This window comes from Saimiri boliviensis, chromosome 14 (genome assembly GCF_048565385.1).
Source record: "Saimiri boliviensis isolate mSaiBol1 chromosome 14, mSaiBol1.pri, whole genome shotgun sequence".
NCBI lineage: Eukaryota > Metazoa > Chordata > Mammalia > Primates > Cebidae > Saimiri > Saimiri boliviensis.
In genome coordinates, this window is record NC_133462.1 from 91,154,876 (window position 1) to 91,299,054 (window position 144,179).

At 46.8% G+C, this 144,179-nt stretch overlaps 1 protein-coding gene and 1 long non-coding RNA gene across 4 annotated transcripts in view; one reads left to right on the forward strand and one right to left on the reverse strand.

Annotated features, from left to right (window-relative positions):
- Nucleotides 1-5,891: 5,891 nt before the first annotated feature.
- On the reverse strand, nt 5,892-61,821 carry LOC120362020 (uncharacterized). The gene is made up of 4 exons (XR_005578026.2): nt 61,073-61,821; nt 21,523-21,722; nt 16,689-20,427; nt 5,892-11,899 (listed from the first exon to the last, which is right to left on the reverse strand). It is a non-coding gene; the product is annotated as an uncharacterized LOC120362020 (long non-coding RNA).
- A 67,267-nt stretch (nt 61,822-129,088) lies between these two features.
- SPMIP3 (sperm microtubule inner protein 3) overlaps nt 129,089-144,179 on the forward strand; it is a 19,921-nt gene continuing 4,830 nt past the window's right edge. The window contains exons 1-4 of one of the 3 annotated variants that reach the window (XM_003935323.4): nt 129,089-129,188; nt 132,576-132,644; nt 135,328-135,423; nt 138,455-138,627. In XM_003935323.4, coding sequence (XP_003935372.1) covers nt 132,589-132,644; nt 135,328-135,423; nt 138,455-138,627 — 325 coding nt within the window. In that variant the 5' untranslated portion in view covers nt 129,089-129,188; nt 132,576-132,588. The remainder of the gene's footprint in view (nt 129,189-132,575; nt 132,645-135,327; nt 135,424-138,454; nt 138,628-144,179) is intronic. The other 2 variants (XM_010345860.3, XM_010345861.3) reach the window with 2 other exon arrangements.

The following is a 144,179-nucleotide window of genomic DNA, read 5'->3' on the forward strand; positions in this document are numbered from 1 at the left end:
AGACCCCAAGCTGCCCCGCTGGTTCTGAACACAAACCCATTTACATTTCATGGGTGCTGTTTGCACAGAGGAAATGCTCACTTCCTCTGAAGATCCCACGGGTTCCCGTCCTGGCCATTCTTCTCCAGCAGCGCTCCCTCAGGTTGGCCCCAGGATGTTCTGGAAGTCTCTTTAGCTGTCAGGCTGGCCCCGCCGCCTGTGTCCGTGAAGCCTTCACCGAACCCAAGCGGGTGGAGAAGCACGAATCCTCTGGAGCAGGCCTGAACCTCGCCAGGTCCCCTGAACAGCTCCCAAGCCTTTCCAACATGGAGGCCTCGCCCGGCCTGCTGGGAGCCAGAGTCCGACAAGCCGGGGCTGCCGGGCTGAGACTTGGCACGCCGCCCCGGGGGCGCTGCAGCTCCCAGCCCAGCCCACGGTGCCACCCCTTCCGGGCGGCCTCCAACAGCCAAACTCTGCGCACACACGCCCTGCAGAAAGCGAGCACTTGCCGAAACACGGATCAGCCCGTCCCCTCACTCAGAGACACCGGAAGTTAAGGATCTTGACAGCGGAAATGGAGACCAAGTGGGATTCCACCCGTGGCGCCCTCTACCTTCTGCAGGCTGCAGGGCAGGTCACGGAGCACCTGCGCACCCACAGGGTTCAGTGTGACCAAGCCAGAGCTTCCCCTTGGCGGGAGAGTCATCTTGCTTGCCCCTTTTATGTTCCCAATGCCGCCCTGTTGTTCTGAAACATGAGTTAACCTCTCACCAAGAGACACCTCAGCACACACGCTTGCAAGCACCGAGGTTCCTAATCAAGCCAAATTCCTCCCTTAGCCAGTCTTGGGAAAAGAAGCGTTAGAGAGACACTGTCCACGCCTCGCCTCTCTAGAGGGTGCTGAAGTTTTTTACTGACATATAAAAAAGGTAATTGCTTGAATTCATTGGAACGTAAAGTGGCTTGCTCCAGCTCCCTCTCCGCCAGAGAGGCCCTTAGTCATATCTTCTCTTGTCCATCATAACAGGCACGGCGTCCAACACATTGCCCAACTCAAATCCTGTAATTCCCTCTAAGTCTATCATAACCTTCCAAAACAAGCTTGTTAGTTTAAAATAGCCTTGTAAATAGCACTCACCAACTCACACAGAGCAAAGAATGATTTATACCTGAAAAAAAGGAAAACTGTCAGCATTTGGCTCATCCTCCAGGAAAAAAAAAATGATGTATTTATGGGCCACCGTTTTAGTAATATTCACTGGAAAACATAATTTTTATTTTTTATTGCAAGAATAAAACATGACTATTAGGGAAATGTTAGAAAACACAGCTAAGAAATAAAATAATAAAATAAACTGTAATCCCAGGCTGGAGACGTAGCTTATGCTAACATTTTGACTGGTGCTCTTCCAGGTCATTCTTTTTCTCTCTTTCTCAAATTCATCCTCAAAATGAGATTGCAGTGCTCACCATCCTTTTTGGCAAGGCCATTTTAAAGAGTGAAGTCTGTGTCAAGGAATAACTGAGCACTCTGGGCGGTTTTAGCCACTGAAACCCAACCAGCCTCCTGGAGTGTCAGGTCATGTTCATTGGGTTCAAACCATAACAGCTTCATTGGGTGCTCAGCCACATTTTAATTCCATGTCATGGTTCTGGGCACTGGGAGGGAGCAAGGGTTGGGGGAGCCAAGAGGGCTTACTGTAAGTCAACATGTTTGTTGATCCTGGAACATTAGCTGAGCCAGAGGACAGGGAAGCCTTGCAGGGCAGACAGACAAAGAGCGGAGAGATGGTGCCACCACACAGAAGGGTAGGCTGTATTCTCAGGGGGACAGACCCTGGGGAGCCTCTCCATCTGTGGAAAGGACGGTGGTCAATGCCTCATGCTCTGCAAGGCTTTGGGTCCATCGGAAGAGGGCCCTCTCCCAGTCGGAGACTTGTTTATTTGGCATTTAACCAAAAGCATTAGGACTCCTTTCAGAAACATTTGGGCAGGAGCCAATTATTTTAGCATATACTGCAGGGAAAGGAGGTCAATTTAAAGAAAGTTTAGATAAAACAACAGCAGACACAACAAAGCAGCCCTTTAAGGGGCAAAGATGTGGGTGCAGTGTTTCTAGGGAAGGGACACTGACCCCATTCCCTTGAATATGGACAAAGAAGCTCATCAAAGAAGCTCACCAAATCCAGTCATTCATAAGCATGAAAGAGGCCCTCATGCCTCTGCACCCTGGCCAGGAACCAAAGACTCCATCAGCTTTGACACAATCAGTCCTATTAATATGGAGAGGCCTTAGGATTGGAACAAATTCTTCTGGGCAGTCAGCTTGCCTTAAATGATCTGCCAAAGCCCATCCCAGTGTCATTCGCACTCTGGCCGAAAAATATCAATACTTTAAGAGGGGTAAAGGAGGACAGATGTGGAGCTCACATTTCCTGAGCTCTTGCGAACTACAGAGCACTCCACGTTACCTCGTGTTGCCTTCACAGTCGCCTCAGTATTACTGTTTCCATTTCACAAATGAGAAAGCTGAGGGTCTGATGGCTTTAAGGGACTTGCCCAGGGTCCCCCAACCACATGTCACAGAACCAACTCAAAGCATGGGTTCTGGATGTCATCTTTTTAACTTCTAAGCTATTGTGGTCCCAATCTCTTTCTTAGCGTTCTCTGTTTACCATTGATCCTTTCTCCCCTTTCATCAGAAGAATAACGAACTTTTCCAGGGCATTATAATGAATGAAGAATCTTGGTTTTTCATAGCTGTCCCTCAGGAAAGAACCAGAAGTTGAGATGAGGGTGACCTTCACGTAGATGCAAACTTTTGTATTCCTCTGTTTTAGCTTAATTAACAAAGAAACACATTGCACATTTAACATTTAATATTTACTAAATGTCATGATTCGTTATCATTTAATATTTATCTGATACTTAGCCAGTCCTCCAGAGACACAAATGGAGGGTCAAAAACTAAAAAGCAGGAAAGAGAGAGTGAGGAGCGTGGATAAGACATTCCGAGTTTGAGGGAGGGCCAGGAGCGGTGGCTCACACCTGGAATTCCAACACTTTGGGAGGCCGAGGCGGGCAGATCACTTGCAGTCAGGAATTCAAGACCAGCCTGGCCAACATGGTGAAACCCCAACTCCACTAAAAATACAAAAATTAGCCGGGCGTGGTGGTGGGCGCCTGTAATCCCCGCTACTCAGGAGGCTCAGGCAGGAGAACTGATTGAACCTGGGAGGCAGAGGTTACAGTGAGCTGAGATCGTGCCACTGCACTCCAGCCTGGGTGACAGAGTGAGACTCTGTTGAAAACAAAAAACAAAAACAAACTTTGAGGGAGAAGATACAATTTGTTGTCCCACAAATTCTTAAATATTGTTCTTCCTATGCCCAAAGCATTACCCAATAATGCAGTTGCCTTCAAGCAAAAAAGCAATGCTTCCCTGGGCAGGGAGCTGGCCACAGAGCGCACGCAGGCGAGACTCCTGTCCACAGGACACAGATTCCAACTGTGGTTTTCCAGGGGTGGGACCGATGGCCCTGGGCCATCTGTGCTCTCTCAGCAGGACCCCACCAGGTTTCACCGTGACAGCTGAGAGGGGCTAGGATTGCAGCCTTCAGCACTCTGGAAAAAAACAGCTGCTGAGGTCCCTTTGCTGTGCTGGCCCGGTGTCCATTGGTCAATGGGACATTAAGGTCTTTGTTATTCATGCAGCAGTTGGAATCTCTGTCCATTTAAGGAAGGAAGCCGCAGGGTAATCCAGCCCTGGCGGTGCCATCGACCAGTGACTCACTCATTTCTGCCACGTGAACTGTGGGTGAACCCGGCTCCTTCCTCAGACATGGTCTACAGCCTGCACTCGATTAAACTTAATGGATTCCTGAGGAATATATGCGGTCTATATATTAAGTCAAATTAAGCCTCGTGCACCATAAACCATGCTCTCTGTTTGTTTTGATAACATTAGCGAATAGGAAGGAAAAAAGTTCAGGTCTGGGCAAAGAGCAGAAACATGGCCACATTGGTTTACCCCAAAGGGAATCCAAGCCAGTGCCTGCCTGGTGCACTTGGAGGGCTGAGGGGTTCGTCCCAGGGGCACAAGGGGCTGGGAAAGGCTAAGGAATAACAGAGCTGAGCATGGTCCTTGAGTGAGGAGGCACTGGATTCAATACCCGCTGTGCTCCTTGCTAGCCATGTAACCCTGGGTATCTCATTAATGTCTCCTGGCCTCAGTTTCTTCATCTGCGGAATGGACCATCCGTACTTCATAAAGTTGGCGTGAGAATAAAATAAGTAAAGTGTTGTATGATCTGCGTTGCTTTAAAGGAATACCTAAGACTCGTCATTTATAAAGAAAAGAGGTTTATACGGCTCAGGTTCTGCAGGCTGTGTAAGCATGGCAGCAGCATCTGTTTGGTCTCCAGTGAGGCCTCAGGGAGCCTCCGGTCATGGCGGAAGGCAACAGGAGCCAGCGTGTCGCACGGTGAGAGAGGGAGCAAGAGATGGAGGAGGAGCCAGGCTCCTTTAAACAACCAGATCTCACGCGAATTGGAAGCGTGAGCACTCACTCATCACCGAGAGGCTGGCACGGCGCCATTCATGAGGGATCCATGTCCTTAACCCAAACACTCCCATCAGGCCCCACCGCCAACACTGAAGAATTACATTTCAACATGCCATTTGGAGGGGACAGATATCCAAACTACATCAAGCGTCTAGGACAGTTTGTAGCAAGGGTGCATAGTAAGAACTAATAAAAGATGGGAATGTACATATGTTTTTACTCATGTATATGTGTACTAAAACATATATGTATCTCTCTATATGTACATACATGCATACATACCTATACATATAGGTGTATGCATATGCACTGTAGATAAGTGAATATGTGTATAAATATATGTATATATCATAGATGTATGTGTATGTAACTGTATATATTTGTGTGTGTGTCTATATATATATACATAATTATATATCAGCCTTTGTATATATATTGGGCCACAAGTGTCAGAAAGCCTAGGCAAGGTTGGCAGAGGGGCCATAGTGCCTGGGAAGCAGTGGGCAGAGGAAGGGGTGTGACCCCAGGTGCCCAAACCTACCTAGGCAGTAAAAGAGCTTTCTTGGCCAGGCGTGGTGGCTCACACCGTTAATCCCAGCACTTTGGGAGGCTGAGGGAGACAGATCACGAGGTCAGGAGTTCGAGACCAGCCTGGCCAACATAGTAAAACCCTGTCTCTACTAAAAATACAAAAATTAGCCAGACATGGTGGCGCACACCTGTGATCCCAGCTACTTGGGAGGCTGAGGCAGGAGAATCACTTGAACCCAGGAGGCAGAGGTTGTGATGAGCTGAGATCGTAGCACTACAAACCAGCCTGGGTGACAAAACAAGACTCCATCTCAAAAAAAAAAAAGAGCTTTCTCTTCAAGGCCCATTGAGATCTGGGGAAGGGAAGCCGATGTTATCAGGTGGGCCTCTTAGGAGAGAAGGGCTGTCCTTTCATGTCATTTTTGCTGTTTCTAGAAACTGAAATGAGAGGCTGTAACTGCTGCCAAGATTTCTTTAAGTTTCTTCATCTGTGGAATGGCCCATCTATAGTTCATAAAGTTGGTGTGAGAATAAAATAAGTAAAGTGTTGTATTAGTGTGTTTGTGTTGCTGTAAAGGAACACTGAAGACTGGTCACTTGCGGAAAAAAGAGGTCGACGCGAGGGATGGTTCTGCAGGCTGTGCAGGTGTGGTGCCGTCATCAGAATCCAAAGACTCTTTAAAGGGAGAGTGCTAACCTGCCGCAAGAAACGATGGCCAGCATGGCAGATGCCTGCTTTTCTGGGCCTTCCTATAGCTGACCAGGGCAGTTCTGTTCCCAGGCCCTCAGGAGGGAAGAGTGTAAATCTAAGCAGCTGAAGGATGGAGGAGTAGGCTTTATTTTTTCCAGCAATGACGTTGTCCCAACTATGCCACTAGCAATCTGGGCCCGTAACGCAGCATAGGACACGCTTTTCCGTGCACTGATCCTCAGGGGCTACCTCTTCCTCCTTCTTGCCTTGGCCTCCTGTCAGAGAGCAGGCTCTGGAAGCACGATGCCTGGTCAAAGGGGACGAGAATGAGCAAACAGGCCATCATCGTTCCAACAGCCACTCTCCTCTAACTCAGGGAGGGACTTCCGATCCCTGAGCTCCAACGACCTTCGGTGTCCTCCTTTGACAATGAGGACACGTGGATTGAACCTCCCAGGGCTTCTGTGAGGACCCAGTGTGATTCTGTGTACAGGCACATGGTCGGGCCTTGGACGTCAATACAACATTGCACACGTACACACGTCTTTTGGGGATTTGCACACCCTAGGGACGTCTGCAAGTTGGCTCATATTTTTGCCCCCAACACAGTAGTGACATTAAAATGCATGAAAGGACCACATCTCGGGCCTGTAACCATCAGTCTAAGAATGCTGGAGACGCAGGCCAGGATCTGCCACTGCCCACCTGGAGAGGGAGTTTCAGCCTTTCGGCCACGACACCCGTGGGCAGGAGAATCGAGCTGTTGTGGGAAGAGTGAGTACCGAAACTCAGAAAGGTTTTCAAAATCAATTTTGTTTTACTTTGAGTTTTACATGGGAACCATTCCAAAAAGATCTGGAGCTTAGCTGTGGGCTGGATGTTGGTAGCAAGAATGTCCAATAATACATGTTCTTACATAATGTGAGAGTCTGTGCCATCCAGCACTTTCCGCAGCCTGTGGGCAGGTGCAGGTGGGTGAGGACTTTGGGAAGCAGCACAGAATATCTCAGCACCAGGAACGCTGAAAAGGAGGGCAGCGGGCGCGCTGAGACGTCAGCACCTTCACACGGGCCTCCTTCACACCTGGTTACTACCTATTTCACAGGAGGATGTCGTCCCCCTCCGGCCGATAGTTCTTCACCAGATCATCACAGTGAAATAAACCAAAGCCCCGTGGCACAGCTGGGGTCTTCCTCTCCCTTCTTTGCTTTCCGGTCACAGACTTTGGGGTGTTGGCCCCTCTCTTTCTACCCCTTTTGTCAACGCCTTGGCTCTGGAATCCTTCCTCTCGCCTCTCCCCACCCAGGGGTGGTGCTGACCTTGCCCTGGAAGGAGGAACCCTTGGCAGCACTGGGTGGAAAGGCGCCAGCGTGGCTGGCAGGAACCAAGGGACGGATCCCAGGAGACTGTGTGGCTATTGACTCTCCTGCCAATTGTCTGGAGGGAGAAGCACAAAGTGCCCACTGTGAGAGGTGCCTATCAGGCCATGCCAATCAGCGAGGGCACGACAGTGTGCGCTTTTGTGATCTGGAGGCTGAATGTGGTGGGGCGGGGAGGAGCTGCGACCTCTCCAGCCTCGGGACGGGGCGCTGGGGAATGTGCGCGGGAAGGGCCGTCCCCCCCAGCCTGCCCCACATCCAGTCACTGGCTTCGCTGGGATTCTTTGTCAAATTCGAGAGAGGCCAGAGGGAGGACGTGAGAAACAGCATCTCTGTAGAAAAAAAACGGAAACGCGATCTCACCTGCATAACTGCACTTGCCGAGCAGAGAGAAGATGCCGCCGCCCAGAAAGAAGGAAGAAGAGCGAAGCTCTGTTTCTTAACTTGTTCATCTCTCGTTATCAAAAGAGTTTCTGTGTTTCCAGCAGCGTTTTCCAGAAAAACAGAAATTCGGAAGGAACTCTAGGTCACTTTTTGTATAGAGTGAAAGAGTCCTGGCCAATCAGCTTTAAGGGAGAAGGCCCGAGGCTCCCTCTCAGATCCAGAACTTTCCTCCAGGGTCCCCAGACAGACAGGTGTCCAACCCATTTTCTTGGATGCAACAGGTAGGCGCCAACTTGGGAGCTGGAGGTCACGAACGAAAGAACACACTCAAATGTGCAATTCCTGGGCCCCGCCAGCTGAACCTTTCTAGGAAAGGGTTGCTGAGTCTCTCCTTGGACCCTTGAGGCCCGTTCTGGGGCACTTACCCTGGTCTCCCTTGCCTGGGGGGTCAGTTTGTTTTATTAGCCCCTCTAAATGTCAAATCCCTTGAGAGCAGGAACTTAAGCATTTGGGGGTTCTCTGGGGTTCTAAGCTCAGAACCTTGTAAATGACCGACACTCCAAACATGTGTTAAATGAAAAAAAATAGGACTGGGAATAGATGACAGAAATAGCCTCCTGGCTGCCCTCCTGCCCATCTTGCGTGTTACCATGGCATGGCTGAGTGAGTGAAAAATAAATCAGAGGCTGAGATGTAGTTAACAGAAAGCTTCTGCAGTCTTTCATCTGGTCCCAGGGTTCATGAGTTTTTCCTCGGGGTTCAAGTGCTGCAATGTGAAAATGCCAGGCTAAGACAAGGGGGTACAGTGCCAGGCCCAGCGCTGGGGAAACTGAGTTTTCTCTGAGTGTGCGGAAGGGAAGGAGGAGGAGACACATCCACTTCTGGGAAGAGAGACAGGAGTGGGCAGGGGTGGGCTGGGGAAGCACCGCCCCCAGAGAAACGGCCCTGCTGGTGCCCAGGCCGGAAGGAAGAGCTCACCAAGCACCTGGCGTCCAGGGCTCCCTGCATTGCAGCCAAGGACGGGAAGAAGGTGCCGGGCCCCGGCCTGCGGCAGGGACGGGAGGAGGAAGCATTGCTCCTGCAGGGGAATGTTAAACCCAGAGGAGATACCACTTTACTCCTGCGAGTGGCCGTTACTGAAAATTCAAAAAACAATAGATGCTGGCGTGGGGGTGGTGAGAAAGTAAACGCTTGTAAGCTGCTGGTGGGGATGGAAGTTAGTACAGGCTCTGTGGAAAACAGCACGGAGATCTCTCAAACAACTCAAAGTACATCCACCATTTAATCCAGAAATCCCATTACTGGATATTTACCCAAAGGAAATAAACTCATTACATCAAAAAGCCATCTGCACGCCTATGTGTATTAAGGAACAGTTGCAAAGACGTGGAACCGACCTGAGTGCCCATCCGTCAGTGAGCGCATAAAGCAAATGTGGTATATATACACCTGGAGTACTACTGAGCCTCAAACAGGGACGAAATCAGCTCGTTCGCAGCAAATGGGATGGAGCTGGAGGCCGCTGTTCTAAGTGAAGTAACCCAGTGGAAACCAAATGCCATACATTCTCCCCTGCAAGTGGAGCTAAGCTGTGGGTATGCAGAGGCAGACAGAGTGCAGTAATGGACTCTGGAGACTCAGAAGGAGGAGGAAGGGAGGGAGGTGAGAGAGAAAACCCACATCCTGCGTACAATGCACACTACTCAGATGAGCACTGCGCTCAAATCTCAAATCCCAGATTTTCACCGCTAGACCATCATTCATGCAACCAAAAACCACTTACACCCCGAAAGCTATTGAAAATTTTTGTTGTTGTTGTTATTGTTGTTTTATGTGTCATTTTTTAAGAGTTTTTTAAATTAGACTTTAAGTTCTGGGGTACATGTGCGGAACGTGCAGGTTTGTGATGTAGGTATGCACGTGCCACGGTGGTTTGCTGCACCTGACAACCCAACACCTACATTAGGCATTTCTCCTAATGCCGTCCCTCCTCCTTCCCCACATCCCCTCACAGGCTCCAGTGTGTGATGCTCCCCTCCCTGTGTCCACGTGTTCTCACTGTTCAACTCCCACTTATGAGTGGGAACATGCGGTGTTTGGTTTTCTGCTCTTGTGTCAGTTTGCTGAGAATGATGGTTTCCAGCTTCATCCATGTCCCTGCAAAGGACATGAACTCATCCTTTTTTATGGCTGTATAATATTCCATGGTGTGTATGTGCCACAGTTGCTTTATCCAGTCTATCACTGATGGGCATTTGGATCGGTTCCAAGTCTTTGCTATTGTGAATAGTGCCGCAATAAACATGCGTGTGCATGTGTCTTTACGGTAGAATGATTTATAATCCTTTGGGTATGTGAATTACCTATTTAATAAACGGTGTTAGGAAAACAGGCTAGCCACAGGCAGAAAGCCGAAAGTGGATCCCTTCATTACACAGGATACAAAAATTAACTCAAGATGGATTAAGACTTAAATGTAAGACCTAAGACCATAAAAACCCTGGAAGAGAACCACAATCTAGGCAATACGATTCAGGACAAAGACTTCATGGCACCAAAACCCCAAAAGCAATGGCAACAAAAGCCAAAATAGACAAATGGGATCCAATTAGTCTACTGAAATTAAAATTAATAATAAAGTAAGTAACTCCATAATAAGGTCACCTCATAGAAAGCTTGAGACGATAAAAGGACATAGAAAACGGCAAGGACTCATTTCCGAGTAAGAAGTTGAAAATTAATCCCCGGGACTCTAACCGTGACTCTGGATTATCCCTCTCTATTCCCCAGCACCAGGATCACACACTCACACACTACCGCACACACACACACATACCCAGACACAGAGTAAATTCACTGCAGAGTGAAGCATCTTCCCTCAGACACATCAAGACTGAGGTTTAGACAAGCACCTCCTAAACAGCCAGGAAGAACTGAGGGCCTAAAGTCTCATGACAACTTTATGCTGCAAATGGCTGGGTGCAGTGGCTCACACCTGTAATCCCTGCACTTCTGAAGGCTGAGGTGGGTGGATCACTTGAAGTTGGGAGACCAGCCTGGCCACCATGGTGAAACTGGTCTCTACCAAAAACACAAAAAGCAGCCAGGCGTGGGGGTGGGTGCCTTGCAATCCCAGCTACTTGGGTGGCTGAGGCAGGAGAATTGCTTGAACTCAGAGGTGGAGGTTACAGTGAGCAAAGATGGTGCTATTTATTACCCTCTCGCCTGGGCGACAGAGCAAGCCCCTGTCTCAAAACAAAAACAAAACAACAAAAAACCCCAAAATGCTATGCTGGAAAGAATGCAACTACTTTCATTGATTCTCTTAAAATTTGAAGCCTGTGGCAGAGCCCCTCAGTGGGGCGTCATTCTGCTGCTATGCACCAGCCCAACACAGCCTCGCACACCCACCCATCGGAGAGTCTGGACAAGCTCAGATAATGCGGAAAATATTGGAATATCGAAACCTGCATGTTGACATGATATAGGGAAAGGGAGATGAACATTCCTGAATCCTCAGCTCCCATGAAATGTCACACTCTCTCCAGAGAACCTCTGGCTGAATCTGGAGACGGTGTAGCCAGAGGGTCTTTCATCTGAGTTAAACTGAAACTCAGACAAGAGAACAGAACGGTGTAGGGGAGTCGGCTGGCTATGAGAGACAGAGCTGTTGTTGCAGCTCCTGAACCCAGAGAGAAGGAAGGAGAGAGAGCCAGGGACTCCAGTTGAGGCTCGAGGGCCCCTCCTGCTGCATGCACGGGGAGCCTTGCTCTCCCCGGCTCCCCAGCCCCCAGCCGTCCTGGTCCCTGCGGCACACACAGTCTGCTGGCCAGTGGCTGGGGAGATCCAAGGCACTGCTTCATCCTGGTCTCCAGGAAGACGAGCTCCCTAAACAGAAACGGCCTCTCCTTTCCAGGCAGCGCTCACTGCTGCCCACTTCTTAAGCCCACTCCCAGCGCCTCTGGGCATCCGCCCTGTACCCGGACCACTGCAACAGCTCAGGGCAGGGGGAAAAGGACAAGCATCTGTGGACTCAGGGATCACAGGGCTCCTCACAAAAAGAAGGGATGGGACATCGCTCCCGATGTCAGCGCCCATCAGGGGAACCTGGATTGAAGGTGCAGACCCCCCGCCCCGGCCAAAGCTTCTGTGTCCCCCAGCACCGTCCTGATCGCAGATACTCTGTCCCCCAAAGCTGCTGAAATGTCCCAGTGTTTCTGATCTTTAGGGCGTCTCAACACCGTCTCTCCGACTGCCTCTCACTCCGGGAAGCCGCAGCCTCGCATCTTTCAGACAGTGGCTACTTTAATTTGGAAACGGTGGTCCCTGCAATTCAGAGTGAACGTTTCTCTGTGGTGGGCAGCGATGTCCCTGGAGGAGGAGAGAAAAAGGAGGGACGTTAGCTGAGGACTGCAAATGTTGGGCCGTCTCGACAACGGGAATGATGGGAGCCGGAGGCCGAGGCCTGAAAGTTGAGAAGGTGTTTCCGGGCCTCGTAGAAGCAGGGCTTTGTGGCACGGGAGTGTGTGTGTGGCAGGGATGACGAGGACCGGAGCTTGCTGTAAGCTGATGATGTGGGGCCTCGAACACCCAGCCTAGCAGCACAGACTTGTTGCTTTATGTCCGTGTCACCTGAAACACCTACTGTCCTCCCAGATGTGAACAGATGGTCCCTGAGGGATGCGGGCTGGGCCCTGTTCTCCATCCTTCCTTGTCTCATTCTGTTCCCTGGAAGTCTGGCCTCTACGAACCATGATCTGGGCTCCCATGGCCTTTGGCTTTGGGTTGGTTCAGTCGGTATGGGGGTTGAGAAAGGAAGAAGCCAGCGCATTTATTCGCGGGCTCCTTGCTGCCATGCTGTTTGCGAGTGGCAGGCAGTGCCCCTCCCAAGTTCATACGTGGGCCGGGCTGGGCTCTCCTCCCTGTGGTGAAGCCTCAGGTGGGAACAGCTTCGCTCTGCTACCCGCCCCAGGTGCCTCCTCATCCCCTTGCTGGTTTTCTCACTCCATTCGGGCTTCTGTTGACAGTCCTCACAATGACTCCTTTCACGAGCCATCTGCTTCCTGCCAGTCAAGGAAATTTGGGGGACACGCCTGAAAATTTGCAAAGCTTCTTAGCATCTTGAGGCTCCAAAAAGTCCCGCAGTAAAGAAACCCTTAAATTTTGTTTGGTCTACAAAACGCTTTTTTAATTTTTTTCACGGAAAATATTCCCTGAAATGGAATTAATTCTTCCAGAGTGTAGGAAGTGCTGCTATCAATGAAGGGTCATTTGAGGAGGGGAGTGACAGCCTCAAAGCGATGCTTTGGGAAAAGCCGTTTGACCACTGGGAAGGATGCATCGGGAAGAACAGAAACAGGGACATCAGAAAGGAGTGTGGGTGGTAACGAGTCTCGGCGTGGAGGTGCGATCTGGGTCCCAGCAATGCGAAGGAAGGGACACGAACAGGCTCTGCTGGACCCCTTCCACCAGCCCCCATGAGGCTGGGCAGCTGCCGCGGCCTCCAGCAAGAACAGAGCCTCTGCCAATGGTGAGTTTCGTGATTCAGCCTGATATCCTTTTCAATTATTATTTTTATCATCAAATTTCATTTTACTGGAATTCTTATTAGGAACCCTCAGAAAATACTACCTAGGATGCAAAAAGCAGACAGGGCTCAGAAGCAGAACGAAATCTGCTCGTTAAATACAGTCAACTCTTTCTCGCCAGTGGCTGTACCATTCAAAAATAGCACCCCTTTTGATTCGAAAACTGCAGATTTTAATAACTGTGATGACCTGTTACTGAAGAGGAATCAGGACACGGAGGGGCATGTTCGGAGGGCAACGGGTAGGCAGCCCCTGGTCTCGTGCTAATGGGAACCGTCCTCGGTCGAAGGTTCGTTTGGGAGGTTTTTATGTCTAGAACTTTTGCCACGTCCTTCAATGAAACTAGCGCTGCCGCATCCTCCTGACAAACTCCGAGGACCAAAGTCGCCCCCACAGCCCCTCTCTGCTTTCCTTAGCGTTGCATCACGACCAGGGAGACCATGCACCCACTCTGTCTTCCTGTGTTCACATTTCTGCTTCATATTTTTACCGGAATTGAACTTTTTCACAGAAATCCAGAGATGGAGCTGAGAACCCCAGGCCTCCCAACAGGTGCGTTGTTAAGGTGGCATAATCAATTCTCAATTATTTTCAACAAGGAAAGGAAGCATCAGAGCTGGTACCAGAGGACTCCAGGAAGCCTGCTCAGCAGCTAGAGTCACAGAGGAGGGACTCAAGGGCCAGGCACACACCCTGCAGGCACCAAGAGTTCTTGGTTGGATAAAAGCTGAAAGGAGCCCTTTCTTTCTTTTCTTTCTTTCTCTTATTCCTTTCCTCCCTCCCTACCTTCTTTTCCCTTCTTTCCTTCCTTCCTTCCCTCTTCTTCCTTTCTTTCTTTCTCTCTCTCTTGCCTTCTCTCCTCTCCCTCTCTTTCTCTCTTTCTTTCTTTTCAGAGTTTTGCTCTTCTTGCCCAGGCTGGAGTGCAATGGCATGATGTCGGCTCACTGCAACCTCTGCCTCCCAGGTTGAAGTGATTCTCCTGCCTCAGCTTCCTGAGTAACTGAGATTGCAGGTGCCTGCTGCCGCACCCAGCTAATTTTTTTGTAGTTTTAGCAGAGACAGGGGTTTCACTGTGTTAGCCAGGCTGGTCTCGAACTCCTGACCTCGGGTGATCCACCCACCTCGGCCTCCCAAAGTTCTGGGATTACAGGCATTAGTCACGGTGCCCAGCCAAAAGAAGCCCTTTCTAAGTGGTTTGGATCCAGGGGACATAGCCTTCCTGGAGAAGAGCACAAGGGTTTTGAAGACACAGTGGCTGTCTCTAATAACCAGGAAGAGTCATGAGAAAAAGCAAGAGGGCTTATTCCCTGCAGCTCTGAAGAGCGGCCTAGAACAAATGGTCAAAATTCTGGAGTGCTGTGAGGCCAGGTGCAGCAGCTCACGCTGTAATCCCAGCACTTTGGAAGGCCTAGGCAGGAGAACAGCTTGAGCCCGGGAGTTGGAGACCAGCGGGGCAACATAGTGAGACAATGTCTCTACAAAAAAATTTTTCAACTTATCCAGGTTTGATGGCACCCACCTATTGTCCCAGCCACTGAGAAGAGTGTGGCAGGAGGGTTCCTTGAGCCCAGAAGTTCCAGGTTACAATGAGCTATGATCTCACCAATGCACTCCAGCCTGGGCAACAGAGTGAGATCCTGCCTTAAAAAAATAATGCCATGGCATTATGGACTCTGGATGATAATGATGTGTCAACGTAGGTTCATCGTTCATCCATTGTAAAAAAACGCACTGCTCTGGTGGGAGATGTTGATAACTCAGGAGGCTGCTCTGTGGAAGGGGCACGGAGATAGGTGGGCGCAGAGAATACAAGAAATCTCTGTACCTTCTGAATTTTGCTGTGAACCTGAAACTGTCCCCTGTAAAAATAAAGTGTATTTTTAAAAACGATAGACTTGGGCCAGGCATGGTGGCTCATGCCTGCAATCCCAGCACTTTGGGAGGCCGAGACAGATGGATCACCTGAGGTCAGGAGTTCAAGACCAGCCCGACCAACATGGAGAAACCCTATCTCTACTAAAAATACAAAATTAGCCAGGAGTGGTGGCACATGCCAGTAATCCCAGCTACTTGGGCGGCTGAGGCAGGAGAATCACTTGAACTTGGGAGGTGGAGGTTGCAGTGAGCAGAGATCGTGCCATCGCACTTCAGCCTGGACCACAGGAGCAAAACTCTGTGTCAAAAAAAAAAAAAAAAAGAAAAGAAAAAAAAGACAGGCTCAATTTTCCTTGAACTAAAGGAAACTCCTGGGATCTGTGGCGTCTCTCAGAGGGTTGATTATAACAGTAGCACAGATCTGACTTGTCACTGGGGGTTGATTATAAATCAGTTCCATCCGCATTTCAATAGACAGCAGCTCTTCCTAAGGAAAAAGAGGGTAGACTTCTCCATCGATCTCAAATGCATCATACGCCAAAGTTCGTGTGAGAAACAAGATACACAAGTCCACTTCCAGAAAAGCCTTCTAGTCCCTAAACGCGGTTCACATCTTTCCTGGTCACAGCGCCCACAGAGTGGTCTATTCCATTTTTCTCAGGAAAAGGATGGATCAGTTTCCAAATTCTAAATCTTCATGTTCAAGGGACTGGGTGCAACAGACCTCTTCTCAATGGGAGCTGAAAAGTGTTGCAGGCCTGGAGAGCTTCCTGAGTCAGTTCAAGGCTATTAGGTTATTTATGGTTTGAGATCATCGAATGCCACACTCATAAATTAGTCAAAGAGATGTAAACATACACACACACACACACACTTCCTTTTTCAAAGAAGGAAGGATGTGTAAACAGACTTCTACAGCTCTTCCCGGCTACTACAGACCAGTCTGTATTGACGAGGTGTAGATGACACAGGGAAATGGGAGATTTAAGGGCCCCCCAAAAGCAATTTTCCTCACAAACCTCCAGACCATAAGGGCTGACATGATGCACATTATATGGTTGCTTAAAATGGGATGAAGCTGGTGTGGTGGCTTGTAGTTGTAAACCCAACACTTTGGGAAGCCAAAGCAGGAGAATTGCTTGAGCCCAGGAGTTTGAAACCAGCCTGGACAGCAGAGCAAGACCCCATCTTTAAAAAATATTTAAAAATTAGCTGGGGGTGGTGACGCATGTCTGCAGTCCCAGCTATTTGTGAGGCTGAGGTGGGAGAATCTCTTGAGCTCAGGAGGTCAAGGCTACAGTGAGCTGTGATGGTACCACTGCACGCCAGCCTGGGTGACAAAGCAAAACCCTGTTAAAAAAAACAAACAAACAAACAAACAAAAAACCCTTGGGGAATTTGAGAGTGTTCAGGGACAGGTTAGACAATCCCTGCCAACCTTTCCAAGCTTAAGATTTCATGAGACCCCCCCACATCCCACCACCCCGCATCTGCAGAGTCACCGAGAAGAAAGCAAGCCCTTGAGTTATGGAGAAATGGTCCAAAGGAAACTGGAGTCAGTGACAATACAACTGCTGAGTGAAAAGTGAGCAGACCATGGGCCACAAAGAAATAAGAAGAAAATAAAAGAAAATAACTGCTGGAACGTGCAGTCTTTACGCCCCTCCATTTGAAAGTCAACACATCTGCTAACTCACCGGTCTTCAGAGAAAGCCCCAGTTGATAGATAACGGATGTTGATGCTTCAAGGGTAGACAGATTGCTAAAGGTTGAAGTGTGGATAAGTCTCCGTGCCAGAAAGAAAAGGAAAGTGCTCTGACTAAGGCTGTGTTCAGCAGCCAAGACACCTACTCAAGTCAAGGCATTGGCAAACAAACAACTCCAAGGGCTGGTTTTCAGCCTGTGGGCACAACGAGCCAGTGGATTCGCCATTTGTTTTCCAACCAGGTAAGGCAGCATCGTGTGGGGCAGTTTGTCGGCCGAGCTCACTGCACGGCCTTCCAGCTGCCGAGAGCCCACCTCCCAACCGGGGTCTCTGTTTCCTTCCAGGGGCTGAACAGTGACTCCTCGGAGGACTGGCTGCTTGGAAGTCAGGACTCCGTAAAGCGCTCTGTGGGAAGGATTGCCATTCATCTTCCTGAGCCCTGGAGATCCTAGAGTGGTCTGGGAGATCGCGTATGGACCTCTGCGTGCCGGGCTCCACTGCGTGCCCGGCTGAGCAAGGACAAGGACAAGATTGGAAACCGCGGCTCCTTTCTGGGATTTTGTGGAAAATATCTCACTGTTTCCCTTTACGCAGCCGCGTGCCCTCAACACCTTGTTAGTAGGAAGAGGGGGCTAAAGCATCTCCTGTGCCCCTCCAGCTAGCTCGTGTCTTGGAAGGAGATTTGATGCCCAACTTGCCCGGAACAACTCTGGAAGTTTCCAAAGCAACAGGAAAGGAAGCTTTACAGGTTTGTTAGGGTGACCGAGGAGGGACCCAAGCCGGGGCTCATTCTACGCATCAGAAACCAAAGTCCTCAGGGAAGGAGGGAGAGGCTGGAAGCACCTGGGCTTGTCCTCTGCCTTCTCTGTGGCCTGTCTCATCACCGCGGGGGCTCCGCAGACTCCTGGCTGAGGCCTGCCTGGGCTGCTGTCTGTGGCCACAGGGAGATTCCACCTGGATTAAGTAGAGAGCTTCTAAGAGCTGTTCTGTGTGTTTTCAAGAGAAAAGCAAGCCTGTGGTGGAAAACAGAGAATAGGTCCTCCAGACAGGATCAGAGGAACGGCAGGAGGAGAGAGAATGGTGACTAGCTGCCTGGGTCCTGCCAATTATTATATGCTCTGCTTATGTTTTTGGCAAGTGATTTTCCATTCCTGGGGAAGTGGCCGCAGTGAGGGTCACCAGGACTATCCCTCAGGCACCAGGAAAAATACAGTCCCAAACAGACACAGTGTCTGCCCGTGGCTCCGTGAGTGCCAAAATATCACGGGTCCTGTTCTGACACGGGGTTCTCCTCCCTTGGGCATTCTTAAACATGTTTGTAATCCTTTCAGAGGTGAACATGAAGACTCGGGTGATGCCCGATCAGCCAAAGTCTGTCTGAAATGGGACAGTGTGGGCACTCCTCCCTCTGTCTGCTGGGACACTGTCCTTCCCTGGCGTTACTACTCTTTAAGACACAAGCCTGGTTGACAGCAAAGGTGGAAATACTGTCCCTTCCTCAGGGAAGCCTGCCTTGATTTCCCCAGACATGCTCCTCCCAACACAGCATAGTACTTAGTACCATTATAGTACTTCATAGTACTTAGTACTTCATGGTACTTAGGACCATTATAACCAACCAACTAATTAAATTGGGTGCTTATCCATTTAAACTTTGCCTCTGTGCTGTGTTATAAACTTTTAGAAGGGGAGATCCTGTCAATCCAGTGTCTCTCCAGCTACTAGAACAGGGCCTGGTACACAGAAGGTACCCAGTACCTACTTGCTGGATGAATGACTCAACAAACAAATGGCATTCTGGCCCAAGAGGACACTGTTACCTGGAGAGAGAGGATGCAGGCCCTGAGCCTGTGGGTATTTGCTCATCCCCATTCTGAATGGCACAGCAAGAGAAAAGGCTTAGGATTCCTGCAGACCAGGCTTCAAATCCCAGTTCTTCCCTGTACCAACTCTATGATGTTGGGAGTGTTTTCCTATCTCTGATCCTCAGTTTTCTTATCTGTGAAGTAGGGAAGAGTAACGGTGCCCATTCAATGACTTGCTGGTATAAGGTGCCGAGCACCGTGTCTGGCACACAGCAGGTGCTAAATAAACATCAGTTCCCTTGGAAGGTCCAGATGGGAAAATAAACTGCACACTGGCAATACGTGTAGAAGGGTAGTTGAGAGGGTTTTGGCTAGAGAGGCGGCCCTTCTGGGAGAGACATCCAGATTAGTATGTACAACATATCTAGATTAGCATGTACCAGACATCTAGCTTAGCATCTATAGGTCACGCATGAACCAGGCCCAGCAGTGGGGAAGACACTCTCACCTGTCTAGCCCAGTCAGTGGGGAACAAACTCCTTGAAAGAGATGAGGCTGTGGTATTGCTGGCCGGGAGCAGTGGCTCACGCCTGTAATCCCAGCACTCTGGGAGGCCAAGGTGCGTGGATTATGAGGCAAGAGATCGAGACCATCCTGGCCAAGATGGAGAAACCTTGTCTCTACTAAAAATACCAAAATTAGCCAGGCGTGGTGGCGATCGCCTGTAATCCCAACTGCTTGGGAGGCTGAGGCAGAAGAATCGCTTGAACCCGGGAAGTGGAGATTGCAGTGGGCGGAGATCCCGCCACTGCATACCAGCCTGGTGACAGAGTGAGACTCCATCTCAAAAAAAAAAAAAAGAAAAGAAAGAAAGTGATGAGGTTGTGGCGGTGTCTTTTAAACTATGCACAAGAGGGCTATAGAGCAGAGGATGCTCATTCCACAAAGTTTGCAAACCCAGAAAGACAACCGTTAGTGTCTGTGTCCGAAGCAGAGCTGGGCCCCAGCCCTCTGGGATCCCCGTGATACTCTTCTTCCTATGAGCTTTGCTGTGACCTGGGCAGGCCCAACTCCCAACCTCAGGAGAGACGAGGGACAGGGGCATGGGGCAGGAGGGGGGAGGTGGGAAGAGAAGGCGAGGCGTGGGCACATTAGCATGGAGCCAAGCAGGACAACAGAGCTAGAAGAAGTGTGGGAGGTGCTGCAGGGGATAGGTCTGAGGCCGGGGAGTGACATGTGATATGGAACTGAACATGTCATGTGTGATCATGCATCCATCTTTTTCCTTTTTAAGAGATGAGGTCTTTTCTCTGTTGCCCAGGCTGGAGTGCAGTGACATGATCATAGCTCACGACAGTGCTGAACTCCTGGGCTCAAGGGATCCTCCTCCCCCAGCCTCTCCACTAGCTGGGATTACAGGTGCACTCCACTATGCTGGACTAATTTTGTTTGTTTTTGGCAGAGATGGGGGTCTTGATATGTTGCCCAGGCTGCTCTCAAACTGCTGGCCTCAAGCAATCCTCCTGCCTCAGCCTCCCAGCATGCTGGGATCATTAGACACGCATCTGTCCTTTAAACATGCATATTCTCTGTCCTTAAAATAGGGCTGGGAGCAGCTGAGGCAGTGAGAAAACTGTCCCACTCATGCACCCACTCAGTCCTTCGCTCCCTTAGCAGACACTTATCACGTCTTCACTTCATGCAGACACTGCGCTGGGCACAGAGTGATGGGCAAAGCAGACAGTCCACGGCCTCTAGAGGGTCCACGGTGGATGACAGCCTTCCACATCACAGTCACAGCTGCAGAGACGCTGCGGAAAGGAGAGGAGCTTCCAGCAGGCACAGGTTGGGGGGCCAATCCCAGGCTCCCCTGCTTCCACCTTTCTTCGGTGACTTGGGTGTCCTGAACTGCCAGTCCTCTTCCTCCTGAGGACGGAAAGGAGCAGGAAACCAATGATCTGTGTCTCGGCGCTGGTGAGATCTGAGCCTGAGACCCAGAACAGCCAGGGAAGCCTTGAATACGGGGCCTAGGGATGTGGTCCAGGAGCCTGGTGGATCCCTCCCGGCCCCACCTCCTCCAGGTGAAAACAACAAAAGGAACGCTGCTTCCCTGAGTGCTTCCCGGGGTCCTCACAGAGGAGGGCCTGTGGATCAGGGGTTCCCGACTCCACTTCATAGATCAGGAAACTAACGCCAGAGAGGGGAAGAAAGCTGGCTGAGGTTCACCATTTTCGGAGGTGAAGAAGTGGGAACCTGACTCAAGAACCCAGTGGTCTCCTATCCCCAGGCGCTCTGCCTCCCAACCGGGTTTCCTGGGGCCCTGGCCAGCTTGCTTGGTGGTCTCCCAGCCGCCCTGCCCGCCTTCCCACCCAGCCACAGCTGGGTCCTGGGTGAGTCCGTGAGAAGAGGCCCCAGGACCCTCTAAAGCAAGCATCGGGGCCACCCCAGCCCTGAGTCAAATGCTGAGCTCTTGGCCAGGGGCAGGAATCTCCAGCTCCCTCCTCCCTTCTGGCAGCAACAAGTGTGAGGGTTCCCCTCCCCCCGACCCCTATTCCATTGTAGCCGGGCGCTGCAGAGCAGCTGGCAAACACAGAAGCAAACACCTGTGTGCCAGATCTCACAGCTGCACGTGTGAAACGCGAGCCGTCGGCAGCGCCTGTCACATGCCACGTCCAGTTGCTGCACTCAGGGCAGGTTGGAAGGGGATCCATGGGAGAGAAGTTTCCGTGGCAGGATTTCAAAGCCCGGGCACCCACCCGTCCCCCTTCCTCCCACCCCCGGCATTTTATTCGCTCCTCTTGTTTTGGCACTCAGCGTTTCCGGCTGAGTCTGCCTCTCACTCACTCCCGAACGGTGACAGAGCTGGGAGCTGGTGCCTCCCTCCTCAGAGTGACACTGGCTCCACGAGATAATAAAGCGACTTAGCCCGCCCCGAGGGCGCTTCATCTTCAAAGCGGTTGTTTAACCACTTGCTCCGAGGGCTGCACATCTGGCTGAAACGTTCGCGGGTTGGTGGGTTACCTTCAAAGCTGGGCTCCCTCGGGGACAGCCGGGGGCATCCTGCACTAGGGCTCAGCACCGCCTGCCCGGTGGGGTCTTCTCAGGCCTGCAGCTGCCAATGCGTCCAGCCCAGAGTCCCGGGCTCTTCACCTGCTTCGCAGAGACATGCTCATTTGCTGCCAGAATCACTTTTAGGGATCTGGTTGATGTTAACAATTCTCCTGCATACGGGAAAGGGAAAAAATAGGACATTTTACAGGTGCTGAAGAGGGTGGGAAGGGGAAGAAGGAAAGAACCAGTTGTTTCCAGATATCAACTCACAGGATGTCTCTCCCCAGAAGGCGGCTTTGCAGGGGGATAACAGGTTTCCCCCAGCACCAGCGAGGAGGCATTGACCATGACGGAAGAGAAAAGAGGAAATCAAGTCCAGTGTGGAAAAGCACATCTCCCGTAGATCCACCTGACCTGAATGCCACAAGCTCCGTGAGGCCTCACATGTCTTGGGGTTTGGGCCTAGCCAGGACATAGGAGATTGTCATTACACAAAGCAGACACCTGTCTATCAAACCCTAGTGCTTTACACGGGTTATCTTGTTTATTCATCTGATCAATCAACGGTTGATTCAGTCAATCCTCACTACAGCTTTATGCAGTCCCTGCTATTATGACTCCCAATTTACAAGGGAAAAAAAACAAGGTTCAGGGAAGTCAGTGGACTTTAGGGAAGCTGTGAAAGGTTGTCTAGATAGTAAGGTGGGAGAGAACGATCTGAGACCAGATCAGAGGTCTGGACCCCCAAGTGAGTGGATAAGCCAGAACTCTGGTTGGGTCTCCCCACACTCCTAAAACACTGGGCTGGAGTGACGTCGGCCGGGGAGGGGCTAAGTGTGGACTGACACACCACCTCAAGGGGCTCAAAGGAGAAACCTCAGATTCGTGTTTTCCAGAGTTCTCACCTGTCTCTCCTCAACTTTCCCTTCAACTAAACACATTGTGGAACCCCATCTTTACTAACAAAATTAAAAAGTTAGCAGGCGTGGTGGCACGTACATGTAGTCCCCTACTCAGGACGCTGAGGTGGGAGGATCACCTGAGCCCAGGAGGTGGAGGCTGCAGTGAGCCGAGATGGCGCCACTGTACTCCAGCCTGGGTGACGGGAGCGAGACCCTGTCTCAAACAAAACAAACAAATAAATAAAAATAAGTAAACAGACAAATAAATAAAATTCTAATTCCGGAAGTCATTTTCTATGAACCCAGATTGGTTTTTTTTTACCTTTTCACTTTGAAAAACGCCACGGAAACTGCACCTGTGGCCCCCCGTCCCCCCTCGTCCCTCCTCGTCCCTCCTCGTCCCTCCTCCTGCACGTCATCTCCGCTGTCCGCCCTGTTACCACGGAAGGTGGCACTTTCTTGGTCCTGTACAGAATGCAATTTTCACTTGTCCCTGGAAAATCAATATGGAAAGGCTCTAATTCCCCAGATTTCGATTTTTCAATAAAAACGTGAAAATGAAACTCTGAGGGATTGCAGCCAACATGGTGCCCTTGAGCCAACCGCAGTCTGCAGGGAGACCCACAGCGAGTCTCGGAGAAAACACCAACCTCTGACATTGCTCTGCTCGGATGACGCGTCGCATGGGAGCCAAAGCCAGTGGGGCCAGGGGTGTCTGAGGCTTGCCGGTGCTTTTTCCCTTCTCACTCCGGGGGGATTCGGGGCAAAACTCTGCCTGTCCCGAGGTGCTACTGACGGCCGGGATAGCAACGGGGATAAAGCTTAACTTTGGAACCAAGAGATAAATGAGATAAGATTCTGTCTCCATCTTATAATGGCTACTTTCTGCTAAGCAGCTCTGACGATCTTGTTTTCTCAACCCAAAGGAGGAGGAGAGAGGTTGAGATTGTAGACTGAGCACTCAGCACTGACATGAGGAGCTCATGAAACTGTCTATGGGAAGGTGCCCCAAACGAAGCCTGGCTCGGAGCAGACCTTCAATAGGGTGCGTTTTTTCCCTGCCACCATCCCCTCCGTCCCTATAACCGAGGCTGAACCACTGATACCCTTCGGCACATGGTGTTGTCAGTGGAAGGCCACAGTGAACTATTCAGTCCCCTACCCTGGGACCTCCGAATCACCGCACGATGGTGACAGATGTGATGAAAATGCTGCCACCATTGGTTGGCAGGATGTGGTGGCTCAGGCCTGTAATCCCAGCACTTACGGAGGCCGAGGCAGGCGGATCACAAGGTCAAGAGTTCAAGACCAGCCTGACCAACATGGTGAAACCCCGTCTCTACTAAAAATGCAAAAAAAAATTAGCCAGGCATGGTGGCATGCATCTGTAATCCCAGCTACTCTGGAGGCTGAGGCAGGGAATTGCTTGAGCCAGGGAGGTGGAGGTTGCAGTGAGCTGAGATCATGCCACTGCACTCCAGCCTGGGTGACAGAGGGAGACTCTGTCTCAAAAAAAATAAATAAATAAAAGTCAAAATGTTGCCACCAACCTCCAGCGTCTGTAACCAGACACCCTCCAAAGCGACTTCCACCCCTCTTTTGGTGGCTGTTTTGACACTGAACCCAGAGAAAGAGGAGCAGCCCCCAGCTTGAGACTTCATCCTGTAATGGGAGCCGGGCTTCCTGGCTGCTGCTGCTGCTGCTGGGTGCCCCAGAACATCTCGCCCCGAGCCAAGCGCAGTGCCTGCCGTTAGAGTGCCAGTCCCAGGATGCTTGCTGCTGCCACCTGATCCTGGGCGGGTCACGTAGCTTCTGGGTGCTTCAGCGTCCTCAGCTGTCCAACAGCTTGATAACAGTGAGGCATGCTCTGACCCAGCGCAGTGGGGTTTAGCCAAGAGAAGCCTCCCTGACAAGTTCAGTGATGGGACAGAAAGAGAAGAATTTTAAAGAAGAAAACCACACAGCACTGAAGTTATTTTGTTATTTTGTGCCTGTTCTCTTGTGCCCCAAAGCAAAGGAAAGGGAATATTTAAGGCCCCCAAGATAACGCACACCCACTTCTCCAGGTCTCCTGGTGCCTCTCTGTTGAATACTGCTCAGTCTTACGAGCTGCTTTCATGCCAGCCCCCATAGCTTCCAAACCTGTGACCTGGGGGCTGTGGGGGGTGGGACGTGGGGGGAGAGGGAAGGAATGGAGTGGAAGCCGGCTGCTTTCAAGGAACCACATGGGGTTTTAAAAGTGCCCACCCACCTCCACCTCCAGGTTCACCAGAACTCTATGCAGCAGGAGAGGGGTAATTCCTCAGGAGCTGCTCTCATCCGAAAATGAGGGGATGGATTCTAGAGGGGCGTAAACAATTGATGCCAAGTACAATATAAAAGCATTGCGGAATTTTTTTAGGAAAACAAAAATAAGTAAGCAAGCCCACCTCCCCACACATGAATGGAAACGATTTGATCGACACGAAGAACTGGGGGCCTTTGAGGCAGTGTTTTCTGGCTGGGCATGGAGACGAGGGCCATTGGCCACCAGTGGTTCGGGATTTCCTGAGTGAGAGTTGCCAGAGATGACTGAAGATTTAGCTGAGAGAAGAGCCTCCTAATCCACACCCGTGGAGTTGCTCATCCAACCTTATCTAATAGCAAGAAGTTGGAAACAACCTAAATATCTATCAACTGGAAACTGACTAGATCACACATACAATGCAATACTACTGTTCCATTAAAAGCTATTAAAAATAGGCTGGGCACAGTGGCTCACGCCTGTAATTCCAGCACTTTGGGAGGCCAAGGCTAGTGGGTCACCTGAGATCAAGAGTTTGAGACCAGCCTGGCCAACATGGCAAAGCCCTGTCTCTATTTAAAATAATAATAATAATATAATAATAATATAAAAGGCTATTAAATTTGTTAAAGAGAAAAAAGAAAAAAATGAGTTAGAGATTTGCATGTTTTGACATAGAAAGATGCTGCCATAATACAGTATCAAGCGAAGGAAGCAGTTGGTGTAAAATGTGTGATATTATCCCATGCAGGTGAAAGGGAGTCCACACATCTACATTGCATGTATGCATTGAGGTATCCTGAAAAATGGTCACCAAAATGTCATCTGCAGCTGCTTTGGGGATAAGGTCTTGACTGATCATTTTTCTTTCTTCCTTGCGCTCTTCTGCATTACTTAACTGTTCCTTTTCTCACAAAGAGCACTTACTGTTTTTAGAAAAGCACTATTAAAAACCCATCTCTCTAAGAAGTAACTTTCATCTTTTTATCTCTGTGGAAGTTTGTGATTAAATAGTGAGAAGGGCATTGAACATCTTCTTGATCTTCCAAGATATACTCTGATTAATAGAGAATAAAGCCCTCTCCGATTTCCTAATGTCACATAAAACACCGAGGAGAAGGGAAGGAAGGTAGGAGGTCATCAAAGGTATTTCCCTTGACTCTGACAAAGCCTCTGTCCCAACTCCCTTGCAAAGAAAGCTAAGCTAGCACACATCTTATAAGGTCTGTTTTTCCATAGCCATGTCTCCCTCTTTTTCCTTTAGTACTTTTTTATTCAAACATGTACTGAACAGATGGGATATGCGATACCTTCTTTCGGGAACTCATCACCTCGTCTGGGGCCTATGCTTTGTTTCAGGCCTGTTACTTAAAACAGTCGCGGAGGCCAAGGTCATGGCGAAGGGAGCTGACTACCCACCTGGGTATTCTCGTCCGTGGAGGGAGTCAGCACTGATGACAGAGCATCTGAGGCCTCTCCAAGTGAAGTGCGTTTGGAAAGTGGTCCCTCCTCTGTGCTCACACGCAGTCTGGAGAGTCAGGTTGTCATCATTCACTCGACATCCATTCATTCAGCATTCACTGAGTGCCCACGGACTGTCAGGACGGTGCCGGGTGCTGGCTCCGACACAGTGAGCCGAGTACAATTTCTGCTCTCAAGGAGAGATTGTACTTAGCCGGAGACGTTGGATGATCAGACACACACACACTTTAGGAGGTAGTAAGTGCTATGCAGGAAGGCCCAACGGGGTGAGGAGATGGAGTGACGGGGTGGCCGGTGCTGGGCAGAGCTGTCAGGAGAGTCCCCTTGGATACGATGACCTCTCCACAGAAACCTGAGAGACGTAGGGGAGTGAGGATGGGGACGCATGAGGAAAGAACATTCCAGGCAGGGACAGTAGTGCAAAGGCCCTCTAGGAGCGTTCGCTCAATGCATTCCAGGGACGACGAGCAGATCGGTGAGGCTGGAAGGGAGCTACCAAGCAGACTAGGTGGGAGCAGGTCAGCCAAGGGTAGAGGGGCCGGGCCCGCCAGCTCTGTGGGCTGCTGTAAGGACTGTGGTAAGGACGTCCTGAGTGGGACGGGAAACACGGGGAGTTGGAAGCAGTTTCATGACCTAACCTAGTGGAGGCTGCAGTTTTGTTCTTTTTTTTCAAGGCAGGGTCTCACTCTGTCGCCCAGGCTGGCATGCGATAGCGTGATCGCAACTCACTGCAGCCTCAACCTCCCGACCTCAGGGGATCCTCCCACCTCAGCCTCCCAGGTAACTGGGATTACAAGCACGCGCCACCACGCCCAGCTAATGTATTGTAGTTTTTGTAAAGGTGGGGTTTCGGCATGTTGCCCAGGCTGGTCTCAAATTCCTGAGCTCAATCCATCCACCCAGCCCGGCTTCCCAGTGTGCTGGGATTTCAGGCGTGAGCCCACTGTGTGCTGGCCACGCATTTTGTTTTTTCCAGAAACAGTGGAGAAAAGAAGAAAAGATACCAAATAAATAAGAACTGAGCGACATTATTTTTTAAAAGAAAGAGACCGTCCAAAAGGACTCTAAACTCCGCTGTGGGTTTCCTACTTTGCATAACAGTAATTCTAGTTACCTTGTATGAATGAATGCCTTTTCCCAAAACGCATCATACACAGTATTCAGGAGACGGTCTTGGAAAGCAGAAGTTGCCACAAGATGACAACAGGAGCCTTGAGCAAACCAGCGAGTCCCAGTGAGTCACCGGGGACTCGTCCTTCCTTCTTCACCGGAGCGAACGGCACTTCCCTCTTCTTTCTCTGAACCCGCCGGAAGGATGAGAATGAGCTTCAGGTGGACCCTTCGTTGGTACAAAGAATAACAAGCTGTTCTCTCTGTAAGTCCAGAGTCACATGGCCTGTCACGTTTTATTTTTAACACTAAATTAATTTTTTAAAACTATTAATAATAAAACTATTTTAAAAATTAACAATAGCTAATATTTATTAGGTATCTACCGCACGCTTTTCAAATATTACTCGTTTGAATTATTAAGAATGCTTTTCACCCAACCATCAGGGCATGGAAGAAGAGAGCGGAAAAAAGAATCTTCAAGTGCTGCTGTGATCCCATTTTAGTGCTCAGGACACCGAGACGTGCAAAGACTAGAAGAACTTGCACCCAGTTTTACCTGTGGTTCACAGCAGAGCTGGAATTTAAACCCACTGCTGTCTGAATAGAAATCCTATGTTCTCAGCCAGTAAGCTATACTGCCCCTCACCAGTGTGCAGTGCCGGAGTCCAGCAGGGATATGCAAGCACGGATCCTAGGTGCTTGAATTCAGAGACCAGTGGGGAGCCAAGACCAGTGTAGAGAACCAGAGAGGGAGAGGGCAGCTGTGTAACTGTGGGAGTGGCCAGACCCCAGGAGGAAGGCTTTGGGGAGCAAGTGCAGCGGGGCCTGAAGTGTCCGGTTGATCACTGTCCCCCCCTCACCGTTGCCGTGGGTAGGGTGCTGATGTAGCAACCCTTCAAGCGACGCGCATGCAGGCGTGTGAACGTGCGTGTCTATACCCGACGTGGGCCAGCTAGGAGTCAACCTTCTTCCGTTGGTAAAGAAAGTATATCTGGCTGGATATGGCGGCTCATGCCTGTAATCCCAGCACTTTGGGAGGCCGAGGCAGGCGGATCACTCGAGGTCAGGAGTTTGAGACCAGCCTGGCTAACATGGTGAAACCCCGTCTCTGCTAATAATACAAAAATTAACTGAGTGTGGTGGCAGGCATCTGTAGTCTCAGCTACTCGGGAGGCTGAGGTGGGAGCATGAACCCGGGAGCAGAGGTTGCAGTGACCTGGGATCATCCCACTGCATTCCAGCCTGGGCGGCAGAGTGTGACTATCTCAAAAAAAAAAACAAGTATGTTTGGACACCTAACAGCAACGAAGTTCTCGGCTCAAGAAGCCTGGAACTTGATAGGGGGAGCCCTGAAGCGGCTTTTCCCAGCAGCTGCTCTCTGTGGAGCACTCATTCTGATCCATGCCCTCTTCAAGGCATTTGCCAAACATCAGTGTGATCCAGTCCTCACTGCTGGGGGAGCTGGTTTCTCCATTCTACAGACGAGCTGAGTAAGGTGACCAAGGTCTTACAGCTTACAGATGTAAGAGCTGTGACCCTATCCCAGCTGGTTCAAAGCCAGTGACTTAATCTGATGTGTGCTTCCTAATTTCTAGGCACTCAGAGTATACTCAGGGTAGTATAAGCAGTGTGTGTGTGTGTGTGTGTGTGTGTGTGCACGCATGTGTGCATGTGTGTGTGTATGTGTGTGCATGTGTGTGTGAGAAAGAGAGAGAAACAGAGAGAGAGTGGGCTCTGGTGGCCACTGAAAATCCAGCCAGAGAGCAGACCAAGACTTGTCTCCTCCAGCAGTGCCCACAGAGGAGAGAGGTTTGGGGCTTTAATCCCCATCTCAAGTTCTGCCACTGTTTACTGAACTACCTTGTACAGTCACTCTCGGAACAGAGCTTTTGCTCAAAGCAGCCCACACCTTCAGGCTGGGCAGGTGTGTCTGAGGCTGGGTTTCCAGGCCCTTTGGGCAGCAGCTGCACCCAAGACCTCCATGGATGCCTCTTCTGCCTCCCTGCCCTGCTCCACTCATCTGGGCTCACAGGATGGGCTCAGCTCTCTAGGTTCTTCATCCAGGGTCTCATCTCACCCTTGAAGCTCAGGGGAGATGGTCAGCAATGGTGAAATCAGCAAGATGCTGGGAAGAGACACTCTGGTAGGTTCAGCCCTCTTGACCAAAAAGACAGTCCTTTCCTTTCTACAGGTTCCTGCTGACCTCGGGGACGATGGCCTCTTAATTTCCAGCCTTGGAAAGCATCCAGACATCACTTATTGAACATCTACAAGTCCTATTTCTTGTTTGTTTTTTTTTAAAAAAAAAAAAAAAAAAAAAAAAAAGAAAGAAAGAGAGAGAGAGAGGCTGGGTGCAGTGACTCATTGCTGTAATCCCAGTACTTTGGGAGGTCAAGGAGGGAGGATTTCTAGAGGTCACAAGTCTGAGACCAGCCTGGGTAGCAAAACAAGGCCTTGTTTCTGAAAAAAAAAAGAAAGAAAGAAAAGAAAAATAAAGCAAAAAAAAAAGCCAGGTGTGGCGACACCACATCAGCCAGGAGTAGGCCCGTAGACCAGCTACTCAGGAGACTGAGGTGTGAGGACCACTCGCACCCAGGACTTCAAGGGTGCAGTGAGTTATGTGACCGTATGATCATACCACCGTACTGCACTCCAGCCTGGGTGACAGAGCAGGACCCAAGACCTTATCTCAGAAAAAAAAAAAAGGAAAGAAAAAGAGAGAGAGAGAATATTTATTTCCTCTTAGATGTAAAAGGCTTTGTCTATTCACACTGGTATAGGAGCTTGTTTGCTGTGAGTGGGCATCTGAAACTCTTAATTCATTGGGGCCAATTTAAGCTGATCTGAAAATTTTAGACGTTTCCTGTGTATTAGAAATCATCCAAGTATGATCCTCTTTATGTAAAAGGGAACCCACACATCACCACTCTCTGTATGCATTGGGGGGTATCCTGAAAGGTGTTCACCCAAACGTCACGTGTGGTGCTCTTCAGAGGATGAGATCTTGAGGCTTTTTTTTTTCTTTTGTCCTTGTTCTGCCCTGCATGGTTTAGGATAGTGCCAGGGAGAGAAAGGTAAGCACCATCACCTACTTACTCTTTTAAAACCTTCCCACTGGAGCACCTGCTGGCCCAGAGGAGAGTCAATCTGAGTGCCCAACATAACCCAGCAAAAAGGCTTGTGTAAATTGTTCAATGTCTGCCGAGCAAATGTTGTATTATACGCCACAATATATTGTTTAAGCCTAAAAGTGTTCTTGGTTATTTACCATCAGGCAAAGTTAATGCTCCAGGAAAATTCTCCAGGTTTACCCTGTGGCTCTCTCCATGTCTCCAGTGTAGACTCTCAGGACCTCTAGGACTGGGTCGCAAGGAGGTGACAGTCAGTCCCAACCAGGGATCTGTGGACTTTTGGATTCTCTTCTAGTCTCCTCTTTCAATTGTAGAAAGCTCCCTGGCAAGAGATGCAGGGCTCCTTAAATCTGGACGTGCCAGTCAGGAAGGCTTGAAATGGGCTTTATTTAAAAGGGGTTTTAGAATTCTTTAACTGGGGGTGCTCAGGAAAACTCGCAAGCTCTAGAAAAAATCTGTTGCATTAATAATTCCACTTCAATCCTTGATAAGGCCCTACAGCTCTCTCAAACATGCCTCTGGCCCCTTGGACTAAGGGTTTATGCTTCTCGACTTTCGCTCTATTTTCTGGCTTTTCAGGACTGACAAAGCCTATTCGACCAGTCAGGTGAAGCTAGTCTTTAAACCCTAATGACCCGAATTAGCCATCTTGAGAATAACAGCTGATACAACTGACAGTAGCCAAGACACAGTCCAGAGTGATACATGACCTAAGCCTTCACCCAGTGCACAGCCTAGCACTTGACGGTGTGTGACTGCAGCAATAGTCTCATGTACCCCATCTTCAGGCGATAGGTGTCCCACGTTGGGATTATCGCACAGTTGATACAGATGGAAAAGTCTATTGGGTGCCCATAAAAATGTTCTGGTCTGCTTTCTACTTCTCACCTTACGTCTGACAACATGATTTAATTATTGAGGTTGAAACAAAGAGTGTCTCTGGCCCATTTATACTGGAGAATGACTCAGGCAAGTTCTCATGGACTTTGACACATATCACCATTCCATTGGCGTGCAGCTGGAAATGGGAGTCTCAGGACAAGCAAGCTCCCTTTAAAGTTGGTTCTGTTTCTGCGAAGACTATTAAAACAGACATGGCCTTCTTGGTTACTTAATTAAATTTTGTTAATTAAATAAAGACATTTTAAAATAAATAAGTGTGCATGAGGGCATCTGATGCTGCTCCTTATGCTTTCCCTCTGTCTGACATGTGGTCAAGGTCATGCTATATAGACGACAGGGAGCGGACCTTTGGTGGGGTGCTGGGTTGTTCAGCCATCAGTACAAAAGGGCTTTGGCAGCAAGAGAGAGAGCAGAGACACTAAGCAGAAACGTCACAGTCAACTTGCTTTTTCTCATTAAGATGGTGATAATAGAAGGATGGAAGTGACACACTGTCAAAAGCACAGAATCATTGCTCCTCACACGCTTGAAATATTATTGATATCTGAAACCACCTGGCCTGAAAAGAAAAAAAAGAAGAAACACAGAAAAAAAGTTTTCTTTAAACCGGATTTTTTAAGGGCAAACAGGTGCTATTTTCTAGAAGTTAATAAGTCATTAAGTGACTTTGGTTCTGGTTTCTGGAAGAATCTCTCTTTGGATTAATATCAGTTAAGAATGCATTTGGCTACACATAACAGAAAAGATTGCTACAGACACTGAAAGACTGGGGCTTGCTTTCGCACACAGGGTAAGAAGTGTGGAGGCTGCAGTCAGGCGTGTTTCCTCACTCAGTGACGTTCTTGGGGACCCGGGTTCTTTTCACCTTTCTACTCGCCACTCATTCTTAACATCGCCAGGTTTTCCATCTCATTTACTGAACGTCATCCGTATACTTTGACATCTGCATGCTCGGAGGAAGAGCAAAGGGTGAAGACAGCTTCCTCTTGGTAAAGCTTTGTCGTTTGACTTAAAAAGTCTATATCCTCCAAGGACCTCTTCCCATATCTCATGACCGGAACTGTGTTAAATGAGTTCCATCCGCTGCACAAAGGCTCAGAGAGTCCTGTTAGCTGTGTTGCTATCCTGTATAAAATTAGGCTCTCTACGTATGGATGCCTGAGAGAGATAGAGATGGTGGACGAACAGTTACAGCATCTGTCACAGTGGCTGGGACCTGGCAAGGAATCTTGGTACCTGCATAAAAGTCAGGATCCATCCTTCCAAACAATGCAAATGGGTTTCCACGGGGTTTGCCCCCAAACCGTGGCTACAGTAACATGGCATCTGAACAAGGGCGACGAGGTCCCAAGGTCTGTGAGGCCTATGGCCTTGAATGAGGAAAAGAATAAGATTCCAGCTGCATCCTCTTATTCCAGCCTAACGGTACTTAATGAAATCATTGGCACACATTGTCGGTAAGGTGGCTCATTCACGTGGCTCCTATTAAAATACGTAACTTTCACTTACAGCTAAGGAGGGTAGGAGACTCCTTTTCTCTGTCATTCATGCTTCTTTCTTCCCATGCTGAATGTTACACCAGGCTATTTAAATTCTCTTTTTCCAATGATTTCAACAATTGACCACACTTCCCAGCACTTCTTCTCAGCTCTCAATCTTGTAAAAAATTCTATTCCCCCAACCTGCTTAAAGAAATCTCCAGAATTGTGCCCAGCACTGTTCATCATACTCCTATTTGGGGAATTTTCTGTTCAGGACCCGTGGGCTCAGTAGACTTCTGAACAATCAATAGGCTGGGGTGTAAGGCTCAATATTCACATATTTCAAAGTCAGTACTGGTGTCTACAAGCATTACTGTACAGATTATTCAAAGCTCATGATTTGCTTATAGTTGGTGGTTTTATTTTAAATTTATGGAATATTGCACAATATAACTTATAAATCTTGCTACAGGGATTTGTAAATGCTGGGCTAGTTTTTTTAAAAAAAATAATAGCTGTACACAATCAAATTGTATTTGGTTTATACTTGATTATGACCTCCAGATCTCATAAAAATGCTCCTCTACATAACCATTCATTTTCTATCTTGAAACTGGGATATTGTGATTTCTGAGTCTAAGTACACAAAATCCACAGGCAAGAGAAAACATTTGTTAAAAGAAAAGGAGATGATTTCTAGTTGCTACTTTTCTCCATTGCATAAGAAAGTGGTTCACTCATTCTTGGGAAAGGACAGTCTTTTCCAGAACAAATGAAAATATTTTCTCAACGAGGTAAATATAAGAGAATGGCATATTTGATGGCTGACTCTTTCCTACCCTCGAGAAAAGCAAACCAGCAGTAAGTCATGAAAGCAGGTTTTGAGTCCAGGTAGTCTTGTTCTAGACCACCACCCTACACTGTGGGGTTCTCACCATCCAACATGGAGACCAAAGGGCACCCCTGGGTATCCTATAGAGGGATGGGGGGGCTCTCACACGTGTTCTTGGGAGAAGAGGGGAGTGTTGTTTGAACTGGGCATCCCAGAGCACCCACGCTGGGACCGAGGCGGGCGGATCCTACTGTCAGCACATAGAGTCAAAGGGAGAAATAGAAAATCAACGAGAAGACAGAAGTGAAGTGTAAAAGGCCAGTCAATGAAATCGCTTTCTCACATGTGAGCAACAGAGCTATAAAAATAACTTTAATCAGCTTTTCAGTCAAACCTTTACAACGTCTCCACCCAAGAAACAGCCTCAAAATTAAACTCTCAAATTTTTATTAAGGGCTAATTTCCATTCAGGTGTGTCCTTATTGTACCCCTCTCAGGTGAGAGTGATCCCCCACCTAGCTACCAGCCAAGTTAGGATGGACAACCCAAGAGATCCTCAGAGCTCAGGAAATCTTATGGAAAAAGAAGCTCCCTCACCAGCCTGTATTTCAGAAGTAGCAATCACATAGCCAGCCAAAGTGAAGTTAAGAAATTTGCATGTCATTTATTAATATCCTCCTTGTCTGTCAAGCAGCCTTCAAAGTCATGTTTTCCTTCTTTCAAAAGAAGCAAATTGTAATGAGCTCATTCACACTAAGGCACTCAGGCCAGGCTATGTTTCACCATGGGCATGCAGAGGGTAAACTTCCACAAGGGAACAGTGGCCAACTGAGACATTCCTCTCTTTATTCTAGTATCCAGAGCATTCTTCCCTACATATGATGACTTATATCTTGTCTACAAAAGTGATCTCCATTCCAGCATAGTCTATTTTGAAATCAAAAATATTTCAAGTTGCCAGCTTGGGCTCTAACAAACACCATCTCTACAAAAAAAAAGATTAAAAAACAAATGAGTCAAGTATTACGGCATGCTCCTGTGGTCCCAGCTACTCAGGAGGCTGAGGCAGGGGGATCGCTTGAACAAAGGAAGTTGAGCCATGTTTATACCACTGCACTCCAGCCTGGACGACAGAGCGAGATCCTGCCTCAAGCAAAACAAAACAAAATTTAAAACTCCCAGATAGCTGGGTGTTAGATTAGGGGATTGTTGATTTGTTAGGTAGGATAATGATACTGTGGGTCTGGAAGGAAATGTCCTTATATTTTGGACATGCACGGTGAAACATTTAGGGATAAATGTAATGATGTTTGTAATTCACTTTAAAATATGTTAGTAAAAATTTTTAATAGATAAAGTAAATGTGGTAAAATGTCAACAGCGGATACAGCCAAAAAAAAGGCTTAAGTGTCCATTACACTTTTCTCTCTATAATGTTGTGCAATGAAACATTTTCATAAGAAAAGATTAAAAACTGCAAGATGGAGCTTCTCTGAAAGCTTCCTGGTCTCCTCATCACAGCGCCTTCACCCTCTTCCAGCACCCACAGCCATCCATAGTCAGGCCTCTCCATTGAAGCTCTGAAGCTGCTGAGGACCTTTCTCTATGTGCCAAGCACCCTTCTAAGCACTTTTTATTAATTATGTCACTTGCTCCTCACCAAAGCCCTATGCAATAGCTAATGTAGCAACTATTATCCCCATTTCACTGAGGTATAAACTGAGACCCAGAGGGGTGAATATGCCCAAGATCACTCAGCAAGTAAGTGTCACAACCAGAATTTCAACCAGCCATATTACTACATTGACCCACCGCAGCCCATCAGTCACCTGAGGTCACAGCACTTCCCTCATAAAGATGTTTCACGGAGTTGGCCGCACTTTACCTCCCTGCATGGTATCGATTACATTCTGGCAGTGCTCTTTCCACGTGAGCTAAAGGTCGGTTCCTACTGTTTCTTCTTTTCTGCGTTTCTCTCAGAAACACAGTCAGTGCCTGCTTCTTCACAGACACTGGATAAAGGTTTATTGATTGCTTTGCTATCTGGTAAGCCCCTAAAACAGATGGGTCAAGGACTAGGCTGATAGCAATCCTCAAAACCTTCACCTTTGGCTAAAGATTCCTCTGTCTCCATTATTCAAGTGTGAGCGATATAGTCCTCATTCAACAGGTGATAATCCTTCTGAGAGGGGTCCTGAACCCATTTCTGATGCCAACCTTGGTGTGTTACTGCCTGACTCAATTATTACCAGAGACAACAGTGGATCATGTGATGCACGTTTGTGTGTGGACTCAAGGAACATGGCCGAAACTGGAACACCTGCCATCTATCTATCCATTCATCCATCCATCTATTTCAACAGCTGTCAGTCATCTTATCTATCTTTATCTCCCTATCTCTATCTTTCTCTATTGCTCTCTCAATCAATCATCTATCTATTTCTATCTTTCTGTATCTGTGTTTATCTATCTATCCATTTATCTATCTTTTGATATCTGCCTACCCACCTACCTATGCATTGGCATGTGTGTAATTTTAATGGCTAGAAGCCAAGAAAAAGCCACTGTCTTTTTTTGTGAACTAGTTTATCTAAGGATATAGATTTTTGCAATTCGTCTTGACTCCCTTAAACCAGAAACATATACTTCAGTGGGCCTTTCGGTTGAGCAAAGGTATAACAAAGATCCAATTCCAGAATGGGAAGCTTTGAGCTCACGTGATCAAACTGTGCTACATAGCCACAGAAAAGCTTGCTCACAGTGGCACATTCCGTTTTGATTATACAGCCTCTGAAAATTAGGTTCTGCTCTTGATTGGTATATTTTTTTCATTTATTTTTCAAGTGCTGGGAGAGGGAGAGCAGAGACTGGGGGTCCGGGGGATGGAGGAAGCCCATCACTGTAGGCAGACAAGACTCCCTAAAAAAGACGAGACAAGGGGATTGCCTTATCTTTTCTGAGCCCATTCTGACCATTCTACAAATGGTCTATTCTGTTGTTGTTTTAATTTGTATTTCTCTAATTACAGAGCCCATTCTGACTATTCTACAAAAGTCCCACAAGCCGTGGTCTCCAAGACTGAAAAGCCCAGTTCATTGGGTCCCAAAGGCTGTTCCAAGGAGGCCGGGGCTCAGGTCGGGCTCTGCAGGTAGCTATAAGCCCCCCATGGGGGAGCACATTTGCTCTCACTGCAGCCCACCTCCGGTAAAGGTCCTGAACTAAGATGCGGGCACCTAGGAGGTGGCTGAACGGAAGGAGGGAGGCCACTCGTTCCCCGGATCTTGACGAGTTTGGTTCTAACTATGGCCACAAGAGACATGCTCACGGATTCTCCCAGAGAGGTGAGATGGCTCTTGGCCATAGGTAGGGGCTTAAGAAAGAGATTTCTAAAGAGGAAATCTCTGTGGATGTTTATAGCTACTGAAAAAGGGTAAGCAAAATGTGGGCCAGTCCAAGGATCATGTAGGCACCTCTGGGGCTTCCCAAGGAGCTGCCCTGGCTGAAACACCATTCTCCTTTGGCTACACAATTCGTCTACAGCATTCTGTGTGACCTCACAATCTGGGCAGTCTCGGGAATTTGATTACATGAGCCCACATACCCGGCCATTCTAAATTCTGTGCTCATAGGCCTGGGATGGGGCTTTCTAAACCACTAACAGCCTTCAAGTGGTTTAAAAACATATTTCTATTGTTTTTACTTAAGTGCTTCAAATCACTGGTAATCAGAGAAATACAAATTCAAACAACAACAGCATAGGCTTTTTCTTCCATCAGGCTGGCAAAAGTTTCAAAGAATAATAGCTAGTGTTTACATAGGTTGAATTACGGTTTTTTCCCACCTCAACTCCTGAACAATACCAGGAAGGAGGAAAAGTTCATAGTTACCATTGTCTCTTGCATAATAATGTCATCAGCCTCAACGAAGAGAAACAGTAACAGGACTGTGAGCACGTTGGAATGGAAAATCATCCCATGTATATGCGTATCAACTAACACATGCATTCAGGAAATATTTATTGAACATCTAAGCAGCACAGAGAATGAAGAAGGAAAGTAAAAACTCGTCAAATGCTGAGTATGCGTAAGGCGGTGAGCCAGACTGTTGGATTAATTATTCTGTGAGTTGGGTAATAAGCTCTCTTTTCCACAGATGAAGGGAGGGTAAGTAATTTGCCTAAGGTCATCCAGCTAATGAAAAGTTTGCTAGAGGCTCTGTGAGACGGAACACACAGGATGTTCCCAGTGCTTTTGGAACTTGCCAGCTGTAGAGGAGACTAAACAAACACAGGTAACCCCAACACAGACACTGGGGGCCCCAAACCTTCAGGGATTCAGGCAACGCACACTCCAAAAAGCTAAACAAGAGGGGATCATTCTGGTGCGGGCAAAGCTGTGCTAAAAAGACACCTCGTCTCAGAGAAACGTGTGAACAAAAGCTTTTGGGATGGGCCACATTATTGAACAGAAGAGGGCAGGGGAGCAAGAGGAGCAGAAGGTTCTAGAGGAAGAGACCTGCTTGGGCAAATCACTAGAGAAGTGTCCAAAGCACACTCCGGAAAAATTGCCAGTGAGGAAACCAATAAACAAACACACCCAAACCTGGAGCTTCACAGCCCTGCAAAAATTCTGGTGAAACCAGACTGGTTTGACTTTCACAAAGAAGACACACAAAAGACACCTGAGATGGAGGCTCCGCCAACATCTGTGAATTTCTCCACAAGACTTGTGCATTTGAGTCACGGGTTTGGAAAGGAGTTTAGGATTAAGGATACAGACTGTGGAATCACTGGCTTTCAGGCAGTTGGGGAAGCTTTGAAGAAGTGAGACTGTGCTGATCCAGGGAAGATGGGTGGGACCTGAATGCTGGTTCCCAGGCGTGGCCAAGGAACTGAGTTAAGGCAGAGACGTGGAGGAGAAAGTCACGATGTAAAACCGGCCTTTTCTTTCCTCACCTTCACTGCATGACACCTTGCCTTCCAGAGACGAGGTTCCCGACCACTGTGCTGAATGATGGAGGAAAAAGGAACCCAAGCCGGGAACCCAAATTCTTGTGTGTGAGCATAAACCTACTTCCAAAATTCTTGAGGAATCCCTAACTCAAGTCCCCTGAATCCTATTTGGTTGTGCAGGGGAAGAGATGTTTACAAGAGGAGCCATGTGAACTGAAAAAATGAGTGGGGAGTGGCAGTCTCTCTCTCTCTCTCTCTCTCTCTCTCTCTATTTTTTTGTTTTTGTTTTTGTTTTTTGTTTTGTTTTGTTTTTTTAGATGGAGTCTCACTCTGTCACCAGGCTCGAGTGCAGTGGCACGATCTCGGCTCCCTGCAACCCTCGCCTCCCAGGTTCAAGTGATTCTCCTGTTTCAGCCTCCCAAGTAGCTGGTACTACAGGCACATGCCACCAAGCCCAGCTAATTTTTTGTGTTTTTAGTAGAGATGGGGTTTCACCATGTTGGCCAGAATGGTCTCAATCTCCTGACCTTGTGATCCACCTGCCCAAAGTGCTGGGATTACAGGCATGAGCCACCATGCCCTGCCATCCCTTCATTATTAATGTCATTAATACCAATCAATGTATACAGTATTGTAATTGTAAATCCTTTCCAGACTCCACATTTCTCCAAAACCTAAGGATGTCTCCAATTATCTCAAGAAAGAAATGCCGTAAATTCTCAAGACTGAAGTAATGTTAATTCATATTCGTGATACGAGAGAGGAGTGCTCGTGCTTACTATGCAGCATCTTGAGAGAAGGCATCATACAAAATCGAACAGCAGCTCCAGAAGAATCACAGCTCCTCTTACTGTTGTTTAGGCCACTCAGCCTTGTTGCGGCAGCCCTAGTACCCTAATACAACATGCAGCAGTATTAATCATTAGTTTTATTTTGTATTTTTTAAAATAAATAAAAGAGAAGAATAACTTTTGAGTTTAGATACATAATTCAATTTAGAAAAAATGTTCGCATAGGAACTAAAATTTATACTTTTCAAACAAAAATATTATACCTCACTATTCACACCCTGTTAAGCTGTCTTAACACAAATGAAAACTCCAAGTTGTCACATAGAACTGGGATTGGTAAACGTTTTGCCTAAAAAACCAGACAAAGGAATCCCTTATCTGAAATGTTTTCTTTTTTTTTTTTTTTTTTTTTTTTTGAGACGGAGTTTCGCTCTTGTTACCCAGGCTGGAGTGCAATGGCGCGATCTTGGCTCACCACAACCTCCGCCTCCTGGGTTCTGGCAATTCTCCTGCCTCAGCCTCCTGAGTAGCCGGGATTACAGGCACGCGCCACCATGGCCAGCTAATTTTTTGTATTTTTAGTAGAGACGGGGTTTCACCATGTTGACCAGGATGGTCTCAATCTCTTGACCTTGTGATCCACCCGCCTCAGCCTCCCAAAGTGCTGGGATTACAGGTGTGAGCCACCGCGCCCAGCCTGAAATGTTTTCAAACAGAAGTATTTTCGATTTTGATTTTTTTTTTTTATTTTTGGAATATTTGCAATCTATACTAGTTCAACATTCCTAATCTAAAAATCTGAACTTCCAAATTCTCCAGCGACCATTTCCTTTAAGCACCATGACAACACTTAATAAGTTTTGAATTTTGGAGCACTTCAGATTTTGAATTTCCAGATTAGGGATACTCGACCTGTAATAAATATTTTGTCTTTGTAGGCCATATGATCTCTTGTAAATACTCAGTTTTGCTTTTGTAGCAATGTATGAGCAAATGAGCATGGCTATGTTCTAATAAAACTTTATGATAGTCACTAAAAAAATAATAATAGCTCCTATTGATGAAGTGCTTGCCACATTCTGAGCAGAGCTAAGTGCTTTAACTTTCGGTTAAGTGCCACGCCAAGAGCTCAGAATGTGATCAGGAAGAAAACACACCCTCCACCTCCTTACTTCATGTACATTTTCTTGTATAATCCCCACAATCAACCTATCACTAACCCGATTTTATACTCGAGGAGACTAAAGTTATGTAGTCACTCAGCATCATGCATCTAATAAGCGGCAAAAACAAGAGGATTTGAACTCAGTGTGTCTGATGCTAGAAGCTGCTTCCTTAACCCCCACAGTCTAGGGCTTGGGAGTCCATTGGCAGCGAAAGCGTCTTCCAAGCTCACAGGACGGTGGGGCTGCAGTGCAGTCCCGAGAAGATCCACGCATGTGAGAGGCCCATGAAAGGACAGGACAGCCTCAAATCCCAGGAGAAATCTGTTCCCCATCACCTCGCATTATGGACCGTGTCATGCTCAAGTTTGGGTTTGCAAAGGCCTCAGGAGCCTTGAGCCAAGCAGCAGGAAGCAATTTCAGTCTTTGGTCCAGATCTCTAGGCCTCTCAACCTTTCTATCTAATTAAACGTCCATTGGCTTTCATTTCTGCAGCCCTTCTTACAGGAATACTCTATTTAAAATAAATAGGCTGGGTGCAGTGGCTCATGCCTATAATCCCAGCACTTTGGGAGGCCAATTGGGTGAATCACCTGAGGTTGGGAGTTCGACACCAGCCAGACCAACATGGAGAAACCCCGCCTCTACTAAAAATACAAAAAATTAGCTGGGCATGGTGGCGCATGCCTATAATCCCAGCTACGTGGGAGGCTGAGGCAGGAGAATCACTTGAACCTGGGAAGCAGAGGTTTCAGTGAGCTGAGATAGCACCATTGCACTCCAGCCTGGGCTACAGGAGGGAAACTCAGCCTTAAAAAGTAATAAATAAATAAATAAATAAATAAATAAATAAAAGATATGGGAACTGATAGCATCCATGAAGAATTTCTCTAATTTCCACATCCAGCTCCTATGAATAACTCACTTGGAAAAGGGCCAGGTCTGTCTAGGTATGACCATGTCTTGCATGAACTCTTATGCACGAAGCGGCTCTATTTGCAACTAGACAGGAGCCAAATTTCAGAAAGACTTTAACAAACAGACTACAGTTAAGGTTTATTAAAAACATCCAAAACAGAAAAGTCATTTGACCTTTTGCCGGCATTATGACTCTGGGAATGGACTCTCCTGGCCTCAGAGCTTTCTTCTCTACTCCGTGGGAGACACTAAAGGCACCTTCCGCTTGGCACACCCAGGCCACAGCTCCCTGTCCGCGGCGCTCTGGGAACTCAAGGAGTTCCTGTTCAGCAGTTGAGCAGAATGATTATAACCAGCGCTATTCCTTCCCCCAGCTGTGACTGTGTGCCCCAGTTCTGGTCCCCAAGTTCCTGCCTGGGGCATCTGTGCAGTGCCCAGGCCTGCTGCCTTCCGTGTGGGTTAGCCCGGGGAGGCTGGCTGCCTGCTGCTCTCCTGCTGCCATGCACAGAGCCTGCTCAGGCTCCTCTGTGTTAAGTTCTTTCTCAGCCATTGCCCGTCCTTTCTCCTTTCACTCAGCTTGTCCCAAACTTCAAGGTACAGAAGAACCACCTGAGGGTCTTGTCACACTGCCGGGTCTGGCTCGGTCGGCCTGGGATGGGGCTTGAGAGTCGGTGTTTCTAACAAACCATCAGGGTAGGTTTGGGAAGCTGTTGAAGGCTCTGTAGTGTCAAGGATGATGGCCAAAGCCGGCCTACGGGGCAGCCACCGGCCACTACTATTTTTGCCTGCCCAGAACATGTGCTGGTTTTTTCCCTTTTTTTTTTTTTTTGGTAAGTGCAACAGTGGGTACATAGCTTGGTTTGCAACCATCGGAGTCCTGCCCAGAAGTGAGGTATGGGAGATGGCGGGACGGAGGAAGAAGGGGCAGGTGGGAGCGGGCTGTCTTCCCTGGGGTGACCCTTCTGAGAGGGTCGCTGGCAGCACAGGCAGGAAGCCCACTGCCAGTGATGGAGAATGAGTTGAACCTACAGAGAGAAGGGAAAAGGGTGAAGATGCAAGGATGTCATTTGAGCTCCTGCATCCAGTCATACCTGATGCCAGACGCTGCCGCCTTCCGGTTCTGCGAGCCCATACATTTGCTTTTTCACTGACATTGAGTTAATTCTTTCACTTGCAAATAAAAAGCCCTGAGTTATATACTGGGTAAGGTAAGTTGGGGTCAAAAACAAGGCATAGAGTGATAATGGTTCACAGGATGATTCTAAAAGTAATTCCTAGCCAGGCCCGGTGACTCACACCTGTAATCCCACCAGTTTGGGAGGCTGAGGTGGGTAGATCACTTGAGGTCAGGAGTTCAAGACCAGCCTGGGCAACGTGGTGAAACCCCATCTCTATTAAAAATACCAAAAATTAGCTGGGTATGGTGGTGGGCGCCTGTGATCCTAGCTACTTAGGATTCTGAGGCAGGAGAATCCATTGAACCCGGGAGGTGGAAGTTGCAGTGAGCTGACAACGCACCACTGCGCTCCAGCCTGACGACAGAGCAAGACTCAGTCTCAATAATAATAATAATAATAAATAAAAGCAATTCCTGGAGCCCAGGTCCTGAAATGTTTGAGCAATGACAGTTTTATTGGAATAATTGGCTCGTCTCTCTCTAGGCACGATGAACAGAAGGATAGCATCCATTTGGAATGGCTTTAAATGATCTTCTAACTTCATTGTAACAGCTCTTGTGAGCCCAGAGTTCTCTGAAGTGAGGTAACGTGAAGCCACGTACTTAAGCAGTGCAGTGCCCTGGACAGCAGGGATGGAGGGAAATGCTGCCGGCGAAGTCAAGAGAACGTGATGACGTACAGAGTTCTAAGGATCCGACCTCCTTCGTCAGGCGGTGTTTGGGTCACACCTTTTCCTGGTAGTACGGAACCAGGTCCAGCTGTTTTCACCTGGATGTGTGGTTACACAGGTACAGCTTAAAGCTGACACCAGATGTGGACTCCAAATCAGCTCCATTAATGGCCTCATTTCCAGGCACAGCCCTTGATATCTCTGAAAGGTCATCGTCCCAGCCCTGTAAGGATTTACTGAGGCCCAGAATCTGAGCTAATGTGCAGATCTGTGAAAAGCAAAGGACATGCATACAAAATAGATTGGGACAGCACACACCCGAGTGGCTGGCAAAGAGACAAGCATGTGGTGAGCAAAGAGGGAAGACGAGCTTCCTGCTTGTCCCTGTGACTTCCTTATTTCAGATAACAGCAGCTCACCCTACTGGGCACCCAGCTTCAAACCCTCAGAGCCTTGGGACTCCTCTTTCTCCTTTTCAGCCTCTATCTCCTGGACCCAAGCAGTTCGCCTACCTCAGCCTCCTGAGCAGCTGCAACCACAGACAGGAGCCACTATGAGCAGCTAATTATTATTACTATTTTTGGCTTTTTTTTTTTTTTTTTTTTTACAGAGACAGGGGTCTCACTATGTTGCCCAGGCTGGTCTCGAACTCCTGAGTCCAAGCGATCCTCCTGCCTCGGCCTTCCAAAGTGCTGAGATTATAGGTGTGAGTCACTGCACCCAGCCAAAACAAAAACAGCCATTTTATTATCCTCACAGATTCTGTAGGTCAGGAAAGCACAGCCCCATGACGTCTGTGGCCTCAACAGGGAGAACGGAAAGGTGGGGGGCGACCCGCCAGCTGGGGGAAGAAGTCATTCAGAGGTATGTGCAGAGTCCGCGCTGCCTGTGGGAGGCTGATTCTGTCTCAGGGCCCACTCTGGCCGTCTTCTGCCTCTCCTCATTCTCTCTGTTGCTGATTTTTTCAGGCCTTCATTATTTCCCACCTGAATCGCAGTGGCAAAGGTCTTGTAAGCTATTCTCCTCAAATACATTTTTCATACTCTCACCAAATGCAGTGAAATATTTTGAGGACTTACTACTGACTCACTCACCCCTGTGGCGGAATGTATTTTCCAAAGATATCACAGCTCCCATTTTACGTGATCTCACGTGACTTTGACATTCCTCCTGTCAAGCGGTGAAGTCCATGGTTCCCTCCCCTTGAACTTGGAAGGGCTTGAGACCCGGCAGATGTGACGCTATGTGATTCCTCCCAAGATTAGAACCTAAAAAGTGATGCCATTTTGTCTTGATTCTCTTGAGAAACTTGCCTTCAGGTCATTCGCTGCCATGTAAGTACGAAGCCACCGTACTGTAGGGAAGCCCAGGCCACGCGGAGATGCCATGTGTGGGTGTTCCTAGTGTGAGGGCCTGACAGCTGGGAATGTGCATGAACATACCTTTAAATGACTTCTTCCCCCAGCTGGCGGGTCGCCCCCCACCTTTCCGTTCTCCCCGTTGAGGCCACAGACGTCATGGGGCTGTGCTTTCCTGACCTACAGAATCTGTGAGGATAATAAAATGGCTGTTTTTGTTTTGGCTGGGTGCAGTGACTCACACCTATAGTTTGGAAGGCCAAGGCAGGAGGATCGCTTAGACTCAGGAGTTCGAGACCAGCCTGGGCAACATAGTGAGACGCCTCTATGTGTAAAAAAGCCAAAAAAAAAAAAAAAAAAAAAAAAAAAATTAGCTGGGCATGGTGGTGCATGTCTGTGGTTCCAGCTACTCAGGAGGCTGAGGTAGGAGAACTGTCTGGATCCAGGAGGCGGAGGATACAGTGAGCTAGTAAGCCACGATCACACCACTGCACTCAGCCTGGACAGCAGAGGGAGATCCTGTTTCTTTAAAGAAAAAATTATTATAAGCTCCTAATTTGGGGGGAAATTTGTTCCTAGCCAATAGATAACCGATATTTTATTTTAAAATGCCTTAATTTGTACACAAAACCTCTGTCAATCATCTGGCTGCAACCTGCAAGAAGCTATTTACAAAAGAGGTGAGGTTTCAGTACCATCAGACATTGAAGAGAGGAGCTCATCTGAGGACAATCCAGGCATGTCTGTATTTTTTTTTTCAGTATTTACTATGTGCCAGGCACATTACAGACTTTACCATATCCAAATCTTCAACATCAAGGCCATCAGGTTAATTATCTTCCTTAGAAGCTGGAGAAACTGAAGCTCAGAGGGGAAACGTCAATTTCCCCAAAGCGGCAACACAGGAATCCAAACCTGGGGCCTGATGACGCCAGAGCCCTCACGGTCCCTACCACGTCTCTCTGAAGAGCAGAGCCAAAGAAAGACGACACAGATGAGCACTCAGCATCACTTTGACACTCTTACCTTTCCCGGAACATGACTCAAAGAACTTCTCTACTTGAAATGAAGCAAACACAAAGCAGTTTGTTTGGCTAAAGAAAGCCCCCGGCCACAATGTTGAACAAACCGGGAGTCATTTGTCTCTATTCTTTTCCATGTGACTGCCGGAGGTGATCCTGGTTTTTATTAGTCCAGACTTCCCCTTCTCGAAAAATAATTCCTTGAAATCTTCTGGGAAATTAACAAGGCTCAATCTGGCTCTGGGCTGGCCACCACATGCTCGCAGAATGAAGACAACCTGAGATTTTAACCCTTCGCAGCCACACACACACACATACATGCAAAACTACATATGACTCTATAATTGTGTTGTTTAACAGGTTGTAAAGAGAATATTCACACTGGGTGAGCTGCTATGTTCAGCTTTATCCTGGAAAAAAATTCGTCTTCTAGATTTGTTCCAATCTAAGAGTTTTACACAATGTGCAGATTTAGTTACAAGTCAACCTCACAGCACAGGAATCTTTTATTTAAGAAAGATCAGGAACAAGTTTAGGTAATTTAAATAACTAATTTTTTTCAAATATTTCTTCAAGAAAATATATTAAAAATAAGCAATATGAGGCCTGATATGGTGGCTCACGCCTGTAATCTTAGCGCTTTGGGATGCTGTGGCGGGCTGATCATGAGGTCAGGAGTTTGAGACCAGCCTGGCCAACCTGGTGAAACCCCGTCTCTACCCAAAAAAAATACAAAAAATTAGCCAGGTGTCATGGCGGGAGCCTGTAATGACAGCTACTCGGGAGGATGAGGCAGGAGAATTGCTTGAACCTGGGAGGTGGAGGCTGCAGTGAGCTGAGACCACACCACAGCACTCCAGCCTGGGCAATAGAACAAGACCTTGTTTCAAAAAAAAAAAAGAAGAAGCAACATAAAATTACAGGGCTGGGCAGGAGGGCTCACATCTGTCACTGCAGCACTTTGGGAGGGTGCAGTGGCAGCATTACTTGAGACCAGGAGTTTGTGACCCGCTTGGGCAAACAGCCTCTAAAAAAGAGACCCAGCCTTTAAAAAAAAAAAAAAAAAAAACATAAAATAACTGTAACAGCAACTTTAAATTCCCGTTCTATTCCATATTATAGTCAATTACATTTAAAAAGTTCTTCATTTTTCTTTTATAATTTTTTTTTGAGACAGGGTCTCATTTTTTTGTGCCAGGCTAGAGTACAGTGGCACAATCATAGCTCACTGCAACCTGAAACTCCTGGACTCGAGCAGTCCTCCTGCCTCAGTCCCAGTAGCTAGGATTACAGGTGTGCACCACCATGTCCAGCTAATTTTTAAATTTTTTGTAGAGATGGGATCTCACTTTGTTTCCCAGACTGGTCTCGTACTCCTGGCATCAAGCAGTGCTCCTGCTTCAGCCTCCCAAAGCACCAGCATCACAGATGTCAGCTACTGTACCTGGCCCATTTTTCTTCATTTTTACTTTCTAATTGGGAACTTTTGAGATTATTTATGGTATCATAAGAATTATTAAAAAGTGGCCAGGTATAGTGGCTCGTGCCTGTAATCCTGGAACTTTGGGAGGCTGAGATGGGTGGATCACCTGAGCTAAGGAGTTCAAGACCAGCCTGGGCAACATGGCAAAACACCATCTCTACTAAGAGTACAAAAATTAGCCAGTTGTGGTGGTGGATGCCTGTAATCCCAGCTACCTGGGAGGCAGAGGCAGGAGAATCACTTGAACCTGGGAGGCAAAGTTTGCAGTGAGCCAAGATCACACCTCTGCACTCCAGCCTGGGAGACAAAGTGAGACCCCCATCTCACACACACACAAAAAAGAATTATTAAAAAGTGACAAAATTTAGGCAGGTGATTTCTTGTTCTTTCAGTATTTCCACATATGTTTCTGCCAATTAAAACTTTTTTTTTTTTCTGCCAGGTGCGGTGGCTTACATCTGTAATCCCAGCATTTTGGAAGGCTGAGGAGGGAGGATATCTTGAGCCCAGGAGTTTATGACCAGCCTGGGCAATATAGGGAGACTCCATCTCTAAGAAAGTAAAAATAAATTAGCCGGGCATGGTGATGCACACCTACTCAGGAGGCTGAGATGGGAGGATCGTTTGAGCCCAGGAGTTCAAGGCTGCCGTGAGCCTGTGATTGCATCCCTGCACTCTGGCCTGGGTGTCAGAGAAAGATTCTGTCTCAAAAAAGAAAAAAAAAAATTGTTTTTCTCTGGGAAGTTTAGTGAAAGGGGACAGCGGAGAGAACAGGCCCCCATCCCTCCACGTCCTCTCCTCCAGCAGCGTTCTTACACTGAACGATGGTCTTTGCAGCTCTTGTTCCTTTGCTAGGCAGAGGTCCTGGCGATACAGCTCAGGACATCCCTTTGGGAGCTGCGAGTGGAAGTGGGAGCCCTTTATTTTTGCCCAGCCCCAGCATCAAGCCTATCCTCAGAACTCCCTGAAACAGAAGCTGCACATTTACTGCAGGAAGAAGGATGTGGAGATTTTCAAAAAGAAGACAGAATCCTGGTGAAGCCAGTGCTGGGACTTCACGCTTTGTCTCACACCCCTTGGCTGCAAAGACATAGCACTGACAGGTAAGAAACAAATCAAAAGCAAAGTAACTGGGCTCAAAATAATGACCTCTGTTATAAAAACAAGAAGCGGAGAGCAGCAGCTGAAACGACCATCCTCTAGGAAGGGACAGCCTAGAATTTGCATCCCGCAAAGTGAGGAAATTACCAGTGCTCCACGGGAGAGGGGAACTGGAATAATTTTCACTAAAAGTAGGAACTCACATGGGTCATGAAAGGAATTGAAAAATTAAGACGTTGACACAATAGCACCTGGGGCTTCAGCTTTATAGCCTACAGAAAGCAAGGCTCTGGGGCAAAGAACCCAAATCAAATGTAGTGTCTGAGAATACAGTAGCCCTAATGTCACTAGGGTAGGTGTGTTGGCTAATTTTATATGTCAACTTGACTGAACTAAAGGATACCCAGGTAGCTGGTAACCCATCATTTCAAGGTGTGTCTGTGAGGGTGTTTCTGAGCTTTGGAGTCAGTAGACTGAGTGGGAAGATCTCCCTTACCCATGTGAGTGGGCACCATTTAATCCAGTGAAGGCCCACATAGAACAAAAAGGCAGAGGAACGGGGTGGATTTGCTCACACTTTTGAGCTTGGTCATCCACCTTCGCTTGCTCTCAAACATCAGAGGTCCTGGCTCTCAGGACTTTGCACTGAAAAACAGTCACACTCCCAGCTTTCCTGGTTCTCCAGTTTGCAGGCAACAGCTCATGGGACTTCTTGGCCTTCGTAATTGCGTGAGCCAATGCCCACAACAAATCCATGTGAATATTCTGCACATCATAAGGGTTCTTTTCCCCTGCCTACTATGGGAGGACAGCCCTGAAGTAGGAGACATGATTCAGGATTAGAGACCTGGATGCAACAACTCTAAGCAGCTGTGAATCACTGGGAAGGAGAGGGAAAAGGGGGGGGGGGGTGAGGTGGGGAGAGAGAAAACAAACCCAAATCTCCCACCCACAACCTGCACCCAAACCCAAATCCCCAAACATAAAGAAATCTAATGAGAATGAAATCAAGACCCTGAATGTGAATTGATTTCTGATTAAATCGATTTTATGGAACAGCCTAGGAAAGATTTTTTTAGAAAAGAATGTTTATAATGAACAAAGATATAAATGAAATAATATCTTTCATTTTAAGATGCCAAGAAAATGTAGAGAGGGAAAAAAAAAAAAACGAAAGAACAGTTATATGTGAAGAAGAATCAACTACAAGGCTTGAAATATAAAAATAGATTCCTTTTTAAAAATTCAGTATTGGACCAGGCACGGCGGGTCACACCTGTAATCCCTGCACTTTGGGAAGCCAAGGCAGCAGAATCACCTGAAATCAGGAGTTTGAGACCAGTCTGATCAACATGGTGAAACCCCATCTCTACTAAAAGTATAAAATTAGCCAGGCATGGTGGTTCATGCTTGTAATCCTAGCTACTTGGGAGGCTGAGGCAGGAGAATCGCTTGAACCCAGGAGGTGGAGGTTGCAGTGAGCCAAGATGGCACCATTGCACTCCAACCTGGGCAGCAAGAGTGAAACTCCATCTAAAAAAAAAAAAATCAGTATATGAGATGAATCTAAACTGGACACAATAAGACAAAGAATATATTAATTAGAAGGGAACACTGAAGAATTCTTCCAGAATTCTTCAGCATAGGGAAAAGAAAGGAAGCCCAGCACGATGACTAATGCTTGTAATCCCAGTACTTTGGGAGGCTGAGTCCAGGGGTTCAAGACCAGCCTGGGCAACATAGCAAGACCCTGTCTCTTAAAAAAAAAGAAAAAGAAAATGTAACTATATGTGTATGTGTATACATATACATATATCTGATATTGAATACATATATGTATATATCTATACATACAAGCAGTTAAGAAATACAGAGACTAGATTAAGAAATTCCTAGATACATTTACTAGAATTCCAAAAATAAGTCAATGTTGGGAATGACAGAGAAGTAATATTTGTAAATAATAATAATGATTTTCCATTATTGAAGAAAGACATGAAATTCTAGAGAAAAATGTTCTCAGCTCTCTAGTATAAATCCACATCTGGACTCATCATAGTGAAACTATAGAACTACACAGATAAAGAAAAAATCCTGTAAGCTACAAGACAGAAGTGATGAATTATTTGCAATGAAATAACAATTAGATATTTGGCAAATTTTATATCATCCCCAATGGAGGACAAAGGACAATGGAATAATAGCTTCAAAATGTTGAGGAAAAAATAACAAACAACCTGGAATTTTATATTGAGTTAAACGAGCATTTAACCGTGAGAGTGATATAAAAATGTTCACAGATATACAAAGATTAAGGTTGCTTCTACCCCTACAGACTCTCACTATAAGATGGCCCTTATCAAGGTTGTGGAGGTGGGGGGACAATTTAAACCCATACCAAAATTGTGGTATGCAAGGAAAAAAAAAAAGATGAGTATGAAAGTTGATGGAATAGCAATTATAATTAACTACGGAGAGTAAAAATACAAATACAATATTTTTATTTAGAAAGCAAAGCTAAAGTTGCTTACATTTATAGCGAAAAGGAGGCAGGTGTGATTATGATCAATGGATAGTTGAAGAATTTAAAACCAGCAAGGGCCAAAGCAGTGAAATGAAAAGTTTGGAGGTAGGGATGGTTGGGAGTCGGGGACCGATGTCCCAGAAAGAATCAGAAGGGAAAAAATAGCCAAAGAGATGCTTAAAGAAAAACACTGGAAATGATAAGTCACAATATATCACACATATGAAATCTGATTAAATTCAACAAAAGCAAAGATTATCAGATTAGAATTTTATAGCTAAATATAAAAGATTCAATCTGTCAGGAAGATGTAATAATTCTAAATTTGTACATAGCTTATAACATAGACCAAAAATATATGAAGCAAAAACTGACTTAACCAAAGGAGAAACAGTCAAATCCAAAATCACAGGGAGAGATATTAACTTTCTCAGTAGCTAATAAAGAAGGCCTAAAGAGTTGGTAACAATATTAAAAAAATTGAACAATCTGATTAACAAACTTGCACTGATTAACACATTTAGAACACTATACCCCACAACTAAATAATAGTCACTTTTTAACCGGCGCCCTCTACAATACTGACAATACAAGTCTTACCAATTTTGAAAAATATCAAAATCACATAGAATATATATATTATCTTACTACAGTAAAATTAAACCAGAAATTAGTCACATAAACGCTAAAAAAATCCCTATATATATATTTAGAAATTAAATAATACACTGCTATATTATTTAAGAGCCAAAGAAGAAATCACAATAAAAATGAGAAAGTATTTAGAAATTATGTTAAACATTACATATCAAAACTTAGGGAAGTCTGCTAAAGTAATGCTTAAAGGAAAAACTTTTGTTTTAAATCCATGTGATTAGAAAAGAAGAAAGATTGAAAATCGTTGTTACAAGCATCTATCTTAAGAAGTTAGGGGGGGGAATGGCAAATTAAACCAAAGAAAGTAAAATGAAGAAAATGAAAATATAAAAACAGAAGTTAATAAAATAGAAAGCAAACATATTAATATAAGAGAGAATAAGCAAATCCAAATGCTGGTTATTGGAAAAGGCTAATAAAATTCATAAACCCATAGTAAGACTAATGAAGAAAAAAAGAGAGAAGGGCAAATAAAAATACTGGAAATGAAACGGAAGACATAACTCTATATCCTCACATATTAAAAAGATAATGTGATATTATGAGCAACTTTATCACAATTAACTAGAAAATTAGATTAAACCACCACTTGGGAAAAAACATCATTTACTAAATGGACACAAAAAGAGAGACAATCAAGTCTTACAGCTATTAAAGTGACTCTCAAATAGAAAATCTTCTCATGCCTTCAGGAGTAAATTCTTTTCAACATTTAAGGAAGAAATAGTACCAATCTTACACAACTATTTGAGAAAATGGAAAAGGAGAGACTACTTCCCAACCCACTGTCTAAGAGTAAACAGGTTTATCACAAGAAGAAAATTATAGGGTCAACTCTTGCTTAAATACAAAAGAAAGCGAGAGAAGAAGGGAGAAGAAAGGGAGGAGGGGAGGGAGAAAGGGAAGGAGGAGGGAGGGAGGGAGGGAAGAAACAACGCAGGGAGAGAGGAAAGAAGGAAGGGAGGGGAAAGGGGGAAAAGGCAGGAAAAAAGCGAGGCAGGCAAAGTCAAGCCAATCAGCGTAATAACATATAATAAGGATAGAACGTCATGTCATTCATAGTGGGGTTTATTCTAAGAATGCAAGGTTGGTTTAATATTCACATGTATGAAATGGTAATGTATGACTTTGATTTCTTGCCTTCACTGAATTCCTGCCATAGAATGTCTCTGTTCTTAGTAAATAATTAGGGGTAAAAGGGCATACTATCTCCAATTTAGCCTAAAATGGTACCTAAATTAAGCAACATGCTCATATATATATATATATATATATATATATATGTATGTATGTATATGGAAAGAATGATAAAGCAAATGAGGCAAAAATTAAACAACTGGTAAATCTGGGTAAAGAGTTATGAGAGCTTCTTGTACACATTTTCAATTTTAAATTATCCAAAAAAATTGTGTAACTCACCTTGTAGACAAAATAGAAAAGAAACATCAAATGATCATTTCAATAAATGCAGAGAATAATTTGATGAAATTCAACATCCATTCATGACATATATTCTTGGCAACCTAGAACTGAAGGACACTACCTAAAACTGATGAAGGGCACCTATAGAAAACTTACAGAAAACATCACACTTAATGCGAAAATGTTGATTTTCTCTGAGATAGGAATGAGATAATGATGCTACTGGCACAACTTATATTCACCAGGACCTCCAGCAAAAAACAAACCTACCCTAGAGAAACAAACAAAATGCCTCCTCACTGCGGGCTTCTTACTTACCCACCAAACAAAGATGAAGCTAAACTTAGGTAGTCTTTGCTCATCTGATATTAGATGGGCCATAACCTCTCTACAAGGGTGAAGTGGGTCAAGGAAAGGAAGTGTGCTTGGGGAAAAGCCTTCCAGACAGAAACCAAGATCAAAGAACAAGGTTCTCCTCTAACAATGTTCAAGGCTCTTTAATGAAAATGACAAAATATTACCAAAAGGCATAAAAGAAATCCTGAATAAACGGAGAATTAGACCACATTCAGGAATGAGAAGACTACATATCTTCTCATTCTACATAAAGTTGCCAATTCTTCAGAAACTCTCCACAGTTCTTTAAATCAGATGACTTCAGATAAAACACGAGATGTTGATCCAAGAAAAAAAATCTGTGTGTGAGAGAAAAGGCCAAAAATAGCTAAAGTCCATTTTGATGGCAAAGAACAAGGGGCCAGGACATAGTGGTTCACACCTGTAATCCCAGCACTTTGGGATGCTGAGACAGGAGGATTCCTCGAGCTCAGGAGTTCGAGACCAGCCTGGGCAACATAGCAAGACCCCATCTCAAAAAAAGAGTATCAATGACACTTTAAAAAAGGAAACAACCTAGATTAAAGAAATAACTCTCAAAATTCAACCATGAAAGGACAGATAATCCAAGTAAATAATGGGAAATACTTGAACAGGCATTTCACAGAAGACCTACAGACAGCATGTGAGCATGTGAGCATGTGAAGGGACTTAGGCTTCCTTACCTATGAGGGAAAGGCGTGTTGGAACCACAATGGGATATTTCTGCACACCTATAAGAGTGACTTCTTATAAAATGTGGGGGCAACCCACTTGTTGACGAGGCTGTGGAGAAACTGACTCACTCGTACCCTGGCATTTCCCACGCTCTGTGTTTTTGCCCTCCCCACGTGCTAAGGGGGCGTCTCCTGGCCACTTTGTACATTTCCCTGATGACTAGTGAGGTTTGGCATCTCTTGCGTCAGGGGCCATTTCGCTTTTGACTTTGGTAAAATGTCTTCCATCCATTTTCTTGTGAGGTCATCCATCTCTTTCTTTTTGATTTGTAGGATTTTTGTTTGTTTTTACTCAATACTGGATGAGTCCTTAATCTTTTCCCACTCGGCAAATTGCCTTTTTACTCCTATGTGTGTATTTTTAAAAAACAACCAAAAAAGGCTGTTCTCACAAGCTTGTACATTCATAGAATATCTCTGAAGGACACGCAAGAAACTGGGACCGCGGGCTGCTCCCGAGGAGGGAAGCGAAGCACCGTGGGAAGGACGTGTGGGGGATACACTTTTCTCTGTGTTCTTTTGCATACTTTTTTTTGCAAATCATCATGTGCAAATGCATATGTCTTACACTTTGAGACAAAAGAAAGGCACCAGATAGCCATGATTAAGTAGGTGCTAACTTTTTCTCTAATTGTATTTCGCAATAGTTGCAGTGGCAAGGGAAAGGCTGAGTTTCCCTGCCCTGGCCAGTTCCTTTAGTCCTCTCCGTTCAGGGAACGCATCCACCGGCTTTCTAACCGTGGGGCAGTAGCATGGTAGCAACAAGAGCAACTTCTGCAGACAGACGACCTGGGTTGACAGCCAGCCCCTCCTCCATCTCTTGTACAACCTCAGCAGAGTTACCCGGACTTTCTATGCTTCCGCTGAAGAACACAGCAATTCCTACTGTGGTCAGCGGCCTCAAGTGTGTCCCCCGATGGTCCCTGCCTCCTGTGGCAGAGATGATGACCTCATTTCCAAGATAAGGTGACAACAGACTGTGGCTTCCCTCCTAGTACATGTTCTCTTGTTCGCTTGCTGTGAAGGGAGTCAGGTCCCATGTTGCAAGCTGCCCAGTGGGGAGTCCCACATAGCAAGAACTAATGTCTCCAGCCAGCAGCCAGTGAGGAAATGAATCCTGCCAACTCATCCTGCTAACAGCCAGTGAGTAAGCTGGGTAATGGATCCTCCCCCAGCCCAGCCTTAAGATGGCTCCATCCCAGGATCATCTTTGATTGCAGCCTGGCGAGAGACCCTGAGCCAGAAGGACCCAGCTAAGCCAGGCCCAGATTCCTGAGCCACAGAGACCTTGAGATAATCAACTGATGCTTTAAATCTACAGCAACAACAACAACAACAACACAGAACGACTAGGCAGTTTCTTTGCTGAAAAATGTATCATCCACCTGTCCAAAGCAAGGGGTCAGACAGACTAATGGATTATGCAGAACCCCTTCCAGTGCAGGAACCCTATGAAGTTCTCAAAATAAAACAGCAAATCCTTGATATTTAAACAGAGTGTTCAAGGCAACTGGTGATTTGGTGGATTTCATTTCCTGGTTAACTAGATGAATCTTTCTGATGGGATCTTAGAGCTTCGTTGTACCTCACAGATCATTACACACATAAGGAAGCTGAAGCTGAGAATAATTACCTTCTGCAAGTCGTGAGGCTTTCTCATGGCAAACCCTCGCGCTGTGCCTGCCACGCAGGAGAAGCTCAATAAATAACTGTTCAAAGAAGGAAGGAAGGGAGAACAGGTGGCAGGGAGAAAGGAAGGGATTCTTCGCCTCTCTATTGGTGAAACTTCTTAAATTCTTGGCTGCGGCTCAAAGAACGCTTGGACTCGTAGTCAGGAGACTTGAATTCAAGTTCCAGCTCAACACTTAGATGTGTAGCCTGGGCAACCCCTTAACCTCCTACTGCCCACCTCACACCTTACCTGCCCAGGTGTAAAACAGGAAAAAAAATAATATTTCCATGTCCTAGCATCTCAGTGAGAAAGCACATTCTACATTGTACAGCGATACACACATTTTGCTCTCCTTATTTCTAAAATGCGTTGTCCACTGCATTACCTTAAAAAACAAAGTACAAAAACATCCAGACCAGGTGCAGTGGCTCATGCCAGTAATCCCAGCACTTTAAAAGGCCAAAGTGAGCAGGCTGCTTGAGCCCAGGAGTTCGAGACCAGCCCGAGCAACACAGTGAAACCCTGTCTCTATAAAAAGTTAGCCAGGCTTAGTGGCACATGCCTGTAGTCCCCACTGCTCAGGAGGCTTAGATGAGAAGATCGATTAAGCCCTGGAGTTCGAGGCTGCAGTGAGCCGAGATCACACCACTGCACTCCAGCCTGGGCAACAGAGCAAGACCTTGTCTCAAAAAAAGAAAAAGAAAAAAAAATCCCCCCCCAGCACACAGGCGAGGATTGCTGTTTGGAAAACTGGCTGCTTGGGGAAGAGAACTCTGTCTGCATCTTCATCTAACACCATTGACTGACACAACTTTTAAATGAATTTCCAAGTCATGTGTAAATTACAGTACATGAACACTGCACATGTTAGGAAGAATAAGGCAAAGCTATGTGCACTGGCATGAAAAGATCTCCAAAAGCTAGTGTCCTGTGAAGAAAACCAAGCTGTTGAATGACATGTACTATATGGGTGTATGTTTTCCTATGTAAGAACAAATGCCACATACATGTCTCTACACACACACACACACACACACACATATGCCTCAAATTGAAAGTCTGAAGAACTCATCCATCAATTGTTAACAGTAGTTGTCTCTGGGAAAGGCAGTACAATTGCGTGTGAATGTGGTGTTTTTATTTCTCATGGAAACTCACATATACACGTTTCTTAAATTTTTTAATGTGTATAAATTAATTTCAAATTTTGAAAACAAAAATATGTTAAACATATATAATAAAGCCATGAAAACTTGTATATAAGCACTTGATCTCCTCCACATGAGAAAGAAAAAACTTCGTAAGCATAAAAACAATGTGGAAAAAATATGAAAGAAAATTTTTCTCTGGTCAGACACAGTGGCTCATGCCTGTAATCCCGGGACTTCGGGAGGCCGAGGTGGGTGGATCACTTGAGGTAAGGTGTTCAAGACCAGTGTGGGCAACATGGTAAAACCCCATCTCTACTAAAAATACAAAAATTAGCTGGGTGTGGTGGTGCACACCTGTAGTTCCATGTACCTGGGAGCCTGAGGCAGGAGAATCACTTGAATCTGGGAGGCGGAGGTTGCAGTGAGCCAAGATCATGCCACTGCACTCCAGCTGGGTGACAGAGCAAGATTCCGTCTCAAAAATAGGAAATATTTCTAGAATGAGTGATAGTAAATGCCCTGACGTCAAAAAATAAAGAAAATTTACAAGTAAAGAGAAACGCTTAGCCTGGTGTGGTGGTGTGCACTCGTAGTCTCAGCTACTTAGGAGGCTGAGTTGGGAGGATCACTTGAGCCCACGAGGTTTAGGCTGCTGATGGGATCTCAGAGCTTCGTTGTACCTCACAGATCCATGTTTGTGCCACTGCATTTCCGCCTGGGCAGCAGAGAAAGACCTCATCGCCACTAAAATCAAAAGCATTAGCTGGGCACGTTTGTGTGTGCCTGTACTCCCAGCTGCTTGGGAGGCTGAGACAGAAAGAGCACTTGACTTGTGCTCAGGAGTTCGAGGTTGCAGTGAGCTCTGATTGCACCACTACACTCCAACCTGGGTAGCAGAGTGATGTCCTCTCTCAAAAAGGGAAAAAAAAAAACCAGTCAGCAAAAACTGGAAAATAATTCAGCACCAAATATGACAATGAAACAAATCCTTTATATTCTAAAGGATTACAATGAAGAAAAAAAAAAAAAAAGCAAGCCCTGATCCATGAGCCCCAGACTCCGGCGTGTAGCACACATTTGAAATGATCATCCCATGTTCTTATTTTACCGACCAGAAACCGGACTTGAGGCTGGAGAGTCACATGCCCCAAGTAAACCAGCTGCACACCCTTAGCTCACCTGTCCCAGCAAGGCCTCCTGAGACCGGAGAGTAGAAAGCAGCCATTCACCACCCACCCGCTCCGTCACCTCCCCTGAAATCCTCACACCCTGCGTCTTCCCTGGATCTTGGCAGAGCCCAAATTCCTATCCTGTTTGAAATTCTTTCTGCTATTTCAGATTTCTTTTTGGGGATGAATTGAGGTCTGCCTCCAAAAAGCAGAAGTCTGGGTACTAAACAAAAGTCTCCAGAGTTTGCCACACAGCGGGCGGCCTCTGGATCTGCAGAAGGCTCAGTCCTTCTTCCGTGTTTATCTCAGACAATTTCACTACCCTTCCAGCCTCGCAGGGAGAACCCGCGGCATGTCGCCGGCTGCTCTCTCTTCCTCTAACTGGAAGGGGCGCTGGGGATTGCCTGATTCAGCCCCAGAAGGAAAGTGAAACGGGGAGGAGAGAAACAGCTTCTCCAAAGTCACATGGACAGGTACCATCATTCCCAACCGACCAAACGACAGGGTGCTGCCCCACGACCCTGTGTTCATCCCAGAACGGCTGCACCGGACGTGAATTTTGAGAATGTCTCTGAGGTTCTAGGTGGTGCTTTTATTTCTGTCAATCACTTTCCCGTGCCCACCCAGAGCGCATGGCAGGGGCTCCATGAGGAAGTAGGAGCTCTCTTCCCAGGCCCCACACACAGCCTGGCAGCCCTGCCTCCCGTGGGCACCCCCACCCCTGCCCCGGCACTGACTGGGCATGGGAGGGCTCCTAAATCACCCCAGCACCTCTCCTAACGTCATGCAGAAGCGGGGAATTCCTGCACCTAAGAACTCAAATCTGGTAGTCAGGCTGATTTGGGACAGGGATAGACAGTTATTTTTAAAGAGAATATTACATTAAAATGTACAGTTAAAAGGTCCTGTTGGCCATGCACAGTGGCTCATGCCTGTACTCCCAGCACTTTGGGAGGCTAAGGCCAGTGGATCACTTGAGATCAGGAGTTCAAGACTAGCCTGGCCAACATGGTGAAACCCCATCTCTACTAAAAATACAGAAATGTAGCCCCGCGTGGTGATGCATGCTTGTAATCCCAGATACTCAGAAGGGTGATGCAAGAGAATTGCCTGAACCCAGAAGGCAGGGTTGCAGTGAGCTGAGATCATACCACTGTACTCCAGCCTGGGCAACAGGGCAAGACTCCATCTCAAAAAAAAAAAAAAAAAAAAAAAAAATCGAATCATCCCTTCAAGTACTTATACTTTAACATTCAACAAACCTCAGGCTCCTAGCGAGGGTATGGGAATTAAGTGTGGACAGATGATTAGTGTGCCTTCCTTGCCTCTGGAACAGGTGATGATTCGTAAGAATGAAGTGCCCGGTGTGGGACAGGGAGGGAGCATGCATGAGAGCCAGGCAGAACTAGACAGAGCTCTGCTGCTTCCTAGAATAAGACTTGATCACATGATTAATCTCTCAGTATTTATCTATGAAGTTAGCATAATAATGAAAATCTCTCTCTGATCTTGCAAGGAGTCAGTGGTGTAGCAGCGTGCTTGGCATACCATAGTATTGGGCACATATTAGAAGTTACGATTCTGGTCTCCAACCCTCTCCTTCAGTTCCTTCATCTCTAAGGTTTGTTATTGTGTTGGCTTTACCTACCTATAGCTATGGGCTGAATGTGTGTGTGTTCTCTGAATTCATATGTTGAAGCCCGAATCTCCAATGCGAAAGTATTTGGAGGTGGGGCCTTTGGGGGCTGGTCAGGTCATCAGGGTGGAGCCCTGATGAATGGAATTAGTGCCCTTATGAGCACAGACACAAGAGCACTCTCTCACACACACACACACTCACTCTCTCTCTTACACTCACTCTCTCTCTGCCACTTGAAGAGACAGTGAGAAAAAGCCACCTGCCAACCAGGAAGGGGACCCTTGCCAGACCCTGGATCTGCCCACTCCTTAATCTCAGAATTCCCCACCTCCCGTCTTCAGAACTGAGGAACAAAATTTAAACTACCTAACCTGTTAAGAAGCCCAACCCAAGACATTATCTCACAAACTCCCAGGAGCACCATACAAATACATTTTCTCCTAAGGACTGTCAAGTCTCTGATTGAAAAAATTAAAAATTCTATTTCTTAAGGCGGATGGATATGACTGGGAATGTGAACGGACTCTGTAAGGATGAATGACATACCTTTACTTAGATCTGGAATATGGAAAAATATTAAGTCAAAGACCAAGTCCGCCTTTGCAGATGTCAGCAGACTGACCCTAGGGCCAAATCTGTTTCCCTCCTGCCTGTTTTTCTCTTATACTGGAACACGGCCATGCTCATTCACGTATGCATTCTCTGTGGCTGCTTGTGCACTAAAACCCCAAACTGAATAGTTGTGACAGAGCCCGTGTGGCCTGCAAAGCCTCAAGTATTGACTGCCTGGCCCTTTCCAGAAAAAGTTTGCAACCCCTGATTTGTTGAATACATTTGAGTCTTCTATCATAAGTGGCCATAAATCTGAGACCAAATGCTGGAAATTGAACTTTTCTCTTTTTTTTTTTTTTTGAGACGGAGTCACACTCTGTCAACAGGCTGGAGTGCAGTGGTGTGATCTCGGCTCACTGCAACCTCTGCCTCCCAGGTTCAAGCAATTCTCCTGCCTCAGCCTCCTGAGTAGCTGGGACTACAGGCGCGTGCCACCACGCCCAGCTAATTTTTTGTATTTTTAGTAGAGACGGGGTTTCACCTTGTTAGCCAGCATGGTCTTGATCTCCTGACCTCATGATTCGCCCTCCTCGGCCTCCCAAAGTGCTGGGATTACAGGTGTGAGCCACTTCGGCCGGCCAAACTTTTTAACTCTAGGGTCAGTTAAGGCTTACAAAGCTCAGTGGTTGGAAATTAAGACCCAAATGAATCTGAAGGCTAGAAATGTGAGGCTTCTGCCTCATTACTATGCAGTTCTGAAGCAAACCGTAGATCAAAATAAGGCTTGAAAAAACAGCAACAAAATTAAAACGCATTTTTTAAATGCGAGGCAGCAAAACGGAATGGACCCAGGACTAACCTGAGAGTCAGCTGTGCTGTAGTGCCCTGCTCTGCCACCAGTGAAGTGTGCCATGGGGGCAATCGCTTCCTTTTCCAGGAGCTGTTACGTAGTCCGTAAAATGAGGGGCTCACTCATTCACCAAACATTTCTCGAACCCCTCCTAGGGGGAACTTGCTGTCTTAGGCACGGTCGCCTGGACCTGCTCGTCTCTAAGACGCCTTTCCAGCTTTAGAGCTCAGTGTAAAGCGTTCGGTGATACTGCAGCTTTGCGGAGTGGCAGCGCGAGGCGCAGGAGTTCACGTGCACACGGAGCTTTTGGTTCTGCGGCGTTTTAATGATATTCACCATGGTAGTAATTTATGGCCATCTCCTCTTTCCAAATGGCTAACGTATTAGTGTAAGTCCAGTCCATCGAGCAAGCTTCTCCCATCTGCGAGGGAGGAGGCAGCCCCCGGACAGCTGTGGACCGAACCTTCAACTTGAATTATGTAACAGTGGCAGGGGGTGGGCAGATTGGCCTCCTGAATTATGCTCCCTTAGACTGGCATTTACATGAGTTTACAGACCCTAAACGCTCACCAGCAGGCACAGCGAGGATGGCTTTATCCCTGGAGTAATTAATCCACGTAGCAAAGGGATCTCGAAGGTGCTGCCAACAATCCTGGGATAATTGAGACCTTACAGCAAACAAACCACGCAGAATCAGGACCGCTTTCACGATCCCAAAGTCCCAAAGTGAGAACCACCTTCCAAAAACTCAGACTCCAGAGCCTGTTAATCCCCTTTTGTGGCGAGCCCGGCCTCCTGGACCGCATGCCCTGGTCTCCTCCCCCATAATACCCATTCAGGGCAATGACCCCAGCTGGCCACCCGGAGCCGCGTGGGCTGCGGTCAACAGCACCCAGATGAAGCTGCAGCTGATGGCCTGGCCTTTGGGGTCAGTAGCTGCTGAGCGCAGCCCTCTCCCCGCCTCCCGAAGTCCCAATGCCATCCTGATTTCTATCTGGAAGCGTCCCAGCCCAAACATGGAACAAAAGTTCCCTCTGACAAGCCCATTTGGGTTCCAAAGTATGTTTTTATGTTTGTTGGCAAATAGAACTGTCGCCAGCAACAATAACAACACTGTTTTCCCTCGACTGAAGCGACTTCATTTCTTCACGTTTGTTCCAGGACTGGAACTGGACAGATGAATAATGCAGGCTAGGCGGCTGGCCCACGTCCTGACCTCGTGCCTCCGAAAGCAAACACAGAGGTGAAAATGGAGACTTGTTTGTTTGAACTCTCACTGCCTAATTTGGCGAAGAAAAGGAAAAAGAAAAAGAAACCTCCCACCATCCTATTTCATCAGCGTAGACACTGAGGGGTTTTGTTTTGGTTTGGTCTGGTTTTTCTTTTCTTCTTCTTTTTTTTTTTTTTTTTTTTTTTTTTGTTGTTGTTGTTGTTGTTGTTTTGTTTTGTTTTGTTTTGTTTTGTTTTTTCCTCGTTTCTTACTTTTTGAAACGTGGAACGACAGCCCTCTACTGGTGCAAGGAATGAAGCCACTTTCTCAATCATCGAGGCTGCCCTGCCATCTCGTGGCCACGTGCACGATGCACACGTGGAGATCAATTTCTCAGCATCATACAACACAGGGCTAGGTAAAACGTTTGAAGCGCTCTTCAAAGTATTTATGTGGGCTTTCATTGAAGACATTTCAGGAAAACACCTTGTGTCGTTTGGGGGAAACATCGATGGGGTATGGAGTCAGAATGTTGGTTCCGCATTTAACTTCGATCAATGATTTGTGACATCCTCCTTGAGCAAATCATTTCATCTTTAGGAACCTGTTTTCTCTCCTCTGTACAATGGCGGTCATAATAAATGTTCGATTCTCGGAATTTTGTAGTGTTCACGTAAGATCATGCATATGAAGAATGCCTATTTAAAATCTCTAGAGAGGTACATTCTATCATCATACTTGGTAAAACTTTAGAAACTCAAAATCTGTTTTAATTTCTCTAACCTTGCTATCAGAGAAACCCCTGGACTCAGAATAAAGAGAAGGACTTCACACTGTCTTATATTTTCCTAAAGATACATACTGCTGGCTGGGTGCGGAGGCTCACACCTGTAATCCTAGCAATTTGGGAGACCGAGGTGGGTGGATCACAAGGTCAGGAGTTCAAGACCAGCCTGACCAACCTGGTGAAACCCCATCTCTACTAAAAATACAAAAAATTCGCCAGCTGTGGTGGCAGACACCTGTAATCCCAGCTACTCAGGAGGCTGAGGCCGGAGAATCACCTGAACCTGGGAGGCGGAGGTTACAGTGAGCTGAGATCACGCCATAGCACTCCAGCGTGGGCAACAGAGTGAGACTCCGTCTCAAATAATAAGAAGAAGAAGAAGATACATACCGCCAAGTTTTTCTTTTTTCTGATTTAAGTCAAGTCAGTTCCTTCAGTCTTGCTTCTCCGTGCCAGCCAATGAATAATCAGGAGTGTGGATGCGTCTTGGGGGGTGAAATAAGTTTGCTTGCGTGGAATCCCGAAGTGCTCATTAGTGTGGGGGCTTGGATATTTGGCTCCCTCGCCTTTTGGAAAAAGCCCAAGACAGACACAGCAGCTAAAGGAGCCCTCATAGGATGTGGATGCTGACGCAAGATGACTCATCACACGCTAGATGGGTTTGGCCACTGCTTCTGTGCAGCTGTTTGCAGAAAGCCAAAAATGTCTGGTACCAGGCTGGGGGCTTGGTGAACAGACCCGAATGTTACTGTCCTCATCTCTTGCTAAATTTCAGTTCTGCTTGGGGTCGGTGGCCCAGCCAGGCCTAGGTCTACTGATGAAAGTCCAAGGCATTGTCCTCCGTGTCCTCAGGTTACTGCGTCCTCGAGTTACTGAATTTCTCATTCACCTCGCTGATACCTGAGGTAGCCTTAGGGTACATTTGGCAGCAGGATCAATAGTTTCGCAAAGAGAAAATAGATGCCAGCCAAAGGAACATCAAATCCTTGGGTGAGTGATGAGCACGGATGACTCAGCTGTCCCGGCCGTCTTCCCTCCGGGCTAGGCTCTGCTGCCTCCAGGCTCACCTTCTGTTTCCAAGTTTGGTTCACTAGACCCGTCCTCAAGAAGCCTCCTGTAGGATCCGGAGTGAGTCAGCAGCACCCCGAGTGTGTTTGCTGGTGAGGATTATAGGAGGGGGAGGTAGGCTGTGTCTACAGGAGAGCCTGGGCACACCTGGGAGATAGAGGTGAAATGTTATCCCTCTGCCCTGCAGAATGAAGGTCTCCACTCAATCCCCTAGAGCTGACCTGTCAGACTCTTGAATCAAAGAAGGCACTGATTCCTCCCACCTAACTCTCTTTTTTTTTGAGACCGAGTCTCATTCTGTCACTCCGGCTAGAGTACAGTGGCATGTTCCTGGCTCATTGCAACCTCCCCCTCCCGGGTTCAAGTGATTCTTCAGCCTCAGTTTCCCAAATAGCTGGGATTACAGGCACACACCACCATGCCCAGCTAATTTTTGTATTTTTAGTAGAGAAGGAGTTTCACCATGTGGGGCAGGCTGGTCTCGAACTCCTGACCTCAAGCAATTCGCCCACCTTGGCTTCCCAAAGTGCTGGGATTACAGGCGTGAGCCACCACGCCCTGCCCTCCCACCTAACTCTTCTAGGGTGGCCCCAGAATCTTCCAGAGAGACCACCCTGTGGATGGAATCTGGGGTTTTCTCCTCCATAGACCACCTCTGAAAATAGGAGATTCTTCCTCTCTTCCTCACTGGGAGAGAGGTAGGAGTCAGGGTCTTCCTTCAGGAAGGTGCAAGAGGGTGAGCTTTTCTTCAGAGCTTTTCCATATTCTTTTTAAACCTTAACATGAGCCAAATGAGAGTGGGAATTAAAAGTATGATGGCCAAATCTGAGCTGAAAGACCCTGTGTCTAACGAGAGCAAAAGTGATCATGGTCACAATAAGACTGCAGACAGCGTTAGTAGAGTTTTCTGTGACACATGGAAAAACATAGTCCTTGGAAACTCAGACATCTGGGTTTGAGTGCCAGCCACGGGGACAGGAGATTTCGGAAGACCAGAGGTGGGGGGTGTCAGAGTCCACTGCCAGATGGACTGGATGTGTTCACATACACGACTAGCAAATGGACACTTGTAAGACTGGAAAATCTGACAGCAAAACCACAGAGAAGAGGGCACTGCCAGCTCTAAATACCAACCAACGAATTAATTTATTTGGAGAAATAATCGCATTTTTAGGATACTCTTTTTGATTTATTTAGGATAAACCTATTAATGTAACAGGTAATATAAATTACCTGTCCTCTAAATCCGATCTCACTCAAGTGTGAGAATGAGTAAGGGTCAGGGGATTAGGGAGAGGGGGTGGAGCTCAGGCAGAGACTTTAGTTTTCTCGGTCATCTACAAATCACTTTTTTTAAACTTTTATTTTGGGTTCAGGGGTACGTGTGCAGGTTTGTTGTTTTGGGTTTTTTGTTGTTTGTTTGTTTGTTTGTTTTTGAGGTGGAGTCTCACCCTGTTGCCCAGGCTGGAGTCCAGTGGTGTGATCTCGACTCACTACAACCTCTGCCTCCCAGGTTCAAGCAATTCTCCTGCCTCGGCCTCCCGCGTAGCTGGGACTACAGATGTGTGCCACCACACCCGGTTAATTTTTGTATTTTCAGTAGAGATGGATTTTTACCACCTTGACCATTGCGGGTGGACTCAAACTCCTGACCTCAGGTGGTCCGCCCGCCTTGGCCTCCCAAAGTGCCAGGGTTACAGGTGAGAGCCATTGCACCCAGCCGTGCAGGTTTGTTATATAGGTAAACTGTGTGTCACTGGGGTTTGGGGTACAGATAATTTTGCCTCCCTGGTAGTAAGCCACGTACCTAATAGATACGTTTTCTGCTCCTCTCCCTCCGCCCACCCTCCACTCTCAAGGGGGTCCCAGTGTGTGTTGCCCCCTCCTAGCATCCATGTTTTCTCCTTGTTTAGCTCCCATTTATAAGTGGGAACATGTGGTATTTGGTTTTCTGTTCCTGTATTAGTTCACTTAGGCTTACAGCCTCTAGCTCCATCCACATTGCTGCAAAGGACATGATCTCATTCTTTTTCACAACTGCATAGTATTCCATGTTGTATATGTACCACGTTTTCTTAATCCATTGGTAGGCATTTAGGTCGACTCCATGTCTTTGCTATTGTGAATAGTGCTGCAATGAACATACGTGTGCATGCGTCTTTGTGACAGAATGATTTCTATTTGCTTGGGTATATACACAATCATGAGATTACCAGGATGAATGGTGATTCCATTTTTAATTCTTTGGCAAATCAGCACACTGCTTTCCACAATAAATGAACTAATTTACACTCCCACTAGCAGCGTATAAGTGTTCCCGTCTCTCTGCAACCTCAGAGAGATCTATTTTTTTTTACTTTTTAATTACAGCCATTTCAACAAATGTCAGCTGGTGTCCTGCGGTGGTTTTGATTCGCATTTCTCTAATGATTAGTGATGTCGAGCATTTCTTTATATGGTTGTTGCCACATGTATGTCTTCTTTTAAAAAGTGTCTGCTCATGTCCTTTGCCCACTTTTGAATGAAGTTGTTTGTTTTTTGCTTGTAAATGTAAGTTCCTTATAGATTCTGGATATGAGACCTCTGTTGAATGCATAGTTTGCAAATATTTTTTCCCATTCTCTAGGTTGTCTGTTTACTCTAGTGATAGTTTCTTTCGTTGTGCGGAAGCTCTTTAGTTTAATTATATACCGTTTATCAATTTCTGCTGTTACCGATATGGTTTGGCTGTGTCCCCACCCAAATCTCACCTGGAATTATAATAATCGTCATGTGTCAAAGGCAGGACCAGGTAGAGGTACTTGAATCATGGGGGTGGTTTCCCCCACGCTTTTCTCGTGTTCGTGAGTGGGTTCTCATGGGATCTGATGGTTTTCTAAGCGTCTAGCATTTCCCCTACTGGCACTCAGCTTCTCTCCTGCAGCTCTGTGAAGAGGTGCTTTCTGCCATGATGGTAAGTTTCCTGAGGCCTCCCCAGCCACGTAGCACTCTGAGTCAATTAAACCTCTTTTCTTTATATTTCAATTATCTAGTCTTGGGTATTTCTTCATAGCCACTTGAGAATGAACTAACACAGTTACAATTGCCTTTGATGTCTTCGGCATGAAATCTTTGCCAGGTTCTGTGTCCATAATGGTATTTCCCAGTTTATCCTCCAAGGTTTTTGGACTTTTAGGTTTTACAGTTAAGCCTGTAATCCATCTTGAGTTGATTTTTGTACGTGGTATAAGGAAAGCGCCCGGTTTTAGTCTTCTGCCTATGGCTGGCCCATGAGCCCAGCAGCATCTATTGCACAAGCACCCCTTTCCTGATTGCTTGCTTTTGTTAGCTTTGTCGAAGATCAGACGGCTATAGGTGTGCAGCATTATTTCTATCAATCCCTTTCTGAGGAACAGTTCTCAGGTTGTTAACGGGTAACTGTAACTCCTAGGCCCAGCCCCTGGGCTAAGTTCGCTGTTCACATTAAAATGGTGATCCTGGAAACTGGCAGTGTTAACAATTACACAACTGTGCTCACTCCTAGAATCCAACCCTTTGGGAGATGGAGGGCAGCCTAGAAAGCACAGCGAAGCCCCATCTCTACGAAAATAAAAATAAAAAAATTAGCCGGGCATGGTGGTGTAATCCTAGCTACTCAGGAGGCTGAGATGGGAGAATTGAATGAATCCAAGATAGCAGTGAGCTATGATTGCACCCCTGCACTCCAGCCTAAGCAACAGGCAAGACACTGTCCCTAAAACAATACCATCAAAATGAATGGTGCTATTACTTCCCTTCGTATCCACACATCTCTCATCCTTGGCTTCAAACATTTTCAATGTCTAGCATTCATATTGTTAGACCTGGTAATTCTCCTGCTACACTATAATCTCTTCTAACTGTGAGAATTGACTGCTGGCATCAGAATTTTTTGCCGAGAAAAAAATGCTGTAGTCAATGGTTGGGTAGGAAATGAGCCCCATGCTTAATGATCTGCATGTGGATCAGCTTCCCCACTGCCCAGGACGAGGTCACGACTCTGCCTGACTCACGGAAGGACCAGAGAGCGGAGAGTAGAACTGGGAAGGAGGACGAGGACCACTAAGTGGCACCATCTCTGGACCCCCAAAATCTTCAGCCGTGTCTGTCGAACATAGTACGGCTTCATGTGAGTGATTTTCTGTTGTGAAATCCAAAGAAGGAGCCTGGCTTCATGGCAGGATAGACATGGTCTAGGGGCATACGGCAGCCCAGAGGAAAGCCAGGCTTGAAGGCCATGGAGGCCAGCAGGCCACGCCCCCATCAATTAGCAGAAACCTTCAGGATGACAGGCTTCCACCAGAATTGGGGGTTTTGAGACAGTGCCACTTGGAATGTCATGATTTCAACTGACATCTGGGTTTCTCTGAGATTAGCCGAGGAATTAGTGTACAAGGATGTTTATCACAGAATGACATATAACACTGAACAATTGGAAACCGAAATGCACGACAGTGATCTGGCGAATTAAATTAAGGGTGGGCTGCATGAGGAAATAATACGCAACCATTAAAAATGATGTTTTCAAAGGACATCTAATGAGCTGGCGAAACCTCCTGCTGTAAGGTCAGGAAAAGACAAAAAATTCCGAATGTTACTGTTGGTATTAGTTCATTAATTTTTTTAAGTGCCCCTTTCTTAACTAAAAAATAAGAGTAAAATTTTAACATAGATCAACCCAGAGTTTGTGGGATTATGAGAGTTTGCGACTTGTTGTTACTGTTCTGTGTGATTTCAAACTCTCCATAATGAGCAAAGTAATTTTAAAGTCAAGAAAAATAGGCCAGCACGGACGCCTGTAATCCCAGCACTTTGGGAAGCCGAGGTGGGCGGATCACGAGGTCAAGAGATCTTGGCCAACATGGTGAAACCCCATCTCTACTAAAATACAAAAAATTAGCTGGGTGTAGTGGCGCGTGCCTGTAGACCCCACTCCTCAGGAGGCTGAGGCAGGAGAATTGCCTGAACCTGGGAGGCAGAGGGTGCCGTGAGCCGAGATCGCGCCACTGCACTCTAGCCTGGTGACAGAGCAAGACACCATCTCAAAAAAGAAAAAGAAAAAGAAACATGCCTTTTAAAGAGTGGGAGTGCAGTTTGTTTGTGTTCTTTGGTTCTTTGGTTTACTTGGCAGAGACTCAGGACGGATGACCAAGAAGGATATTACCCTTACGGAATGTTAGGTCATGATTCATTTGCACCGTACCTGTTTAGGTAGAGACAATTACTGCAGAGATGGGAAGAGATACTATCTTTAGAGGATCGCCAGTGTTTTCAGGGGAAAAAAAGAGATAAAAAAAGAAAGGAAATCAGAGGGAATAGATAGAAAATAGAGGGAAAAATATGTTTAGGCTTTTTTTTTGAAATGGACTTAGAACTATCTTGTGTGTGTGTGTGAGTCTCTGTGTGTGTGTGTGTGTGTGTGTGTGTGTGTGTGTGTGATGGAGTCTCACTCTGTGGCCCAGGCTGGAGTGTGATGGTGTGATCTTGGCTCACTGCAACCTCCTCCGCCTAGGTTCAAGTGATTCTCCTGCCTCAGCCTCCCGAATAGCTGGGATTATAGGCACACGCCACCACACCTGGCTAATTTTGTGTTTTTTGCCATGTTGGCCAGGCTGGTCTCAAACTCCTGGCCTCAGGTGATCTGCCCACCTCAGCCTCCTAAAGTGCTGAGATTACAGGCATGAGCCACTGTGCCTGGCCGATTTCTATTTCACATTTTCGTGTTTCTAGTTCTCTTTTACCAAGTCAAAGAAGTAGAAGATGGATTACGAGTGTGCTGGCAATAATGCTAGAGAGAGTTTACACGTGTGTGCAGGCACGGGGTGAGGCAAGCCCTGCTCTGTGTCTTCACGAGCTAACTGGTACAAGGAAGGACAAGTAGTTTGGGGACCTTGACCCCTGCACTTTCCTCCTGCCAGACCCCACAGAATTGAGGAAACCTTGATCACGGAGCACAGCAGAGTGTCATGTGATGGTTTTCAAATCTCCCGAATACCAGCCTCAGAGTTGCATGAGGCCAGACCTGACATATGATGATCCCAAAAATACGTGAGGAATAAGCGTTCTGGGTCACCCAGAAAATGCATCCAGCCCAGGGCTCCATCCCAAACTCTGGTGCCACAAAAACATAGCTGATTTTCTTCTTCTTTTTTTAATTTTTTTTTTGAGACAGAGTCTCGCTCTGTTGCTAGGCTGGAGCGCAGTGGCTCAAACTCGGCCCACTGCAACCTCCTCCTCCTGGGTTCAAGCGATTCTCCTGCCTCAGCCTCCCGAGTAGCTGGGACTACAGGTGTGTGCCACCATGCCCGGCTGGTTTTTTTTTTTTTTTTTTTTTTTTTTGTATTTTAGTAGAGACAGGGTTTCACCGTGTTGGCCAGGATGGTCTCGATCTCCTGACCTTGTGATCCACCTGCCTCGGCCTCCCAAAGTGCTGGGATTACAGGCGTGAGCCACCGCACTTGACCAGACATAGCTGATCTTCCTGATATTGACCACCAAAGAATAGGGTCACACTCCCAAGACATCCCGCAGCTAATTTGGGAGACTCTGGCGTGACTTGGAATCAAGTAAGCGACCCTGCTTTGCCTCTGCTACCCTGGCCAAGCACGTCACCTCTCCAGGCCTCACCTTCACAAGGACAGCTCCGGACTCAGGGGTTTTCAAGGTGCTTTTCAGCACTAATAGTCTATGATCCTTCAACTGTAAAACTTACATACAAGAGATTGTGTGCATGTGCGTGTGTCTGTGTACATGTATGCATGTGTGCATAATGCTTATTTGCCCAAATGAAAGACAACTTAGTGCATAGATGACAATGTCAATGATATTTAATGAAAATGAACAGAAACGCCATTTGTTGAGCATCTCTTGGGTCTCTGGGACTATTCTTGTTATTTGTACCACGTTACCTCATTTAATTCTTACAATAACCCTAATTATTCTACAATGTTATTGCACAGTGCACAGCTTTGGAAACTGAAGCTCAGATGTGAAATAGCCCGCTCTAGTTCATCCAGCCATTAAGAGCCACAGATAAGAAACAGTATCCAGACTCAGCCCAAAATTGCGGATCCCCAGTTCAGTATGATTGGGGACCCCTCCCCCTAAGAAGGGCCCTTTGGTGCTGAGGGCTGATGTTAGGGGCCACCCAGACCTTGTTGCGGTGATCATTCCAGACAGCTCTCATCATCTCTGCCACCAGGCTTGTCCCCACAGCTCCTGCCAATTTGCCCAGCACTGCACCCATGCCAATGGGGTCCTCGAGTTTGGAGAAGGAGTAATCACAGCCCTGTGGACTCCCTCCCTAGAAGGTGGCTTTGTTTTGCTTGTGAAATGGGCACCCCAGAAGCTAGACCAAAAGGGAACTGACTGAAAGTCACATTTGAGCACATTCGTCCCTGTCTCACCATCTCTGACCATTCCAGGACCCACACGCAGCTTCTGACTCAGGAGCAATTCTCTGCTTCCTCAGGGAGGTAAGCCTTTCACCTCCCACCCCAAGGGGCTTGGAAAACCTTTGTGACGAAGCCAACCTTTTAATGATTACACTAAATGCCATTTCCAAGAACACGCTCCTGGCATAGGAGCAGAATACAGGCAAGAACCCAAGAAAGACCAGAGCTCCGTGCCCTTGACCGAGGCACCATGACACAATGCCTCTTGAAGCTCAGCGTATCCGGGAAAAAGCGAATCCCCAAAGGGTGACATATGCTTAGCCGTTCATGGAGGCTGAGTTACACTGAAGCCTAGGGACCACTAGTCGTTCCACTTTGCTGTTTACCTCAACCCCACAGAACTGAGGAAATCTTGATCACGGGGCACCGCAGATTGTAATGTGAGACTTCCACCAAGCCACCAGACCCTTTGGGCCTGAGTTCCCACGTCTATAAAAGAAAGAGATTAGGTTAAGAGGATCTTTCCTAACCATTCCATTTTTTAAAAATAGAGTCTTGACCGGGTGCAGTGGCTCAGGCCTGTAATCCCAGCACTTTGGGAGGCTGAGGTGGGGGGATCACAAGGTCAGGAGTTTGAGAACAGCCCGGCCAACATGGTGAAACCCTGTCTCTACTAAAAATACAAAAATTAGCTGGGTGTGGTGGCGGGTGCCTGTGGCCTCAGCTGCTTGGGAGGCTGAGGCAGTTGCTTGAACCCAGGAGCTGGAAGTTGTAGTGAGCTGAGATGGCACCACTGCACTGCAGCCTGGGTGACAGAGCGAGACTTGGTCTCAAAAAATAAAAATAAAAAACGATAGCGTCTCATTCTGTTGCCCAGGCTGGAGGGCAGTGGCACAATCACAGCTCACTGTAGCCTCTAACTCCTGGGCTCGAGCAGACCTCCCACCTCAGCCTCCCTTAGTAACTAGGACTATAGGTGCACAACGCCATACCTCGCTACTTTTTTAAAAATTATTTGTGTGGGGGCCGGGCGCGGTGGCTCAAGCCTGTAATCCCAGCACTTTGGGAGGCCGAGGCGGGCGGATCACGAGGTCAAGAGATCGAGACCATCCTGGTCAACATGGTGAAACCCCGTCCCTACTAAAAATACAAAAAATTAGCTGGGCGTGGTGGCACGTGCCTGTCATTCTAGCTACTCAGGAGGCTGAGGCAGGAGAATTGCCTGAACCCAGGAGGCGGAGGTTGCGGTGAGCCGAGATCGCGCCATTGCACTCCAGCCTGGGTAACAAGAGCGAAACTCCGTCTCAAAAAAAAAAAAAAAAAAAAATTATTTGTGTGGAGATGGAGGTCTTGCTGTGTTGTCCAGGCTGGTCTCGAACTCCTGGCCTCAAGGGATCCACCTACCTTGGCCTCCCAAAGTGCTGGGAGCACAGAGGCGAGCCACAGCGCCCAGCCCGTTTCATATTAAAAATCCGTGATTTGCCCCAGACCGCCTTTCACAGGGGGCCTCCTAATTCCAAAGACTGTATCTCCCTGAGCAGCTCTGCGTTCACCTTTCATGACTTTTCTGAGTTTACTTCCTCCTGGCATTACCAAGCGCTAGCCTCCTTCTGTCGAGGTGTGTGGTTCAGTGACTGCTGCAGAGACTGCGAGCAGAGCCAGATGCCAGCCCCCGTCTTCCACCAGGCCCCGTCTTGCCTGACACAGACAGGGGCTGCCTGCTGACCTGTCCCCACAGTTGCCACCACGTCGCAGCCTCCCTGGCAACCTTCCCCAGCGACTCGCAGGTGTCGCCTGCCACCGGCTCTCAGACAGGCCTGAAGCGTCAGCTGGCCCCGGTGCCTTTGCCGTTGGGAACACTGGCACCAGCGCTGCAGAGTACAAGGAGCTGTGGGACCCTGGGGCCTTCCAAGGTACCTTGCACAGACGCGCTCCCGCGGGCTGGATAGTCTCACCCCATTTCACAGATGGGGAACTGTGACCACAGGGCCTCCTCGTCTTCCAAGAAGGAACGAAAAGCAAGGTGTCAGCCAGGGCAGAAATAAAAGCTTCCACACTCTCCCAAAGCGAAGCAAGCCCTCGTCATCGGTCATGCGTCTATTTACCTTTTGAAACTTTGTCGGATTTATATATAGCCTCCATCTTGTCCCTCTGAACTCGGCAGGGCTCGTCATCAGTCACTGGGCTGAACACCTGGAACTCTGTGGGGATTATCATTAGAAGGATGCCAGGCCAGGTGTGGATTTGGACCAGAGACCTATTGGAATAGGGAGGATTTCTCACTTTCCAAGTTTACTCTGCTCAAGTTAAAACAATTAACCTCCTTTCCCCTTCAAGCAACTGTTCTCCGTAGCTTTCCACCGGCAGTCTTCAACCCCAAGGCAGTGCCAGAGTGGACTCTCTCCCCCAGAACCCTCGGAGGAAAAGGCAGATCAGACCTGCCTCGGGGCTGCTTTCTGCCATTGCTGCCTCCTTTCCCCCAACTCCACCCCCTCCTTCTAGACACCGGGACCTCCCGAGAGCAGCATTTTCTCTAATGCTGGGGTCATAAAGAGATTGTAGCAAAAAAGGTTTTGTACAAGGAGCCCCCCCCTCCCCCGCTCACCTTATAAGAGTTGCCAGGCTGGCCAGTGGGAAGGGAGGGTCAAGTGGCAAGGACATCCCCACTTGGGGGCTTAGTTCTCTTAAGGATGTCGGCACAGTCCACTTCTTGGGCTGTGACCTCTCCCAGACACATGGGTGCGTGCGTGCACACACACACACACTCAACCACACACTCACACTGGCACTCACACACGCACTCACACACACTCACACTCAACCACACACTCACATTGGCACTCACACGCACTCACACACACTCACACTCAACCACACACACACTCACTCAACCACACACACACACTCACACTTGCACTCACACACACACTCAACCACACACTCACATGCACTCACACTCAACCACACCCTCACACACGCACTCACACACACTCAACCACACACAACCACACACTCACTTGCACTCACCCACACTCAACCACACACACACTTGCACTCACATGCACTCACACACTCACACTCAACCACACACTCACACTTGCACTCATGCACTCACACACTCACACTCAACCACACACACACACGCTCACACTTGCACTCACACACACACACTCAAAAGCTCTTGACATTCATATGTTCAGGGAATCGCACAGATCTCCTTACATAATGCTACAGCAAGCGTGAATTGAGTGCTTATTCCATTCTGGGCACTGTGCTAGGTGATTTTCACGCACGAATGACTTCATTAACTCCTCGCAATAATCCTGTGAGGAAATGTGTGGGATGAATTTGAGGACCAAGAATTGAATCACATAACCCAGGTCCCACAGCCAGTGAGTGGCGACACCAGGGCTGGGACCCAGTCTCACCTAACAGATGAGCTTGCTAGCCATTGCCTGAGACCCCCCTGTGACTCAGGGGGTCAACGGTAGCTGTCAAGGCATTTTGGGTCTGTATGAGCCAGCCGAACCACCCCTTGGCACCTCTATGCCCGAGAGGGGAAGCTGGCACTCCCCCATCTCACGTATGCTGGCTTTTCCTGAGGTAACACGGAGGGATGATGACGGCCTGCCACATTCTGAAAACACTGCCCCGTGCAGGGTTTCAGATGATGAGAAACAATTGATCACAGAAAATTAACTGACCGTCTTGCAGACTTTACCTAACCCAGTGGTTTTCACGCTTAGATATATATTAAGACTATTGGAGAAATTTTCCTTTTTTAAATCCTGAACACCAGGCTGCACCGGGTCATAGAATGCAAGTTTATTTCCCCTCTTCATTCATACGTTGACATCATCATCCTCAGTGGAATGGTGTTTGCAGGTGGGACCTCTGGGAGGTCATGAGGTCATGAGGGTGGGGTTCTCATGATGGGATTAGTGCCCTTATGAGAAAAACAGGTGAGAACTTGCCTCCTCTCCCTCTGCTCCCCGCCGCATGCTCCTCTGCAGGAAGACGGCCGTCTGTAAACCAAGAGGCGGGCCCTCAGCAGAAACCAGCCGTGTCGGCACTCTGGTCTTGGACTTCTAACCCCTAGAGCTATGGAAAATAGGTTTCTGTTGTTTAAGCCACCATTTCTGTGGTGGTGTTGTAGCAGTGCAGACTGACTAAGACATACCCCAGGCCAATTAGCACGTAGTTGGGACCCAACCATCAGAATTTTTTTTTTTTTTTTTTTTTTTTTTTTTGACAGTCTTGCTCTGTCACCAGGCTGGAGTGCAAAGGTGCGATCTCAGCTCACTGCAACCTCTGCCTCCCGGGTTCAAGCAATTCTCCTGCCTCCGCCTCCGAGTAGCTGGGACTACAGTCACACACCACCACACCCAGCTAATTTTTGTCTTTTTGGTAGACACGGGGTTTCACCATGTTGGCTAGGATGGTCTCAATCTCTTGACCTTGTGATCCTCCCACCTCAGCCTCCCAAAATGCTGGGATTACAGGCATGAGCCACCATGCTTGGCCTCATCAGAGTTTTAAAATAATATTTTATATTTTCAAAAAATCACAGATTCACCAAAAAAGTTACAAGTACATACAAAAAACTTCTTCCTGAACCAATCAAGAGTTTGCCAAGCTAATGCATCATCTTCCTCACATGTTCTAGTGTTTACATTCTGCAAACAAGGATGTTCTCCTATATAGCCTTAATATAAGCATAGAAATCAGGAAATTAACATTGTTACATCTCTACTAACTAAGCCTCAGATTCCATCCAAGTTTCCCCAGCTGTCCTAATGACATCCTTTATAGCAAAAGGATACAGTCCAGAATCTCGAGTTGCAGTTATTCATCAGGTGCCTTTAGTCTCTTTCATTTTATTTTATTTTTAGAGATAGGGTCTTGCTCTGCTCCCAGGCTGGAGCGCAGTGGCACAATTATGGCTCACTGTAGCCTCTAACTCTTGGGCTCAAATGATCCTCCCTCCTCAGACTCCCAAGCAGCTGGGTTTACAGGCACACACTACCATGCTTGGCTAATTTTCTTTTTTTAATTTTTGTAAAAGCAGGGTCTCATTATGTTTCCCAGGCTTGCCCTGAACTCCTGGCCTCAAGCTATCCCCCTGCCTCGGCCTCCCAAAGTGTTGGGATTACAGGCATGAGTCACTGCACCTGGCCCCTTTAGTCACCTTCAGTTTGGAAGAGTCCTTCAATCTTTCCTTGACTTTTATGACCTTGACACGCTTGAAGATTATTTCGTAAGATGTTCTGGAATCTGGATTTGTCTGACGTTTCCTCATGGGGAGATTCAGTTTACTCCCCTTTGACAAAAATCTCACAGAAATGATGTCATGTTCTCATTGCATCCAACTGGGTGGCTCCCAATTTTCATTTGTCCCATAATTGCTAAAATGCGCTTTGATCACTTGATTAAGATGATGCATACCAGGCTTCTTCACTGTAAAGCTGCCCGTTCTCCTGTGTAAATGAATTCGTATTTTGTGGTGAAAGATAAGAGGTGGGTTCTGTATGGGAAGTCTGACCAACCATTGGTTATTTTTAACACAATGATTCCAAAGGGCATGTAATTCCAAACTACAACCAATTTTGAGAACCGGTGGCCTGACTCCTTTCTGTGGGGGTCCCCGTGACATGAGTTAATTATAATAAGAGCTATTATTTATTGGCTAACATTTATGGAGCCCTTAACTTTACAAGCAGCATTGCCATCATTATAGCAACTTACAGTTATTAAGCATTTATTCAACAAGTTCTTACTGAGCACCTACCGTGGGCCAAACTCTCTTCTGGGAATCGTGGATACAGCCATGAACAAGAACGACACAAGCTCCCTTTTCTTGTGGAGCTTACTCCAGTGTAATGCCATGTGCCAAATACCATGTTAATTGCTTTATAGTCACAGGACAATAACAATAATAATAATAGTGATTTATTTTTATTGAGGACTTACTATGAACCAGACCCTTAGCTCACCCTTACAACAACTCTATGAGGCAGATACTTTTATTATAAACTTATGAACTACTCTTTAAGTCAGGGAAAGAAAGGTTACAAGGCTCATAGAAATGCAGTTCACACCACATTTGAAATAGTATTGATGTTCTCTTCAGTGCTGGCAAAGACAGCTACAGACACTTATTTTGAAAAATCCTACTGAACTAACAAAATACCACCTTACACGTTATCAAGCTGGCAAAAATTAGAAAGGTGGACAATATCAAGTGGTGGTAAGGACATGGGGAAATGTGAACCTTTGAGCATTGTTGGTTGAAATATTAGCTGGTGCAGGCATCTGGAAGAGAATTTTCTATAGGTATTCCCTAGGACCCAGAGAAACCATGCTTGGTATATACCCTGGAGAAATTGTCACACAAGGTCACAAAGAGATTTGCACAAAAGGATCACGTGGACTTGTATGTACTGCAGAGTTGGAGGTAATCTAAGGGCCACACTAGGAAAACGGATGAGCAAAATAAGCTACATGCATTTGGCTAAATGCTTTGCAATAGACAGAAGAAATCACTTAAACTGTACACAACATGTATAAATCTCTAAACTACAAATGTTAAGCCAAAAATGTAAGAAACAGAATATTTGTGGCCTAATAACATGTATAAGACTTTTAAAACAATATATAGCTGTGCACGGTGGCTCATGCCTGTAATCCCAGCACTTTGGGAGGCCAAGGAGGATACATCACTGGAGCTCAGGAGTTTGAGACCAGCCAGAGCAACATAGCAAAACCCCGTCTTTACCAAAAATGCAAAAAATTAGCTAGGTATGTGGTCCCTAGCTACTCTGGAGGCTGTGGTGGGAGGTTTGCTTGAGCCTGAGAGGTCCCAGCTGCAGCGAGCCTTGATTGATTGCACCACTGCACTCCAGCCTGGGCAACAGAATGAGACTCTGCAAAAACCAAAAAAATACGTATATATATGCAAAATATTGTATATTAAGGAGGATATATGCATACATCTGTGTGGCGGAAGGTGAATTGGAGGGAGATGCAGGCATTAAGTATGTAGGTCTGGGTATGCCTCGGAAGAGGAAGGGCAATGAGATCGGAGCTGAGACAAAGGGGGAAATACTCATTAACTTGAAGATAGGAGAGAAGCCTTGTAGGGGTGATGCTAATTGCATGCTATGAATTAATAACTGCAATCGATTGGATTCTGTGCCTGGGAGCAGAATAAAGTGGGGCAGGCAGCCGTGTATAAAAGTATTTGGGGAAAGGCTACACGAACATCCTGGAAAGAGCTTTTTACACTCAGCCCTCTGCTAACCTACGCCCATGGAAAGAGCGAGGTCCCTAGGACAGAGTCTCGCCTTTTCACGACCTACTTATCTCATGAAGACCATCCTCTGTCGATGTTCATCCTGACCCTACCTGAACCACCTAAGGACCTTCCTTACAACTGTTTTCCATGATGCCCTTCCTAGTGATGGAGGGTCAAGACCTGGGGCTGCTAGAGGCTGGAAGAGACAAGGAAGGAGCCTCCCCAACCTTGAGGCTGCAGAGTCGGCCCTGCTGCCGACACATGGATTTCAAACTCTCCAGGACAATAAAGCACAATTTTTTTTTTGTAAACCATCAAGTTTATGGTAAACGCAGCCCTAGAAAACTAATACAGTTCCTCAATAAATATTTGCAGAATGGAAAAGCAAAGTTCTGCAGGCTAAATGTCCAAACCCCTTAGCAGAGGAGACAGCACCATGTGGAAATTAACTCCTGCCTTCTTGTGGTCTCACCTCCCACTGAACACGCCCTGCTCTCAGGTCTGCCTTTGCAGACGCACGCTTCTCCGTCTGAGAGCTTTTCCCCACCTGGGCCCCACTGGGCACGGCTGTTCCCTTGTGGGTCTCTGTGCATCAGAGCTCAGGGGGAATCCCACAGTGTCCCAGGATATGGGTGAAGAAATAGATGTTTTGGAGAAAAGGCAGGCATGGTCCCCGGACCCTCGCTCTGAGAGGCACGTGAGGGCCTGGACGCCAAAGGACCTGCGGGAGAGGGATACGGGCCCCGCCCTTCTGTCTTTTTGTACAGCAAATGTGAGAAGCAGCTCTGTCAATGGGCACAGCTTGGCAAAGGCTGTTTGGGGCCAGGAGGCCAGATGTGGGTGCAAGTTGTTTACAGGAGCTGTCTGGGAAATGCTGCCGACTCCCAGCAGGGTTGGGAGGTGGGAATATGGAGATGAAGGAAGCCTTTCTCTGCTACGAAGATGAGCTTGGATGCAGCCCCTCCTGCTGGGAGAAAGTGAGGACTAGAATTTTTTTTTTTTTTTTTTTTTTTTTTTTTTTTGAGACAGGGTCTTGCTCTATCACCCAGGCTGGAGTGGAGCGGCTCGATCACGGCTCACTGCAGCCTTGACTTCCTAGGCTCAAGCAACTCCCCCGCTTCAACCCCCCAGGTAGCTAGGACTACACGTGTAGTCTGCCTTCTGTCTATTGCCACTACAGCCCACTGTTTCATTAAGAAAAAGTTTTTGTAGAGAAGGAGTCTAACTATGTTACCCAGGCTGGCCTTGAGCTCCTGGGCTCCAGTGATCCTCCCGCCTCAGCCTCCCAAAGTGTTGGCATCACAGGCACGAGCTGCTATGCTTGGCTCTCCTGGCTGACTGTACAGGCAGCAAAGAGCTCCTGGCTCACTCTGGTAGAGTTGTGCTCCTGCGTCCCAGTCTTCAGGCAAACGCCTCTTGTTCCTTAGGTATCAACCCAGCCCTGCCTCCTCTGGAGCTTCTCCCTGACTCTCCCCTGTTCCATCCCACCTATTGGAGCCGCCTCGGTTGCAAGGTCTCCACTTGTTTTGTTTTGTTTTTTAGACACGGTCTTGCTCTGTTGCCCAGGCTGGAGTGCAGTGCTGCCGTCATGGCTATATATATGTATATGAGACTATATATATGTATATATATATATTTTTAGAGATGGCATCTTGCCATGTTACCCAGGCTGATCTGGAACTTCTGGCCTCAAGCAATCTTACCACCTCTGTGTCCCAAAGCACTGGGATTTCAGACATGAACCACCACACCCAGCCAGTCACCTGTATCTTGAGTCTGTTTCCTTGATGACCATCATGGCATCTGGCCATGTCGCCCCTGGAAATAAACGTTCCCTCAGTTTTGTCCTCCTGTTTCCGTACACTGTTTGTGGGTAGCTAACCTCATTCTGGACCTGACTCCCCTCCTTTCCTTATCATGTTCTCATCACTCTCCCACTTTCCCGTCATCACAGCTCCGAAGAGTACCCCCCTCCCCCCGCCGCCCGCCACCGACAGCCCTCTGGACTTTCAGGAATCCATCCATAAATCCATGCATCCAACACTTCTTCAGCAGGTACTGCTGAGTGCCTAGTTGCAGCCAGGCACTGTTTGGGGAAATAAAGTAGAAATAAACCCAACATAGAGCTTACAGTCTAGTGGAGGGACAGATAGTAAAGAATGACCACAGAGTTTCAAAGAGTAATGGATTGCATGAGATAATCAAAGAATACCATGAGCAGAAGACTGGCCCCTCACTTAGACAGTGGGTGGAGAGGAAGGAAGAAGGTGTCTTTGAGGAAAAGACATCAAAGCTGAGGCAGCTGTCTGCTCCTGATATGTTGGATGGAGAAAGAGAAGGAAAATCAAGAATCAAGTGCTGCAGCCCTGAAGTAGGAAAAGGCTGGATGTGCTGTTGGAAACACGCTCGGGGCCACAGAGAAAAATCAGCTCTGAGACAAAGGATCTCTCAGCAAAGCAATCTTTACTTTCTGCAAAAAGGGTACCACCATTAGCCACCTTGCCATGAGAGTATAATGAGCAAAGGAAAAGCAGACATATTTATCCCTCACGCATGTGGGGTCGTCCTTACTGCTGTGTCTGATCTCTGTTGGGTGGAGCCAGACCTCACAATCTGAAACTAAAACTCAATTGGCTGACAACCTAAAACTTTTCTAAACAGGTAAAAGCAATGGAGGACAAAAACGAAGTCCAAATAAGGAAGGGGCACAGGCTGTGAGCTGGGACCTGCCTGAGAGCACGTCCAGCGCAGGGATCTTGGTTAAAGTACAAGGACACAGAATGTACTACGTGCCTGTAAGCACGTCTAACAGCTGCATAGCATAGGGTTTAACAAGAGTCACTAGTAAAAAGCAAGAAGGCTTTGGAGAAAGTTCGTCTTTAAAAGAGACTACTAATAATTTCTAACATTATTATTATTATTATTATTATTATTTAACAAGAAAGGAAATTTTGAAGAGGAATTTTGCTATTTCTTACACGTGCTTTATGGAGGGGGGCCATTTGCAGGGGTGGAGCTGACTGGGGCACAGCCAAGAGATATGCGCTGGGGAAGGCTGGGTCATGTCAACGAGGCTTTTCCATGAGGTTAGGGGTTTTAGATTTCTTTTCTTTTTTTGAGACTGAGTCTCACTCTGTTGCCCAGGCTGGAGTGCAGTGGCACGATTTCAGCTCACTGCAACCTCCACCTCCTGGGTTCAAGCGATTCTCCTGCCTCAGCCTCCGAGACAGGAGGATTACAGGTGCACACCATCACACCTGGCTAATTTTTGTTTTTTTAGTAGAGACGGGGTTTCTCCATGTTGGCTAAGTTGGCTTTGAGCTCCTGACTTCAGGTGATCCACCCACCATGACCTCCTAAAGCGCTGGGATTACAGGCATGAGCCACCACGCCCGGCTGGTATTTTAGATTTCATCCTAAGTGCGGGACAGCCATTAGGGATTTCAAGTGGAGGAGAAGGAGGGGCATTCTCTGATTTTTATTTTATAAAGCTCACTGGGGCTGCTGAATAGGAAGGAGGTTGGTGGGCACAGTGGGAAAAACAGGGCCCCTTCCCGTAACCCCAGAATCTGAGAGATCTCTTCACGGCTGGAATCGTGAGTTCTGTGCCTTCACCTGCCTTTATCTTGCTTTGTGATTGTGTAAAAAAAAAAAAAAAAAAAAAACTCTCCATTTCTTCACAAGTTTGTTTTTCTTTTTTTTTTTTTTTAAAGCAGGGACAGAAATATTAGCCCACTTCCCATTAATGGTCTGAACAGCTGCTGAAATACTCCTGAGTGCAATAAAGACACTGAACAGGAAGAGAACAGGTGTGACCATCTTTTCCTACCCAGCAAATGGCAATTTCAGTGGGTTGGCATCAACGCGTCCATTTGGCAAGAATTCTGTTGCGGTCTTCTGCTGAGTGGACAGCGGGACAAAGGGCCAAACGGAGGCACTAGGACGGGAACCAGACACAGCTGCAAGCCGCCCAGGGCAGAAGGGGTCAGACCCAGCACGTCGTCACACCGTGGACGCTCTCTGATGCCTTCACGCCTTCGTCTGTCCTTTACACCGTCAGGGCGCTTCTCAAACTCTAGGGAATCATTTTCAGGTTTTAGAAGCATCTTTCTCGCTTCTTTCTGCTCTGCCCAAAGTAATGTTCCCAGAACTTACCTGCGACCCCATGGCCCTCTCACCAGAGACTGACTGGGATCCCGCAGCCTGGGGCTCTGGCCTGCTGGTGCCTCCGCCTCTCTGCCTTCCTTCTCTCCTGCGTCACCTGCAGCCCAGCTCCGACCAGCTCCTCTGAGGGTGGCAGCAACTGAACAAAACAGGGGGTCCCAACTACAGGTGCAAACTCTTTTCCTGCCAGTCAATCAAGACACACGCACACTGCGGCTGGAGACCATTGTCACCACACAGAGCCCCTCGTTGGCTCTATTCTGGCTCAGCCATATGTGCTCCAGAGCCCAGCAGGGTCATAATCATGTAATGGATACACGTTAGAACTTTCTGGAATCCTTTCGAACCATCCATACTTAAAATATAGTATATCCGTAGAAGAAAATATCATTTGGCCATAAAAAGGAATGAAGCACAGCTGGCCTTGAACAGTGCAGGGCTTGGAGTCACTGACCCCTGAACAGTCAAAAATCTATGTGTATCTTCTGATTCCTCCAGAACTTAACTACTAATAGCCTACTGTTGAACAGAAGTCTTGCCAATAACATAGTCAATTAATACGTATTTAGTACATTGTATGTATCATATACTGTATTCTTACAATAAAGTAAGCTAGGGAATAGAAAATGTTATTAATGCTGGACGCGGTGGCTCATGCCTCTAATCCCAGCACTTTGGGAGGCCGAGGTGGGTGGATCACAAGGTCAAGAGATCAAGACCATCCTGGCCATCATGGTGAAACCCCGTCTCTACTAAAAATACAAAAATTAGCCAGCTGTGGTGGTGCACACTTGTGGTCCCAGCTACTTGGGAGGCTGAGGCAAGAGAATCACTGGAACCTGGGAGGTGGAGGTCATAGTGAGCCGAGATTGTGTCACTGCACTCCAGCCTGGCAGCCTGGGCGACAGAATGAAACTTTGTCTCAAAAAAAAAAAAAAAATGCTATTAAGATAATCATAAGGGAGAGAAAATATATTTCCTATTTATTAAGAGGAAGGGGATCATTATAAAGGTCTTCATTCTCATCATCTTCGTGTTGAGTAGGCTGCAGAGGAGGGGTTGGTCTTGCTGTCTCAGGGGAGGGAGAGGCAGAAGAAGAGAAGGAGGTGGAGGGGGAGGCAGGAGAGGTAGACACATTCGGTGTAAATCGCATTGGAAAACAATTCTTCTATACACGGTTTCACTCGTTTTAAATCCTGATTGTTCAAGGGTCAACCGGACTAACATATGCTCCAACGTGAGTGAAACGCAAACCCATTATGCTCAGTGAAAGAAGCCAGGCACAGAAGCCTGTGCTGTACAATTCTACCTAAATGAAAGATCCAATGGGCAGGTCTGTGAAGACGAAATAGATTCACAGTTGCCTAAGGCTTGGTAGGGAGGGAAATAGGGAGCGACTGCTGATAGGTACATTGGTTTCTTTTGGGGGTGATAAAAATGTTCTAAAACGGCATTGTAAGTAACTAAAAACCCATTGAACTATACACTTTCCAAGAGTGATTTTCGTTTGTTGTTTGGTTGTTTGGTTGTTTTGTGCTGCTGTTTTTTGAGAGCGGGCCTCGCTCTGTTCCCAGGCTGAAACGCAGTGGCATGATCATGGCTCACTTCAGCCTCGACTTCCTGGGCTCAAGCGGTCTTCCCACTCAGCCTCCCAAGAGGCTGGGACTACAGGTGCACACCACCACACCTGGCTAATCATTTAATTCTTTGTAGAGATGGAGTCTTGCTCTGTCGCCCAGGCTGGTTTCGAACTCCTGGGCTCAAGTAGTCCTCCTGCCTCAGCCTCTGAAAGTGCTGGGATTACAGGTGTGAACCACCACGTCCTGCTCAAAGGGTGAATTTTATGGCGTGTGAATTACAGCTCAGTAAAGTTGTCAAAACGCATTGATGACTTTGCTCCACCCCACTCCAATTAAATTAGGATGTCTGGGGGTTGAAGTCCAGGTACCCACAGGAAAGAAACCCACAGGAGTGAATCTTAAATGGAGGGAGGGGAGTGAGAAATGGGGACGGAACTAGCACAATCAATAGAGTCAGTATTATCATATTACAAACGGCATCACTCAGCAAGGACCTGTGAGCTCCTCTTCGGGGCTGGGAACTGTTGCAGTTCTGGAGGCTGGTTAGTCACTGGACACAGCCGGTCACTCTCTCAGACTGCCTCCATTCTACAGAAAGCAAACCTCCCCCACGTTGCTGATGGGGACGTGAAAAATCCCATGAATCCCAGGAAGAGTCAGAGAGATAAAAATACAAACGCCTGCCCCATTTTCCCACACGCCTCATGGCTCTTTCCGCAGTTCCTTTTCCTCTGCTAATTGATGAGAGTGAGAAAAAATGGCAAGGAAAAAAAGTCCCAATATCTAAATAGTCACATGAAGTCTGCATCACACAGTCACCTGTTTTGTGTCATTTAACCTCACAACCTGTGGAATAGACAGCATTATTCAAAGAGTTTAACAGCCAGGGGCAGTGGCTCACACCTGTTTAATCCCAGCACTTTGGGGGGCCAAGGTGGGCAGATCGTGAGGTCAGGAGATCGAGACCACCCTGGCCAACATGGTGAAACTCCATCTCTACTTAAAAAAGAAGAAAGAAAGAGGGAGAGAGAGAGAGAGAGAGAGAGAGAGAGAGAGAGAGAGAGAGAGAAAGAAAGAGAGAGAGAGAGAGAGAAAGAAAGAAAGGAAGAAAGAAAGAGAAATTAGCTGGGTGTGGTGGCAGGTGCCTGTAATCCCAGCTACTTGGGAGGCTGAGGCACTGTAATTGCTTGAATCCAGGTGGTGGAGGTTGCAGTGAGCCAAGATCACGCCACTGCGCTCCAGCCTGGTGACAAAGCAAGACTCTGTCTCAAAAAAAAAAAAAAAAAAAAAAAAGTTTAATTGACTTGAGGTCAGCCATGTCTCATGGGAAATGGAGTTATTACTCAAACCAACCTCACTGAAGGCTCAGAGGTTAGGAGTTTTTGAAGGATCGTTTGGGAGGAGGGATGGAGGTGGCGCTGGGAGCTTGCTGCTGATTGGTTGGGGGCGCAATCATAGGGGTGTGGGACGTGGTCCTCCCATGTCTGAGTCCTTTGTGAATGGGGCCACAGGAGGGGCTGGTGGGTCTAGGTAGAGGCATTGGTGTCCGACATGCAAAAAAAAACTGAAAAGATATTTCAAAGGCCAATGTTAGGCTCTATAATGGTGATGTTATCTACAGGAGTAATTTGGGAGGTTGCAGATCTTATGACCTCCAGAATAATAGTTGGCAATCACTCATGTCTACGCCTTAGCAGAATTCAGGCTTCTCTACCCTGCTAGCCTAGTGGTCTCTCATTACCTTTACAAAAGCAGCTGAGTTTGGGGGAAAGGCTATTATCATTTAACTCCCAAAGTCAGCTTGGCCTAAGCGCTGAAATATTAATAATTAATGGCAACTTTAAAGCTAAAGGCAAGGTGAGGGTTGTCCAGATCAGATCTCCCTCACTGCCATGGTTCCGTCACTGACCTAATTTTTGCAGAGGCGGTTTCGCTGTGTTTCTTGCAGAGGTGGAAAAGAAAGCCCCTCTCCCTCTCTTCCTCTGGATCACATTTTATTACTTGGTAGTGAGCACTAAAAAGTGTGAGTCCTGGGTCTTGTGTGAAAAGCTTGCAGTTTTCAGGCCGGGTGTGGTGGCCTATGCCTGTAATCCCAGCACTTTGGGAGGTGAAGGCAGGCGGATCACCTGAGGTCAGGAGTTCAAGACCAGCCTGACCAACATTGTGAAACTCCATCTCTACTAAAATACAAAATTAGCCAGGCACGGTGGTGAATGCCTGTAATCCCAGCTACTCAGGAGGCTGGGGCAGGAGAATCACTTGGACCCGGGAGGCGGAGGTTGCAGTGAGCAGACAGCATGCCATTGCACTCCAGCCTGGGCAACAAGAGTGAAACAAAGAAGGAAGGAAGAAAGGAGGGAGGGAGGAAGGGAGAGAGAGAGGAAGAGAGGGAGGGAGGGAGGGCAGGCAGGCAGGCAGGCAGGCAGGCATGATTGATTGCAGTTTCTGCCTGCAGTGCTTCTCTGCAGAGACACAAGTCCATGGTGCTGGCGTCATGGTTCCTTTTTCACTCTTGTTTTTGTTGCTTCTGTTCTTTCTCCCCATATCTCAAGTAATGTCCTCCCTCCAACCAGAAAGCCCCGTGCCTCTTCTCTCACCATCCTGCAGACTCAGACAAGACTGGATCCCAGCTTGCTCTCGGGCTGACAGCACTGATAGCCTGGCTTTATCTAGCAGACAACAGGAAGCCTCTGAAGGGCTCTGAGCAGAGAAATCGTTAGGAAGATACATCTTGGCAGCAGCTCCTCAAATGAATTAGGTGGGAGTGAAACGTCTTGATTGTCAGAGCAGATTCAGCGTGGGCTAACGGTACACTGGTGCCACCTGGAGGCGGCCGGCCTCAATTACAGACGCAGTTTACAGAGCTGACAAAACCCTTCTGAAACCAAATCCCAGTCATCTTGTAACTTTTCAGTGCTACAGGAAGAGTGGCCTGTTTATTTGGACTAAGCCAGGAAGGAACAAAACTTCAGGGAAGTGGCTCTGCGGAGCCTCCATGTCCTTCCTTGGGAGAGGCTGACTTCCAAGGGGCTTCTCGAATTAGTTATTTTTGTAATAAAACCTCCCAGGATGGGCTGGGGAGCCCCCACCTCACCGCCACCATTGAAAATGTTTTGCAACAGATTTCCAGACCAACACAGTTGCCAAAATACAGGCCTGTCGCTTCTCAGGGGAACGGAGAGGACTGGTTCTTGCTTCAAGTGAAAACCACCACACAGGAAAGAGAATGTGTCCCTAGCGCAGTGGCCCATGCCTGTAATTCCAGCACTTTGGGAGGCCGAGGTGGGAGGATCACTTGAGGCCAGCAGTTCGAGACCTGCCTGGCCAACGTAGTGAAACCCTGTCCCTACCAAAAATACAAAACTTAGCCTGGTGCGGTGGTGGGCACCTGTAGACCCAGCTATTAGGGAGGCTGAGGCAGAATTGCTTGAATACAGGAAGTGGAGGTTGCAGTTAGCTAGGATTGCACCACTGAACTCCAACCTGGGCCACAGAGAGAGATTCCATCTCAAAAAAAAAAGAGAGAGAGAGAGAGAATGTGTCCCCAGAGACTGGAGACAGGATGTCACAGGTGACTGGCTGTCAGAGCTTGCCCTGTTAGCCTGCCCAGGTTTTTCCAGTGTTATTCTTATTTTCCCTAAACATTCTGTGATTTACAACACAAGCTAAGCCTGAACAAGTAAAGAAAACTAGAAATGAAGCAGTTTTTAGAATTAGGATTAGGCCCCAGAATCCCATATTCTTCCTACCAGAATCCACTTAATTACATACTGAAGTATGGGGCATTCTTGTAATACTAAGTCATTTGTTTCTTCTTTCAAAAACCGGGTAAACTATGTTCCTTATCAATTTTCTCCAGGTCGCTAAGTCATGGGAAGTTTATCTCATGGCTGCTTTTTCCCTCGCCATTGGCTTTACCTCCTTCCTAACAGCTAATGTTTTCTTAAGAAAGTTTCTCAGTTTAGAAAAACAAGGTCATTTCTCTGAGCCGTTGCCAAATCTCTGGACCTTTGCTTCTGGAGGAATGGGAGTTTAAACACAGCCCAAGATCGGTCATCCTGATTTGCATAAGAAAGGAAGAACTTTGCTCCCTCACTGGACACTGGCTGAGCCCTGTGAGGTTTATATTGTTATGCGTGTTTTCAAGGTGATGAAATCGATGCTCACAGAATAATCTGTTCAAGGGCACACAGCTAGAAAGTAGAAAAACTAGGGTTTAAAATCGTAGGGTTGCGTGACTGCATATTCCCCGTGCTTCCTACAGCACTGGCCAGAGTTCCACTTTGTAAAAGTCTAGGGAGGCCGGGCGCGGTGGCTCACGCCTGTAATCCCAGCTCTTTGGGAGGCCGAGGTGGGTGGATCACCTGAGGTCAGGAGTTTGAGACCAACCTGACCAAAATGGTGAAACCCCATCTCTACTAAAAGTACAAAAATTAGCTGGGTGTGGTGGCGGGTGCCTGTAATCTCAGCTACTCAGGAGGCTGAGGCAAGAGAATCGCTTGAACCGGGGAGGTAGAGGTTGCAGTGAGCCAAGATCGCGCCACTGCACTCCAGCCTGGGTAACAGAGTGAGACTCTGTCTAGGGAGAGGAAACCCAGAGGGTTAAATAAAGCAGGGGGGTCCGGAGGATAAAAGAAAAAAGCACTGGGTCTGGGTCTGCAGGGAGCCGCCGGGATGTGGATAGGCCGAGGCAGGAGCTCTGTGCTGGGAAAAGGAAAGTCTGGGCCCTGGAAAGGGTGTGGCTGCTTAAAAGTCAGATTTAAGGTGGAGAACAAAACTTGCCACAAGGCCAAATGGTTAGGAGGTGGCACGGGAAAGGAATCACGCCTTAAGGACTTTCTGAAAAGCCAGGCGCAAAGTCTCAGCTCTGCCACTGTGACCCTTGGCTTCCCCCACATCTGCCTCATTTTAAATTTTTTATTTTATTTCCATGTGATTCACATTGTATTCTCCTTGTTCCTTCCCATTCCAATCCACTTTCTTTTTCTATTTGGTTTTACTTAATAATGGCTATTCCACTGGAACCAGGGGAAATACAGGCCTTTCTTCTTCTGACTGAATATCATGGAATGTCTTTCACTTCATTCTTCCATTAAAGGCAAAGTATGTGCTATACAATCAACGTTCGCATTCTGCAGTCGGCTTCCAAGAGAGTGAAGCCAACTTTAATCTGTCTTTTCCAATTGCTTCTGAGCTTTCTCGTCCCCTCCGTTCCGCTCTGAGAGGTGTTCGCGTGCAGGGCTGAGTTTCGCAGAGGTGGTAGGAGGTGCGACGTGGAGGCAGTGCTGCAGGGTTCCAGGGAGCAGATAAGTAATTTGAACAAGTAAATGTAGAGAGAGCAATGGAGGCCAGGTGAGAGCAGTGGCCAGAAGAGGAGAGGAGGAATAGCAATAACCTTGAGGTATTGAATTGTAATTGGAAGTACAGTATGAACTCATAATTTAAAAATACATAAACAGAACAATATATCTATACAGATAATTATGTGTACAGATATATACAGAAAACATAAAAATATATTTGTATACATATATGTGTACAGATATATAGAGAGAGGTATATATAGAGATGTGTGTGTGTACATATACATACACACACACACACACACACACGCATATATATACATACATACAAACAAATCCTAGCTCCACCAGCCAAGCAAGCCTAGAAGCAGTATCATCCCAGCAGCAATGAGCACGTGGAACATCTCATCTTGGTTTCTAAATGTCATTCTGCACGGAGAGGAACCAGGAAATAGCTGATTCCTGGGCTGGGGCCTGGAATATCTGTGCTGGAAAAGGAAGACTTTCTGCAAGAATGGTGTGGCCACAGCTGGGTTACCGGAGGCAGGCAGACACGAGCAGGGCAGGGGAGGGCGCAGCCCCGCAACGGCCCGTGGCCTGGAATGGCAGGTAACCATCGGGTGATGGTCAGGCAGTTGTCACACCGTCTCTCTAAGATAAGAATTAGGCACGGCCGGCTCCCCAGGGAAAGCCAGTCTCCCAAGAGAGAAACAAACCTGAAGCTGGTGATGAGCAGCTTGGACTTGGCCATGTCTGCACCTGAGCCGCGCTTCCCGAAGCGCCTGGGACCGGAACTGAAAACTTTTTAACAAACTGACTCCTGCTCTAAACTTGCCGTTAGCACTCTCAGTCTCTCTCTCTCTCTCTCTCTCTCTCTCTCTCTCTCTCCCCCCCCACCCCCACCTGCCTCATGCCCCTCAGTTGAACTCTTTCTTCTAGGAAGCACACCTGTGATTGCTGCGGGCCCAGCGGTGGCCGTTGGGTCCCACGCGCTCTGGCGCTGTGACTTGGATATGTTCCCCAGTGGCGAGCGCCTCGATGCCTCCTCGCCTTCCTTGGGTGGAGGTGTTCAACCCCGACAGGCAGTTTTCTTCTCCATCTTGCCCTCCTGCTTACTAACCAACCCCCAGAACGGTTCCTCTCGGCTCACCCTGACAGGTGACTGTGGGGCTGGGCAGGACTTTGGAGTCTGCACCGAGTCGGCGCGAGACGCTAATGGCCCTCCCGCACAGGAGGCTGGGGACAGTGGTGGGGCTAAAGGCTACGACCCCGCCATGTCTGGGGTTTCCTCTGCTTCTTCAGCTAAGATCAGCTCTTTCCCAAAACCCTGCACCGCCTCTGCCCGTTTCCCGGGTGTGTGTTCTGAAATGGCCTTGCGCACCCACCAGACCATCTGCCTCAGGGGCAAGTCCGCCTTTTCCCTGGTTTCGCTTTGCATGTTCCACGACTTCCTTCTCTGCCTTAAATACACGCATTCCCTCCTATCCTTGCACCCATGGCTCTTGCTGCATTCGCTCGGCAGCAAAAACACAGGCTCCCTTGTGCATGTCCCCTGAGATTTATACTTTTTCACCCCATCAGCTTGGATGATCTCCAGCTTTACCCGGCTGCTGGCACCTTGCAGGGACGGACACCCATCGGAACCCCAGCTCTGCCAGCTCCTTATGACTTTCCATACACTTCTTATTCCTGGTATGCCCCAGGGCCTAGTTTTCTGGTGGCTTTGGAAGCAGTTTGTACACCTGCATAGGACCTCACTCTGTGGCCCTTTAAGGATCCCACCTACTTGCTTTTTTTTTTTTTTTTAATAAGTAGCACTCCTTTAGCAAAAGAAAAATTCTTCCTTTGCCATTTGCGAGTTCTTACCGCCAAGCTCCGAGCCCGCCACAAACTTTATGTCAAAAAAGCAAATAAGTATTGCTCTCTCAAATCCAAAGGCTGCTGTTTTTGCAAGCAAAGCCTTGCTTTCTTTTTCTTTTTTTTTTTTTTTTTTTTTTTTTTTTTGAGACAGATTCTTACTCTGTCGTCCAGGCTGGAGTACAGTGACACTATCTCAGCTCACTGCAACCTCTGCCTCCTGGGTTCAAGCACTTCGGCCTCAGCCTCCCAAGCAGCTGGGATTACAGGCTCATGCCACCAGGCCCAGCTACTTTTTGTATGTTTAGTAGAGGTGGGGTTTCACCGTATTGGTCAGGCTGGTCTCAAACTCCTGACCTCATGATCCACCCGCCTTGGCCTCCCAAAGCTCCCTTTTGGGTTCAAGAGCTGCCTAGTCTATGCTAATCTCCTTCTCTAAGCAACTCTTCTCCAGATCCTGTAAGGTAACAGGGCAAGTGTCACCTACTCCCTCTAAAAGAAAAGATTCACACCTCTTTGGGGCAAAAATGTACTTTCCAAACTGGGTAGCTGCTTAATATGTACCCAACCTCTGAATTTATCTTCCTTTCTAGTAGTCCTATTTCTCCCAAAAAACTACGTAAATATTTAACCAATAACTTCAACCTGTACCATCCTGCCACCCAAATAAGTGTGGCTTTAATCCCAGCTACTCAGGAGGCTGAGGCAGGAGAATTGCCTGAACCCAGGAGGCAGAGGTTGCGGTGAGCCGAGATCGCGCCATTGCACTCCAGCCTGGGTAACAAGAGCGAAACTCTGTCTAAAAAAAAAATACCCCACGCTTATTTGTATAAGCAAAAATCTAACCGAGCAATCTCTGGAGTGGGGACAGCTTCTCCAGTACGTAGATAACGTTCTCATTTGCTTCCCCTTTACAGGAAGCGCAGCAACGAGAAGTACAAACCACGAATTCCTAACAGAAGGAAAATGACTTTTGTCTAATTCAAAGATTATAAAGGTAAAGAGGTATTTATGTTAAGGAAGGTTATAAAGAAAAGAATTGTTATATGAGAAAGGGTCTTTATCTTATATAACATTTGTCACCCAAGTTGGAGTATAGTGGCGAAATTTTGGCTCACTGCAACCTCCACCCTCCAGGTCTAAATGATTCTCCTGCCTCAGCCTCCCGAGTAGCTGGAACTACAGGCGCGCACTACCACACCCTGCTAATTTTTTGTATTTTAGTAGAGACAGCATTTCACCGTGTTGCCCAGGCTGGCCTCAAACTCCTGAGCTCAGGCAGTCTGCCCGCCTTAGCCTCCCAAAGTGCTAGGATTACAGGCGTGAGCCACTACATCTGACCGAGAACAGATCTTTTGTTGCAAATTTGTGTCCTAAAGAAAAATAACTGATTGTTTAAAAAGAGGGATGCTTAGACAAGTGAGAAAGTCCAAGCTTTTCATAGATGGTCTGTTTAAGTCATGAAAAGATTTGTGGAAGGGAATTTATAAAAGAAATATTATACAATTTTGTTTGGTTTATTTTTTATTATTTTTTAAATTTTTAATTTTTGAGAACATAGAAGGCATATATATGTATGGTGTTCATGAGATATTTTGATACAAGCATACAATGGGTAATAATCACATCAGCATAAATGGGGTATCTATCACTTCAAGCATTTATTCTTTCTTTGTGTCACAATCTAATTGTAGTCATAGCTATTTTTAAATGTACAATAAATTATCATTTATTACTGCTGTAGTCACCATGTTGTGCTGTCAAATACTAGCTCTTATTCGTTCTATCTAACTAGATTTTCATACCCAGTATCCACCCCCACTTCTGCTCCTCCACTACCCTTCCCAGACTCATAACCATCATTTTAACACAAATGTGAATTATAGTGTTCTAATGTGACTTTAGAAATGTTTTGCTTCTCAGTAATTTAGTGATGTGAACAAACATTACCAAAAACAAAAGCTTCTGTTTTTCTAGTAAAATATCGTATAGTAGAATTTCAAATAGCATGTTGGATTCTTTTCCTGTTTATTTGGCTGAAAATAAGGTATGTTAAGTCAGTGTAATCATCTCATTTTTAGACTGTTTGCATACTTTCTTCAGAAGTTCAGAACTATTTCTGATCTGATAAAGATAATAATGTTATATACAGAGAACAAGCATATACTTTAACCTGTTAAATTAAATTGAAATCCATGCTATTGAATAAATGAAGAAATTAGTAAATAAATGGATGAATAAGTAAATAAATGGAGGAAGGAGTGAAAGTTCTTTCTTAGAGTAGAACACCAAGTCATGAATGGAGAAGGAATGGTGAAAATCGCAAACCACTATATAACACTATTATGCCTAGGATTTATTCAGATGGGGATCATCTACAAATGGGTGTTGGGTGGAAGTTGCTAGGGATCAGGATTTTAGCATAATTTTAGAAAATCTCCCCACAAAATATTTATAAATTGCAAAGGCAAAAATGGTGACTCCGTGGAGGAGAAATATGGAAGACACCAATGTGACCAGGCAATCAAGATGAACGTCACCAGAGACGGGACAGGACGCATCATATGCTGTCATGTGCAGAGCCCAGGATCCTGACCATCATCTTCCTGTCAAGAGCTCATGGCAAGGTCTGACCAAAATGAAATATCAGATGGAACCAGGTGGCTCACGCCTGTAATCCCAGCACTTTGGGAGGCCGAGGTGGGAGGATCACCTTCAGCCAAAGGGTTTGAGACCAGCCTGAGCAACATGAAACTCTGTCTCTGCAAAAGATACAAAAATTAGCCTGGTGTGGTGGCACACACCTGTAGTCGCAGATACGTGGGAGGCTAAGGTAGAAGGATCCCCTGAGCCTGAAGAGGTCGGGGCTGAAGTGAGCTACGATCACACCACTGCACTCCAGCCTGGGTGACAGAGTAACAGCAGTCTCAAAATAAAAACAAAAACAAAAAAACTGAAGGATGTGGAAGACAGGGAAAGACTAAGAAATTATCCCATATTGAAGGACATCTCCTTCCATCTGGACATGTGACAACGAAATGCAATGCATGCTCCTGGACTGGATCCTGGACCTGAAGAGAGACGTGGTGGGCTGAGCCAATAAAATTTAAATGGGGTGTGGATTGGGTCCCAGTGTTGTGCCCATGTTTATTTCTGCCTTGGAGGGTTTGTATTCGTTTTCTAGCACTGCCGTAATAATTTACCACAAACCGCATGGCTTTAAACAATAGAAATGTATTCTCTTGAAGTTCTGGGGGCTAGAAGCCCAAAGCCAACGTGTCGGTAAGCTTCGTTTCTTCCAGAGACTCTGATGGAGAAACTGTCTCATGCCTCTCTCCCTGCTTCTGACGGTTGCTGGCGATCCCTGGGGTGCCTTGGTTTGTGACAGCAGAACCGCAGTCCGCGTCCGTCTTCACATGGCTACCTGTGTGTGTCTCTGTGTCTCTCTTTGTCCTCACCTTTTCTTATGAGGACACCAGTCTTTTGGATTTAGGGTCCACCCCGATCCTTGGATGGATTCAATCGGAGATCCTTCATTACATGTGTAAATGACCCTATTTCAAAATAAGGTCACATTTTGAAGTTTTAGGAGGACATGAATTTGGGGGGAAGACTACTCAATCCATTCAAAGGTTATATCTAAAAATATATTCTGGAGTGTTTAAAGGTAATAGACATTATGATTGCAGCTTGCTCTAAATGGTTCAGAAAATGATAATAGGGGATTCGAGAGTTCTTTTTGTACTGTTGAAAGACAAAATTACAACAAATTAAAGATTTTAACTGACTTTATTGTGTGATACAAAAATCAGGCTACACCTCATTCTATATAATAGAACGACTGCTCCAGGAAGCAGATGACATGGTTTGGCTGTGTCCCTACCGAAATCTCATCTTGAATTGTAGCTCCCACAATCCCCATGTGTTAGAGGAGGGACCCAGTGGGAGGTAACTGAGTCACGGGGGCCTGTGCTATTCTCGTGATCGGGAATAAGTCTAATAAGAGCTGGTGGTTTTATAAAGGGCGGGTCCCCCGCACGCACTGTCTTGCCTGCCACCACTTCTGTCCCTCTTCTACTTTCTGCCACGATGGTGAGGCCTCCTCAGCCATGGTGAACTGTGAGTTTATTAAACCTCTTTTTCTTTGTAAATGACCCTGTCTCCGGTATGTCATTATTAGCAGCGTGAGAACAGACTAATACAGCAGAGCAGAGCAAGCTGGCTTTATAGACAGAAAAAGGCTAAGAAAAAGCAGAAACAGAACAGCGGATTGGTTGTTTCAACTTACTTTCCTTGTAAAGATTAAAGTAAGGGGGCTTCCCTATCGTGTCAACAGAAGTTGATTTGGCTATCATCTCTCTCACTCCTGATTTCTCAGAAGGTCAGATACACAACTTCGTTTCAGCTTGGGGACGTGGCAGTTCGACATGAGGGACTGTTTCCGTTTGGTCACTGGGCCTAGTACAGAGCTTAGTCCAAACCAGACGGCCTCCCACAAATTTTATTTACCAGTACTGTTCTTGAAACTTATCTGTACACTTTAAACTATTTCAAAACAGGCTGGCTGTGGTGGCTTACTTTTGTCATCCCAGCACTTTGGGAGGCTGAGGTAAGAGGATTGCTTGAGCCCAGAAGTTTGAGACCAACCTGGGCAATATGGTGAAACCGTGTCTCTACAAAAAATGCCAAAAAAAAAAAAAAATAGCCAGTGTGGTGGCCTGTGCCTGTGGTCGCAGCTACCCGGGAAGCTGAGGAGGAAGGATCGTCTGAGCCCAGGAGGTTGAGGCTGCAGTGAGCCATGATCGCACCACTGCACGCAAGCCTGGGTGACACAGAGTGAGACCCTGTCTGAAAACAAATAAATTATTTCAAAAAAATTATGTAGTTTTTTTTAACCTGCTTTTGAAGTTATTTGAAGGTTTTCATGGGGAGACATTTGGGAGGGAGCAAGGCCAGATTTTAAATGTTTGCCCCTCCACGGGCTCGGCCGCGCTCCTTGCCCCTGGGAACCCACGGACGGGGAGCACCCTCCTCAAATGAGTAGACAGTGAGAGCCCCCAGTCTTATAGCTAAATGCCTTGTTCTTTGTAATTTTTATTGTTCTTCAGGAGCTTCAAGTGTTGATTTTGGGATCGGGGGTGGATGAGATACCTCTTCAGAGGGAACTGATCTAGAATCTGGTCGTGACCACGAGAGGCTTTGTTCAAGTCAAATGGAGGATTGGAAGTCTTGCCTACGTCATAGAACCAAGAACCCGGTGCTGAGCTCCCAGGCTGGGAGTGCCGGCTCTGGGGAAACCAGCATCCAAGCACAGTTCTGAGGATGGCCCACTGCCCTGTGTGCTGAACGACTTCGGATTTTTATTATTAAATTCCACTTCAGAGCTGCATTTAGCCTTATCACTCTTACTTCATCTTTCCTGGTTTTCTTTTTCTTCTTCCTTCCTTCTTCCTTCTTTTTCCCTCTTCCTCCCCTCTCCTCCTTCTCCTCCTTCTTCTGTTTGAGACAGGGCCTGGCTCTGCTGCCCAGGCTGGCGTGCAATGACACAAACATGGCTGACTGCAGCCTCGATCTCAAGGGCTCAAGCGATCCTCCCACCTCAGCCTCCCGTGTAGCTAGAACTACGGGCGTGCACCACCCTGCCTGGCTAGGTTTTAATTTTTTGTAGAGACAGGGGCTCACTATATTGCCCAGGCTGGTCTCAAATTCCTGGGCTCAAGGAATCCTCCTGCCTCCGCCTCACAAAATGCTGGGATTACAGGTATGAGCCACCACATTCCGCTTTCTCTTCTTTTTATTCCTATCAAATAAAGTAAGATGCAATTCCATTTTGCCTATTACATGTATTTCTAATCTCAGCCTAAAATCTGTCTCCTCGTGTCTCAAGCCTTTAATGAAGCTAATGAGCACTTTCGTCTTTTATTTCTTCCACTTTAGGGCATTTCACCTTATATTTTTCATTCCCTTTCAGATTTAGCGGGTTATTCATTTCATTTTTAGATTTCACTGTGTGTGGCTTTTTTTTGTTGTTGTTTTTTTGTTTTTTTGTTTTTTTTTTTTAATGTTTGTTTTACTGAGACAGGGTCTTGCTCTGTCATGCAGGCGGGAGTGTGGTGGCACAATCATGGCACACTAAAGCCTCAACCTTCTGGACTCAGGGGATCCTTCCACCTCAGCCTCCCCAGCAGCTGGTGAGATGGAATTGTTCGCTTGACCCCCCTTTGCAGGTGGAAACTAGGGGGGCTTGTTTTGCTCAGGCCACTGCTGGCCGCTCCTCATGGGAGGAAGCGTGTGAGTGACCAAGAGCAGGAACTAGAGCGAGTCAACCCTGAGACCAGCTGGTGGCTCCTCCCTGGCAGGAGCAGGCTCTGTGCGGCCCTACAGCGTCCAAGCCTGTGACACCGACGGTTCTTTCAGCTCTGCCGTCTGCGGACAGCCGAGTGCCAGCCCGCTCAGCGGAGGGTCTGGGTGGCAGCCCCTGTCGCCTCGGCACCTGGGTGCTTGTCCAGTGTCCAGGAAGAACCAGGTCACACGAAGTGTTTGAAAGGTAGTGAATGCAGAAGACTTTATTGAGTGGCGGGTGGCTCTCGGTGGAAACGGAGGCTGGAAAGGGGTGAGCTCTTCCTGAAGCTCTGCCGACTGCGGCCAAGCCCCTCTCTGAAGTCACATGTCTGAAGTCAGCCACGTCCGTCCACAGTCTCCGGTGCTCAGCTGCTTCTCTGCTCACCGCTCAGCTCCTTGTATCCCCGACACTCAGCTGCCCGGATCCCCGACACTCAGCTGCCCGGATCCCCGACACTCAGCTGCCCGGATGCCCGACACTCAGCTGCCCGGATCCCCGACACTCAGCTGCTTGTGTTGCTCTGCCAGCTGAAGTCTTATGGGCCCAGGAAAGGGGTAGGGGAGGCCAAAAAAGCCACATTTGGCTGGAAAAATGGGATCAGCTATTTTCACTTAGGGCCATGGTTCCAGCTTAAGGGGGTGGGGGTTTTAGCCAGGAGCCCAGCCCTTCTGTCACTGGGACTACAAGCCCACATCACCACAGCTGGCTAATGTTTGTATTTTTTGTCGAAACAGGGTTTCACCATGTTGCCCAGGCTGGTCTCAAACTCCTGACCTCAAGTGATCCACCCGCCTTGGTCTCCCAAAGTGCTGGGATAACAGGCATGAGCCACTTCATCCAGCCTGTTTTTTCTTATATTTACCTTTAACCCTTAATCCTAGCCTGGTTAATTTTGTATTTTTAGTAGAGACAGGGTTTCACCTTGTTGGCCAGGCTGGTCTCGAACTCCTCACCTCAAGTGATCCACCCGCCTTGGTCTCCCAAAGTGCTGGGATTACAAGCGTGAGTCACCGTACGCAGCCTATTGTTTATGTCTTAAATAATCCAATCCCTTGGGTTTTAAAATCAGTGATCTTCAATATCTAACTCAATTTTTTTCAGCAGTCCACACCAGTGACACAGTGTATGTCATGAGCCAGAGAATGTGGTCAAGGAGCTCACAGCACAGCAGCTTGGCCTGGCTGTGGGTGACCCAGGGCCCTGAAACTTGGAGAGGGTCTCTGTAGGGGCACAGTCATCAGGCCTAAGGGAGGCTCGTTTTCCTGTCTATGTCTCATCTGCTTATTTCCAAGTTGCAACACTGCCCTTCCTGGCAGGCTATGAAAGGACTCTGGGTATGTGGCTCTCCCAGGCTCCCTTCCCTCCTTAGGACAGTCCTGGAAAAACTGGCCAGTATGGCTATTATTCGGGATGATTTTTTAAATGACAATAATTGGTGCTGATGGGGGAGTTTCAAAGATTCTCCCTTTTCCTCCTTAAATTACAATAGATCTTACCACAAAGGTCAAGGAATCAATGTAGATGAGTCTACATTAATTGTAAATTCAGCTTCTGGGCCATGCCCGCCGGATGGGTCAGTAGACCCAGTGGAATCAATGTGAGTCAAACATGAGCCGGAATTCCATTTACTGTTTGAACCCCATATGCCTCCATTCTAACAGGGGTGCTTCACGGCTCTGAGGACGATCACTGTCATTATCTAAGAAAATAACCGTGAGGATCCATGGGGAAAGACGGGGCACACATGCCAGCTTCTAGTCCTGGCGCTTCAGAGCTCTTCCTCATAAGGACCCAGCATCTTCTTAAGTCTTTGGATTCTGGGCTTGAAAAATATCTCAGGCCCCCCAAAAAAGAACAAGGGAATGTAACTTTTCAATTTTTTAAATTTTTTACAATGTTTGTAGGAGATAGAGTCTTGCTTTGTCACCCAGGCTGATTGCTGTGGTACAGTCATAGCTCACTGTAGCCTCGAATTTCTGGGCTCAAGCAATCCTACCTCAGCCTCCTAAGTAAGCAGGACTACAGGTGTGTGTTACCCACCTGGCTTATTTTTTATATATATTTTTTTGTAGAGATGGGGTCTCACTCTGTTGACCAGGCTGATCCTGAGCTGCTGGCCTCAAGCAGTCCTCCCATCTCAGCCGCCCAAAGTGCTGGGATTACAGGGGTGAGCCACCGTGCCCTGCTTGGAATCATCTATTTTTATGATGGCAGCTGCCCTCATCCACCCTTTAATTTTCGGTTGTATGAGTTAGTGAGTACTCAGCCCTGTGACGCCCCTCCACAGCTAGGTGCACCATGTACTGTGAAGCACCTCCGAAGCTCTGTGTGGACATGGTCCTTTAGCTGACCTGATCTTGCCACTCACTATAGCCATTGTACCCCTCACTTCTGACGGCAAAGCGCAACCACCTGATCCCTATTAATGGGATCCCATCAGCCCTGTTATCGTCAGAAATCCCGGTTCTGTAGTGACAGTTAGTGCTGGTCTATTGGGAACAGCTGAACCACTGAGACTCGCTGAGCTTTTCCACAATGCTGTGTCCCTCTCCCCAGCTCAGTCCTTATCACTTTAGGAAGTGAAATGTACTTCAGACTCTCCTGCAGAGTATCTGGTGAGTTTTCCATCCTCACGTAGTGCGAGTGTACTCTAGCATACCCATGTCTCTGCCCTCTGTGACCTTTGCCTCCACCGCCTGCCACAGTGGTTCTGGCACGCTGACTTTGTGTAGCATGAGTCATTGCTCCTGCAGCCTCCCAGAAGCTTACCAGCAACACAGTTGTTCTTCCTTCTGGGATCCTTGCCAGGGTACTAAATCTCGTACCCTGGGAGAACGTTCCCATATCGATCAACTTTCCCTTGCCAAGCTCTGCATTCCACCCCTGTGTTAAAAATGTACCAAGGACTTGTTTTATTCAGGTACGGTGAGACAGCAGACATGGAAATGATGGTCGTGAAGGAAGTTCATTGTCACACAACCCTGAAACAGGAGGCGTACACCACGCAGGGCCAACAGGGAAGGACCGGGGATGCTTAGGGGTTATGAGAAGAGGGAGCAGACCCAGAGCCTTTCTTGGAGTTTTCTCAGGAAAGCATGGGTGAAGCAGAAGTTGTAACAAGTGCACTGCTGCCTTTCACCAGGGCGAGGCCGTGCCTCACCTACCAGCTGTTATGAAGTCCACATCGCCAACCAGAAACACGGGTGACTCAGCGGCAGAATCCCATCTTCGCATCTGCTTTCTTGGATTCTTTTCTAAATTAATATTTTTAAAAAGTATTTGTAGAGGCAGGGTCTCCCTATGTTGCCCCGGCTGGTCTCAAGCTCCTGGGCTCAAACAGTCCTCCTGCCTCAGCCTCCCTAAGTGTCGGAATTGCAGGTGTGAGCCCCTGCAGCTCGCCGTCTCAAAATATCCTTGATGTCACCGCTTACAGGTTGGTTCCTCGGGAAACAGGCTCTGAGGTGGAAGTTAGTACGCAGGACGCCTGCTGGAAGCCTCTTGGGATTAACACCCCAGGAGAAAGGGTGACCTCAGCTGACCCCAGGGGCCTTCAGAGCTGTCACGGTTTGGGGCACAGGGTCTGAGCCTTTATACCCCTGCCATGAACAGTCATCAGATACAGACTGCCCCGCAAAAGGACGTGACCTTAACAAGAGGATCTCTGCAGCCAAGAGCAATTTCTAGAAAGGACAGACAGCTGAAGGCTCTCAGCCAGCAGGACTCCCAGAGTCCTCAGATTTTCAGGGCAATCTGGATGGTGCACCACGCCTCCCACACCTTGCAATCTGGGCATGATTTATCTTAACGTACTCATCACCCATCAAGGTGCATGCTGTGTGCTTGGACATATGGTCTCCCTTTTATGATTATTTAACTTGTACTTATATTTCATTCTTCATGGCAGAATTATTGAACTTAAGGCCCTTAAGTATCAGGATTTGTGGTGGGCCCCAAAGGCAAGGAATGGGGTGGAACATCATCTCCACATGGGTCATTTTTCTGGAGACAAATGTACTAACCTAGAGGGAATATTTCTCACTCTTACTTTAGAACAGAATCTGTAAGGTCAGGATACAGAAGGCTGATCATTTTGATCAGAAATACTTGTGAGGGATTGTTGAATAATCCTACCCACCAGGAATCTAGAAGAACAATGTGACACTACCTTCCGTTTAACATTTCACCTTGGTAAACATGCTTACCATTTGAGGTTCTAAAAGTAGGTTAAAAGTGAGTGAGCCGGGCTCAGTGGCTGAGGCAGAAGTGTCACTTGAGGCTAGGAGTTTAAGACTAGCCTGGGCAACACAGCAAGATCCCATCTGTTAAAAAAAAAAATGAATGAAACCACCCTTTAACTATCCTGGTTTAATTCTTAAGAGGGTTTGGTGGGGAGGGATAGTTCCTTTTCACAGAGGGCATTGATTAAAAAGCATTGCTCAATAATGAATGATTATTCATTTATTCACTTAGGGCCTGGCTAGGCCTTAAAGGTATTTCTTACGGGAAGTCTTTGCCACAGAGGAATTTGGCCTATGATTTCACAGCCACTGATAGGGTGTCCAGGTTGTGTGGTTTCACCTGGGCTATGCCATCCAGGTATGAAACGGTCTCAAAGTTCAGCCTAAACACACAGGCCGTGAAGCTGCGTAGGATCATTTTAACTCCTAAGACTGAAACGTGACCTGTGTAGTAGCCAGTGTCCGTCCGCGGTCCTATTTATTTATTTATTTATTTATTTATTGAGACAGAGTCTTGCTCTGTTTCTCAGGCTGGAGTGCAGCAGTACAATCTCAGCTCACTGCAACCTCCACCCTCCAGGTTCAAGCTGTACTCCTGCCTCAGCCTCCCGAGTAGCTGGGATTACTAGTAGGAGGTGCCCATCACCACACCTGGCTCGTATTTTTAGTAGAGGCAAGGTTTTGCCATGTTGGCCAGGCTGGTCTCAAACTCCTGACATCAAACGATCCACCCGCCTAGGCCTCCCAAAGTGCTGGGGTTATAGGCGTAAGCCACCATGCCCGGCCTCAGCCTTTCTGTTTAAAAGCATCATTATCTCTCACCTAGAAAACAAGGAGGTAATCGCAGCATATTCCAGGTACAACTATAAATAGGATACTATTAGAAGGCAATTGTGGCACGAAGAATTCTAAAGCGGTCCCGCGGTCTCCTCCTCCAGTATCACCCTCAGGTGAGGGACTTTTGCAGATGTGACTCCGGTTCCATCGGAATCACTGATGGATGCGATGCTACTCTTTGTATTTCATCCCTCTGGCCTAAGGCCCAGATGCAAATAAAGCTAATGAAGAAAGTACCAGGTAAACCTTGTGAGTCACTCATTCTTCACTGGGGATCAGGTTCCAGGTGACTTTAAATTAATCAAAAGAAGATCCTGAGTGGGCCTGACTCAGTCATTGAAAGTCCTTTAGAAGAGGGCTGAAGGTTTTCCTGGGGTTATCCTTCCTGCCAGCAAGGCACTGTACATTCTACAGCTGCGAGGAAATGAATTCTACCAGCAAGTTGGATGAAGCACGTTCATCCCCAGTGATCCTCCAGATGGGAATTGCAACCGGGCCAACACGTTGATTACAGCTTTGTGACACCCTGAGCAGAGGACCGTGCTAAGATGTGCCTGGATTCCTGACCTATTGAAACTGTAAGGCAGGCATCCCCAAACTACGGCCCGCGAGCCGCATGCGGCCCCCTGAGGCCATTTCTCCGGTCCCCCGCCGCACTTCAGGAAGGGGCACCTCTTTCATTGGTGGTCAGTGAGAGGAGCACAGTATGTGGCGGCCCTCCAGCGGTCTGAGGGACAGTGAACTGGCCCCCTGTGTAAAAAGTTTGGGGACGCCTGCTGTAAGATAATATATGTGTTGTTTTAAGGCAAAAATAAAAAGTAGAAATAAATGTTTCATTATCATTAACGTATCTGGGTAATGTTCCTGGTGTCGGAAAACAGACCTTAAAAGAAATGACTTGCAATTCTCTCTCTCTCCACCGTCTCTAGATTTTCTGGGTTCCCAGATTTGGTTGGACTGCAGGGTTTCTAGGAGTGACTCAGTAAGACTGGAAGCAATATTTGTACAGAACCATAACTCTTAACAATCACACCGGAATAATTTTCTCACTTGGATTCTTTTCCTTTTTCCTCTTGCTCTTAGGCCAGTTGAACTGGTTTGCCCAGCTTGGAATTATTCATAAATTCTTGATTAGCTTTTGAGAAGACATTTAAAGAGCAGCGGCAAGACAGACGGGGAAGGACAGGACAAGACCACCTTCAAGTGTGGAGAACAGCCGCTGTTCAAACCCGGCAGCAAACCGAGTCACATCTGCAAGCGAACCATTCAAAAACCACGAAGCAGAGATGATGGCTAGAGCAGCACATGTCCTTTATTCAAACGTTTCTTTTGCGGTTTTAAAAACAAGGTTTGCTTTCTGGTTGGAGAACATACCACAGCTGTGACTCAGGCCTGACTCAGAGCTTCCTGAGGCTGGTGAATGTGGAGTCACATTGATTTGGTTGCCAGAAACCTGATTAAAGCAGCCTTCTTCCACCACAGAAAATGTGACTTTTTTTCTTGTGACATCATTTCCCTGTTTACTTTCATTTTTTAAAAAAGTAAATTCCTGTTGGAGGAATTTCAAGAAAGTCTCAAAGTTGAGCAAAGTCTGCTCCCTGTTTCTCCATTCCCACATAAAATGATGAGGATTCAATCATCTAGTCCATGAGGTGCTCGGAACAGTATCTGGGATTAAACAACGGGTCAACCAGTGTTTGCCATTATTAGTGTTTTACTAAAAAGCTTGCCAAGGTCTCTATCCGGCCTCAGTTTCCTGTACCCTCCAAACTGCAGGCGCCACATGTCAGCCACACTGTATGCCTTAAATAATGGTCGTAGTTGTTGCTGTTGTTGCTGCTTTTTGAGATGCAGTCTCGCTCTGTCGCCTAGGCTGAAGTACGGTGACACAGTCTCGGCTCACTGCAACCTCCGCCTCCTGGGTTCAGGTGATTCTCCTGCCTCGGCCTCCCAAGTAGTTGGGATTAGAGGCGTCCACCATCACACTCAGCCAAATTTTGTATTTTTAGTAGAGACGGGGTGTCACCCTGTTTGCCAGGCTTGTCTCGAACTCCTGACCTCAGGTTACCCACCGGCAACCACCTCAGCCTCCCAAAGTGCTGGGATTACAGGAGTGAGCCACAGAGCCTGGGACCATACTGGTTGTTAAAGGTTAAATTACGTCCTTCTTACTCTGGCCCTAAAAATAACATATATGTTCATGTGCTAACCCCCAGTATTCCACAGTGTGACCTTATTTGAAAGCCGGGTTGTTGCAGACATAATTAGTTGAGATGAGGTCAGTAGGATGTATATAAGTTATATGCAAATACGATACTATTTTATATAAGGGGCGGGAATATGTGCAGATTTTGGTAGCTCCAGAAAATTCTGGAACCAATCCCTGCAGATGCCAAGGAATGACTGTGTAGGTGACAACTTATTAACTGCAGTTGGCATTTGAAGTAGGATGCAATCGTGTGAGACAGCCTTCAATCTGTGGGGCCTGATGCTATCTCCAGGTAGGTAGTGTCCGAATTGAATTGAATTATAGGACACTCAGCTGGTATCCGCTGAAGAATCTGGTAGAAAATTGGTTGGTGGTGAGGCTTGCTGAGCAGAGGTCGCAGACGTGATCTGTGTTGTACAAGTAGAGGTAAAAAGAAAAAGTTTGCTTTTTCCTCTCACACTTTCATTCTGAAAATCTCTGCCTTTTACTGGAGGGTGAAGTCTATTCATATTTAATGAATGATTGATATGGTTGGTTTGGGTCTACTTTTTTGTTATTGTTCTTTATGTATCTCATCTGTACTTTATTCCTCTGTTTCTATATTTCTGCCTTCCTTTGGAGGAAATATCTCAAAAAATGTTGGTTATATTTTCGTTGTCTGTATGAATTTTTAGCAAAAAAAAAGTTTTTTGCTTTTTTTTTTTAGTGGTTGCCCTAAGGATTACTATATGTATACAGGTATACACACACACACACACACACACACACACACACACACACACCCCTTTCATAGCTCTCTTACAGTTAATATGTACTATTTTCTGTAAAGTATAAAAATCTTACAACTTTTAAATCTGCATTCTCCCTCTATTCTCTATGTTACAGTTATTACATGTACTATAGCTATATGCATTTAAAACTCCAAAAGACATTCTTTTTTTCTCTCTCTTTCTGTTATTTCAATTATATCCATGCTGAATTGTTTGACATTATCTAATGGATTCCTGAGGACGCTGTTTATTTTTTATCTTCTTCTTTCTGTTTTACATCTTAGATAATTTCTATTCATCTATCTTTATGTTCACTTACTCTTTTCTTTGTCAAGTTCATTTAGATGTCACATTCATTTAGTACACTTATGTTTCAGAAATTTTATTTTGGTCTAGAAGTTCCATTTGGTTCTTCTTTATTGTTTCTGTATCTCTGCTGAGATTTCTTCTCTGCTAAAATTTTCATTCATTAAAAACATGGGTTTTTTTCCATTTATAGTAGTTATCATAGAGTTTCAAAATCCTTCTCTATTCATTCTAACGTTTTTCCATCTCAGGATCAGATTTGACGGATTTTCTTTTCTTCTGAAAATGGGTTCCATTTTCTTGGTTGTTTGTATGTCAGGGAATTCCGGATTCCATCTTAGACATTAGGAATGTTAAGTTGTAGAGGCTCTGTATTTTGTTTCTCCCCCGTCATGCGTGTTATTTCCTTGGTTTTAGCGGGTACTACTCTTGGCTGGGTTTAACGGCAAACTTTGTTTTAAGCAGCAGCTCTGGTTTTGGTTCAGACCCGTGGTTTGTAACTGAGCTGCCTTGAATGCGTCCCATTTGTTCCTACTTCAGGAGTGAGTCAGAGATATGAATACATCGATTCAGGAAAGTCCCTCTTTGGCTCCTGCCCCTGTTCTACTTAGCATTCAGTGTTTTCTGGCATCACCCTTTGGTTCCCCAGGCCAGCTGTCAACCCAGGCTAAAGCCACGAAGCTCCTAGTCTTCCTCTCCCCTGCCCCAAGATACCTCTCCACCAGAATCTGTTTGCCTCTGTTTACCCTCCAGTGCCTTCAGGTAGTCACCTTTTGTGTTATGTTTTCTGCACAAAGAGTCATCCAGTAGGTGTTAGTTTTTATACCTGGAAGCAGAACGGACAGATTGTTCTTACTTTGGGTTCGTGTTCTGAACCCAGCTTAGGCATTCCCTGGGGAACTCTCCCTGGCTTTTAGGTCTAGATTAGGGTTTGCGTCTGTTTGCTTTCCTAGCACCCTGCGCTAGCCTCTAGCCTAGCATATCCGTTCATTCATTTATTCCCGAAACAACCACTTTCCTAAGTCCTGACACATGAATAAAAAAGTGTCCTCGCTCAAAAAAACTTACAACTAACGGAGAAAGAAAGAAGAGAAAATCAGGGGCTTACCATGAAAATAATGGCACCTGAACCAGACTTCACTGGTTATTGACAACTTTCCAGAGCACAGGAATCTAGGCGTGCTGGGGAGCGTGACGAGCCAGCCAGGCAGAGAGCACTGGCTTACGTGTCTGTCTCCTCAGACTCTAAACTCCTTGAGGACACAGTCCATATTTTGCTCATATTTTTATTCTCGAAATACTTAATGATGATTTCAGCAAGCAAATGAGTAAAATTTAACAAGTGGTAGACAAAATAAATGTCATAGCAAATAAAGACATGGAAACAGACTGCCCAGTGTGTTCAGGGAACTCCGAATAGTCTTTGGAACGTGGTATCTGCGGGGAGCTGCAGTAGATGGATCCGCAGCCAGCGGCTGGAGGTCCACATTGGCATTTTCTGAGGGGCTCCCTTCTCCAAGCTTTCAGTTTCTGCAATTTCAGTTACATGCTGTCAACCACAGCCTGGAAATATTCAATGGAAGATTCCAGAAATAAACAATTCATAAGTTTTTAAATCGCATGCCATTCTGAGTAGCCTGAGGACATCTCATGCCATTCCACTCAGGCACTGCTCAGCCAGTGCATGAATCTTTGCTGTATCCAGCATTTCCACGCACTCCCTGCCCTTTCATCGCCTAGCAGCTGTCTGTTATGGCTTATCAGATCAGCTGTTAAGGTATTACAGTGCTTGTGTTAAAGCAACCCTTATTTATTTCATAATGGCCCAAAGTGCAAAAGTAGTGATGCTGGCATAGTGTTCTAATTGTTCTTTCGTCTTTAGTTATTGCTTTTGGTTTTCACAGGGTCTCGCTCTGTCACCCAGGCCACAGTGCAGCGGCACAATCTTGGCTCACAGCAACCTCTGTCTCCTGGGCTCAAGCAATCCTCTCACCTCAGTCTCCTAAGTAGCTGGGAACACAGGGCATGCTGCCATGCCTGGCTAAATATTGTATTTTTTGCAGAGACAAGTTTTCGCCATGTGCCCAGGCTGCTCTCAAACTCCTGGGCTCAAGCGATCCACCCATCTCGTCCTCCCAAAGCACAGAGATTACAGTCGTGAGCCACCAGGCTAGGCCAGTTATTGCTATTCATCTCTTGCTGTGCCTCATTTATAAATTAAACTTTATCATATGTGTGTATGTATAGGTAAAAACATTACTATCACACTGGGGGCAGGATAGAAAAAGAAATAAATAAATAAAAATAAAAACATAGTGTATACAGGGTTTGGTGCTATCCACGGTTTGAGGCTCCCCGGGGGTCGCCGGAACGTGTCCTCGTGGATAAGGGGGACCAGCCAGCAGCCCAGTTAGCAGAAACAGCCGTCTCCAGGCATCCACCACTTCTGGGAAGGAGTGACTGTGAGCAACTCATTCCCACAACAGTTTCCTAAATTCCACGCTGTAACTAAAAGGTACTTTTAAAAATACTTTTAGCTTCACCAATAAGAAATGGATTTACTCTCTGCAAATATTTAAAACCCCTGAAATCCTTTGCAACCCCTATTCCACTTGGCTGATGAGGGCCACGCCTGTTCCTCAGGATTACCTCTCCCAGACACCAACACGCCTTCCACCAAACCAGCCCTGGGAGGCCCGGTGGTCAGCTGGGAGTGCCAGGCTCCAAGGCAGAGAGATGGCCCTCAGTCAGCTGAAGTGTCCTAGTCTATGAAAAGGGCAGGCTTTCTAGGCCGGGCGTGGTGGCTCACGCCTGTAATCCCAGCACTTTGGGAGGCTGAGGCAGGCAGATCACAAAGTCAAGAGATCAAGACCATCCTGGCCCACATGGTGAAACCTCGTCTCTCCTAAAAATACAAAAATTAGCTGGGTGTGGTGGCGCACACCTGTAGTCCCAGCTACTCTGGAGGCTGAGGCAGGAGAATCGCTTGAAGCCAGGAGCCGGAGATTGCAGTGAGCCGAGATCGCACCACAGCACTTCAGCCTGGGCGACAGAGCCAGAGCAAGACTCCGTCGAAAGAAAGAAAGAGAGAGAGAGAGAGAGAGAGAGAGAGAGAGGAAGGCAGGCAGGAAGGAAGGAAGGAAGGAAAGAAAAGAGAGAGAGAGAGAGAAAGGGCGGGATGTTTCTTTGCCAAAGAGACAATGTGGAACCTTGGGAGAAAATAGCAGGAAAAGACATTGCTGCCAGGTGAACACACATCTCCGCCAGGTGGGCTACCCTCTGCCTTTGAGGCCTCGTGTCTTCAGACATCCCTCACGTGCCACCTGGAATTGATTCTGTGAGTGGAGCTCTACTGCTAAATGAAAACTTTCAATTACATTATTGTGAATAACGGACTTGGGGACCTTTTTTAAAGCAAAAGATGTAACAGTGCAGGAAAGGCAGACTAGAATTAAAGACAAGGAAAGGTCACGATCTGTTTTTCTTTGATGTATAGAAGCAGTTTTTAAAATTTTATTATTTTATTCATTATTTATTTATTTTGAGATGGAGTGTCGCTCTGTCACCCAGGCTGGTGTTCAGTGGTGAGATCTCGACTCACTGCAACCTCCGCCTCCTGGGTTCAAGCAATTCTCCTGCCTCCGCCTCCCGAGTAGCTGGGATTATAGGCATTCACCATCATGCCCAGCTAAATTCTTAAATTCACAGGGTTGAAAACTGACGGCAGATAGGATAACTCCACATTTTGTTCAGCTTGCTCAGTCCACTAGAATTTAAGAAAGTTCCCATTAAAAATCTGGTTTCTCTTGAAATATGGGAAGACCTGGCAACACGGCCATATTCTCACGACGGAACCAAGAGCTCAGAGCTGAAAGGCGGCTGCTCCCTCTGGGGGTAAATGCCCTCCAGCCCCTCCAGAGCACCCCTGTTGTGGTCACTCATGTCTGCATGTCTGCCAGGCTTCTGGAGCATCTAAGTTTTCTGATCCCTGTCTCAAAGGCTTCGTAACTTTGTCGAAACTTTTTCTGTTCCTGGTTTCTCCCCAGCCATTTCACTCACAACAGGCAAGCGTGGTTTTCCTGTCCTGAGTATCTTGTTAAACTACTCTTGCAAAACATACAAGGTGGAGCCCTGAGAGGGGTCACTGACCTCCCATGGGGTATGCACAAGAAAAGACCAAGGGTCAACAGAAGTGAGGCTTTGCTCTAGATCTGCAGCGGCCTGTGCCATGACCACTGTGTACTCAGCAATCAGCACCACGCCCAGCGCACTCCAGTAGTAAGCTCCGAATGGATGAACTAACTTTACTGGGGTCTTAAGCAGTTTATTCGCTTAACCCAATGGTCTCCAAGGTTTGTCCAGCCCTATTTTCTGTGATTCTGTGATCCGGCTGGCTTCATATGACTCATTGCAAGAATGATGGGCAGGGACCCAAAAGTCTGCTCGGTGTTTTTTTCCGTAGGTGATCGAGGAACAGGCTGTGTTTGGTTACATGACTAAGTTCTTCAGTGATGATTTGTGAGATTTTGGTGCACCCATCACCCGAGCAGTATACACTGTACCCTACTTTTATCCCTCACCCCCTCCCACCCTTCTCCCCAAGTCCGCAAAGTTCACTGTATCATCCTTATGCCTTTGCACCCTCATAGCTTAGCTCCCACATATCTGTGAGAACATACGATGTTTGGGTTTTCATTTCTGAGTGACTTCACTTAGAATAATCATCTCCATGGAATAACAAGACATCTGATTGGAGGGTTAAAAATAAAATCAAAACAAAACAAAAAAAGAATAATATCCTCTCCAGTCTCATCCAGGTCACTGCAAATGCCGCTAATTCGTTCCTTTTTATGGCTGAGTAGTATTCCATCATATGTATGTATCACAGTTTCTTTATCCACTCGTTGATTGATGGACATTTGGGTTGGCTCCACGTTTTTGCGACTGCAAACTGTGCTGCTACAAACATGCGCGTGCAAGCACCTTTTTTGTTTGATGACTTCTTTTCCTCTGGGTGGCTACCCAGTAGTCGGATTGCTGGAACAAACGGTAGTTCCACTTGCAGTTGTTTAAGGAATCTCCACACTCAAAACTCCGCCCAGTGTGAATTCCACTTGCCTGTAGCCTGTTAACATCTGTTGCTTCCGTGTTAAGTCTGGGTACATAGGAGTTAACAAGATGTGGAGTTTGACTTCTGCAAATGATGAACCAGAAAGTCAGTAATTTTAAGACAGTGGGGGTAGGATCACCCCACAACCCCACCCAACCTGCAAGCCCAGATCTCTGTCCCCCACGGTCTGTGCCATTATCACTTCATGCTGTTTCATCTCCGACCTTCCTTTCTGGGAAGCGATCAGTGACTCTCTGAGACAGAGGTCTGATCACAGTCTCTGGATGGCACCTCTGCTGCTCATCATTAGATGAGAGGTGCCTTTACAATTATGTTGGTCATAAATGGAGATGCTGAAGTTCTGGCTCCCCTGGGAGATTCCACCAGGATCCAGATGACGAACAGCAGCTTCCTTCCTGGATGCTGAGCGGAGTGAAGAGAGGGCCGGGAGGTCAGGAGGAGGCTCCCCTTGCTGGGGCTGGCCCTGTCTGTTGTCTGCTCTGCAGTGATCACCAGGCAACTCTCAGGTTACATTCAACTCTCTTGTGAGGGTAGTTACAGGCATGCACTTTACTTTCATGTGACTTTTTTTCTGGTTCTTGTTTTCATTTTGGTCTCACTCTGTCATCCAGGCTGGAGTGCAGTGGGGCCATCACAGCTCACTACAGTCTCAGACTCCTGGGCTCAAGGGATCCTCCCACCACAGCTTCCCGAGTAGCTGGGACTATAGGTATGTGCCACAGTGCCCAGCTAGTTTGTTTATTTTTGTTGCCCAGGCTGCTCTCGAACTCCTGGCTGAAGTCAATCCTCCCACATGAGACTCCCAAAGCACTAGGATTAAGGTATGAGCCACTGTGCCCAGCCACTTGGATACAATTTTATCTCTAAACTAATGAATTGTGTTGAAAACTCTGTCTCTCCAGAAGAGAGATCAAAGTTCAATCAGACAAGAGAAGAGATTGTCCCAGATGAACCGGCCTAAGGGGAAGAGTGTTGCAGCACCATGCCCTCGCTTAGCCCCCTGGCCGAGGCAGTTTTCATTCCTCTGCAGGCTGCCGGGACAGCACATCCAAGCCCTGAGCAGAGAGGGCCTGCCGAGAGGCAGCCTGGGCCTGGGGCCGCCTCAGCGTTCTGGGTGTCAGAGCCCACCCATTAGGTCTCAGCTCAGGCACTCAGCCTCATGCACACGTCCTAGGATTCCTTCTCACCCGAAGCCAGACAGGGTGGTGGGAAAAATTGGAAAATGGACACAACTCTTCTTGGAAGGCCGGAAGGTCTTGCAAAAGCCTCAGAATAGGGTTTGGCTGAAGGCAGCCAGACTCTCTCATCCCGTGCCTGAAAGCTTAAGGTAGATAACTAGGGGATGCAGAGAAACTGATCTAGGTAAGTTAGTTTGCTTAGGCCTTGGAACCTGGCCTTTAGTCACCTGTAGGATTGCTCTGTCCGGGGCAGGGGGCGACCATGTTAATCATCCGCCAGTGTGTGTACTGAAAGCTTTTGCCATTCAGTCTATTCTGAATAAATGCCTGCTTGTGAGAGCCGTAGCTGCTGCCTCTTTACAGCACTTCCTCAGTGTCTGTGGGTGGCCCGGACCCCTAGCTCACACTTTGACTGGATGTCTGTGTCTGAGTGCATTTGTTCATCTGTCACTGGGTCAGGGTCTGTGGTTCGGACCTGGAAGGAGGATGTGACAGCCTTGAACCCAGCTCTCGGGAACTCAACACGAAGCCTGTGATATCTGCTGTCCAGCTTTGGTCTGGTCCCTGGCGATGATAACCAAGCATCCAGCTCATTCCTAAGATTGAGCCTCCCTCCCTCAGTGCACCCTCTGGTTCTTAGGGTCAGCCTCTGGATTTGTCCTTTTTCTGGTAACTGCCCAGCCTCCCCAATGCCTCCAAACTGGAGGCCCTCTCTAGCCTCCTTTGGGGAGGAAGGATGCACAAACATTTACCGGGAGACTTCAGCATCCCAGCCACAACTCCAGACCCTGGGCCACATCTCCTTTTATATCTTCATGGCAGTTGTGCAAGGCTGATCTGGTCCCCAGCATAAATGAAGAACATCGATGCTGTTGAAGCTCAGAGGTGAAAAGGACATTTCCCAAGGTCACCAGGCTGAGGAGTGGAGGAGCAGGGGTTTGAGGCCTGGTCAGTCTCACTTGAAAGCGTTATGTTACTACTGCTCCACTCAGGGCCCCCCTGGGACTGAAGCACGGCTCCGAACTGCGGCTGAGTCTGGGCGCTCCCCTGCCAGCCACCTCACCTGGCACGCGGTGACTTCTAAGGGCTGCTCCTCCTGGGTTTGCCACGGCTGTCTTCTCCCCTGTTTGGGGTCCCTCACTGCAGTCAACCTTGCATCCCCCGTGGTCAGCCAGCCTTGGGGAAAAAAGCAAACTCTGGGCCTGAAACCAACTTGGCCACCTACCAGCTTGATCCGGGACCCTGAACAAGTGTCTTCATTTCTCAGACCATCAGTTTCCTCATTTGTATAAAACCTACCTCACAGAGTGGTTGTTCAGATGACTACCCTTTAAAATCTGGGTAGTCTGACTACCAGGTAAATCCGACTACCCTTTAAAATCCTGAATTTAAAAGCTTTGTTCCAGCCTGGGCAACATAGTGAGACGCCATCTTAAAAAAAAAAAAAAGTAAAACTTTGTTTCTCTGTCCATGAGTCTGGACTTAATGTTTAAAATTACTTACTTCAGGGCCAGGCATGGTGGCTCATGGCTGTAATCCTAGCACTTTGGGAGGCCCAGGCAGGCAGATCACCTGAGGTCAAGGGTTCGAGACCAGCCTGGCCAACACAGCAAAACTTGTCTTACAAAAAATACAAAAATCAGCCAGGTGTGGTGTCACATGCCTATAATCCCAGCTACTCGGGAGCCTGAGGCAGGAAAATTGCTTGAACCCAGGAGGCAGAAGGACCTTTCCCTGGGTTGCAGTGAACCCAGATCACACCACTGCACTCCAGCCTGGGCGACAGAGCGAGACTCTGTCACACACACACACACACACACACACACACACACGGCCTTTCTTTTAAAACTGAGCTATTTTTTTTTAAACCAACAAGACAGACTGAGACACTTGCCGAGGTTTTCACAGATGATATTGCTCTTGGAATCAGTAAATTGTATTGTGTATAAAATAGGATATAACAGTGTCATTCTGGCATTTGTTAGGAATGCAGCCATTAGGCAACAAAGGCCACAGAAAATCATGGTGTCTGTAAGCACGTTTTGTAACAATGGCTCTTCCCAGGAGGAGCCCTGCCACCAGGCTGACAATTTTCTTCGGGCTTGTCAATGTTTTTCGTTGTTTAAAGACACACATTAATGTAAAGTCTCCTCCCATTCTCTCTGTAAATTACAGCATTCAGAAGAAGTGGCAGCTGCTGTAATTAAGACACAGTTAATTGCCTATCTCCTTAATTGCAATGATAGGATTTTGACAGTTTGGTAAATAAGAATTGTTTGGTTTCCTCTGGCAACTTCAGCCTCAGTCGGTTCTCTCCTGCGAGTGCTGAGTCACCCAGTCCAGGGACAAACGGCTGTGGTCCAGGGGAGACAGGATGGGGCGGCAGCGCAGGTGAGAGGCGGGCAGTGTTCATGATTCACCTTAAGTCTCCTCTCTCTCCCTCCCCGCAAGAGCCTCCCCAACGTTGCCTGTTCCATCGCCCAATAAGATCCTCCCAGAGTTATCTCCCAGATGAATCACTTACCACATGAGCCCACAAGACAGGAAAAAACAGAAGCAGAATGCCCGCATTACGGGGTGATGATCTCCTGCTGCCGATGGGCACAGGAGACGTGATGCTGCCAGCTGAGGACACGGAAGCCGACGGAGATTCAACATACCCAGAGTCGGGGGCTGAGGCCTGCAAAGCCGGGACCCCAACCCGGGTCTTCTGACCCACAGTCGCAAGCACGCTCCGCAGAGGCGGGGACTTTGGAGTCGCACAGATCTGGGTTCAGAGCCCACGTTTGCCTTTACCGCCTGTGTAACTACAGGCCAGACACCCGGCGTTTCCAGGTTTCAGTTGCTTTCCTTGCAAATTAGATTTTGTAGTACCCACCTCATAACACTGTGAGAATTTTAAAAAATAATCTGTTGGACATGGTGCCTCACACCTGTAATCCCAGCAATTTGGGAGGCCCAGGTGGGAGGATTGCTTGAGTTCAGGAGTTCAAGACCAGCCTCAGCAACACAGGGAGACTCTGTCTCTACAAAAAAAAAAAAAAAAAAAAAAAATGCATCATGGTGGCACGCATCTGTAACCCCAGCCAACTGGGAAGCTGAGGTGGGAGGATTGCTTGAGGGTGTATTGTACCACAGCACTCCAGCCTGGGCGGCAAAGTCAGACCCTGTCTCAAAACAAAACAAAACAAAACAAAACAAAACAAAAATAACCTTACAAGGTGCTTTTAGCAACATGTCAGGCTTGCAATAAGGGTGCTCAACAAATGGACGTTATGTAGCAAGTACGAATCTTCTTCCAAAACTTACCTAAATAACTTTTTTTTTTAACATTTCTTTATTTTCCATGAGCTTAATTTTGACCGTGGCCTATGGTCCAGCTTCCCATTTCAGGTGTTTCTCTCCAGGATCTTGCTACTTATTGACGATACCACATCAAGGCACCAGAGTCCAAATGGCCATCAGAAGAAAAACTGCACCTAATTTTTAAAGCCTCCTAGGAGGCTGGGAGGAATCACTGCCCTTGCCTGCCACACTATTTGGTGCTGAAAAATAGAAAGAAAGAAAGAATGGAGGAGGGGAAGAGAAATAAACAAGTTTCCACAGTAAAGCAGTGTGTAAACAGTACATAGCTCGTTTTCTACCACGGTTATGATTGGCACTGAAACGTGACTGTAAACTGACTGTTGTGACAACCATGTTATCAGTCAATCTTTGCTACCCAGAGGCCACATAAGGCTCAGGAACTAGGATGTTCGTGACAATGGCATCTGGCTCTTTTCAGTACCCCTGGGTTTTGTTGTTGTTGTTTTTGGTTTGCTGTTTTTGTGCTGTAGCACCTGTTTTTCCTAAGTGTAAAGGTAAAGGAAATATTGGTATACAATAGCTAACATTTTTTCAACAAGGGAATGAATGAAGGGAGGGAGGTGACTGGGTAGAAAATTCCTCTTTAAAAACAAGATTCCTTTCCAGATAGGTGGATCTTGTCCTGCTCAACACGTATGTGGGTCTGGCTCTGCAGAGATGGGCTTCAAGGCCGGGCATGGTGGCTCACACCTGTAATCCTAGTACTTTGGGAGGCTGAGGCAGGTAGATCACCTGAGGTCAGGAGTTTGAGATCAGCCTGGCTCACGTGGTAAAACCCAGGCTCTACTAAAAACACAAAAATTAGCTGGCATGGTGGCACACGCCTGCAATCCTAGCTACTTGGGAGGTTGAGGGAAGAGAACTGCTTAAACCCAGGAGGCAGAGGTTGCAGTGAGCCCAGACCCCTTGAACATGGAAGGCGGAGGTTGCAATGAGGTGAGATCCTGCCACTGTACTCCAGCCTGGGCCACGCCGCAAGACTTGGTTTTCAAAAAAATAAAAAGATGGGATTCAACAAGATAGAAGCTCCCTGTTGTTTCATCTGAACCAAGTCCTGAGGAAAGGAGTCAGGAGTTGATTTGGTGGCTCCACAGGCATCCGGGAGCCAGGCTTCCTCAAATTTCTCATTCTACCATCCCTCATTCCCGGCTTCTCTCCCAGGGACCCAGGGCTGCTTGAACCCAGCATCTTGTCTGCATTCCCACCAAACAGGAAGGAGAGGACCACACCTTTTAAAAACTGCACACAACCTCCCTGTTGCTTTCCCTTGACCAGAGTTAGACACATAGCCACACTTAACTGTGACATACCAGGACCTGGCCACCCAACCAGCTGCCACTGATACAGATCCACTGAACACCATAATCTTAACTCAAGTGGAGGCTGCCGATGCCACAGTCCCAAAGCAGGGCCCTCATATATACTACAAGGCTTCCAGCCAGCCCAGTGCTTACCTAACCAGCAAACCTAGATGTTGCCAGCAAATGGCACATTGAGACACTGCGATTTTCTGACATGGAGACAGAAACGGTTCTGTCTCCTGGCTTTAAAAACCAACTGCATTTTGCCTCCCTTGAACCAAATCCCAAGAACCTAGAATCTGCGCTAGATCAGGTTTCTTGCTCAAGGGCTTAACTTTCCCACTCACTGTGCCATCTGTACGCTCTAATTTTTTTTCTTGAACACATGAAAGGGAGGCTGAGAAATATAGCCTTTAGTTGAGTCACCTCTGAGCTCAGCTAAAAAGTGAGGGTACTGTAAGGACAGAATAAATATGAGGGACAAATAGCAGTCTCTATCACACCCAGAAATTGGTTTTAAAAAACACAGTGGCTCACGCCTGTAATCACATCACTTTAAGGGAATTGCTTGAGGCCAGCAGTTCAAGACCTGTCTGGGCAATTGGCAAAACTTCATCTCTACAAAAAAAATGTTTTAATTAGCCAGTTACGGTGGTACGCACCTGTGGTCCCAGCTGCTCAGAAGGCTGAGGCAGGAGGATTACTTGAGTCCATGAGTTCAAGGTTGCAGTGAGCCCTGATCACACCATGGCCCTCCAGCCTGGTGGTGGAGCGAGACCCTGCCTCCTTAAAAAACAAAACAAGTCGGGCATGGTGGCTCATCCCTGGAATCCCAGCACTTTGGGAGGCCAAGGCAGGTGGATCACGAGGTCAAGAGATCAGACCAGCCTGGCCAACATGGTGAAACCCTGTCTCTACTAAAAATATATAAATTAGCTGAGCATGGTTGTGCACGCCTGTAATCCCAGTTACTCAGGAGGCTGAGGCAGGAGAATCGGTTAAACCTGGGAGGCAGAGATTGCAGTGAGTCGAGATCACACCACTGCACTCCAGCCTGAAGACAAAAAAAAAAAAAAAAAAAAAAGTGGAGTTTAAAGTTTAAAGTAAAAAGTAAATGAGAATATAGCCATACCTCTGCTCCCTCCCCAGCAGGCTTTGGACCTGTTCATGTAGTGACGCTGTGGATTTGAGATAATCGTACCCAGATCCTAAGTGACATTTGGGTGTAAATGAATGGTGGCATGGACCTGTGCATTTGTTACTACACATTCAACACCAGCAGCCCACTTGGGCCTGAGCTAGCAAGGAGGCCTGTGCCTCTTTAAAGCCACAAACTTCAGTTCAGTAAAAAGAGCACTGGACTTGGAGTCAAGATCTCCAAGGCGAATCAGAGCTCAGCCATCTAGTAGTAACTGATTTTGTGTTAGTGCCAGAAACGGAAATAATAATAAGAACACTGTATGCACAGCCAGGCGTGACGGCTTATGCCTGTAATCTCAGCACCTTGGGAGGCCGAGGCAGGTGGATCACAAGATCAGGAGTTCAAGACTGGCCTGGCCAACATGGTGAAACTCCATCTCTGTTAAAAGTACAAAAATTAGCCAGGCATGGTGGTGTACACCTGTAATCCCAGCTACTCAGGAGGCTGAGGTAGCAGAATGGCTTGAACACAGGAGGCGGAGGTTGCAGTGAGCCAATATCATGCCAGCCTGGGCCACAGAGTGAGACTCTGTCTCAAAACAAAAAAGAAAAAAAGATCATGAATACATGATGAGAGGTTATCACGTACCAGGCACTGTGCTAAGCTAACGTGCATTGATCATTGATTCCCCATAACACTACCATCTAGATAATAATGATCTACTGCCATTTTTCAAATGAGAAAATTAAGGCTCTGAAAGCAAGGAATGACCAATGGAACCAGTAAATTAGTAGCACGAGAATTTAAAACCCAGGCTCAGCCTGGGCAACATAGTGAGACTCAATCTCTACAAAAAAATTTAAAATTAGCCAGGTGTGGTAGCACATGCCTATAGTCCCAGCCGCAGGCATACCAGCTACTCTGGAGGCTGAGGCATGAGGATTGCTTGAGCCCGGGAGGTTAAGGCTGCAGTGATCCAGGGTTGTGCCACTGCACTCCAGCCTCGGTGATGAGAGAGACCCTGTCTCAATAAAATAAAATAATGAAACCAGGGCTCTGTGGCCAGACTTCTTGCTCGTAACCAACTTACGCTGTTTCTCACAAAGAAGATGTGTGCCAACCCGAAGGTGTAACTGGGCTGGCACAAAGGTGGGCAGCACCTAAAGGTCAGTGGAGTGGGAGAGGGACTACAAGCTCAGGTGGCAGGGGACACTCGCTAGATGAGGGATGAACAGCAATCAGCCAGGCAGACAGGAGGAGAGGTGTGATCTACACAAGGAGACAGCACGGGTGGCTGCATCGACGACGTCGCGGCTGCTGGCCGCCACACGCCGTGCTTCCCATTGCAGAGAATGGAAGGGGAGGGTGGGAAAAGATCGTTCGTTTTTCAGCGAGGAAAATATTCTTTAGCAAACCCCGAACAGATGTTTCCTTACATCTTGTCAATTAGAACTAAGTAACAAAGGTGCTTTGAGCTGTGATGGGAGCTGGGTGTGGTGGTGTGTGCACCTGCAGTACCAGCCACTCAGGAGGTTGAAGTGGGAAGATAATTGAGTCCAGGAGTTTCAGAGCAGCCTGGGCAACATAGACAGACCTTGTCTCAAACACACACACACACACACACACACACACACACACAGACCTTGTCTAAAACACACACACACACACACACACACATAGATAGACCTTGTCTCAAACACACACACAGACCTTGTCTAAAACACACACACACACACACATACATAGATAGACCTTGTCTCAAACACACACACACACACACACACATACATAGACCTTGTCTCAAACACATACACACATACGCACACACACACACGCACATGTACACACACATACATAGACAGACCTTGTCTCAAACACACATACACACGCACACACACACACACACATACATAGACCTTGTCTCAAACACATACACACGCACACACACACACATATACATAGACCTTGTCTCAAACACACACACACACACACACACACACATACATAGACAGACCTTGTCTCTCTCTCACACACACACACACACACACAGACCTTGTCTCAAACACACACACACACACACACACAGACCTTGTCTCAAACACACACACACACACACAGACCTTGTCTCAAACACACACACACACACACACACACACATAGACAGACCTTGTCTCAAACACACACACACACACACACACACACACACACACGGGAATGGGATCTCCAAGCTTGGGTGAGATCAACCATAATCATTCCCTTGAGCTGAGCCCATTGCAACCTGAACAAAATTGCAATTGTGCTAACCAAGAAGAAATGAACGACGCTCAGTGGGGAGGTGACCTACAGGCTTAGCTCACAGTCTTTTGCACAGGTCCAAGCAAGAGGCAATGAAGAATTGAGCCAGCAGCTGGCTTGAGAACAGCATGGTGACACCATCGGGAAGCAGAGGTGAAAGCACTTAGTGAGCTACCAGAAGTGAGGGCTGAGGGAGCAGGATCCTTAGGCGATTCCCAAATTTATGGCTTGGATGACTGGGATGTCAGTGATTTAATTAATTGGGGGCAGAGGGTGAGGACTGGGGAAGTCAGGCTAACAAGACGCATGAAATGATCTTATGACTTCGGAGACAATCTATTGCTTGGGGGATTCTTCAGACTTTCCTGTCTCTTGATCTGCTGGGCCAATCAAATAAATAAACCAAGTAAAAGCCTTTTTGAACAAGCCTCATATAATGGTCAATGCCCTCCTCTCTTAAATAGCAGCTGCAGTGGCTGCCTGATCTTATTTCCCCAGAGGCTGTGTCTGTGCTGTGTGACCCTGACCCCGACAGACAGGGTGTCATAGAAGCCGCGTCATATCAGTGGCATGCCCAAGGACCCTGAACCCCTGCTTCTGGGACCCCAAGACCTGCCCTGGGCCTGCTTCCTGAGGCATTACGGTTCCTCTCCTTCCTTCAGTTCTATAGTCCAATCTAATAAACACTCTAATAAAAATAATAATGATAATTTCTTTCTTCCAAGAAATTAATTTTTTTATCAAGTTACTAGTGATTATTTTTGTAACTTAAAACCAAAATAACTTTATTCAAGACCTTAGTAAGGTCTTAAAAAGCATTCAATATGTCACAAATTCCCCTGTGTGGTACTTATGCCAGCAATGTTTCCTTAGAATCTACTCATGAGCAAATGAGAAAAAAATTGACTGTGAGACGTTCTACAACTGGCACGCACTCTTTAAAGCAAGTTACTATCATGAAACACAAACAAAAGAATGAGGAGGAACAGATTAGAAGAGGCCAGAGCCATAACAACCACACAGAATGTGATTCAATCATGGGTCACTGAAAAACGGGAAGAAAAGATAAACTTCGAAAAATATTTTTGGGTCATTTATGAAAATTCAAATTTGGACCGAATATGTGATGGTGTTATAAAATCAGTGTTGCTTTTTTTAGGTGAGACAGCCCTCTGGGGTTAACAGAAAATGTTCCTATTCCTAGGAAATGCATGCTGAAATATTTAGAATTCACTGTCATGATGTCTACTTTCAAATGGCTCAGAAAAAGATAATATAATGTGGTGAAACTATTAACAATTGGTGCAAGTAAGTGGAAGGAACATGAATGCTTGTTATAGTCTTTCGACTTTTCTGTAAGTTTGACATCTTCTAAATAAACCGTTGGGTTGTACAATTATAAATGATCAATTTACAATAAAAAATCTGGGGGAAAGTGAAAAGCATGTTTGAGGCAAACATTCAATAAGTAATTGTCCCAAAGGACAGTTTATGTCAATGAGTCAAAGTGAGACCTCCCAGTCTACAGAGTTTTTGAGGTTTATGGCTAGCCTATATAATCATAACTAACATTTGCAAACGAGCGAAGTGCTGCCTCAGACATTCTGTCTTGTCATCCTGATGAGAATGAGCCTCCTGCAGTAGGTGTCACTGCCCTGGTTTATAGCCAGCGCGCACAGCTGCACGTTGGGTCTCTGTGTGTCTCCACGTCTCTTAGAATTTCCTCACTCCCGGCTGGCCACTACAGGAATGAGTACCTGGCAGGTTCTCCTTAAACACTATGTCTTGTGTGTCTGATAAAGAGACATGTTTAAATTCATTGAGAATATTATGTTAGATAGTTCTCCAAAATTTGGCTTTTTTTAATTAAAAAAAAAAAAGAAACGTTTTTGAGACAGGGTCTCACTATGTTGCCTCGTCTGGTCTCAAACTCCCGGACTGCAGGTGCCCGTGACCGTGGGTCTAATGGCATAATGGAATGGAATGGCCGCTGGAATGCTCTTTAGCCACTCTCTTCTTCATCCCCCCCCTCCCCACTCCCAAAGCACATGATGTACATACTCAAGTGTAAACACTGCAATATTTGACTGGGGACAGATGGAAAATGCTGGGGTTGCAGTTCTTTCGAAGAGGGAGGTCCTCTGGCCTGGGGTTGGTCTCTTAGACAGGGTTTTCTGGGGTCCACACGCTGAGATGGACATGTTCATGGCAGGCTACTGGGAAGTGGTCTATTGGGGTGTGCTTGTGCAGCAACACATGCAAGGAAGTGAAGGAAGCAGGATTTGGCAAAGGGAGAAGCTGAACTGTGAGTCGCTTACATGAGATGCGTCAGCCAATGCCACGGAAAGCTCTGAAGCTAGAATGGAACCCAGGAGATGTCCCAAATTCAAGCAAGAAGGCTGGCCTTCTGTCCCCCCATGTTACCCAGTCTTTGGACATGGGCTACCCCAGGAAGGGTGTGTAATCTTGGGTAATGCGAATCCTTGGCACGCGGTGAACTGTATCTGTGAGCCGGCAAACTGTCGTCCTCATACTGACAAGTCGAAAACGTTCAGCTGGGGAATAGAAGCTTCGGCCTCGAGACGGGCTCCAGAAAGCGCGTCAGTCCTGCCGCGGGGCACTTCCCGTCTGGGCCAGGACCCAAGCCAAGATGGCAGCTTGCTTTTATTTGCTATATCTCTTTTCCCTTTTAATCTAGAAGAGTTTCTCAGCCTTCTGGTATCTCTTTTGACTTCATCATTTTTAAAGAGTTCAGGCTAGTGATGCTGTATAATGTTTGAACTTTAATCTTTCCTTATGACTGAAATTCAGATTACTTTCCTCTGACTCATCGTTTTCTTTCCTCTCCTAGAGGGCCAGGCACTTCCTCTGCAGGTGACATTGTTGCTCCAGCTAATTATCATCTGGTGGCCAGCAGAGGAAATGGGGGTAAATTCTAGACAGGTGGCGAGATGGCCTCTGCATTATCTTCAAGCCCTCAAGCCAGGGAGGAACACTAACCCTGAGCAGGGATGAATCTGAGTGTGCAAGCTCCCAGGTGCTTTGACCTCTTGGTCCTCACGCACATCTTAGGTCAGCCATCCTTTCCAAACACAGCCAAGATGTTGGCAGAGCAGATTTGCTGGGCTCTTCTCGGGGGCCCCACTACCCTTACATTTCAATCCTTAGTCTAATTCTCATTTTTTTTCTGCCCCCTGCTGCAGGAAATGAGAGTCTGTCTGCATGCTGCAAAGGGGGAGCCCTGCTTTCACACTTGGCCTAAATTCATGATGATGTTTGCCGTCTTACGGCAAAGCATAGATGGCACTCATCAAGAGCCATCCGGTTTCGTGACTCTCGTAAGGACTTCTCCCACCGTCTCAAATGCCCGAGAAGCTGCACCTGCCAGTTGCTTTCCTCCCACTCCTGCTCTGTCCTGTCCCGTAAGGGAAGGTTTCAACAGTGGCAGGGGCCAGCCCTACTCCACCTCCCACCCGTAAGGAGGATTTTACTGATGCCCTGCTGGCGGGGACAGAATCTCACATTTCATCTTAGAGTCTGCTTCCTGGCCCACTCCCAGACCAACTCTTTCCCATCAGGTTCACCGGGAAACTCTCCGAGAGGGAGATTTGTGTGGAGGTGGTTTGCTGGAGAACAGGCACGAGAACCCTCTCCACAATGGAGCAAAGGGAGCAGGACTGAGCAGAGGGAAAACGACCCCAGACGCAGCAGGGCTGCGCCTCAGCCGGCTGATTCCACTGGGAGTCTGAAGCTGAGATGACCCTTCGCAGTTGTCCCAAACCCAGGCAAGGGGGCTGGTCCTTGTCGTCCCCATGTGGACGAGTCACTGGATATAGGCTGCTTGCAGGTGGGAGCATACACCGTGGACGTCAGTTTTGTTTAGTTTTTTGTTTGTTTTTGCCTAAGGCCAATTCTTGAAGAGCAATTTAGTTGTGAGTTATCAAGAGGCAGCCCACAGTCTCAGCAGGTATGGGCATAGCTTGGTCCTGAAGGGTAGTCGAGGCAGGGCACCACACTTTCCACTGCACGGATCCCTGTGCATCTTATGACTAGAGGGCTCATCTGTTTAAAAGACACCTTTAGACGGGAGGGGCGGAGGAGCCGGCAAGGGGACCAGAGGAAGGGCAGGAAATCTGCCATGTAGGGTCGGCTCCCCGTGGGAAGGTGGGAAGTGGATGAGGAACAGGAAGCACCGTGGCTGGGTCCTGGAATGAATTCTGGCTAACTAGCCAGGGCTTCCTCCTGCGAAGTGAATTATACATGGCACCCCACTCCAATCATAACTGTGATCTATTGAATGAACTCATGTTAATAATAGTGTCTCTGGATTGAAGAATGTCATATTATTTTCATGTTCCTGCATTTTTCCGTATTTTGTGAATTATGAGAACATGTATTATTTTATTTTATTTTATTTTATTTTTATTTATTTATATTGATCTCAGCTCATTGAAACCTCCACCTCTCAGGTTCACATGATTCTCCTCCCTCGGCCTCCCAAGTAGCTGGAATTACAGGCGTGCACCACCATGCCCGGATAATTTGTGTATTTTTAGTAGAGACACGATTTCACTATATTGGTCAGGCTGGTCTTGAACTCCTGACCTCAGGTGGTCCAACCGCTTCAGCCTCCCAAAGTGCTGAGATTACAAGCCTGAGCCACCATGCCCAGCCAGAACATGCGTTATTTAAAGGTTCATGCAATGAGGAAGGTCTCCGAGCTCTCTGATGTCACCGAGAAAGAAATATGAGACTAAGTGGACAGAAGATGACCTCCCAAGAGTGAATTAATGGTGGATCCTGGGGAAAGAGTTATTTAACAAAGTTGCTTCCAAACATGAAGATAAGATTTGGATATATTATAAGAAAAGATGATGCGGCCTCTCTGGACGGTGGCCAGCATGGACTGGCAATATTTTGCCTTTTGAGAGAGTCAAAGGACAATATGACATGGTGGAAAGATGGACCGATGGTGATGTGTTCACGTTTTGCAGGACAGTCCCAAAACCACTCATCTAAGGAAGCACCAGCTTGCCATACACAAAACCCGGAGGGAGATGTGGAGGGCATTTTAAAGCTGAGGGGAATGGAGACCTATGTGTTAGAGGTCACCAAGCATGGCACAGGCTTGACAAAATTTCTGTCAATGAACATCTTTATGCAAAAGCAGTGCCTGTTGTTCAGAGGCAGCTCCGCTGAGCAGTCCACACAATCTCTTCTGCTGTGTAGACTCACCGTACTTTTGGTTTGACTCTTCAGTTAAATGTTTTGAAATGCACATAAATTATATTTTTATATTTTATATACATGGCATGCATAATATGATCCTAGTTTTCTAAAATTATTTGTCTATAAAACTGTCTCACTCTTAACCTCTGTCTGTTTATCTCTCTAGAATGACATCTAAACTGATATTCACCAATTGTGGACAGTAATAATTTCTGACGTGTGGAAAGTAAAAGGTTCCTCTTCAAAGTGTCCCTTCTTGTTAAATAATAATAATAAATGTTAGAAATAATAGTGACCTTTAAAGACTAACTTTCTTCAACACCTTCTTGCTTTTCGCTAAGAACTCTTTGTTGAGCCCTATCCTATGTAGCTGTCAGATATAAAAGAATAAGTACATTCTATGTCCTTGTGCTTTTTTTTTTTTTTTTTTTTGAGACAGAGTTTCGCTCTTGTTACCCAGGCGGGAGTGCAATGGCACAATCTCGGCTCACCGCAACCTCCGCCTCCTGGGTTCAGGCAATTCTCCTGCCTCAGCCTCCTGAGTAGCTGGGATTACAGGCACGCGCCACCATGCCCAGCTAATTTTTTGTATTTTTAGTAGAGACGGGGTTTCACCAGGTTGACCAGGATGGTCTCGATCTCTCGACCTCGTGATCCACCCGCCTCAGCCTCCCAAAGTGCTGGGATTACAGGCTTGAGCCACCGCGCCCGGCTGTCCTTGTGCTTTAACCAAGGTATTTGTGCTGCACGTGCTCACAGGCGTGTCCCAGCTCACAGCCTGTGCCCCTTCCTTAGTTAAGAATGTTAGTACTTTTCTAGGCCCTTTTGAAAACAACCTCCTCTTAGCCTTTGTTCTCCATCGCCTTTGCCTATTGAGAAAAGTTTTAAGTTGTTAGCCAATCAGGTTCAGTTTAGATTGTGAAGTCCGGCTCCAGCCAACAGAGATCAGACACAGCAGTAAGGGCCCCAGGTGTAAAGAATAAACATGCCGCCTTTCCTTTGTTCATTGTGCTTTCACAGCAAGATTGCTTACCGAGAGCAATCTTTCTGCAGAAAGTAAAATTGTCTTACTGAGAAAACGTTTTGTCTGAATGTTCGTTTTTCCTTGCAGTACCGAAGAACAAGCATTTTGCTTATAACCTGACTAGTGAGATTTGCGTTCCTTTTTTAAAAAATTATTTGTTTTTTGAGACAGAGTCCTGTTCTTTCTCCCAGGCTGGGGTGCTATGGTGTGAGATTGCTCGCTGCAGTCTTTGCCTCCCGGGTTCAAGCAGTTCTCCTGCATCAGCCTCCTGAGTAGCTGTGATCACAGGTGCACACCACAATGCCTGGCTAATTTTTTGTTTTTTGTTTTTTGTTTTTTTGTTTTTTTTGAGACGGAGTTTCACTCTTGTTACCCAGGCTGGAGTGCAATGGGGCGATCTCGGCTCACCACAACCTCCGCCTCCTGGGTTCAGGCAATTCTCCTGCCTCAACCTCCTGAGTAGCTGGGGTTACAGGCACGCACTACCATGCCCAGCTAATTTTTTTTATTTTTAGTAGAGATGGGTTTTCACCTTGTTGACCAGGATGGTCTCAATCTCTTGACCTCGTGATCCATCCGCCTCGGCCTCCCAAAGTGCTGGGATTACAGGCTTGAGCCACCGCGCCCGGCATTTTTTGTATTTTTAGTAGAGATGGGGTTTAGCCATGTTGGCCAGGCTGGTCTCGAATTCCCGACCTCAAGTGATCCACCCACCTTGGCCTCCCAAAGTGCTGGGATTACTGGCACAACCCTTGTCCCCGGCCTGTGTTTATTTTTAAACTTTCTCCTTTGTACTTTTTTAAATATCGCCAGGTATCTCTTACATAAAGAACATGGGAATTTTTTTGTTCAGTTTTTTTTCCTCAATGGAGAGAACACAGCCTATTATTCTTACAACGCCTTTGACGTCAAAAAACTGGATTCAAATTGTAGATTCATTACAATGTGGTTGTATGACTGTTAGGCAAGTTTCTTAGCTTCTCTCAGCCTTCATTTCAAATAGAAACACTTTGTTTTCAATAGAGAACCTCCTTCCATGGTGGTGGTGGAGATTCTAGATGGTATATGTCTAATAGCTAAAACAACGTGTGGGGAGGTGCTTACTCAACACATGAGAACCAATTTATCATTTCTATTAGCGTGGGTCCAGTTTGTTGCTTCTGTTCTTATCTATTTAAGTTTTCTCTAGCTTATCTACTTTCAACAAAATGCTGTGTCACCAAGACTCTGTTATTACATTATTTTATGCCTCTTTCATGTAGGTTACGCTCCCAGCGGGAACCCAGCCTAGCCCCTGGTCTCTCCTAAGTGCCATCTGGAATCTTATGGAAATATTTTACTTTCTAACTTGCAAACTGTATCTAACTGAGAAGTATCCCTGTTTCCAGGGCAACCTGCAGTACAGAATGCCAGCGTTTTGTTTTGGTTTTGATCGAGGTGGGTCAGAATAAATAGTTTTGCCACTTTCTTCTTCTCAGGTTAGACTCGCTGCTCTGTACAGTGGTGCTACTGTGATACTCCATGGACTGGTTTGAACCATATTTTTAAATAATTAAAATTCTCCTTTGATACCTCCAGAGGAGCAGGCTGGAGCCTGATCTAGTCTTGGAGCAGGCAGAGCTGGCCTCATCTTTCCCTTGATGCCAAACCACGTCCTCAATTCCAGCTTGTAAAGGGCAGGACTCCTCAGTGTGACACCCAGATTTTCACCCTACATTGTGCTTGGGACAATCTTTATAGAAAAGAAAGCTCCAGTGATTAGACAGCCTGGATTATTTGCCTACAGGATTTCCCTTTTCACACTCATTTTTGCCCTTTCTTTCACGTGCAGCTGGACTCTCCCTAGCGACCAAAGGATCTCTACTTTTTATAAGCCCGAGACCTGAAAGGCATTGCCTGGCAAAGCTCTGTAAGCCCATGTACATCACAATCCCCTTTGAATGATGTAAAGGGATCAGGCTCTGCACGGCTGCAGTGTGTCCCTGCAGTTGATCCAGCAGCAGGAGGCAGCTGTCATCACCACCGTCCTCAGAGGAGTACATTTAGGAACAAGGAGGTCTCTGCCCACTGCAGCTGAGGCAGGTAATAGCGGTGTGCTTGTTACTGCCTGGACCTCGCTCTTGCCTCACGTAGTGGCTGCATTACTAAATGGTTGACTACATTTCAAGTATTTTAGAGATAGGAACTCACACCATAAAGAAACGTTACGGCAAGCCTTTTGATAAAGCAAACGTTTCTTTTAGAAAGTGAACACTCATCCCTCTCAACTTTGAATTCTTGTCAGTTTTAACTCAACGTGTCTTTTTTTTCTTCTTCTTCTTAGAAATGGGTGCACCTGTATTTCTTAAGATATTTGGTTCTCTGTGATACAAGAAGACCTAAGTTTTCAAAACGGTTAACTAGATTAACAGGTTATTAAGTTACTGAGCGACTGATTCTTTCATTCATTCATTCATTCTGAAGCACGCATCAAGCACTCCTTGGATAGGAAACCCTTTGCAAGAGAATGAGCTAGAAGGACAAAGAGAGTGAAGACAGTGGCCACCAGGACAAAGCGGTCCCCAACGTCTAGGAGCTCACATTTTACCTGGAGAGACAGAGTGCTGCATAAACTGCTGTCTTGGACAAGCCTGGTGGCTCACAGCGGTAATCCCAACACTTTGGGAAGCCGAGGCGGGAGAATTGCTTGAGCTCAGGAGTTTGATACCAGCCTGGGCAACATAGCGAGACCTTGTGTCTATTTAAGGAAACAAAAAACAACAACAAGAAAACCCCAGATGTCTTGTGGTTTGAAGAATTTCTAGAGCCTTATCCAAAGCCTGGCAGAGAGTTCGCTGATTTTTCTTAAATAATAGAATGAATAAATTAATTCAGCAGCCAATACACCAAAATGCATAGTAGAATTTACCAGAGGCTCTGGGAATTCAGAGGAGGGAAATGGGCCATTTAAAACTCAGAAGAGAGCCCTTGTAGAGAACTTCCGCAGGACTTGAATACGACCCTGAAGAATGGGTTTAATTTAGACTAGAGAAGGAGAAAGGAAAGAGTTTTCGGGCAGCAGAACTGACTCCGGAGTTGGTGAGAATCCGGGGAGGGGAGCCACAGAACTCACGACAGAATCAGCGAGAATCCGGGGAGGGGGAGCCAACCTTCCTGACCTGGGAAAACTGGCTACCTGAGAAAACAGAAAGTCACTCAGTGACTGCGAGCCCGCTTCTAAGCAGCCTCTCATCACACACATGCTCAAAGCAGCTGCTACAGTAGTCATGCTCCTCGCCAGCGTGGGTCATGTCAATCCTAAGAACCTCTTCACTCATGCCTCCTCTGCACCCTCTGATCACTAGGGCACGGCTTTCCCCAGGGGTTGAACTTCTTCTAATTTCATGAACACAGATGCAACACTTCCAAGGAAAAGGGGCATTATAAAATGCATCCAGAAAATCAACTGATGCAATGTACTCACCAGTTAAAATGCCATTTCCTGGCTATTCCACATGTTTCCGTTGACTCACTGAATTTTCCAAATCTTACTAGATACATAACATCAGTCTTGGGACCCTGACTGTAATATCCTTCCTCTTCCCCTTCTCTGGACAAATTAATTAATAGCTTGGTAGTTATCATTTAATTGGGGCCTATACATTGATAAATTTACTAAGTAATTGTTACTAGTTCCACTGGACATTGTACTGGGAGCACCCAAACTTTGATTTAACAACACTTTTTTTTTTTTTTTTGAGATGGAGTCTCACTCTGTCGCCCAGGCTGGAGTGCAGTGGCATCATCTTGGCCTGCTGAAGCCTCCACCTCCAGGTTCAAGCGATTTTCCTGCCTCAGAACTAGTCTTGAACTCCTAACCTCAAGGGATCCAACCACCTCAGCCTCCCAAAGTGTTGGGATTACAGACCTAATTTAACAACACTGTTTAAAATTCTTCCTACCATAAAAATAGACGCCAATTTTTAAAAATGTTTTTCAACGAAGTCTTCAGAAAGTCCTTCTCCTTGAGAAAAGCTTTTCAGATGTTTCATATCAGGGAAAGTGCGCAGGTTTTCTGAAGCAAATGTGATTTATCTGCTCTTAGAGATCCTGTGTTTTAGACCTCTGAAAGAGGAAAGGGAGGCGCAGCCTCCCAGCTGCCTGGAAGGTAACTTGGTGCTAAAGGATTCTGTTTTAGGAGGAACTGTGCTTTAATTTTATATCTGTGTGGCTCTATGATTAATATCTGATTTTATCTCCTCCACCAGACTGTTAAGCAACATGACAGTGAAATCACGTATCTTTTGCTACACGCATTTTCCAGAGTGCCTGGCAGTGTCCGGTGAAGGTAGTTGGTGAATAAATCTTTGCTGAATAGATCAGACAATCAGTGATCAGCTTTCAAGTTACTTTGAAAAACACACTCAGGTGAAATAAAGCAGCTAGCCAGGCGGCAGGCAACGAGTTAACTGTTGACTATGAAAGGGAAAAGAAGGGGCCGGGACACATTTTTTTTTTCCAGTCCTTTCTGTCTCCTGGTTACTGAATAATCCTAGTTTTGTTTTGGCTGGTGGTCTGGGTGCCTTGTGACTGTTTCGATAGAGAATAAGAGTTAAAATGAATGTTTCTGCAGCCCGAGGGTTCCAGCACTGCTTCCTTGGTAACCTCATACAAGTTACTTGACTTCTTACTGTTTTCACTTTCTTGGAAGCAAACAGAACTCTGAAGGGTTGCTGGGAAGGAGTTCATGCATGTTACCTGACACATAATCCGTGACTGCCAACAGGAACGCCTATTTCTCCCTTCACAGAGCTGCTTTCAGGGGCACAGAACACTCCCGCACTCATCAACGCCCATTTAACCCTCCGAGGGCTACTGTAATCAACGTGCAGAGTGGGAAAATGACCTGCCTCGGGCCACACGGGTTTCAGTCCAGTGTTCTCCCCCCATACCCCAGCCATGTTTGTGCAAACCACAGGCCCAGCTGTCTTTACGCCTACATAACAGATGCGCAGAGCGCAGCATTCCTAAGGCAAATAGTAAAAAGCATGCCTTTGTCCCCAGCCACTCAACTTCCCTCCCAATGTTTACTCTTTTTCATGTGAATCTTCTTTTTTTTGTATCTTTCGAAGAGATGGTATCTCACCACTTCATGGGATTATTTAAATGTAGCAGTTTGCCTGTAGCAAGCCACATTCTCCTGTAAATAATCAGATGTGGGCCAGGTGTGGTGGCTCATGCCTGTAATCCCAGCACTTTGGGAGGCCAAGGTGGGTGGATCACCTGAGGTCAGGAGTTCAAAACCAGCCTGGCCAACATGGTGAAAACCCATCTCTACCAAAAATTAGCTAAATAACCTATACCCATAGTTTTCTACTATGTCAAGTGTTTTACTGATTTCTTTCAAGATGGACTTTGTGGTCCTAGAGGGCTCACCCGTGGAGCTACGTGAAACTGGCAATATGATCCTTTATCCATATTTTTTTTCAGATTCCCATCCATCATGACTGCCATCCGACTACGAGAATTTGTTGAGCGTCGCCGAGCGATCCCACCAAGGTATTATTCTTCCAGATGCACAGCCTCGAGGCTGTGGCCAGGCAGCCAGGGCCTTGGGGAGTTAGAACCGCACATCCTGCTGCTCAGTGGTTGAGGGGCCACAGCTAGGGAGGTCTAGGGAAGCTCTTTGGGCGTTCCCTGTTGAGCTTGTCAGTGCAAACCTACTGGCAAAAGTCAGAGGAAGCTGAGGGGCCAAAAAAAGAGGCTGACAAATCCAGCTTCTTACAAAGAAATATTGAACAGGGACTTAGGACCAGAAGCTACGCATGTGTCTCAGGTGGCAGTGAGATGAGATGGTGGATGTCTGCGCCATTACGCCCGAGAGCCAGGGCTTAGATACCCTAGGTAAAGGGTGATACAGAAGCAATGTGTGGGACAATCAAAGTACTATAACACCAATGCTGTTTGGCTGAAGTGCCATAGAGAAACTGGAAATCTTAGAGGCCTGTGGTGATACAGTTTGGCTGTGTTTCCACCTAAATCTCATCTTGAATTGTAGCTCCCATAATCCCCACGTGTCATGGGAGGGATCTGGTGGGAGGAAACTGAATTATGGGGGGGAGGTTTTCCCATGCTGTTCTCGTGGCAGTGAATAAGTCTCACGAGATCTGATGGTTTCATAAGTGGGAGTTCCCCTGAACAAGCTCTCTTGCCTGCCGCCATGTAAAACACGCCTTTGCTCCTCCTTTGCCTACTGCTGTGAGTGTGAGGTCTCCCCAGCCATGTGGAACTGTGAGTCCATTAAACCTCCTTTTCTTTATAAATTACTCGGCGTCGAGTACTTCTTTATAGCAGTATGAAAATGGGCTAATACAAGGGATTAATCAGAAGCCAACATGGTAATTAACATCCAACATAGGCTTGCTTTCACCTCTACATTGGATTTAGGGAAAGTTGTAAGAAAAAGAAAGCTCATATTCATTGCAGAATCCAAGCAAACAGGCAACTCCAAATTCCTAAAAGAGCAGGATATTGGATTTTGCTTGGGAAGGGCTTTAGCAAGAAGTCTGAGGGACCCAACCCCACATTTTGAATTGGACCGTTTACTCTGCTTGGGGCGAAACAAATTGCTCCTGTACTTCTACGCAATGGGAGCTGACAGCACAGATGGAAATGAAGGAGCAGTTTCACTCTTTCTTCAAGGTCATCTATGGCACAAGAATAACAAGCCTTAGATATGTTTTGTTATGCTAAATGTGATATCAGATGACAATCTGTCAGTCCTAATTCCGCTCTCCCTTCACCACCTGCTGTGGAGTCTGCAGAAGCAGAGAAGCTAAAAACTCATGACAGCAACTTCGCATTGTGATTTTGGGGTCCACCCCTTGTAGCCCCATTGGCTTCGTGGCTTTGAGCAAGCCTCATTTTTACTTATTTATTAGAGACAAGGTCTCACTCTGTTGCCCAGGCTGGAGTGAAGTGATGGGATCGTAGCTTGGTCCAACCTCAGACTCCTGGATTTCACTGATCTTCCTGCTGCCTTAGGCTCCTGAGGCGCTGGGACTACAAGCTGCCTGCTCATTTTTAAATTTGTTGTCGAGACCAGGTCTTGCTATGTTGCCCAGTCTGTTGGAACTCCTGGCCTCAAGCAGTCTAAGAAGCAGCCCCTCCAGCCCGGCCTCTCCCTTCCCCTTCGTATGTCACTTGTGCCGCCCTCTCTCAAGTCCGCCCTGCAGAAGTACTGTCCCCCGGTCTCCACGTGCTGGCTCACACCGGCACTCCCCAAAATCCTCGGCCTTCAGCCTCTCGACAGGGCTGAGTCTCCCTCCTGGGCTTACAGGCGCGGTGCTTTGCTCACTCTGCTGCTTCACGTTTCGTCTTTACAGACTTAGTTGTTGTTTTTTAAAAAATGAAATTTTGTAAACATCAAAAGTAGAAAAAAAAACAGTATAATGAGTCCCCACTACCAAGTCCCTTATTTCTTTTATTATTATTATTATGTATTTTTCCAGACAGAGCCCTCCATTTACTGGCATTGTCGCCCAGGCTAGAACGCAATGGCACAATCTTGGCTCACTGCAACCTCCGCCTCCAGAGTTCAAGTGATTCTCCTGGCTCAGCCTCTCCAGTAGCTAGGATTAAGGCATGTGCCACCCCGTCCAGCTAATTTTTTGTATTTTTAATAGAGACGGGGTTTCACCATGTTGGCCAGGTTGGTCTCGAACTCCTTACTCCAAGTGATCCACCCACCTCAGCTTCCCAAGGTGCTGTGATTACAGGTGTGAGCCACCATGCCCAGCCCAGTTCCCACATTTCAACTGTTATCAACATTCGCCCCACTGGTTTTATTTATTTAATTTATTTTTTATTGTTTTTCTTTTCTTTTCTTTTAATTTTATTTTATTCCAGAAATATGCTTGACCACCCACTGGTTTTATATATCCACCTATTTTTTCCCCTAATATTTTGAACCCGATACCTAATATGTTCAATATTTCCTTATGAATCCTGAACATAAATGACATTTTATTACAGATGCAGGAAGTTGTGGTGGGAGGAGGGAGCTTGGCAAGGACCATAAACTTGCATTTAAAAAACTGTTATCAAGAAATTCCATGGGTTTTAGGGGCTCAGTGCCAGGAGCTGGGGACGAAGACCAAATATGTTTTGTCTTCTCCACAGCTGACGTTCTCCTGGAATGAACTAACGGTAAGAATGGCTTTCTTCTCACTTTCTGCTCTAGTATATTCATTGCTCACCAAGGAAGAGATCTGCAAGGCTATTACCCCGGGCAGCTGGCAAGACTCCATTTTGACGATAGTGCAAAGAAAGCTCCCAGGTGAGACACCCTCCTCAATCTCGATTTCCAAAAATGTCGCTCAAGTTACAATGATAAAAAGAGGTGGGTGGAAGATACCTAACTCCTCATAATATTGACAATAGCAAAAATAAGTATTATTTAATGGATAGAAGAAGTTTGAAAGGAAATATACCAAACTGTTCATGTTTTTTTTTTTAATGAGTGGTGAGATTATTCTTATTTTATATTTAATTTTTAATTTTTTTGAGACAAGGTCTCACGCTGTCACCAGGCTGGAGTGCAGTGGCACCATCTTGGCTCGCTGCAACCTCCGTCTCCCAGCTGGAGCAATTCTCCTGCCTCAGCCTCGCAAGTAGCTGGGACTACAGGCGCACGCCATCACACCCAGCTATTATTTTTGTATTTTTAGTAGAGACGGGGTTTCTCAAACTCCTGGCCTCAAGTGATCTGCCCACCTGGGCCTCCCAAAGTGCTGGGATTACAGGCGTGAGCCACCCCACTCAGCTTATGCTTTATTTTTAAATATTTCTCTCTATTTTCTAGAGTTTCTCTAATGAGTATATATTACTTCTACAAGCAGCAATAAATACAGTATTTTATTAACTCATCAAAGACACTTAAGAAACACCATGAGCGTTTTAACTTAGTCAAGTAACTTAAATTTTAGGAACTCAGTGCCAGGAACGCCTGCCCCAGACCATTAATGTTTGATTGACAGTGGGAGACATTCTTTTGTAGGAAAAGGAGGACGCTCACCCATCATTTAAGGCAAGCGTCCCCAAACTACGGCCCGCGGGCCGCATGCGGCCCCCCGAGGCCATTTATCTGGCCCCCCGCCGCACTTCAGGAAGGGGCACCTCTTTCACTGGTGGTCAGTGAGAGGAGCACAGTATGTGGCAGCCCTCCAACGGTCTGAGAGACAGCGAACTGACCCCTGTGTAAAAAGTTTGGGGACGCCTGATTTAAGGCATCTACTTTACGAGTTCAGACACCTGTTAAGCATAAAATCAGAACAAGTAGAGATGGGTGGGTATTCTCGATGATTCTCGAGGCCCATCCATACAGAGCACCCATCCAATCATCCAGCATCTCTCCCCATTCAGTATCCCACAAGCATGGCTGGATTCTTGCTCTTGCCTTTTCTGAACGTCAGGCAGATCCACTCCATTTCTGCTAACACACTCTTTCTTAAAGATGTCACATCACAGTGAAGGTGACCGAATCAGGCAAACGCAACTGATTGTTAAGCAGTCTTAGTTAGTCACCTCTTTAAGTGTGATTAGTTCACAGCTATATACTCACATAAGGCTACTCACCCCAATTAGATTTAGATGTTCCTAAATCTCAGCCAACACTTAATATTTTTCACATCAACAGCAACTCATCTCATCTATTTTATAGTTTAAAAACATAAAGGTTTATGAGAACATTCAGAAAACATTCACAATAAAAAATGAAATGATTGAAAATTATCCACAATATCATCTCCCAGAGATAATCATGCAGAATCATTCAAAATATGATGGGATGGGTGTTTCAAAACCTTTTTATTTTTGGTAACAGCTGCATTGAGATGAGTCACATACCGTAGAATTCATCCATTTAATTCAATTGAAATGAATTTAATTTAATTCAATTCAGTGCATAATTCAATTGAAACCTAGGTTTAAACTTAATAATGTATTGTGGACTTTTTTTCCATTTCAAAAATTATAATCCTACAACATCCTTTTTTTTTTTTTTTTTTTTAAGACAGACTCTCACTTTGTCACCCAGGCTGAAGTACCATGGCGTGATGTCAGCTCCCTGCAACCACCACCTCCTGCCTCAGCCTCCCAAGTAGCTGGGATTACAGGAGTCCACCACCATGCCCAGCTAACTTTTGTAGTTTTAGTAGAGACAGGTTTCACTATGTTGGCCAGGCTGGTTTTGAACCCCTGACCTCAGGTGATCTGCCAGTCTCGGGCATGAGCCACCGTGCCCGGCTGTACAGCACCACTTTTGACGGTGGCATGGCATTCCCACATATTTCTGTGTCACTGTCTAAATAATTTCCTATTTTTTTACATGAAAGTTGTCCCCATTCTTTTATTATCATAAAAACACTTTGACAAGCATTCTTAGAGCTAAGTCTTTGTTGACATCTAATTGCCAGGACAAAATATGTGCACATTGTCAAGGTTTTAATATATATCACCAGAGTTGTGCCAGTGAAAGTATACTGCCACAAGCGATATTTTGCCATTACATTTTGGTGGTTGTTTGTTTTTCTTTCCCAAGGGATATCTATTTGAGTAGGGGTCCAGGAAGGTTATAACTGATTTCAGGTTCACCAAACCCCAAGAGGCACACAGTGGTTAGTCTAACCCCAACCAGATAACCAGATGTACTGGATTCTTTTTTTTTTTTTTTTTTTTGTCTTTGAGACAGAGTCTTGCTCTGTCACCCAGGCTTGATCTCAGCTCACTGTAACCCCTGTCTCCTGGGCTCAAGAGATCCTCCCGCCTAAGCCCCTCTAGTAGCTAGGACCACAAGTGCATGCCACACACCCAGCTAATTTTTGTATTATTTTGTAGAGACAGGGTTTTGCCATGTTGCCCAGGCTGGCCTCGAACTCCTGAGTTCAAGCAATCTGCCCCTCTCAGCCTCGAAAAATGCTGGGATTACAGATGTGAGCCACCACCCCAGCCCTGCATTGGTTCCTTAAAGCAACCAAACATCCGCAGAACAGTTACATAGGGAAAGGGCACCGGGACCTCAAGTGTGGGAAGTGGCTGCACATGGGTAGGTCTAGCGGACGGTGTGATGCACATCACCTCCTAGGACCCGTGATTAGAGAGGAGGAGGGAGGCTAAAGCGAAGAACAGGGAGCAGAAGTCCCTGAACTATCTACAGAAGCTTTGCCAGGGCTGGTCTTAGAGCTGTGGGAGTCTTGTCAATACCCTCTTGTTAGCCCCATGGCCACTCCAGAGAATGGATTTCAGCTGACGAGAAAATGGATTGCTTTTTTCTACCGGGTTTTCAGCAAACTGTTTCTGTTTCCATTTAGACCGCTCATAGACTTGACAATTCCACCCAAGAGAAAATATCACTATCAGCCTCAATTAGACCAACAGACACTCATTCGCTATATTTGTTTTCGAAGACATTCAAAGCCTGCCGAACCGTGGTATAAAGAAACCACTTACCAAAGAGACTATTCTCTGCCGTTTTACGAGATTGGTAAGTCAGGGCGACTGCTCTTAACTCTCTGAGATTAACCTTGCCTGGGCCACAGATCAGCCTCTCGCGTGGGCTTGCTGTCTCAGGGAGCCTGTTTGGGACCAGTCAAGTTGGGGGCATGGATATGTGAGTGTGTTTCTGGGTGTAGGAAGAAAGGCCTCCCAGGGTTCCTGCCTACATAGCTCCCTGCAGAGGAGATTTCAGGGATGGAAATGCATATATCCTTATTAAGACACAGCCTCAAGTCTGACCACTGTGGTTTGTTTTTTTTTTTTAGAGACAGGGTTTCACTATATTGCCCAGGCTGGTCTTGAACTCCTGGCCTCAAGTGATCCTCCCACCTCAGCCTCTCAAAGTGCTGGGATTATAGGTGTGAGCCACCACACCTGGTTGACCCCTCTTCACTGACCCCTTGTCACATGACGAAATCATTATTGTGCCTAAACATACTGTTAGGGAACTTTTCTTATTCCTGATTTCAAACTTTATGACAATGATTTGACATTTGGAGGCATGTTTCAGAAATTCTAAGTTCCCCTTGTAATTGATGCCGCAGCATGTAAGAAAGTACTGAAAGGGACTGAGTCTCCCTGACGTATAGGACCTTGAGGGAGGACATGCAGACAGCAATTTAAACATTGCTTGTGTTCCTGCTGTCATTAGTGCTCTGAATTTTAGTTCTCGGGATGAATTACTTCATTGACAGATTTTTTTTTTTTTTTAAAAGACCGAGTGTCACTCTGTCGCCCAGGCTGGAGTGCAGTAGCGCCATCTGGGCTCACTGCAACCTCCACCTTCTGGGTTCAAGCAATTCTCCTGCCTTAGCCTCCCGAGTAGCTGGGACTATAAGCACACACCACCACACCAGGCTAATTTTTGTATTTTTAGTAGAGACGGGGGTCTTACCATGTTGGCCAGGCTGGTCTTGAACTCCTGACCTGAAGTGATCTGCCCACCTTGGCTTCCCAAAGAACTGGGATTCAGGTGTGAACCACTGCGCCCAGCCGACAGACTTTTTAAATGAATAAACCTCAATACTTTGGAGGCTGTTACACAGTGGTAAGCACATATTTAGTCCTCAAAGTCGCTCCTTGAGGTAAAGTGCTACTATTTCCCCAATTTTACAGTAGGAAAAGCCAAGTCAGAAACAGTTTATTCACTCGCCCCAAGTCACACAGCTAGGAGGTAGAAGAAGCAGAATTCAGACCCAGGTCATTTCACCCCAAGCTCTGCTTGACTCTGAAGCTACACAGCCTCTGTCACAGCAGAGTGTCACCTGTACTATTTATTTAATAGTTTTCTTTAAAGGGGGTCACTTTCTTTTACTTAAAATATGGAATGCCAGAGGAGATGGCCTGGGCTGGGCCCCAGGAAGAGCAAACACAGCAATTGGGAAGAGCAGGAACGGGGGGAGAGGTGGATCTTGGAGCGGTTGAGCCAGGGATAGGGGTGGCAGTAGATGGAGCCGCGATGGAGCCAGAGGATGGAGCAGGGCTTTGGGATGAGAGGCTTCAAGCAGGGCAAAGCCGGGTTCTGGAGGCTCAGAGAAGATTGGAGCCTGACGGTGGGACCTGCGGGACTGGGGAGGAGGCTGGAGCTGAGGTCAAGGTCACTGGGGAAGCAGGTGCTGGGAGGGAGTGCAGAGTGGTGGGGTTGCAGCCCCAGGGGCCCTTGGGAGGTCTGTGGTGATGGAAGCCGGGGATTAGCGGGACATGGGTTAGGGCTGGAGGAAGGATGAGGCTTAGAGACATAGAAGCTGCTGGGAGTTGAGGAGGGACCAAAAAGGGCAGGTGGTCAGAAAACATCAGGGGGGTTCCCGTCCCACAGGACTGGCTGACCTTTGTCCCTTCAAGACCAACTGGGAGTCTGAAATCTGTTTCCTTTGCGTGAGGAAATCCAGGTGGGGCTCGGGTTCCAAAGTGACCCTCAATAGGACCTTCTTTGCAACTCCTCTGCTATGAGGGTTCTCATAGACAGACAGACAGACAGACGCAAACGGTGTTCTCCCTTGCTTAGTTTAGAAGACGGTTCCTAATTCTTTCCAAACGTATGGAGCTAAATAAATGTTAGCAGAGCAATGAAATCTTTACCATCTACTATGTATTGTGCCAGTTCATACAAAGTCTGTCCAGTCAATGATTTGGGTCCTTCAGGAACTCACAATCCAGTTGGGAAGATGAGGCTTGAGGACGAAATACCAAGCAGAGGGGCAGGAGTTGAAAGAGGAGGCCGGGTGCGGTGGCTCATGCCTGTAATCCCAGCTCTTTGAACCCAGGAGGCAGAGGTTGCAGTGAGTTGAGATAGTGTCACTGCACTCCAGCCTGGGTGACAGAGCAGGACTCTTGTCTCAAAAAGCAAAAGTCACACATTGTCACTTCTGATGTATCCTATTAGTCAGATACAGCCAGCTCTAAAGCGGTGTGCAGAGGATTACACAAGGAATGAATACCAGGGGACAAGCGTCCTTGGGGTCCATGCTGGAAGCTCGTGGTCCCAGTATGATTTCGTTGTCTATTGTGCACCTATTATAAACCAGACACTGCTGTCTGCTGAGTACGGTGACCAGGGCAGACAAGATACCTGCCTCCACAAAGCTGACATCCTGGTGGGTGATATAGAGCATAGCCAAGTGCATTTTTTTTTTTTTTTTACATCATAGATTGTGGTAGTGCTATATGGGAATAAGCAGGGAGAGGAGGAGAGCTAAAGGAAGTTTCTTTAAATAGGGCAGTCAGGGAAAATGTCTATGCAATTTTAGCTGAGCCCTGAAAAATAAGAATGAGTCATATAAAGAGCATTTCAGGCAAAAGTAACAGTAAGTGTAAAAGCCTGGAAGCTGGGAAGGGCTTGGCGTATTTGAGGAACAGAAAGGAGACCAGTGTTGTTTGGTGGGTAACGAGTGACAGTGAGCGTGATCAAGCAACTGGATTTTATTCTAAGAGCAATGGTAAGACATTGAAGGATTTTTAACAGAAGAATGACATCCTGTATTTTATTTATTTATCCATTTTTATTTTTGAGATGGAGTCTCGTCGTGTCGCCGGGCTGGAGTGCAGTGGCGTGAACTCGGCTCACTGCACCCTCCACTTCCCAGGTTCGAGGGATTCTTCTCCCTCAGCCTCCTGAGTAGCTGGGACTATGGGCGCATGCCACCATGCCAGGCTAATTTTTTTGTATTTTTAGTAAAGATGGGGTTTCACGGTGTTAGCCAGGATGGTCTAACCTGACCTCGTGATGCGCCTGCCTCAGCCTCCCAAAGTGCCGGGATCACAGGCGTGAGCCACCACGCCCAGAGACTTACTATATTTTCAAGGCATTATTTGTATTACTCTGGCTGCTGTGAGGACACTGTTTAGAAGGGAAAATGGAGGGGAAAGTTTCTCAGGCAGACCACTGAGAAACTGTTTAGTAGGTTAGACCAGAGATGATGGTGGCTGGGAACAGCAGGGAACACAAGGAAAAATAAATGGATTCCAGAGATATTTTTGGGGTGGCATCAGTTGGAATTGGTGATATATTTGATGCCACAAACATTTTCACTCATCCATACTTACTCCTTCAGTAAATAATTTGAGAGCCTATTCAAGTCCCAGTCAATGTGCCAGGTTTTAGGAATACCACGTGAAGCAAGAATAGACACAAGATTTCTATACCCTATAACCATGAATGGGTGTGGTGGCTCACACCTGTAATCCCAGCACTTTGGGAGGCCAAGGTGGGAGGATTGCTTGAGGACAGGAGTTTGAGACCAGCTTGGGTGACACAGTGAGAACCCATTTCTACAAAAGAAATTTAAAAATTAACTGGACATGGCAGTGCCTGTGGTCCCAGCTACTCAAGAGGCTGAGTCAGGAGGACTGCTTGAGCCCAGGAGTTTGGGGCTTCAATGAGCTGTGACTGTACTGCTGTACTCCAGCCTGGGCAACATACAAGACCCCAACTCTAAAAAATAAATAACCCTAAAAGTCTACTTGCCTTAAATGCTATGAAGCAGAGTCTTTATGGTGGTAAAGAGCCTATAATAAGTCAGAGAAAGTTTCCCTTAGGAAATGATGAGCTGAGAGCTGAAGGATAAGCTAAAAGTTAATTGCGCAAACCGGTACACAGAAAGTACAGCATATGCAAAGGCCCTGTGGCAGGAAGGAGCACGACACATTTGAGGAACTAAAAAAAATAAGAGTGTGCTGGAGCACAGAAATCAGGAGGGATCTTGGAGCAGGATGCGGCTGAAGAGATGGCAAGACCAGAGTAAGAAAGACTTTACAGGCCATATTCAGGTTTTGGCCTCTAGTCTGAGACTAATGGGAAACTGTTGAAAAGTTTTAAGGAGGGCAGGAGTAATGATCGCAACTTCATTTTGTGAGGGATGAAAGACTACAAACAGGGTTCAGCGTATACTGATTGGGGGACGGGTGCACCGGAATCTCACAAACCACCACTAAAGAACTTACCACGTAACCAAACACCATCTGGTCCACCCAAAACTTACAGCAATCAAAAAAATTTTAAAAATCATTTTGAAAATGTTACTCTAACTGTGGAGAAGAAAAGGAGGAGCAGGATGGGAGCAGCATGGGGCAAAGATTGGACGTGGAGAGTCAGGAGACAATCGCAGTGGTTAGGTTAAAGATTTTTTCTCTTTTTGGGACAGGGTCTTACTCCCATTGGCCAGGCTGGAGAGCAGCGGTGCAAGTTCGGCTCACCGCAGCCTTGACAGCCCAGGCTTGAGTGATCCTCCCACCTCAGCCCCCTAGTCTCTGAGACTACAGGCACGTGCCACCACACCCAGCTAATTTTTGTATTTTTTTGTAGAGACAGGGTCTCACTATGTTGCCCAGGCTGGTCTTGAACTTCTGGACTCAAGCAAACCGTCCGCCTCAGCCTCCCAAAGTACTGGGATTATAGGTGTGAGCCACTGCACCCAGCCAGGTTAAAGATTAATTTTGGCTACATTCCTTGGAGTTTTAAAAATCTGGACACCCGGGCTATACCTAATACCAGTTAAATCAGGGTATCTGGATGCAAGGTGGCAAGCTGGCGGTCTCAGGCATCAGCAGTTTTTAAAACTCTCCAGATAATTCCACAGTGCAGCCCAGTTTGAGAACCAATGATTCAGGCAACAGATGACGGGTGTCAGCAGTAGATTTAGATACATTTGAGAGATGCTTACGTGGCAATAATTGTAGAAACAACAACAGGTAGGCGAAGGGCTGCTCTGCAAGAGGCTTGACAAGGATTCCTTGGGGAAGAGTTTTTCACAGAATAAGAGAAAGAAAATTAAATTGTTTATCAAAGTACAGGCTGTTATCCTAACCATTTGGCCAGTGTTTGATCCGATTCGCAGGGCAGAAGACATGTCTGCATGAGCAAGGATGTGCATTTCATGTTCAGTTCTCTAAGGTGTCTGATTAAATATAGACCATGATAGATCATGGCTATTGCTTAAGAAATTCTTCCTTAGTTAAAATTATTTCTCGGCACAGATAGTTTCACTGATTTCCTTAGGAAGCATTTGTTGGGCACTGACTGTGCAAGACACAGTGCGGGATACG